Below are 144,179 nucleotides of genomic sequence, written 5' to 3' on the forward strand. Positions count from 1 at the left end.
TCCAAACCAGAACGCACGGCCACTGTGCCATTTGTACCAGCAAAACGGATGCTTTGTGCCTGGCTCCTCTTCCCACATAACCCTAGCTGTGAATCAGAAACTCCCTGGGTTGCCTCCGAGAGGAGGAACTTAAGTGAAAACTGGACCTCTAGCTGCAAGAGAGTCAGAAAAATGGATCTTAGCTCTCACTTGTGGAACTAATGCAAAAGGGTTTGGAATGAGTGTTGAACAAGCCAGTCCCTGGGATTTGCTGCAGGTGGAGAGCCTGGAGCCGCAGGAAGGAGACCTGTGCCAGGGAGCTTGGATTTTTGTGGTCAGAAGTGAGGAGTCACTGATAAGTTCTCGGCCCCAGGAGCGTCATGAAAAAAGTGACTTTGAAAAGATTTATCTAAAAACATTATTCCAACTAGATTTGTCACCCGGAAGTCTTAGGTAAAAAAGAAGATGTAGGAGACAGTTGCTGTGATCTGCTAATAATCTCAGAGATAATGAAGGCCTGGAGCAGGAGCAGAGAGGAAGAAAATAATAACTAACAGTAAATTGAGACTATTCAGTGACTGATGAGACAGGTAACAAAATGAACCACAAACTCTGTGAGCAGAGACTGTCTCACTTGTCCTTGAATTCTTAGTGCCTCCCCCAGTGCATGGCTTACAGTAGATGCCCAATGAATGAATCTCAGGTGAGCAAGAAAGACAAGTCAAGATGGTAAATGATCATCAAAAGGCAGGTGATTAAATAACTATTTAAAACAATGAGAACAGATTTTGCTATTTTTCCCTCTTTGTGACCAGCAACTAGAAAGGCACTTTACAAAGAGTGGGCGGGGGGAGAGACGGAGGGGTGCAGGAATGGGAGGAAGTGAAAAATGGAGCTGATTCTCTGGCAGAAGTGACGGTCTAGGACGGTGCCTGAGTTGGGAGAATAATCCGACCCTGAGGGTCACCCCAGGTGGGAATGAACAGCACTCTCAGCCGGGCGGGGGGACACCAGCTCCAGACACTCAGTGACACAGCAGCAGAGAGAGCAGGGGAAGCTTCTCCAGCAGAGCCTGCACACCCCGCAGCTGAGTTTTCTTTCTTTTCCTTCCATCCCCTCCCCCCACCACCCATTTCCACAAACTCCAGAACATCATACTTAGAGAACTAAAGTATACATTTCTTTTTCTTTTTTTTTTTTTTTTTTTGCAGTACGCGGGCCTCTCACTGCTGTGGCCTCTCCCGTTGCGGAGCACAGGCTCCGGACGCGCAGGCTCAGCGGCCATGGCTCACGGGCCCAGCCGCTCCGCGGCATGTGGGATCCTCCCAGACCGGGGCACGAACCCGTGTCTCCTGCATTGGCAGGCGGACTCCCAACCACTGCGCCACCAGGGAAGCCCAAGTATACATTTCTTAAAAAGCAAAGGACTGGACCCAGCTGAGAATCAAAGTGCTGACATTAGAAGAAAGATGGAGGTCATCTCAGTGACTGCACACGGAAAAGACACCAATGTTAAAGCAGAGAAGATAACAGATCCGGCCCGTGAATGGTGAGAATCCAATAGAAGCACGATTGGTGTCCCTGAAGCAGAGGATTGACAAGAGGACCAGAAGGTGTCCTGAGAGACACATAATGAAAAATGTCCCAGGCAGAACTGATTCTGCAGCTTAAAAGCACACTCCACATTCTTGGAGATTTTGACACTGAAAGCTCTTTGCCAAGGCATAGCCTGGAGAAGCTGTTGAACTTGAGGCTTAAACAAAGAGATCTCCAGGCATCCAGAAAAACACAGATCAACTACAGGAGAGACAAATTAGACTGGCCTCAGAATTGTTCACAACAGTCAGAGCCTGAGAACATTGGAGTAACGTCTACCAAGTTCTGAAAGAACGAGCAGCCTAAGATCATTCCACCCCATCAAGGTGTCATTCAAACGTAAAGGTAACAGACAGACATCTTTTTTTTTTTTTTTTTCTTGCGGTACGCGGGCCTCTCACTGTTGTGGCCTCTCCCGTTGCGGAGCACAGGCTCCGGACGCGCAGGCTCCGCGGCCATGGCTCACGGGCCCAGCCCGCGGCATGTGGAATCCTCCCAGACCGGGGCACGAACCCGCGTCCCCTGCATCGGCAGGTGGACTCTCAACCACTGCGCCACCAGGGAAGCCCCAGACATCTTTTAGGCAGTGCTGTGAATCTTCTTAAAAAGATATTTTACAATAACAACTTACCCACTGATAGATGACTCATGATTTAAAAATCATCAGGACTAGGGAAGCTTTGATGAAAGACTGGTAAGTGAATATGGAATCCATTTAAATGTAGAGTTAAAACTGAATAATTATGCCACATAATTAGAGAGCAGTGTATGTGTTAGAAATATGGGAAGTATTAAAATAATCGTGTAACTTACAAAATTCAGAGGGGGTCAGATGGAAGAAGTAATACCTCTTTCATCTTTTTCAGAGAAAGGAATCAATTAGTTTTGTCCAAAACTGAAACATAAAGTACTAAAGATAAAGAGTAACCCCTTCTTTTTTCTTCATAATCACTCTTTCTTTAATCCTAGAGGGATATTTAGGAAACAACCCTCTGGTGGTGAAGAAACTTTTATGTGACGGTGATTCTTTGAGTTTCATTTCCATGTCTTTTGTTGAATGCAACTAAAATTCAAAACAGCTTCTGTTATATGACCCCAAGTTTATAAAGCAGTTTTGCTTACGAACCGTCTCTGCTGTCAATATGAACAGAATATTCAGATCATGTTCTTACTTGTGCGTGATGGGCTTGGGGTAAAACTAAAGTGAAAACACTTTTCACCTCTTCATGTTTAAGACTCTGAATTCTTTATAATAAGCATTTTTTAAAATAGAGAGACAGTGTATTTTATTATATAATTTATTACAGTAGAAAGGCTGGAGGGAACTCGCCAAGTCCCTTCTGGGGTGTGTGAATGTGCATGACACTCAGTGGTGCAGCCCCACCTGCAGGAAAGGTCCAGATTTCGGAGTTACGGGCAGGGCTTCGGAGCTTCCTCGCGTCGTGGCCCCGGCTCGCTTTTCAAGCCTCAACTTCCTCATTCCCTCCCTGTCAAAGTCAAGTCCTCCGCGCTCCAGCCACACCGAGCTCCTCACAATTTCCTGGCCAGTTTGCCCGCTTTCATTTCTAGGCCTTTGCATTTCTGTTTGCTCTGGTTGCATCACCCTCTGCCCATCGTCTCTGAAGCTCTGCTAGGCTCCTTTTCCTGGGTAAGGCCTACTCATGTTTTTGAAAAAAAAATTTATTTTCTTTTTGACTGCGGTAAAATATATATAACATAGAATTTACCATTTTAACCATCCTGAAGCGTACAGGTCGGGGCATTAAGTACATTCATGATGTTGTGCAGCCATCCCCACCATCCACTCCAGAACTCTCCTCATCTTCCCAAACTGAAACTCTGTCCCCGTCTCCCCATCCTTGCCTTCCCCCAGCCTCTGGTCATTTCTCTCCTACTTTCCATCTCTATGAATTTGCCTATTCAAGGTACTTCGTATAAGTGGAATCACACAATATTTGTCCTCTTGTGGCCTCTTATTTCACTTAGAACAGTGTCTTCAAGGCTCATCCGTGTTGTAGCGTGTGTCAGAATTTCCATCCTTTTTAAAGTTGAGTCATATTCCATTGTCTGACGATACCACGTTTTGCTTTCCAATTCATCTGTTTGGGTGGTTGCCACCTTTTGGGTACTCTGAATACTGCTGCTATGAACACTGATGTACAAATCCTTCTCATTTTTATGGATTCCACTTGGACATTATTTCTCCCCAAAGCCAGTTTTGATTCCCCTGTTTGGGGTTGGGTATCTGTCCGTTGTGTTCTTATGACATCTTGTGCGTACACATCAGGTTTGTTAGGTTGTATCACAGTTGCTGGCTTCTAAGTTCTGCTTGTCTTCTTCCTCCGCTAGACTTAATGGGCTTCTTGAGAGCAGGTGACTCAGCATCCCTAGTGGTTCACCTAGTGCTGAGAACACAGGTCGCCCTCAGCACTCTGTGGAAAGGGATTTATTGGCCAGGGCTGCACCATATTCTGGTAACACAGCTGGACCGCTGATATCAGAGAACGTAAGACATTATTATATTTGTTATGATGATCTGCGATCAGTGACCCTTGATGTTACTACTCTGACTCCCTGAAGGCTTGGATGATGGATAGCACTTTTAAGCAATAAAGTTTTTTAATTAAGGTATATACATTTTTTTAGACATAATTTTCTTGCACACTTAACAGACTATACTGTAGTGTAATCGTAACTCTTATATGCACTGGGAAACCCCGAAATTCGTGTGGCTCACTTTACCATGATATTCACTTTATTGTGTTGGTCTGGAACCAAACCCACAGTATCTTTGAGGTCTGCCTGCAGTTGATTCTAGGTGATGGGATTAGTTTCTTTTTCCTCAACTTTCCTATAATTACGAGATGTTCTACAACGAGCAGAAGAAAAAGCAGAAGAAAAAACAACAAAGAATATTTTCAAGCATAGTGTCTGCCTGGGAAAATGGAAACGTCTATGTTCAAACAAGAAACTGTGCTTCTCTGGGCCTGTTCTATCACCTGTAAAACGGACCCCTGCCAAGACCATAGCACAGTGCTTGTCACCAAGTAAGCCTCAATAAATGACAGCTTTTGAAAACGTAAGGCTTCCAGCATTGCAGCGGGAGAGGGACCCTTGGTGGGGGGCGGGTGGGGTGGGCGGGTGGAGAGTTAGAGATCAGAGCAAGAAAATGAAAGGAACTTCCAGAAAAGAGGTTGAGGCAGTCTGGAAGGTTTCCGCTGGACCCTGAGCTCCAGAGGGCGCAGTGAAAGGGTTTCTTGGAGTCATTGGGGTGGGGGAGGGGGACACGGGGGTGGGTAGGAAATGGGAACAGAAAAATGGACATCCCAGGGCCACGTGGGTATCGCGGCTGGGACTCTGGGCGTCTGGCCTCGTGGCCTGGGAGCGGGTGGCGGTGGTGAGCATGAGTAAAGGCACGCAGGGAGGAGTGGGTCTAGGGCGATGCGGCGGGAGGGGCGCGGGGGCTGTACTACTCGGCGTGCGCAAGGTCTAGAATCCGGCCCAGCATGTCATCTGTCATCCGGCTCTGGTGACTTGAACCCAAAGCGCCCGGGACCCTTATTCCCCATCTCCATCCTCTCGCCCGGTTTCCATTTCTACTTTAACTCGACTTACTGCAGTCTTTCCACTGTATTGTGTTCTCGGTATTTAAGTGGTTCTGGTTTTGGTCATCGGCAAGAATTAAGGAGACCGTTCCAAGTCACGAGTGTTCCGATTTAGTTCAGCTGATGTGAGCAACCCAGGCGTCAATAGGAAAAAGTAAAAAAATAAGGAAAACTCCCCCGGTGGTTCCGGCATGCAGCCAGGGCTGGCTCCCAGCAGTGTATCCCTGCCATGTTCTTTTTGTGTTGAGCACAGCAATTGTGTACTTTCTATTTCCGTTCAACCTCCGTTCATTTCAGACCTTTCTAACACCATTCTCAGAGGTGTCTGACACTTACTAGATTTCTCTTTGATTTACATAGCCAAACACCCAGTTCTGCTCGTGCTGTTTAAATTATGACGGGAGAGCTGACTTGTGGCCACAGTGGTCTCTTCAATGTCTTTTTTCCTTCCTCATCAGGATAATTTGTGACTACATAGTGATTTACTTGTGAGAGATCTGCACTCAGAATCTTCCTATTTTTTCTCTCCTTTTCGTGAGCTGCTTCTTCATGATGTCTAGAACACACACGGGTGCTGGGCCCTCCATTTCCGACGTAAGGCCCTCTGACAGCTCTGACGGGCGGTCAGATGAGTTCTTGGACCAGTCAGTGCTAAAAATGTTTATTTTAAGATAATTCCTACAACCCTACAAAATAGGTATTATCCTTACTCTATATATGAAAAAACGGAAGCCCAAAGATTAAGTAACTGGACCTCGAAGCCAGACCTGATTCCAAAGCCCTGCTGTTCTCGGGCATGGTATCCTGCAGTCTGAGGACTGACTGGCAGTATCAGTCAAAATGGAGATGTGTTCATCAAATTTTTTAAAACGCTTGAGAAACACTGGTGGAAGGTCGCATGCTAATTAGTGGAACTCAGTTAAGCAAAGCCCCCGGAGAGAAAACCTCGCGATGCAGAAGGGGACCGTGAGAGGGGCCAGGCTCCAGAACGCCGGAAAAGCCATCTTATCCAGCAGACAACTGAGAACAGAATAAATCCCCCTCTTTTATTATCACATGGACCGTATGGACAGTCTAAAAAGCAGCACCGATTAAAACCTTGAGGTTCCAGTTCTGCTTGTGGTCAGGCGCTATTCCCCTCTAGATCCTGTTCCCTCCTTATTTAAAAGGAGCAAAGTGTCTTCTACTACAACGTAGACTCCCCTTACACCAAAATAAGGCTTGAGAAATGTCTGTAGAAAATAAAAATCAGATACTGAACAATGTCTGAATGTGTCATAACTACACTCTAGAATCAGTTAAGAGTCTCTGCCTCAGACTCTTTTGTTTTTAAAACAAATCACTTCCAGAGCCACGTTAAGAAATATGTTAGTTTACCCAATTCCCCCCACCACCACGCGGCATGCAGTGGAAGTGCAGTCTTAACCACTGAATCACCAGCGAAGTCCCCCAATTCCTTTTTTTATTGGTTGAATCAGAGGAGAGCTTGACATCCCCTTTCCCCAAGTACTGATTTACCATGCCTACTGTGTACTGCTTGAAAGTTGGCGTTTTGAAAAAGAGGCAGAATAAAAAAATATTGAAGGACATTTGATGTCATTGTCAAGAGCCACAAACTAACTTAATAAATGAAATATGTTTTCATATTCTAGTGCTGGCTTAAACTTTACCGAGACTTGGACGTTTATTTACTTTTGTCCACGAACTGTTTCAGAAGCCAGTCCCCACCCCATCCCCTGGTCTGTGAAAGGGCTTCACACATGCTGTATTCTTCCGAAGAAAGCGCACAAGCGCTCGGAGGGGCTCCGCTGAGGGGAGCCGCAGCCAACCACCCGCTGCCCACGTCCGAGAAGCCCACTCTGCTAGGTCAGGGAAACCGTGCCTAGGAGACGGCCAGCAGCCTGCAGTTTTGTTTCAACCACAAGTATAGGTTACACACCCTTCTTCAAGCCCTCCTCCCACCCCCAGTCAGTCACTCTGTTTGGCTAACCAGTGGCTATATTACAGAATAATAATGGAAAAAAAATAAAAGAGATGCCTGCAACAGTTACCAGTAACGATGGTGTGAGGCACACAAAATTCTGGTTGATCACTTCTCTTTGATTTCGGTAATAGAGAAGAAAAAACGGCTGACATAATGCTGATTTTACTGAAGAATGTAATAAAGTAAATGGAAGGAAAAAAGAGAAAAACAGTAGCGACAAAGAATATTTCTACACCAAAATTATGAAGTCATTTAAAAGAAGGGAAATATTCTACAACAGATGAAGAAAGTTTTAATTTCTTTTCACATTAAACATTGTTCACCACAGTCAGCTAACAGAAATTATTCTAACATTGGTCAAGATGACATAAAACTAAGGATAGATGTTTGTCATGAGAAAACCTCATGTAATGTGCATGATGATGTTAAATACTACATTTTTCATGATAAGATAAAACTTATCTTGAAGAGGAACCAAATAAGTCAGATCAAGGAGACATGCTGAGGTTTTAATAAAGAAGAAAAGCTTTGCCTTGTCCAGAATACTTCAAGTCTAGGACAATTTAGGTAAAAGACATGAGTTAAATACCAAGTGCTGGGCAGGGTCACAGGCCCGTAGTTCTGGTCTTATTTACAGGACTGGACCTCCGCGGCTCTCGCCTTTCAGCAAGCAAGCTGTTTGTGGCAGAGGGACCTTCAATGGGATATGATCGATCGATTTTAACCGGCAGGCAGTCCAAGGAACTATTTTCAAAGGGATGGTTGAGTATTTTCACGTATACACTATTAAGGCATCTAAATTTTTGGTGTTTCCTGTATATAATTTTACTGCAATTTTCAAATTCTTCTTCTCATTTTGCACAACAATGATACTAGGTATTGAGAGACATAATTCTCTACTGATGAACCAGTTCATCCATTTTGCAAACTCTAAATTGAGGTCTTGTGAAGGGAAATTTATAATGTGGGAACACACAGAAAAATATATTGAAAACCAACAGAGAATATGGTTAACCATCATAAAATTTCAATCACAATTAAATGGAGTCTTTAACTTTGGAGAAACAGAAGAATAATTAGAATTAAAATAGGTATTAAAAATAATTACCAGTAGTTTGTATTAGGAAAGAATACAGCCATAAATGGCTTAATTGCCCAATTAAGTAACTACCAGATTCTTCTTTAGTCCACACTAACAGAATTCACATGTGAGCTAGTCAACAAAGCATATAAATATTCAACATCTCTTGAATAGAACATCTTAGTGATAACAGGGACTACATAATTCTACCCATTGTCGTGACTGTGCACAAATTAACCAGGTTAAATACCAGAGATACATTGGGATTCGTCCCAAACCTAACAGTAGAATATTAAACAAATTCTTAAAAGATTCAGAAATAAAAACAACAATTTTAACATGGATGAGACAGTGCTTAAACAATTATCAACCTAATCAAGACCTTTAAAGTTACCACCAAAATGCACTACAATATTTTTTTTATTTAGTTTACAGAAAGAATCTCTAAGTACAGGTTGCAGAAGGAAAATGTTTAGTGCTATTTACATTCATTTTAAAACTCTGCTCTATACAAATTTAATTCTGATCAGTATGAACAATATTTTCTTAGATCTACTGCATATAAAGCCTTTTCGTCAAAGCATTAACAATGAATAAAATAACCTGATTACCTTTAAACAAAGCTGACCGTTTGAAATCATTTACACTTACCATTTGTAAGGGCCGTGGACACTCACTTCAGTACAGAACATGACGTCAGCCTGCAACTGCATTTTTATAAAGGCTAAAGTTATTTATATGGAACATTGTTCTATATACTACACGCCAATCTATATTTAAGTTCTATAGTTAGGTATTTTATAAGTTTTTAATTAAATATATTCTACACATATTTGTAATTTCATCCAGGAAGAATTTCTTCCCAGTGAAAAAATATAAAATCTTTTATATTTTTTACAGGTTTAGATGAAACTAGCTCATGCTTTAGTGCTGTGCAAATTGTTTTTAGCATATCAATTTTTAAATTATTGGTACAAAACAAAAAACTGGCATCCCTAATCAAGTGTGCCTTGAAAATCAGCTTTTGACTTTAATACAATTGCAAGCACTAATACCCAATGCAAACTACATAAAGAAACAAAATTAGTCCTATGGAGAATTTTTTAATTTTAAGAATTCATCTGAGGTCTCTAATGAGTAACTGTGACACTGGACACAGAGGTGAGCAATAATTATGGAAAAATTCAATTTGCTGATATTCAAATACACAAAAGTGATGAATAAGTGAGGTTTTCTAATATTTCTGCGCAATCACGGAGGTCTGCGAGTGACTGGAATTTACCCCCGCGTTAAGGCCGGGACGCGAGCTCTCACCCGTCTTGTGCTATGTGAACAAGCCCTCAGTCACTGTCTGACTAGAGTACACATGTTAAAGGAGAAACAGCTAGGTTCATCAGCCCTCTGCTGAGTAACTTCAACAAGAGGCACGTTTTGTTTTTTCACTTGTTGCGGTGAGAACAGTCACACTCAGTGTAGGATTCTGTGCCAGTGCAGCTGCCATGGCTGACTTTGGTAGAATTCACCCAACATTTTAGTTTCTTTTCCATTTTTTACTCTCAAGTTGGCCCAGTAATTAACTTCATTAATTGCTGAGTGTCTTCCAGTGTGGATTGGTATATATGAGTATATTTCTAGGTACCATAAACCATGTTATAAATTCTGCTGATGAAGAAAATAACTGTCTCTTTTAGTGCATACTGTATTTGGAACACTTGATTTTGTTAGTTCTGGTGATGAAAATTTTTGTGGCAGCAAAATCGTTTCTGCTATGAAAGATAACTTGTTAGCTTTTCCCCTGGAGATTGACTTGCATTCAAAAATCAATACATTTTAAAACTGCTCAACATAAACAAAAATACTAGAAATAAAAAATCATAGTGAAAAATGTTCTTGGTTCTTTTTACTTTCGTGAGAAAAGATGACAGTGTCCATGTGATAGTTCAGGTCCACGTATTTACAGGCAGACTCATCCTAAAGGTTCTGAAGCGACGTTGGGTCTCCTCCGGCCCAGCAGCATGAAAGACAAAAGACTGCATCACACCACACCTGGCAGACGGCGTTTACAGGATCACACAGCAGTTACTCTCTCCGGTCTTTTCGCGATTCCTCTGACCTAGGGAAAGTGAAGAGAAGCCTTGTTCATAAAAATGCATGCGGAAAGGGGCATAATAAGAAACAGGATTTTTCTGTTTAATGTTGTTTGCATTATTTTAAATTAAAAACCTATAGTAAATACCCTTTTAATTTTAGCCTGCTTCCAAACTCTCTGGTTATTTGCTTACTAACAAGCTCCATTCATAAACTATGAATAGAGTTTCTGGTGACTAGTTAGGTCTTAGCAATCATCCACAAAGTCACCTTCCCTCTCCACTGAGACCCAGCTCCAGGACGGATGGTAGCACCTCATCCTTCCCGGAAGCAGAAGGCTTCCACAGGGCAAGCAGTGTCTAGGCCAAATGGCTGGGCGTGGGGGTTGGGGTGATACCTGTCTTCACCCCCAAAACAGAGGCCCCCAGAGGTTTTTAACATAAAGGCCCACTTACCTACCCAGACACCCTAGAGACTCCACAGTCCTGCCCCTCCCCCTCCTCTCCCCCAAACCAAGATACACACACACACTCACACACGTAAACACAGAGGAAAATCAAGGGACACATTGATTTGGTTTGACTGCTAAGAACTAGTCACCATAAACTATGAAAACTTCTTTCCCTCAGAATTTCCAAGAAAAACTGAGCCATTTTTGAATGCCTGTCTCTGTGGCTCAAGTGAGAAACTTCTCTAGTGCGTGGCTTACCTTGAGAGTTTGGCTCTGGCAATGTCTCTCTGGCCACCAAATGCATCACTGTTGTTTTGCCAAAAGGAAGTTTTAATGCTATGTGAAAAGTAGAAGACAACTTGTTACATATAACACCAACCTGTGGAAATCACTAACCAAAATTGAAACCATTTAAAAAATTGATTGCTTTTTGTATGACTTCCTCAACAGACGGCACTTCTTACCAGGCAGAGCATCTTTTACAAAATGAAATTAGGTTAATATTATCAGAAACAATTTTTATAATTCAGAAATTATTTAGCTATGGCTATCAGCTTGACACATATATACACATTGTTTAAGGAAGGGAACAAGAGAAAATGCATAACTGGTTAATACTGGATAATCTTTAAAGGAGAGAAGGAATTTCAAAAAGTTTTTAAAGAATACTTTTTCTAAATTAGGGGGAAGTTTAGATTAAGAGACATTTGTTTCTAAACCTAATTATGTTTAGTCACATAATAAAATTCCTGCACCAAACAGGCCACTATAGTGTAGAAACAGAAGAAATGACAAACATAATTTTAAACATAATATAATAATTTTATTATTTTTAACCTTATATGCTTCAATTAGAAAATAATTTTCTTAAAAAGGTTACTTTAAAAGAATCACTGTCTTGGCATTATTAGTAATCACTGTTTTCTAATCAAGTCTTTAAAAGGTTTTTCTCATTTATAAGTAATCATTTTTATTATGAAATATTTCAGACACAGACTAATATAACGCACCCATGTATCCACGAACCACTTACGCAAAAGTTTCATGGCAAATCCCTTTGTCATTCTGTGTATAAAATTAGAAGCAGCCGGTAGATCTAACATCTGGAGTTGTTTCCATAGCTGTGATGTTTTCGTTCTGACATTTCAAACTAGTCTCTTCACTACAAACCTAAGGCAGGCTTAGATCATTACTTAGCAAGCACTGTCCTCCTGCTACTTGTTCTTTAAACCTGCTCTACAGGATGCTGGTTAAAAAGAGCCCTAATTATCTTCAATATTCCTAATATTTCATGTAATCAAGGTGAGTTTCCATCTTATTTAAAGCTAGCCAGCCACTACTTGGTCTGTTCTCTTAATTTCCAAAGTTAAAATGAAGCATCATGGCCCCAAAATACACACTAGGCTGAAAAAAAAAGGAGGGCCTTTACTGGATAATCTCCTAGGCCTGACTTAACACTGAAATGCAAACAGGACTTTATATTATGAAACATTGCACTAAATGTATTGGGAAAGCCTGACTGAATTAAAATGCCCACGTACCAAGCTGTGTCCCACTCTCACTCCACCGCCTTGACTCCAGTAAGCCAGACCTGGGTTACAGCTGCCCCCCGCTACTTACTGACTGTAAGCTGAGTTCTGAGAGTTCTGTTGTCCCCTCCCTACGCCTCAGCTTCCTCCACCTAAACTGGAGATAGTAACTCTATCACCTGCCCCCTACCACTGCATTGATTAAAACAAACAATCCAAGGCAAGGGCTTACCTCAGGGCTTGGCCCAAAAAAGCATTCCATAAATATTACCATGATCATCATCTTTTTGAGCAGCCAGGAAAATAGATCTCAGAGAACAGGTAAGTGAACCGAGATGGAAATCTGGAGAAATGTTGGGCAGGCCTAGAAAGCTGCTGAGGGGCTTACTGTTTGAAGCCACAAATTTGATTGACGGGGACTTAGTTTTCTTCTCCATCTGAATTTTAACTAGAAATTGTAGATATTGATACTAAGAGAAGGTAAAGGAAGAGGGATACAAGATCCAAGATGCTTTCTCTCCTTCACTGTGGTGCTTCTGCTTTCTACTGTGACACTGCACAGTATCCAGAAAAGAGGTTCTCACCCTTTACATAAAAATTACCAGGGACTTCAAATCGGTAGTAGATTGGGAGACGGGGAGGGGGGAGAGTGGGCATGCAGAAATCTGCATTTAAAAATAAGTATCCGATGCCCACAGGGCTATACATTACAGAGCAAGTCTCAAGCCGTGCAAAGCAAGCCTAAGCCTTCTCCACGCTAGCCATTCAACTGTATGACCCTGTGTGCCGTCTCCTCCTTATCCGCATTCAACAATACAGGGAGACAGGGGCTTCCCTGGTGGCGCAGTGGTTGAGAGTCCACCTGCTGATGCAGGGGACGCGGGTTCGTGCCCCGGTCCGGGAAGATCCCACATGCCGCGGAGCGGCTGGGCCCGTGAGCCATGGCCGCTGAACCTGTGCGGCCGGAGCCTGTGCTGCGCAACGGGAGAGGCCACAGCAGTGAGAATCCCGCGTACCGCAAAAAAAAAAAAAAAAAAATACAGGGAGACAAAGAAAAACAGCGACCAAAAAGCCACAAATAGTTCAATGTTATTACCCAGATTTACTGATCAACTTAAAAGGTCTAGGTTATATTCCTATGCTCTTTGTCTAAATCACTAAGACCAGAGATGGTCTGTTCTTGAAAAGATTGACAGCAACATAGAATGACAGTAAGAACTAAGTCAATCTGTTAATCGGTCAAAAACAAATTCCAAAAAAAGTCAAAAGTTTGATTTTAACACAAATTCTATTATCTTTAATATGAAGTTGGAACTTTGGGGCCACAACAGAGGGGTAATTAAAGAATTAAGTTGATAAGAAATTGCTCATGTAGATCAATACTCAAAGGGAAATGGAGTCTCAAGACTCATTCGTGGAGTCAATAGATTAATTCAATCAACATTGACCCATCAACACTACAAAAGCTTATGTGAGGCACAGACTCAAAAAAAGACTAAAATATGGTCCCGTCCTTAATGAATGTAAAATATAGCCATGGACAACACATTAAGAATTGGTCCATGTAACTACACAAAGAGCTATAAAGAAATAATAACAATAACTACAAACCAAAAAAGCTATATTTTAAACGGCAGATACCTCTCAGTAGATAGCAGCACTTTTTAGACCAGTGTTATCACTGCCTTCAAAACGTGGCTGTGTGTAAAATTACATACTGAAACACTCCATCTACTTGGCATTGTCATAATAATCATTTGCATTCATCTATCCCAAGTCACACAGTATTTTAACAGTAAATTTTATGTGTTTCTACTATGTAATACCAGAGCACCTTGAAGGAAGAGATTCTTTTTCAACCCTGTATCTTTAATTGTTTAGCAGTGTTGGCACATAAGAAATAAATACATGCTGAATAAATGAATGAATGAACGAAAATGTTCTACCTTTAAGGAAGAACAGATTAAACATTTCGAGGATTAGGTTTAGAGGAAAAAAGTCATGACTACATGTAAACAAAGATATATGACAGTAGATCACTTCCTTTGCCTACAAATGTCTAATTCTCATAATACATTTGAAATACCTGTACTTAAATAAAAACAAATCCTGCTGATGGTAGACAATGTCCCACCCAGAAGGGGGCACTATTGAGCTACATTTCCCCATTCACATATAAAGAGCAGTAACAGCTAACAATTAAAGTGTTTACTATGTGCCAAGCACTGTTCTATGTGCTTTGAATATATAAACGAATTCAACCCTCCCAACCTATGAGGTAGGCACTATGGTTATCCTAATTTACTGATGAGGAGACTAGGACAGAAAGCAGTGAAGTAACTTGCTCAAGGTTACAGAGCCAGTAAGTAGTGGAGCTAAGATACAACTTAGACAATCTGGCTCTAAAATCTGCTCTTTCAGTCACTACACTACAGTCTCTCTAATGTTACTCACTTACCTTTATTCCTGCATGATTAGCAATTACATCAGTTAAACATACCTTCAGTATTCTATTTGAAAATCCATTACCATAAACTTTTCCTAGTTTGTGTGTCTTGCCTTAACTTAAAAATATTACATCTAAATTATATTATCCAGAAGTACACTTAAATTACATTTATAAAATATCGGTATGGACTCCCATCTATAATGGCTTAGAGTTTATGCCTCAAGGCAGTAAACACTTAATCATAGTGCTAAAATTAAATGGAATGCAAAATGTAAAGAAGTAGACATATCAAAAATTAGGCAAAATTCACAGTTTGAAATTATATATTTTTCGTAAAATCAGACATTAGCATTTAAACAAACAAATGAATAACGCTGCCAATGAGACAGGCATTAAATCCCATTACAAAGGTAACTCTTACCTCCTAATGTGACATTTCCATGTAGAAATCGTCCTTGATAAATAAGGCGTAGAATATTTGGACTGCTGACCTGCTCTTCTTCCCAGTCTGAAAAAAACCAGGGAATTGTTAGGTGCACTTCAACATAAAATTAAGGTATTAGTGCATTGTTTTAAAATTCGGCTCCAAATCAGATAGAATACATCAGAGAAGACGCTTGGAGCTTCCTAATAATTGGAACAGTCGCTACCCACGCAATCCCTGTTCTTGTTATTCTCGTTAAATAGCAAGAGCTGCTTAAGGCTAGTTTTTGCTTCTTAAAGAACACTAAAATGTGCCAGAATATGGTCCTGAAGTTTAAAAACTAAAACAAATGAGTTGGGGAAAATCTAATCCTAGTTTTAAAAATGTCAGCTGAAAATCTTAATAACCAGTAATTAACAGAAAATATTATAATATGACCAATATTTGTACCTTTTAAAATATACATTTGAGGCTGGAAACAATAGGTTTAACAAAGATTTTTAAAAGAATTAATATATTGATAGAGAGCGTAACAAAAAATCAAACCTCAATAACTGGAAAACAAACATTTAAAAAAGAACAAAAAAACTGTTTACTTTTGGGTAATGTTGATAACTATTGTTTTTTTGAAGCCAATGGATAAACATTACAGAAGACACAACTTTAGTTCACTTTACCCAAAATTCTCAGTATAAACTTGAAAAATAACAGATATTAGAAGGTGCTATATAAGTATGAAAGCTAGGATAATGTACAAAGAAAATCAAAAGAGAAACTGGTGGGTAGAATGAATAACAGAATATTTCATTTTAGTGTATAACTTAACATTATAGTAAAATACAGAATATGATTCTGTTAAAATAATGGTTTGAGAATACTAGTATCATGACAAGGTATGGGGTTAGTAATTTTCACTAGCTTGTAGATACAGAATTGGAAGCTCTGATTTTGAAAGGTTTGAGAATTTCATCATCATCATCTTCCTCAAGAATTCTAGTATCATGTGTTTGTTTCCTACAGAAGCTCCTGTTTTCAGGAGATGATAACTCAACACACAAACTAGTTTAAAATAGCCTGAAGAGCAAGGGACAGAAGAGAAAGGAGGTAAGTAGCGCGCTCTTCTTCTTGCCTTTTTTTGAGTGTTCAAAATGATGAATACGAATTTGATAAAACCAGTGACTCAGCACAACAGGAATGGGTAAGGAGAACTGAAACTCATTCATTCTCCCCCAGGCCCCCGTCCCATCCCTCCCCCTGGGGTGTCTCTGTTGCCTTCTGACCCCAGGGCTCCCAGGTCCCTCTTCTCCAGAAGAAAGAATACGTTGTCAGTTGCTAACACTTTCGTATGGATTACTTTGAATTCATCACACCCAAAATTACTGTTTAATAGAATATTTCTTTTTTCTTTCCTTTAGCGTTGTTCATTTTATTCTTTCATGATAATTTCTACCTAATCTAATTTTACATGGGTCAAATTGTATTTTGTGTTAAATGTCCTCAATGTCAAAATGCCAGGGTTAAAATATTCTCCTATAATTTTTCTTTTTAAAATAATTTTCATTCAGTTTATTCAAAGTAAAAAAAAAGTTTACCCATCTCTCCCCTCCCCACACCTTGTGCAACCACCAGTCTGCTCTCTGTTATCTATGAGCTTGGCTTTTTTTTTTTTTAAGATTCTACATATAAGAGATATCATCCGGTATTCATCTTTCTCTCTCTGACTTATCTCACTTTGCATAATTGCCCTCCAGGTCCATCCATGTTGTTGCAAATGGCAAGATTTCACTCTTTTTAATGGCTGAGTAATAGTCCATTGTGTATGTGTGTGTCTCTCACAATTTCACTATCCATTCATCCACTGATGGAAACTCAGGTTGTTTCCATATCTTGGTTATTGTAAATAAAGCTGCAATGGGCATAGGGGTGCATATATCATTTCGAATTAAGTGTTTTCATTTTCTTCAGATAAATACCCAGAAGCAGAATTGCTAGACCATATAGTAGTTCTATTTTTCATTTTTTGAGGAATCGCCATACTGTTTTCCAAAGTGGCCGCACCAATTTACATTCCCACCACTGTGGCTGGGAATGTAAACTGGCCTCCTTTTCTCCACATCGTCACCAACGCTTGTTATTCCTTGTCTTTTTGATAACAGTCATTCTAACAGGTGTGAGGTAACATGACGTTATGGTTTTGATTTGCATTTCCCGGATGATTAATGATGTTGAGCATCTTTCCTTGTGCCTGTTGCCCATCTGTGTGTCTTCTTTGGAAAAATGTCTATTCAGGTCTCCTACCCATTTTAAAACTGGATTGTTTGTTTTTTTGCTGTTGAGTTGTATGAGTTCCTTGTATATTTCAGATATTAGACCCTTATCAGATACATGAATATTTCTGGTCAAGATATAAACACAAATGACAGTAATTGTCTAATTTACACGGAAAAAAAATTCTAAAAATGTTTATAAAGTATTTTTTTGAGATGCAGAAACGTGACGCCACATATTTCTTTATCCTACAGAGAGTGTCATGATTCTCATGTGCTTCTGTGGTTTAATATGCTATCTTCCTTTCCTTCTCAGAGGATCTGAAATTTAAAGAGACCTGTAGAAGAACAGTGCTTACAGGAGGAATTTCAGCTACTAGCAACATATATTTAGTGGGTTATTTTTTGGAACTCTGACCCAATAACACTATGTGCCTGACTATTCCATCTATTAACAAAATTCCACTAAGCTGCACAAGAATATACCGAAGGAAATCAATTCCTTCCAAAAATATATTGCACAAAGTATTTCCTTCTACTGATTTAATATTCACTGCACTTTTATTATTAGCACCAATAAATATTTACATTTGCTGACCTTTAGTGCATTATGTGATACAAAGCAGACCTAGATTTTTTAATGTTTTATATAAAATAAAAATTATTTATTTGTATTCCTTGCAGTGTCTAAAATTGCTGAGTAGAACTGGCAAACTGAGGAAAAGATTGGGTTCAAAAACTTTTTCTATCAAAATAAGTAACATAGAATTGATACAGTCAATTTCCAACACTGGTAGATGGTTTGGGAAACTATGCTACAGGCCTGCACTTGAATCTCACCTTTGTTTACCATTAATCAGGATACTTTAAGGAATTGAAACTAATTTTAATGTCTAAGTCAAACAATCACGAAGGTGAAAGTATTTCCTTTACCTCAAGTTATGGCGTAACCCTTGCAGCCAGGGTTGTAGTGCCCTTTTCTACAACACGCCCACAGATGTCAAAAGCCTATCTTCACCCTCCACCCCACAAAAGTCACAAAAGGCATCTTTACACTTAGTACATCACCACCACAGAGGTAATTAAGAACGCTTTCCATACTCTTACTTATCCACCCTGCCTGGCTATGAAGAAAATCCAGTATTCTAAGAGCCCAAGTTTAATTTACTTCAGCTCTTCTGAAATTCCTTCTTATCTATGACCTCTAGCTTCAGTCTCTTCCTGATTTAGGAGCTAGTGTTGACTTGTTCCTTGGTTATCAATGAGAAGAAAGATCCAGTCATTTGAAAGTGTTTGTCTAAAGCAGTATTTCTTAAACTCGGGTCTATGAATCCACAAAGACAGGCTCTTAGGGTCTCAAAGTCCTCTTCAATAAGTTCTAGATTCTGTTTTCATGTTAATGATCATCTGCAAGAGATTATCTAGATAATTCAAATAATTACCTTACAACCAAGTATAGCCTTGGGATTTTAGTGCCCATGTATGCATTTAAGTTTATGATTGTACTGGTGCTAAGCAGTACTTCTTTGTCAAGAGGTTAACAAGAAAAGAACAGAGGTTGACTTAATACATAAACGATGCATTCTTGTTAAGTGAAGGCTGAATGACAATTTGGTACACTGTGTGAATGAAGGTTTTGTGGTGAATCTGCAGATAACTGGGTTCTCATACAGCAAGTAGTAGCAGAGGCATGCCACACTCAACAGTACCATATTCATGGTGCAAGCAGTGAGTTAGTTTTAGCAAAACTATATCATGTGGCACATTGAAGTTGTTAATTTGAACATTACTGGTTTTAGAGTTATATTTGCATTTTCTTTGTAGATCTGTTTTAGTTTTATGGTTGTATACAAGTTAATGAGCATAAAGAGTTAATTGAGTTATATGTCTCTATCCTTAAAAATAAACATTATAACAAAAATAATTTAAGTCAGCACTAGGGAATCTACAAGAATTTTCTTCCTGTAAAGAGTTCCATATATTTTTTTTAGGTTGAGAAACACTGATCTAATTGATTCATTTTGTATACACTGTGTTCTTTGTTAAAACAAGTCTTGTGATTTAAAAGTCCAAGCTGCTTTGGTAGTAAAATTAAGTGAAATCAGCTGAAACAGTCATATCACTATGGTACATGCCATTAAAAGGTCAAGATGACTTGGGTTAAGTTCAAAGGAAGAACATAAGCTAAAGACTCACTTGAGGATGGCAAGACAGTCTTATTACATAGAAAAGAACCAGAGAAAGGAATACCACATACATACACACCACGCCCCCGCGCCCAAATTTTGTTTGTCATGGATACTGGCTTGAAAATGCAATGTATAAATGGATTTTATACCTTCTTGACCTTGTAGTAGTTCAGAGAACATAGGATGTGACATGAATTAGAAATTAACTTTGTGTCAAGCTCAATTTTAAATAGGCTATGTATAGAACAGACCAAAGAGAATGTATTATAATTTGTTAAAGATAGTGTTTCTTTCCTTTTATTTGTGTTTTGGTATAAATAGAGTTACTGATATGAAAGTGTGTATGTGTGTGTGTTAGCTACCTTGTGTTTTCTTTTAAAAAATAATTTTCTTTTATCAATACATTAAAACAGCTCTAAAGCCAACCAGGGACTTGATGCACTGGCTCCGTTATCATTCTGCAGTGAAGGAGCCGAAAAGCAAAACCCAGGAAGGATGCAGCACCCCCTTAACTTTAAGCCTTATACCCTCAATCATTTGTTTGTTCTCTTTTATTTACTTACAACTTTTTCAAAATGTTTGTGAAACAAGGTAGGGCATGAAGAATTAACATTATTCATTCCCAAGAGAAAAATACCACTCACCCATTGGCCAATTGTCATACACATGCTTTGCAATGTCAGAAGCGGAATCATTAGGAGAAAACAGGAACTCTTTTGTTTTCCCGCTTACCAAGATGAGGCGCAAGTTTATCTGAAAGAAGACAATGATTCTTTTAATATAAACCTTGAAATTTTTAAAATAAAATAATGACTCATCGTCTTTTCATTTCAATAACATTCTCAGTTATTACTAATGCCATTTTCTGGTTTTTATTTACTTAAATTATAAAAAGATTCTTTTTAAAGAATGGGAATTTGAGACATGATTTTATTTCCATTATTTAATATATATGTGTGTGGGGGGGTAATTTACCATAATAAACGAACAAAGGAAAACCAAAATTCATTATACTTTTAAACTTAACTACTCCAGCAATGCTCAGAATTGGACTTTTACAGGTTATCACTATAACTATAAAATACACATTTTCCATTGAAAAGCTAATAGAAGTGGTTACCCTGCAGATCACATCACCAAACAGGAAAAATAGTTACTTGCTAATCTGCTTCTTAGGAAAAAGAGACAAGAATTATATATAACTTTTTATCCTATAAAAAATTTTCAAACCTAAACAAATTAACCAGAAACTATAATTTTAAAGAACTTTATTAGAGCTAATAGAGGATTCAATAATTGTAATTACTTTAATCCCAATTACATGATCGTTCATTTCTGTGGGGAGGGGAGGAGGCGCCACGTGTGACACAGAACACAGATTCACCCTCACCGGAAAACCTAAAATGGACGAGAGAACTACTAATTTTGAGATCCACTGGATTTACAATTCCAAGTCAATATATATTTGCTTATACCAATCTTAATATATTTTCCAAAATGTTCACTTTTTCATTTTTGTCTTTATCCACAATTAATGATATTATTTAAAACCACGATATTCATTCATTTCCCCTATAAGTTACAGAAATACAAGGGCGGTTTTCTATACCTCCAGGCCTCTGTTAAGAGAGCAAATAACACCTTCCTAAAACTTCCACTCCTGAGCTCAGCGCTGGGATTAGCCTAGCTTCTTTATATAGAGAGAACAGAGAATGTCACTGTACCAGTTTGAATTGTGCCAGGTCCTAGGTTACCCAAGCTCTCCTCCTCAGTTACTAACATTTTTTTTTCTTAGAAAAAAAACCCCAGAAAATCTTTAAAATGACAAAGCCTACAGTGAAAACACTGGTGCCTACTGCAGCAACACCAAGATACCAGGTCACTGATTTACTATCTGCCACAACAGTGGCCACTGCCACTCCCAGTGCCTCACCACTTTGAAAATGTACTGAAAGTTACAAAATATCTCCTGTAGAAAAATGCTATACACAAACAATTCTGCATTCAATGGAATGCAGCTGGATTCCATAGTAGATGGAGTAGAACTGGGTTCCATATTAGAAACTGTATGTACACTATATCTCAATTTTTAAAGTATTTTAAAAGATAAAAAGAAATCTACATTTCAGGTGAAAAGCCCTTTCGATATGTCCAATATGAATTTTTGCTGCGTTTCCTAATTAAAATGAAAGTAGACCAAAGAACTTAATACAGGAAGAGATCTGATGAAATCACACTGCTATAAAGAAGTAATTTGATTCAGAAACTCTAAGTTCCATTAGAACAAAATTCAAGTAATAGTTTGCAAGAATGATTATATTGTAAGAAAGCACCACCTTATTTATCTCCTATAACAAGTAAGTAAGGAGTGATTCCCAAAGCAAGAAACCTAACATCTGCACAATACCATGTGAATTTTAGTTCTCACACATATATCACCGTTCAAGGCTGTCTCTTTACGTGTGAATATTGGTAAATATATATTTGCTCTGAACTTATATGGAATCTTTTAATAGCTTCAAACTCCTGTGTAACAGCCCTTCAGTTATTAATGCCCAAGAAATTATGCCCTTTATAATGGTTCAGCCACATGTGTCTGCTTAAACAGAAAGAAATGTAATTAAATTCAGGCTTCCTGAGAGTTATGTAAGTGATATGAACCTACTGTTTCCTGGAATCAACTTTTTAAGTTTAACGTTCATTTCTATTGAGCTTCTCTTCAAATTATATTTAAAAGTAGCAAAGAAAAGAGGGAAGGAGGGCTGAATCCTTATCTTCTGTAAAGTTTACACTAATGCATACTGTAGATTTTCCCTAATACCCATCAATATGGAAAAGGAAAAGTAAATGATAGCACATTCTTACTATGGAAATCTCCCGCAGTCATTAAATGACATAGATCTATATGATTTGACACGGAAAGACATCCACAATATATTAAACAAAAACGAAATCATCCACATACCTCCACCCCATAAATACATAACACTAAGTGCATTCATGCTGCAACGTTCTTGGCATTTCCTATTTTAAAACTGATATAATCACTGTCACTAATAAACTGAGATTTCACTTTCATATTTAAAAGTCAACGGTCTAACAAATTTATGTTTATCTAGATGTTCAGAATGTTGAAAACTTTTGGCCTGTAGATGTGTTTGACACAGGTTAAAAAATATTTTTTTAAATGTTTACAGGTGGGCATGAACTTTTCAGTTTGACACATACCCTACTAATCTCAATATACTCACACTGGTCTGCTTCATACACTTATACCTGGCTGGCCCCAGAGAACATTTAAGTTTATAATTCATGGTAAAGTTTGAAAGGGACTTTGGGCTACAAAATGAGAACAGAAAGCAGAGTAAGATTTTAAAACTTACTTAGAGGGCAACTAATCACCCCTTTGGGTGGGGAAAGGGGAGAACATGACAACTGCAAGAATAAGTCTAAAAGTACATCAATCTAAGAATTTATCAAATCTTACCGTTAAACTATCTATAACTGACAGTAGCAGTTAAAGACTGCATTTGGAAAGAAGCTTAAGTCCCAAATTAAAACTAACAGCAATAAACCCACAAAATTAAGTGGCTGAGTAAAGTAACACATTGCCTGAAACACTTCCACTGCCTGGAACAGTGCCTGGCACATAATAGGTGTTCAACCAGTATTTGCTGACTCACAAATATTTCAGTTTCTTCAGTTTGAAGACTCAAGTAGAGATGCAGACTAGATAGGTCAGCACCAAGATCAAAATCCAGGCTTCCACATTCTGGGCATTTTATTAAATGACAAGTGTAGGAAGTAGAATGAGAATGGATAGTAATTTTGTGGTAGTGACATGGACATGTGGGTATTTCAATGTGTAGAACCCTCAATGTTTAATTTGTCAGGGTCTGGATCTTTAGTGTCAGCAATATGCCACAATTTATATAAATGCTATTATTTAGTAAGGCGCTCTGAAAAGTGAAGTTAATCTTGAGCTACCATATTAACATGTATATTATGCCTAGTTTTCAAATGAAGATAAAGACTGGGTTTATTGATACCTTAGATTAACAGATGAGTCTGGACTTGTTCCTATGCTTGTATCTATGTGACAGCCTTGTCCCTAGACTAGAAGCATGAATCTATCTGCCTCAGTATGCAGTCAAGTATATCTTAGGACTGTAACACCAAGGGAGGAAAACACTGAATTCCCATCATTTCCTTCAGAAGAAATCCTGAAAGCAATCACCCAGACAAACATCTAGCTACACAGGTAGGTCAGTAGTTAATTGTTCTTATATTATAGTTAGAATCTCTCAGGCTTATTCAGATAAATAATGTCAATTATAGCTCCCCTCAGTAAATGTATAGCAATTCCTACAAATTTCTTTGTAGGAATTTTCTTTTAGAAGATTATGTATTAATTATTTAAATATTTATTAATGAAAGACCTTTTACTTCTTTGAAGCCAAATCAATCTATAAAATACCTTAAAAGAACCTCTGCTTATGAGGTAGTGGGATTCTCAACACATCGACAACGGGTTACAAACAACACTCTTATTTACAGCTTAAAATGTGATATACTGATATACATACTTCTCTAAAAACAAAACTGTTAATTAGGACTCTGAATGACTTGGTATGAGATGGAGTTCCTATTATGTAATGAAGTTCCCAAGCGATGGCACTTAGGTCATCCAAATGAATTATATATTTTATAATGACTTTTGAGGCAAAACAAATCAAAACAAGACTATTAGTGTGGTAGAACTACCATGATCATTTCCCGTAAGGCCAATGGAAACAACAGAAGCTCTGCCATGCATGTAATTTCAAGTTAAAAAAAAAAAAAAGTTTTCGGTCAAATGGACTGCCATTCCTATTTGTTAGATTATATCAATTTGGAGAAATCTCATCTAGAGCTTAATTCACTCAACAATTTGTTTTCAACTGGTCAGGATGGAAACATTTAGAGGGAAGGAAAGAGGGGGGGATGGAAGATGGGACTGACTGGAAGATAAACGGGCAACAGGAGGTGGACCACGCCCTTTAAAAGAAGTATGAAAATATGACTGCTTTCTACAAAAAGATCCACGTGTTGATCAAAAAGGGAACTCCTGACTTCCCTGAGAGTCTCTGAGGAGTAAACTGAGTCCTGGGGCGCTCTCCTCCATTTCCTAGGGAAGCACCTTTGCCTTGGCAGGGCTCATTCCTGCCTTTTTTGCTAAAGGATGAATAAGGGGCCAGTGGGAAAGATGTTAGACTTTCTTTGAAAATCACTTTTTAAAAGCTCTCAATTTATCTCGAGGGGATTATACCCAGTAAAAAAAAAAAAGTCAATCCAAAAGGCTACCTACTGTATGATTCCACTGATCCAATGTTCTTGAAATGACTAAGGTAGAGATGGAGAAGAGACGAGTGGTGGCCAGGTTTTAGGAAGAAGGGAAGGCAGTGGCTGTGTTTATAAAGGAAGCACAGGGATCCCAGGGGTGGAACTGCAATGTGTGCTGCTGTGTAAGTGGCACATGAATCTGCACATGTGATACAACTGCACAGAACTATACACACAGACACAAATGAGTGCATGCAAAACTGGGGAATCCGAATAAAGTCTGTGGATTTTATTAGCGTCAATTTCCTGTTGGGCTACTGTACTAGTTGTAAGATACTACCATTAGGGAAAAGTAGGTGAAGGGTGTATGCGATTTTTCTGTACTATTTCTTACAGTTGCATGTGAATCCATAATTACCTTGAAATAAAAAGATGTAAAAACAAGCGCTCAACTTGCTAAAATACATGGTATTATGTTTGTCTTTACTTATTTTTCTTATTTTCATTTGAAGATGAAAAGTACTTTTTTTTTTTTTTTTTTTTTTTTTTTTTCTTTTTGCGGTATGCGGGCCTCTCACTCTTGTGGCCTCTCCCGTTGCGGAGCACAGGCTCCGGACGCGCAGGCCCAGCGGCCATGGCTCACGGGCCCAGCCGCTCCGCGGCATATGGGATCCTCCCAGACCGGGGCACGAACCCGCATCCCCTGCATCGGCAGGCGGACTCTCAACCACTGCGCCACCAGGGAGGCCCGAAAAGTACTTTTTAAAACAATCTTGTATTAAAATAGCTACTTGATCTCGAGGAAAAAATATAAACCGACCATTGACTTAAGACAAGGTATGACGTTGAAAATAGATAAGCATTTCTTTTCTAGAGTTATGGATTTATAAATGGCATATTTTGAATTTTTGTTAACTGTAAAAGAAAAATGGAATGAAGGAGGAATGTATTCATGTTTCTACACAGGACTGATTTAAAACAAATTATTCAAGTAACTACAGTGCTTAAATATGATAATTATATATTTCACAAACTTTCTTTTAGTTGTTTATTCAAACATTTTCGGAAATAGATACTATGTTTGGTGCCTGGATTACAAAACATTTAATATGAAATCCCTGGAGGATTTCATACCCTTGAAGCTATGAGACATACAAACATAATTATGGAGGACAGGTGTGGCTACAAAATGCTCAACAAATATTTGCTGAATGAACATAAAAGAGAACAGAAAGGAGACCCTGTGAGTTGGAGATTCCAGGGTAGGGTAAAGAAGTAAAAATGCTACCAGCTTGCCATTTTTTGTGTGGCTTACTACACAGGCACCTAGTTAGCACTAGTCTAGCCAGGCTCTCACGCAGGTGTTCCTACCCACATTTCAGAGCTGTGGGAGTGAGTGTAGAGACCTTAGCAAGTGGGAAGCTGAGAGCTGAACCCAGTGCACTAACAACACAGAACCTGCTGTCTGCCATTCTGCTCAAGCAAACCAAGCGGTCCTGGCGAATTCCTCACCATGGTCTCCATGATTATTCTCTGTCATCTAGATCACACTTGCCCCCATTATGCCCCAATGACAGGTACCTTCTTTCAGTTCCTCAAAACTGCCAAGTTCTTCCCTGCCTCAAGGCCTTTACCCAGGTTGTTCCGGTCAGAACGCTCGGTGCCCCATGCTCCCCACCCCGACCCACACACGTTCTGGGCTTACATGTTTGAGAGGGGATGGTCCTGAGCCTAATCATCCTGGATGAAACGATAAAATTAAATTTTTGAAAAAAGAGCAGGAGAAGAATTTCAAAATAGAACTGAAGAAGCCAAGACAGCATTCCTACTTTTTACTGGAATGAAGGAGCAGTCAGTCCTATTTGTGAAGAAGTTAATATAAGGCATTCATGAAAACAGATTCTAACTTCTAAGAAAATACACCTGAATTCTTGTCTCGGAATTCACTTGTATTATGTAGTCATAAACTCAGGTACACTGAAACTTGCTAAATGGATTAAAACTATGGGATCTTTTTCTGTCTTCTTTTTAACACTTAAAATGATGTAGAGTCTAATATACATGAAATATGAAATCTTTAGAGGTAAAAACTCAGTGGCATTCCTTATTTTTAATTGTAGAAACACTTACCTACCCTGAAAAATAGGTAAAGGGGAGGTCAGAGAGTTCTCTAGCTTAAGTTCCCAAGTAAAACTTTTACAACATCTCATGTTACGTGGAATGTTAATTTCCAGAACATTTGACTCATTTAAAAACGTAGAAGAACTACATCCCAAAGCAACACTTAATGCTTTTTGAATTACATGAACCCATCAACTATTTATATTCATTATTTTTTGACCACTGAACATGAATAAGAATCTGCTGGACAATAAAAATGAATTTATAATAATAGTGAATTAGCCTACTTGCTTTCTATATAGACTTTTTTTCATCAGGGAAGAGACAAAGAAAATGTTGCGTTCTTATAAGTACAATTTAAAATCAAACAATGTAGCTTAAAATTTATACAGCATTTAGTGCCTGGCACATAGTAAGTGCCTAATTAACTCTTACCACAAGTCACCTATTACCATCGTCATCATAACCATCATCAGCTTAGTAAGTCATTTAATACTAACCACATGGTGCTCTTTCTTTAGATACTTTATAATGTACATTTACTTTAAAAAAAGTTTGGGAACTTGGATAAAATTAAAATTCCATGAGAAAACTGGATAATATATTCTCTTGAAAATTATTCTTAAAATTATAATTTCTCCTTCAAGTTCTAAATCCTATAAACTTAGAAAACATGTTAGTAATGAAATTATGATTTTGCATCACTTTAAAACCTGACTATAGGATATCCCTTTAAAACTTGCCCCTAAATAGGATGCAAACTAGCTGCTTTAACAAGATTTCAATATGAAATAGTAGCAGTCTGATTTCCTATACATACTATCAACTAAATAGCAACTTCGAATGAAAGTAAAGCACTCTCTTTGGGACACTGGGTTTGTATACAGGGAAACCCTTGTTTTGAGGATTTTTAGGTCTTATAACTCACTTTAATAAGAACAACAGTTCAGTACAATTGTTTCTGTCAACCAGGCACTCAATACAAACTAGCTGCTTTTAACAAGATTTCAATATGAAATAGTAGCAGTCTGATTTCCTATACATACTATCAACTAAATAGCAACTTTGAATGAAAGTAAAGCACTCTCTTTGGGACACTGGGTTTGTATACAGGGAAACCCTTGTTTTGAGGATTTTTAGGTCTTATAACTCACTTTAATAAGAACAACAGTTCAGTACAATTGTTTCTGTCCACCAGGCACTCAATATATTAAATTACAGACAGGAGAAAGGGAAATGGCAAAAGCAAAGCAATAACGGACACTGTGGAAGGGAGAGAACTTTTTCTATATTCATAATATATGTTTTCATGTATTTCAGGAAGGTGACAATTTGTTCCTCTACCCATCTCTCCTTAGTGGAAATACAATGGTGTTAAGTTTTTTGGCTAACAGCCTAAAATCATGAGAGAAGAAACTAATATTTATTGAATACCAACTAAGTACTAGAACTTTTCCTTACATACATTGTATTTTGGCACCTACTATATAGCACTTTCTCTTCTCTCTAATCACCTGGCTACTCCGATAAATCCAGGTATGACACAGGATGAATCTTTCAGACATCTATGCTTCTTACACTTGTCTTGGCTTTGCCATTATTTGAGGTGCATGCCAGGTTACATTTGAGGTTCCTGTGGGTGTCAATTCCCAGATCCTCTTCCTCCTACTTCTTCTAAGCTATTATCAAATTCTCAGTACTATAAGTTCCATGCCTTTTACAGTATTCCTCAATCATTCAACTTTTAAGATTGGAGGGAGTCTCAGGATTCATCCAGCTCATAGACAGGGAACAGACAAGGCAAAAGAGGCCCTGAAAGACTAGCTAGTTAGTGGCAAAGCAGAACAGGAACCCAAGCCTCTCTCTCCTAGGTCAGGGTTTGCTCCAGCATAACTTCAATGCCTCCCTAAACCACCCTCCCAGTCTCCTCTAGAGCTTTCAAAATATTGGACTTATGTCTTATTCGGATAGGCACTCCAGAAGGGCTTGCTTTTCTCTTTAGGAGTCATGCAACCTTTGAGGCAAAAATACTCCTTATCTGCTACATACTAGCTGAAAACGAATCCTGCATTTCTCTGAATGATGGAACTTCTACAGAATATAATAAGTAAATGTCAAGGGGAAAAGAGTTTTCATTTACCGTAAAATAAGTTTGGAAGTGCCAGGTTAAAAAATTCAAACAAGGTATCTGCCAGGAGCTTGGGGAAGGAGGAATGTGGAGTTGCTGTTTAATGAGTAAAGAGTTTCAGTTTTTCAAGATGAAACGAGTTCTGGAGTTGGATGGTGGTGATGGTTGCAGAACACTATGAATGCCTTTAATACCACTGAACTGTACATTTAAAAATGGTTAAGATGGTAAATATTATATGTATTTTACTACAATCTAAACACACACTAAATATTTATAAAACAAAATTCAAAGTTTCTTCACTGAAAAACTTCTCAGAATCTTTCATGTGCCAAAATGAATTTGTGAATTTCCAAGGGGAACAGGGGTCTACATCAGAGTATTCAAGACTGTTCTACTTTCAGCTGATATTCCCAGAGACTGAACACACAAATGTCTGTTAAACAAGCAACTAGGCGAGATGCTGTAGAAGATACAAAGATGATCAGTAGCTCCCCAGTACTCTGCGTTGGCTCTCAAGCATTCACCCACCTCCACAGACAGTGGGGCTAACACAAGAAGGTCACTGAAATTCAAGTTTGTTTCCTTGAATGTCACACAGGAGTAGTTTATGTGACCACTCCAGCCTACACCACTCATTACGGATTTTCAAATTTGTCGGGCATGGTGTGTTGATGCAGAGCCTGATTTGCATGTAACAGAAAATCAGCCATCAGTTCTATGGCATATTTTATCACAAAAAAATGCTGCAACAGTTTTAATTAAAATTATCTACACCTGCTGTTAGAGGATGTCAAAATGACTTTCCTCTTTACAGCATAACTGTGAATTAAATATTTGCATCACTGTCAAATGACAGTATATATCCAAAATGATCTTTAATATTAGAGTAAAGTTCACATAAAATGGACCCCTTAAAAACACAAAATTGATAAGTCGTATCTTTCCCATATACTTTTTTATTTAAATTTATTTATTTATTTATTTATTTTTGGCTGTATTGGGTCTTCGTTGCTGCACGCGGGCTTTCTCTAGTTGCAGCGAGCGGGGGCTACTCTTCGTTGTGGTGCGTGGGCTTCTCACTGCGGTGGCTTCTCTTGTCACACAGCACGGGCTCTAGGTGCACAGGGTTCAATAATTGTGGCTCGCGGGCTCTAGAGCGCAGGTTCAGTAGTTGTGGCGCACAGGCTTAGTTGCTCCGTGGTATGTGGAATCTTCCGGGACCAGGGCTCGAACCCGTGTCCCTGCATCAGCAGGTAGATTCTTAACCACTGCGCCACCAGGGAAGTCCCTCCCATATAGTTTTAAAAAAACATGAGGAAAATGGTTTAGACTTGATGGTCTGGCTGTGGCTAGAAAAGAAAATAATTTTAATGTGTGCCTTTGCCCTAAGAAAGAAAAACTTCATAGTTCTCTGAGGGATTGTCCCAGATGACTGTTAAAGTCCCTACCAGCTCTAATATAGGATTAACATTAAACAAAAAGGGCATGTTATTTAGAAATATAACCATTTTATTATGCATAATAAAAATGCATAGGATATAGAAACATTCACTAATGACCAAGTTATTCCTATCCGTCACACTTCATATTTGAATTAACAGAGATGTAATGATGTAAACCCACTGCCTTCATTTCCTCGTCACATCACTAACTCTTATCTTTAATTCCCTATAAACCAGTGCCTATTGAAGTCACACTAGTGAACTGTACTCGTGAAGGTCACCGAGGGCCATCTAATAAAAAACATCAAGTATAGATAGCTTCCTCTCATTTCTCATGTTCCTTAGTCTTTCTGCAACATTTGGCACAGTTTAACTCCTTCCTTCTTGAAAATCTTTCCTTGTTAGGCTTCTATAATTCCCAAAATGTGTTTTCTGGAACACTAGCATCCATTAAGTATTCTGGGGGAGAAAAGGGTTCAGTGACCGGATAAATCTGCAAAACGTTACTTCATATATATTCCCCTCTTGGAGATTTGCCATGTATGCTAACATATTAAAAACCCAGAGAATTCTTGCAATGAACAAATTCATTTAACTTTCACACAGTTGTAGTTTTTAACCACAGAACCAATTTTCTTTCCCATATTACCTGTTACCATCCCACAGATCTAGTGTTCAGTAAAACATACTTTGGAGAATATTTTCCTGCTCCTTTGAGCCTCTTTTTAGTTGTTCTCCTTCCTCTTGTACTGACTCCGAATATGGGCTTTCCAAGGTTCCCTCATCAATCTTTTCTTTCCAACCCCCTATCCAGGGGACATCCTCATCCACACCCGAGGCCTCAGCTGCCCCTAGTTGGGTCACCCCCACTCTCCATGGACGACCACTTTCACTTCTCCAGCTGCCGGCGACCATTTCTAATTAGAGAGCCTGCTGTTCCCTCAAAATCATGTTTAAATTTGAACGTACCCCTTCCTAAACAACAGGTATCCCTCCCAACTTGTTTATTTCTGCTCAGCTCTCCCGGCCTCCCAGTCACTCAGGCTTGAAAGCTCAGCGTCATCGTTTACTCTGCCCTGTTTTCTCCTCTCCCCTCTCTGTTACTAAATTCTTTCAGGCTCCCTCTGCTGACTCTCTCAGCCCCAACCCCCCCTGCACATTTCCAAACACTTGTGACCATTACAATCGTCCGTGTGCTACAGGTAGCCAACGTTTACTTATCACGTGAATGTGCTGCACGGTACTCTGCGTGGACGTGTGCAGCTCACGGCCGTACAACCCTGTGAGACAGCGACTACTGTCGCCATCTTCTAGATGGTAAATGGGGACACGGAGGTGAAGTAGCTTCTCAAGGTCACATAGTCACGGGCGAAACTGCTCAGTCCAATCCAACCATGGCTGTCCCTCGGTATCCACCGGATTGGGGTTCCAGGACCGTGGCGGATACCCATCTCCCTTACACAAAATGGCACAGTACAGTAAGTAGGCTTAGGGTCTCTGTACCCACGGATGCAGAACCCACAGATATGGAGGGCTGACGGTAATACTATTTCCCTATGCAAATTTCTACTCCAGCCAAATTGATATATTCATTATAAATCCTATGCTGGCAAGAATCACAAGAATGACTTCCTGATTCCTCTCTTTCAGTTCTAGTGCCTCCTTTGAAGCCTATGTGACAACTCCAGCCTACACTGCTCATTCCTACCTCAGAGTTTCTACCCAATCATGGGTGTATACTGGGGTGACCCTATGTGTCCACGTTTGCCTGGAACAGTTGTGATCATTGTTGTATAATTGTCTTCTCACTATTATGATGCACAGTGCCCCCTTTACTCTCAGAATATCTCAATCTAGACAATAAATAATAAGGTCATCCTACATATATCATATCATTTATTGTAGGAAGATACAGTTTATGTCATGTGTCTTAACTCTCCAATTATATCATGGTCCTTGAGGGTGGAAAAATCAATCTTAAAACTTCATAGTTCTCTTCTTTCATAAGTTGCTAACTTAACATACACAAGCACAGTTGCTTATGTGTGTGCGACAAAACAATTTTGGAGATGAGCCTTTGGCTGTGTTTTGTTTCCCAATTAAATCCTACTTTTAGCTCTAGAGACGAAAATTGCATTTTAAATTAATTCATATAGTTAACCTCAGTCACTGTGCCTGAAAAATACTAGGTATTGAATATACTGGAAGATGAAAGAATAATGTACCAGAATATGCCAGACTATAGCCAACATCCCTCAAATATTTCAATAATGTAATGTAACAGGATACTTTAAGTATAACCAGGAAGTGGATCTACCGACAACTACCAAGAAAAATATGTATTCTCATGTTTTTACTATTATACACAGATAGGTGATGACAGACTCACTGTTTTCCACACACAACTATCATGGACTACGTGCCCTGAAACAGCCCATAGTGATAATAAAAAACAGTTGCCCTGAAGAGGGAAAAAAGAAAAAGACATTTTAAAAAATCATCCCATTCTTTACAGTATGTTTGTAGTCAACTCATTATTCAAAAGCGATAGCAAACTCTCCTGTTTAAGAAGAATACATTCTGTCTGGCTATGAAGACGACGATTGTTCCAGGCTGCCTGTGCTTCACAGGCCTATTCAGCTCACACAGACAATTTGCATCAACCTGTGCCTAGTGACACTGTCACTCAGCGGTGCCCCAGATAGCCACAACCTCATGTGCTCTTAACATTGAGGTTCTCATTTATAAATTAATGTCTCTGGAATACTCATGAATTCTTACTTGAATATAATTGTTTTATTCATTATTATTTATTAAAGTTTAAAACCATAATAAGTTATTTTACTTAGGCTTAGTGTGACAAAATTATTTAGCAGCAGAACTCTACAAAACAAGCAGGAAATGAAAAAGGCAGACATGTAAATGCATCAACATCAGCATATAATATTAAGTACAATTATCAGGAAAATAGAGCACAAAATTCTGCATCTATGCCGGGTATACCATCTAAGCTAAGAATGTTATTAATTAACATAATCACTAAGTGTTCATCATTGGGGGTGAATGCATCATGCTATTCATTTAAATAAACACAAGAACTGTATGTTCATAAAAGTTGTTACTGAATATAAGTATAAATCCAGCAGCATCAAAACATTTAGCATTACAATACAGAAAGCAAATGCAATGGCAGCAGATGGTTTCAAAGAGGGGAAATAAAGAAGAAAACTACACAGTAGTAAAGTACAAATTAAAACTAAAAGGAAAAATTTTACAAAGAAATAGTTAAGGAAAAGGGCAGATGAACTCCTGGGAAAAAGTAAATGACTAACAGAGAGCAAAAGAAGGAATATTTATAAAGAGGAAAGACTGTTATGAGCAGATTAGACAACTGCCTAGAGACATGGACATGAAAAGAGTAGAATGCATCTTTGCCAGAGAAACAATTCAAGAACTAAAGAACCCCTGGCACTGAGCTAGAAAATATCACTTATGCTTTCTGCAAATTTAGAAACTCAGGTTCAGAGTTAAAGAAAAATTGTCTAAGGTTACAAAAAAAAACAGAAGATAGTTAGAAATCCAGATAAATTGGTGCAGGTCAGTTAAGTATGACTATCTTCTGACTTGGACTATATGCTATACACTGAGCAATGCTCTATTTTTTAAATCAATAAAATAGCCTACGCTCATGTCTATTAAACAAAATCCACAAGAGTAAGTGAGGAATTTCAGAAGTTTCTAACATATATCAACAATAGCTCAGAGTAACGAACACCATAAAATAGATACAAAAGTCTGGGAAAGATATTTAATGAATCTCTCGATCTGTCATTGTAAGAACTTAATAAGCGTTCCTAATCACTTTGATTTCTTACATTAGAGCTCATTTTCAGAATATTCCTGACGTTAATGTTTGAACAATTACCAACCTCTAACATACTGTCCTTACTCTATCTGCCGTTTTAGAAAGTACTAATAGGGCATAAAAATTGTTTTCTTAGGGAATAGAAAAAAATTATTTTTCCAGTTTTCTTCAAAAGTAATTCCACAATGCTATGCATTTGATTATGTTTTCTTGCAGCAGTTGTGGGGAAGAACTAAATGCATCAGGACTACAAATAACAAAGGCAGAATTCTACCCAAAGTTACTGTTATGATTATTACCTACTGGAGCCAAAATAGTCTTTTCTTGGCACTCCTAAATTATCAGACTGCAAACATTCATTTCACATTCAAGTATTCAGGCTATTCACTCATGAATGGAATTAGTGGTTTTGATCACATATACACAAATTTTTATGTGCATAGGACCTAATGCCTTCGAGGAACAACTCTACTGGTAGTGACTTTAATCTAGCAAATACTAAGTAATCTGGATCCTAACCAACTCTAATTTATAAGCTTTGATGTCCCAAGGCTTCATGTGTAAATCCACTGTTTGAAACCTGGATTACATTTCTATAGAAGAAAGGCTATTTACGGCAGTTAGTTTCCCAGCGAATTCCTAAGTCTATTTAATCTATTGTAATAATATGACTAAAATACACCTAATATGCAGTGAAAAGCAGTAACATTATTAGTAATCGCAAACACCCATAACTCTTACTGTGTGCCAGGTCATCCATCCTTTAGGTGTTTTTCATATATTGACTCATTTGATCCTCACAACAACCCTATGGGAAAGTTACTATACTATGCCCATGTTTACAGAGGAGGAAACTAAGCAGAGACTAAATAACCTACCCAAACCTGGCTAAGAAGTACCAGAGCTGGGTTTCAATCCAACCCTGGTTCCAGGGCCTGCACTTTTAGCCACTAGGCTGAATTGCCTCTAATTATTAACAAGTTTTAGTTCAGCCTGCAGAGCATCCAAAGTTTTAAAAGTACATCATGGTTTTTTACTTCAAATGACTCATCTGATACTTTAAAAGATTCTTCTGAGGTTGGTTTCATTACTTCACTCAGTCACTATTATTTAATGAATTATTCACATATGTGCACGTAGAATTTACTTCAGGATCAGTATATATGGTCAGAGCCCCTGGCCCCTGGCTGAAGCACCTGGACTACTCCATTTGTCTCCAAAATGTATGCTTCCTAAATAAACAAATCTGAGTTGTTCTGCTTTTTAAAAATAAAAAAACAAATAAATCATCTCTATCAGGAAGTTAAATGGAATAACAATTACCATGACTTCTGCTAATCACTCCAGAAATATACTGAATTAACTTTGATTCCTGTTCTTTTTTTTTTTTTTTTTTTTTTTTTTTGCGGTACGCGGGCCTCTCACCGTTGTGGCCTCTCCCGTTGCGGAGCACAGGCTCCGGACGCGCAGGCTCAGCGGCCATGGCTCACGGGCCCAGCCGCTCCGCGGCATGTGGGATCCTCCCGGACCGGGGCACGAACCCACGTCCCCTGCATCGGCAGGCGGACTCTCAGCCACTGCGCCACCAGGGAAGCCCATGATTCCTGTTCTTAATGTTGTCTTCTATGTTGTATTTACTGGGGGCTTGATAGCGTCACCTGTTCATTTTCTGTCAACTTCCCCCTCCATTGCTCTTGGCAACACCAATCTTGGAGCACCATCTCCTCACCCCAAGACACAAAGATTCAAAGGAACTACTAACAGAGGTTCAAATCCAAAAGATTCACTGGTGCGCATACAGGACTAGTTTTGGACTAGCTGTTCTGTGAAGACAAGAAGGCAGGGGTGAAGGGCTGGAGGATGGAGAGAGAGCTCAGCGATGACTCAAACTAGAGAGAAAGAAATGAAGAGACAGGGTCTCCAAGTTAGTTCTAGCTTCTACAATTAGCTTTAATTTTTATTCAATTTACAAATCTGTCAAAATATTATCACTTGACTTTTGATTAACTTCTTAAATTTTAAACTGCAATTATAAATTCAATAGATTTTTTTCCTTTTTACATATTTCAACTACCTGATGGCAAATCTTCCCAATTACTTAATAATTCCTATAAAACTAATAAACTAAACTTATAAAAACATGAACCTTAAATTCTTGTCAATGTCACAGTAATGTAAATAAACTTATAAGTGTTTATCCTAGAAATCACAAGCAAAAAAAAACCCAACTCAATTACATATTTTACATTGGAAGTACATTGACCTCAGCATCATTTAGTCAGCCATCAGAGAAATCAAAATCAAAACCACAATAAGATATCATTTCAAACCCACTAGGATGGTTATAACCAAAACAATAGACAATAAGTGTTGGCAAAGGTGTGGTGAAACTGGAATCCTCAAGTATTGCTGAGGGGAATGTAAAATGGTACAGCCGCTCTGGAAAACAGTTTGGCAGGTCCTCAAAACGTTAAACACAGAGCTGTCCTATGATCCAGCAATTCCAGTCCTAGGTATGGTTGATTCTCATTATACGGAGTAGTTCTGTTCTACACAGTTTCGTGAACACTGACTAAGAGGATACTGAGCCACTACTATTAGGGTTAGGTTGTGAGCCTCTGGTAACAATTTCATCAACCAATGAATACATAACCTGATGTTATATGTGTTTCTATTTAAAGATACCTTAAAAAGATGTTTACACAACTCTGTGAACATTCCAAAAAATCCACTGAACTGTACACTTTTTAAAAGGGTGAATATTATGGTATGTGAATTATTTCTCAATTTTTAAGAATTGGAATTACATTGAACCTGAATCTAATTGAGTCTCTAGACTTCAATACCAGTTTACAGGAAAACTGAGGAATAGAGGAAGAAATAAAATAACACTATGAAAAATCAAAACTTAAACCAAATCCAAAATGCAGTACATTGTACAAGACATATGTCCAGCTCTTCCAACAAGTCGATGGCATAGGAAGAGAGAGAGAAAGGGGGTTAAAGAGGGAGGGAACTAAGAGAATAAAAGATACTCAAATGACATAATCATATGCAATGTGCAAACCCTTTTAGATCTCGATTTGAACAAACCAACTCTTAAGTAAAATAAGGGAGATCTCAATATGGACTGCAGAGTAAATGTTATTAAGGAATTACTGTGATAATGAAGTCACGATTATATAGATTCTTATCTGTTAGAGGTTCATACCTAAGAATTTAAGGAAAAGTGACCAGAAACCTGGGATTTGTTTTAAAATACTCTATTAAAAACAACTTGTTGGGGGAGGATGGTGGTGAATAGGTATAATAAGAATGGTATACATGTTTTTAATTGTTGAAGCACGATAATAGGTACATAGGAGTCCTTTAGACTGTATTTTCCACTTCTATGAATGTTTGAAACTTTCTATGATGAAAAGTTTTTTTTAATTATAATTATAAGGCAGTCTCATTATTCAAAGAAGTCTAATTCTCTTAACTATGAAAACTACATAAACTGCCAAATATGGAGAGATTGCTTATTTGTGTATTCTTTTTAAACTTAATTCAATATCTTCCAGGAAGTAAAAGACATTTGTCTAATAAAACAATTATACCATCACAAACAATTTTGGGATAACTTTCCTATGAAACTTTTAGGGCTACCATCTCAGCTGTTAAGATTTCTTCAAGATCAGACAGGCCCAGGGACAGACTCTTGCCTGCAACCACAACTGCCAGCTGAACCTGCATGATAGCTGTTGCATCAATGACGCCAGAACTTAGAGAAGGAGACGGGTCCCTCAGCAGCCTGCCTCCAACCTAAAGGATGTCTTACAACCTAAAGGATGTCTCCAAACGAGACACTGACCGTTACCTGCCAGAAAGTTGTCAAACATATACATACAAATCATCTGTCTTTGCAGTCAACGATTATAATAAAAAAATGAAAAAAACTTTCAAAATAATCAACGATCCGTTCAATATGAATGGTGCCTCTACCTTGGGTGGGACAACTCTGACCCTTAGATTCAAGTTTACTATTAATGTATATATGCTTAATTTTTCTGTTTACTCAAAGAAATCTATAACTCTACTTGGGTGGCTACAATGCTGATTAGATGTGGCATTTATCTGAATTTTAAGATATGTGAATGTCTTCCCATGTAAATATATAAGAACCCTGAACTTGGTTTGTATGTATTTCATATATTTTCTACCTTTTGGAGCCACAGTTCTTTTAGGTGATAAACTAATAAGGATATAATCTTGGATCTTTTTCATGACTTGGTCTGAATTCTGATCACAACTGCTAAGGCCATTCTACTGAAAGGTATTATTTGCAGATTCTTTCAGCTTTTTAATTAGGTACTGTTCTAAATTCAGCTGCTATTCCCCAAGGGTTTCCTATTCTAGGTTTAAGGAAATGACAGGAAAATTTTAGGAAAAAACTTGAGGGCAGGGAGTCCCTGCCACGTAAAGGGAACATGTAAGTGTCTCTTTTCTTTAACAACTGACATTTCAATTACAGTGTCATGGAATAAGCAGTTCATGTACTCACACATTAATCATTTACATATTTTATTAGTAGAAATACCTTACGAAAACACAACCTAATCAAATAGGCTCTAAAGGAAAAAAAATCTTAATGTATTTTTCTTATTCCCCATATTCTGTGTTCTGTGCATCTGTGTTCTGTTGGTTTGTGTTTGTTTTTGTCTCCCCATCAAAACTGTACATTTCTTCAGGTCACAAAAAAGGAAAGGAAAGAGGAAAAGTATATGCTAGATGCTTTGTTATTTTGTGAATGAGATGTCATACAGTCAACACAAGCTTAGTTGGTGAGTAAAATATCTTTGAGGAGTACAAACAGAATCTTAGAATTAAAGGAGGGTAATGTCTCCATAGGACGTTTTCATCAACATATGGTTCTCTGGTGAATACCCCTCATCTTCTTTAAGGTCTCCTAACACATTTACATTAGGCCAGGATAGTGCTAGAGACTATTACTCTCCTAATTCCCCCCTGACATTCCCCAATATGTTTTCAAATCTGTTATTTAATTCACATTACATACATTACCTACATGCATTTGGGAGGCACTTTAATGACTGTTACTTTACCTCTAAAGTAAAGCACCTTTGGCTACTGCAAAGATCAGACATTTAAAATAAGTATGAACATTTACTCTAAATTCTAAGACCTTAAAGTGCTCTCATATTTATATATAAGGAATAATGTGCTTCAATCAAATAAAATGGCTATCCTTGATTTGTCCTTTTCCTAACCTTGCTCAATTATGTCCTGCCTTATATATGAGGTCTGCCATACATTTAGGCCTATTAATCCTTTGAGTATCAATTAAACATGTAACTCCTATCTCCTCAATTAGACTATAAACTCCTCAAGGACAGGAAACACAAAAACTTCCATTCCTTTGCGTCTGTACTTCCTTCTACTTCCTCTCACCACTGGCCAGTTTTTTACAGAGTGGGTATTTGTGGCAGCATTATTAAATAGCCTTAATGAAGGCACGGTACAGTACTGAACCAGCTAATCATTCTCCCTAACGTGCGTCAATAAAATCATTAGGGGGCCAGTAGAGAGGAAGAGAAAAATACCATGATGACCAGGATGCTGTCTTCAACAAGCCATGGCAACTACTGAAGAGGTAACCCTAAAATGAAGCAGCTACATTCCACATGCTTACTAACAATCCTTATTCCAAAGACTCAAGGTCCTCTGAATGCCTGCAATCACTCTACAAGTGTTTCAGTCTTTAAGCCATTTTATTTTGATAATTTAAATCTGAGTAAGGTAGCCTGAAGCATGTACAATTAGAAAATACGTGGAAAACAAACCACTTCTAAGTGGGCTTACTATGCTGCAGTACAGCTATTATACAACGTATATGTGAATTACTTCTCAGATGAGGGAATTCAGCAAAGAATTAAAAAACCTGTAAGACTCATCAAACTACCATTCTAGTAATTTTTGACATGCTTGATATTATTGGTGGTGGTGATAACAATAGGATTTACTGACTACTTACCGTGTGTCAGAAAGTGTGCTAACTATAATTATATAAAGCAGATATTATCTTTATCTTCCAGATGAGCGAACTGAGGCTTAACTGAGGTTAAATATCTTGCCAAAGTTAAGTGGAAGGTTTTTCCAGTTCACTGTACAGCCTGGGTTTGGTTATCAGACCTAGCACTTAATAGCTGTGACATCCCAGACATAATACTTGACTGTTCTGGGAGCTAAGTTTCTTAGTTGTAACATCACTACTATCAACATCTGTTTCATACTGCAGAGTCTGCAAAATGTTTTGATATATATTAAGTTACTGGATATTCACACCACCCTCATTTTCTCATTCTGCAGATGACTTACCCAAGGTCACATGCCTGGTGGCTAGATCAGGGCTTACATACAGAGAATACCCTAACTACTCACAATCTATTCTGAAGCTCAAATGAGACAGTATGTGAATGTATTTTGTAAACTCTACATCTTTTTGTAAAAATGTAAACTAGCATATTATTATCCATGTTCCCTGATTAGGGAGGTACTGATTGTATTCAGTGATCTCGAAAGTTATATCTAGATGTAAAACTGCAAGTTGGAAGAGTTTTTTTCTTTTGCTATTATAAGTTAATTAAAAAAAATAGATTCCCACCATCTAAAGACTATTAACATTTTTTTTACACAGTATGATCACGCTCAATAAAATATAAATTTTTCCTTTTCCTCAAGATAATGTTAAGAATCTCTCCATGGTATTCATCATGCATTCAGCCAAAAAAAAAAAAAATAGCACCTATCATGGACACACTGGGTATGTAAACAAGCAAACAAACAAAAGATAACCTGTAAGAAAGTGCTATAAAGGAAACAAGGCTCTAGAATAGGGAGCTTTAGGAAGGTTTCATTGAAGGGCTCTCTGAGGAGGTGATACTTACACTGAGACCTAAAATAGGAGCCAGAAACACAAAGAATAGGCAGTAGGACACTCCAGGCAGTGGGAACAGCATTTATGAAGACTTCAAGGGAGAAAAGGAAAAACCTTGCCCATTTCAGGAAAGAGAACACAAATACTAAGGGCAGGCTGGCAGCCGAGGAAGACTGGCACAAATGAGGTTGAAGGGTACACGGGCCAGATCCCACACAAGCCGAGAGGAGTCTGAGTAGTGCTCAGAACGTCGTACTGTGAAACCATTTAAAAGTTTTAAACAGGGAGGCACATGATCCAAATTCCACTGAAGATCACCTTGGCTGCTGTATGGATAAAGTAGCTAATGAGATAAGAAGAGAGCCCAGCCCGAGCCCTGAAGAAGGCTAACATTCAGAAAGCAGACGGAGAGCTGGCAAAGGAAACTGAGAGGGAGGGGCTGATGAGGGAGCAAGACAGCCCTGTGTGTGGGGTCGTGGAAACCAAAAGAAAGTGTTTAAAGGAAGACCAGAGGCTATACTATTTTAAGTTCTGCTGAGAGGTCAAGTAAGATGAAGACAGAGAAGCATCGTCTGGATTTGTAACCGAGAGATCACTAACGACCTAGAACAGTTTCCGTGGCATGCAGTCTATTCTGTGCACAACCTTTGTAAATATTTAATGACTTCTTAATATCCCACTGAGTGAAAATACAGCCATTTTTCCTATAAAAGGGAGTTTTCTACATAGGAATTAGATATTTTAAATTCAATTAAAGAACATGATTTACCTTATTTGAACCAATATTGTTTATAATACAAACTATGATGAAGAACTAGCCCTCTATGCAGGAAAAAGCAGCTGCGCACAGGACACACAGGGGCGCAAAGCTACTCTGTCTGAAAGGCTGGCTACCATGCTGGCGGTGTGTTTCTTTGCTCACTGTTAACAGTTATGAATTTCCAGCCTCTAGGAAAAAGCAGCTGCACACAGGACACAGAGGGGCGCAAAGCTACTCTGTCTGAAAGGCTGGCTACCATGCTGGTGGTGTGTTTCTTTGCTCACCGTTAACAGTTATGAATTTCCAGCCTCTACAATAAAGGCCTGAAAGAGATACTCAAATCTCCAGCACCCATGTATGCATGGGCCCTTGACAACTTCAGGTTAATGGGGTACAGGTTAAAGTACCTGGGGAGGAAGGGCTCTTTCTCAAATAAAGTGTCCTCCCCCCTTTTCACCACCTGGAACACAATGGGACGTTTGGAATTAGTCATCTTTCGACCACGGGAAGGAAATCCACAGGCCAAGGAGAGTAGAACGGAGGGACAGGAGGAGGCTGGTTCCTTGAGGGCAGGCTCAGGCCACTGTATTAGCCCTAAAAAGCCACCTTCCAGATTTCTTGCTGGAGGAGGCATGCAAACCCCTCACTTGTTTTAAGCCATAATAGCTAAACACAATGCTAGCAGATACAGGATATGTTCATTTCATTCCTTCCTCAGTAAGAGTATTTTTAAAAGAAGCAATGTTTAATACACGAAGACATCAGAGCTACAGCAAATTCCACTGCAACAAGGGGTGGCATGTGATCGAGCTGTGAACAGTGAGGTACAAGGAAGACTGGTGGGGGCTCCTAGGAAAGGTAGCCCTTTGCTGACAAGAAGAAAGTGCTGCAGGAAAATGGTAGCCGGGCTGCCCCTGCCACGCCCTCCACGCCACCTCTGGCCCTCTGCCCTTCCGGCCTGTTGAACTGGCTGTGATATCTGGAGCCACATGCGATCCTGAAGCCACAGGACAGCAAGCACAAGGATGAAAAGCCCATCTCCAATAACGGAAAAGCCCTGGCTGCTTGACGGCACCACCAACTGCTAAACCAGACTGCCTTTCTCCGGATTTAAGAGAGTTAAAGTGTCTTTATTGATAAAGTCATTTATTATTTACTATTTTTTTAAGTTTTTTTTCTTTTTTTCCCCCAGCAAAAAGCATTCCTACTCTCTCTCAAATATCCAAGTGTAGCATTTCCTCCTTTACTCTGGCTTTGCATCTCCTTTCCAAGTTTCTTCTCCAACATAGGGTGAAATTGTACTAATGTGCCTGTCCTTGCAATGTTCTCCCTTCTAAATCTTGTCACTCCTCAAAGGGCCTATAACCTAATTCCTGTGCTCCTCAAGAACTGTTCCAAAGGAGCCACAGGGATCATGTCCCGATGCCCACAATGCTCTCCAGTCATTTACTGACAGGCACTCACCATTCTCCACCCCCTTTACTTTATTCCCCATGTAAACCCTCCCGTTCAAATCAGCACAGCAATTAGCCAATACAGAATTCAATCTAAGAATTTTCAGGCTGGGAATGCAGAATACCTGCACTGTGGCTCTTCTGCTTCTCTTAACTGAAAGCCTAGTTGTAAACTCATGGTTACATTACTGTAAGTATATGCAACGTATTTTCTCTTCTGCATCAGTTATTCTTAAGTATAAATCTGAATGTATCTGGGAAACTTTTCCAAAATACATACACCAAGAACCATCCCAAACCTACTGACGCATTTCCAAGGGCACATGTTGAAGGTCCCAGGTGACACTGATGTGTACCCCTGGGTAAGATTTTTCTGCTGTAGGTATTCTACAGCTGCACTGTTCAATAAGGTAGCTGCTGGCCATATGTGCCTATTGAAGACTTGAAATTAATTTAAATTTAAAATCTGATGTGAGATTCAGTTATAGGAAAACCTTATGTCTGGAATGTGGGTGTGTGGATTTACTTTTGAAATGTAGATTTTATGAAATCTAAATACAGACGGTATTTCCGATGAAAATTTAACATCTGAATTGAAATGTGCTATAAGTAGATTTCAAAGACTTGGTACAAAAAAATGTAAAATACTATTAATAATTTATACTAGTTACATCTTAAGATGATAATATTTTGGATATACTAAGTGAAAATATATTTAAATAATTTATTTCCCCCATTTCTTTTACTATTTTAATATGGCCACTAGAAAACTTTAAACCATCTGTATTGCTGCATTCTATTTCTGTTGGACAGTACTGTTCTTTAAAGAATCATTTTTACCCAATTGTGACTAAGAGTTACGCTATTTAAAACTCTCTATTACATTTACTTGGAGAGAGCTACTCACTGTGCTACCCAATGTCTCCTTTAGAAAGGCCTGTGTAAGTCTGAAATTTCTCTCAGACTTCAGTGTCAGGAAAAAATTCCTTTTCATAAGCAACTGGTATAGTTTTATTTTAGGAACAATGCAAATCTTATTACAAATGAGGCACCTCTTCTTGCTCTGCCCATAGGAAGCTCAGAGCCAAATAAAAGCCAAAACTTTATTAACTGTATAGACTCTTCAGGGACACTTCTCTACCTAGTGCCCAGATTTTATTTTCCTTTTTGAAAGTCACAAATTTTTTTTTTGGCAGTGAGGTAGGAAATAACCTTCAATAAGCATCAAAGCCTAGATAAACACTAAAAACAAAACTTAAATTAAATATAAAAAATTGTATTCAATTCCTTAAACTGTTATTTCTCATTTTCTAATTTACTCTGCATAATTCATTCTCTTCAACGAAAATAAAGCAACCTTTAAACAACACACCACAATACAGCTGATCCTAGAACAACATGGGAGGATAGGGGTCTGGACCCACTGAGCAGCTGAAAATCCGAGTGTAACTTATAGTCGGCCCTCCATACATACAGTACCTCCGTATCCATGGTTCTGTACCCATAGATTCAACCAACTGCAGATCGTGCAGTACTGTGGTTTTTACTATTTTTTTAAAATCCATGTGCAAGTGGACCCGTGCAGTCCAAACCCATGTTGTTCAAGGCACTCTCATATACTTTGGAGAAGGAGAAACAGAGTCACTTTTGAAATAAGATGAAAATTGTTAGAGGACAAATATGTCATTAGTGAATATTGGTGACACCGTTCTGCTTTATCTAATGAAATAATGTTTAGAGTCACAAAAGAAGGAATCCAAATCAGGCTCCTTGAATTCATTCATGGGAATTCACTCCTATTAAGCCTAACCAAAGAGGAAACAGCAGTTTCAGGTCTAACTTAGAAGGTTTAAAAAAAAAAATTATGTAATGTTATTTGACTAAAGATTTTGTGAAATTCTCTCATTTATTTACAGCCAATATGATAAGTATAGATTTTTTAATTACCTTATATATCGTAAGCGCAACAAGATCTTCCGGCAGTTACCTATTTTACTCATAAGTCCTTAACTAAAACTGAGCATACCAACTAGCTTACAGATGTTATCAAGAAGAACAAATCTATATTCCACCAAACAGAAAACTTAATCTAGAAATGAAACTCATGGTAACAATCTGAAAGTCTGCTAAAAGCTTCTATTCTTCACATGAATAGATCATTTCATATAGATATATACCAACTATGTAATGAGAAACAATAATAAAGATTTTAATTCTGACTTTCCAAGCCAAATTTTCCACATGGGTAAAGGGGAGAAAAACTAATACTTTTTCAACAATCCATCAAAGAGTCACTGAACACCTACTGTTTTTCAAGCACCGTAACAGGCCCAAGATACAAGGCTGAATAAGATGCACAGGTCTCATGCTCTCACTGGGGAAACCAGAGTGTGATTAAGCAGGGCCGAGGTGGGCTGCTGTCTAGGAATTCAGGTCTATAAGGGACACTAAAGCACCACTGGACTATACTGTCCAGTACGGCTAAAGTCAGCTCAAGCTCCAAAACTGAACAGTATAGAGATTTTTATGAGGAATAATAAATGTTACTATCTAAATTTTAAATGCCCTTTAAGAAGCTCTCTGCTTTAGAAAATTCATGAATTAAAACTACCAAAACTTGGGAAATGTTTTGTCTAATTCTTTTTTCGAAAATTGACCTTGCTTTAGCCAGCAGAAATAAAGTCGTAAGGTATTTGTTTCTATGTGGAAATGTTATGAAAATAAAATTAGTTTATCCTTATTCCATTAAATACATGTTGAGCAAACATTTTTTAAATATTATTATTAGTTCCTAACCCACAGGAACTAACCCAACCCCAGGCAAAACAAAGTAGCAAGTGAAATGTCAATCCAGTGTAACTCAGCACTACAAAAGAAATCCTGTGTCATTCACAGGCACAGAGCCAACAAGCACCAACACAGACTTAAAAGGCCTAGAACAGCATCCCAGAGAAAGGGGTTCCTACACCGAGATCTCAAATAGGAGTTAGTCAAGTGGAAAGTAGATGGGGGAAATACCTCTTATAATACATTGCCTTCAAACCTCTGAGATCCTCTAGTCTGGAGGCTATAGAATTGTAAATACACATACTTTGAGAATTACCAATGAATTACCAATCTGCCATGGAAAAAGGAATCAAAGAGATTAACATTAAAATTACTTTACCAAGTTAGAAGATTCCTGAATAAATTTGGGAGGGCCAGAAGTCAAGGAATATATTTAACCCACTGCAAAGCTAAAAACATCCTTGTTTTATTCTCAGTCTTCTGAACACTATTTAATCCCCAAATATGTACTATCTTCTCAATTCAGAACCACAAAACAAAAATTCAGGCAACATTACTGGCATTTTGTGGAAATTCTCAGGAAGCTGTGCTTCCTGTACTGCATAGAGATCTAACTCTAAGTTACTAGATGAGTTCCACACCTGGGCGAACAATTGGTTTTATCAGTCACAGGTTGGTTACATGGATTCCAGTCCAAACAGGAAAAGCACGCAGTGGAAGATGTCTGGAAAACTCTCTTAATGCAATAAAGGAAACCCATACAGTCCTTTCTTAACTTTACCTTCTGGGGCCAACTAATCTATACATTTCTAATGGAGATAAGCTTTCAATAGTTATCAAACAACCAGTCCCTGCACGGAGCCATTATAAATTTCATTTATCACACAATGATGCCTTTAGGACCTATTAGGTAGGTGCTCAGGGATATTTTCCCCTAAACTTTCAGAATGCTTGCTAGGAATTCTCTTTTTAGGATTTCTTTTTTCAGTCAACAGACTCTGAATCAGAAGAAATAATCTATTAAATAAGACAATATGAATGAAAGCATTTTGTTAACTATATGAAAAGCACTCTATAAATATACTGCAATTTTATCAGTATTATTTAATTATGTTAATGTTACTATTATTATGTTACTTTGCATAGAGTCCCTTCTTCTCCTCAGTTAGAGCACTGAAGGCATTGAACTGACTAGATTATGAAATATAATCACAGAATTTAGGGAATTTACTTTTAGAACCAACTAATAGTAAAGAGTTTTTTGTAATAGAAGCTGCCTGTTGTGGCTACCCAGAGAGCTTCTCTCTTGCTATGGGCTAAGATAATCAGTTTTAAACTGTGTCTAAAATAAGAGCAACTATGCCATCAATGTTGATCTCTGGAAATCTTGTAACCAAAATCAATTTGGTTATAAGAACTGATTATAAAAATTGCTGTTTAGAGGCCTTCATTGTTATCTTCTTGGTCTTGGCTAAACTCTACACAGCAGAGATTGCTATATAGCCACTAGGTAAATTAGGGGTTATCTATCCTATGTTGTATTATATCTTGATTCAAGACATGGAACACGAATTACCTTGGCTGCATGTAACAATCCTCAAGTGCAAGACAAAACTGTGGCAATGCTGCTATGCTGTGTCCTCTTTATCCCTGGACATTTTGTGCTGAGGACTGTTCAATTCCAAGCTACAGTGCTAAATGCTAAACCACTTCGATTTTTAAAATCACACGTAGAAGGTGAATACATGAATTTAATTTCTTGTCTGCTTTATTTTATTCATTCTGGAATAAAGGAACGGAAGCATTTTCTAGTTTAGACTTTGAATGTCAACACGGGGAAAGGCTACTACTACATAGCTCAGTAAGCTATAATGTTTAAAATAAAAATATAAATTTCAATAAATAAATTTCAGTTCCTCTGTTTACTTTGCCTCCTGTTTGACAGATCTGCAGAAGCAGCAGAAACCTTGAATTTTTAAAAACATGATTTCAGTTGTCCAGGCTTGCTCTTGTGATTTAATCACTGCCTTAGTCCCCTCCCCACTCTTGGGGGTTGGGGGTGTGTGATGAGGAGGATAGTTGCAGTGATTGTAATGAGAGAATGGGTCAGGGGAGGAACAGGGAAAGGGCCATAAACAAAAGAGCTTAAATGTATTAGAAAAAAACAGGGTTTCTAGAGGCTTGTGATGTTTTGAATGTCAACCTGTAATCCAACTCTAAAAGCAGGAAAGTAATCATAGGAGAAAAAACAATCGCCAGCCAAAAGGAGGTCATCAAGTTTGTTAAAAGGGATATTCAAGTGCAAATTCACAGGTACACATGTACATGGACGGATAAACTTGCACATGTGGCCAGTCCCTACTCGGATCCAGAACTGGGTCAGGGTTTTGAGAGATGGGAGAGCAGAGAGCTGGGTGAATGGCAACCAGACATAAAGAAACGCCTTCTCTGTAAGCCAAGGATTCCAAATGAAACTTGATTCAGAGAATTTTTTTAAACTTTTGCTTTTATTCAGTTCAAGGCTTATAGAAAAATAACCTCTAGCTTGAACTGTTTGCAAATGTTTATTTTTAGCTCTCCATTCGCCCTTAACTGCATAAAGGAGTGAAGAAAAGGAAGCAGCAAAATAAAGCTAAAAAATAAGAAAATAGCCATACTTTACCTCTAGTTCAGATACACTCACAAGCTTTCTAATTCATGATCAAGAAGTCTAAATTTGGACTAAGGAAAAAAGACAGTATCACACACATCCTCTTCAGTCAGGAAGAGAAACTTAATAGTATCTGCAAAGCCTTCAAACCACAGGAATGCAGAGACACTTAACATCAATTATTTAAATGACTACAAACCTATTGCAGAGCAAAGGAAAATGAGAACAAACTGTTTAGGTCACTGACCAGACATATAAACACTATTTTCTTCCTTTTCCTTCCATAAAAAAGGAAGATAGCAACCTAATGATTTCCCAGATTAAAGCCAATCAATCACCTGAAAGATATCGCTCTGTCCAAGAACTATTTTTAAATCTTCAGGCAATTTTTTTAGCTTTCAAAAATGTTTCTTACTTATTGAAAAAATTCTTACTTCACATAATATGTATGTCACAAGCGTGCTTGTGCTCAACATTAGTGGCCAATGTTTAAGTTTTTATATGCTGATGGCAAAGTCAGAATACATTTTACTTCTTTTAGAGGTAAGAGAGAAAAACTGAGAACTCTAAGAATATTGCCTAAAGTAGGATTAGAAAAGAACTTTGCTATACTATGCCTTCAACATTTCTCAATGTTCATAAGACAAAAATCACTTTAATGCTAAACAGATTTTGAAATGTTAAATTTTTCAGCACCTTCAGTTCAAAATTACTAAAAGGTAGCATAAAAACTTGTCTTTATATGCTTTTATATCTGTATGATTGATATTAGGTAATTACTGCTAACTGAAGCTGTGATGATTACTGTGGTTGTTTTAAAAGTCATTATCATATATTTCATACATAAATATCACATGTAACATGATAATTGGGATTTGTTTCAAAATCATTCAAGAAAAGCAAGTAAACGTGACTGACTATGAGCTGATAATTGTTGAAGCTGGAATATGGATACATGGGGGTTTCATTATACTCATCTCTCCACTTCTGTAAATATCTGAAATTTTTCATAAAACTTAAAATAAGTGTTTACAAAATCCCACCTAAGGGACTCTTAATGTTGTCATCTAAAGGAGTTGAGTCAAACTGTAAAGCTGGTCATTTAGCTTTGGGACAGAAAATGAGAAATATTCATAGTGTAATACGGAAGAGAAAGGCCAAGTAAGGTGTTTTGTTGCAGTATGCATCCATACCAGAAGTCCGGGAATAAAGAAACATGATGATAGAGTTTAAAAGAAATACAGCCACCAGTGAATAAAAGATTCCACCAAGTCCATGAACTAAGGTGGGTGTTATAATGGTACTTTTACAAATCCGGAAGAAATTAACCTACCTATTCACAGAATTAGAAGACTTAATACAATAAAACAGTTATATATTTTCTGTAATCCATCCTGGATAATTACTGTTTATTTACAATAACGAATTAAACTGCTAGGACACTGCAAATTATACAGATTTATTTTTTATGAGCAGTTTTCCAAAATAAAATAAAATGTACTCCTCTTTCCACCAGAAAGGACATCATTTTAAAAAAAAAAAAAGGAAAGTTAGAAGAAAATCATATTAAGTAATTTAGAGAGAAACAATTTAGAAAGAATTCAAGGACCCCCCACCCCCACCAAAGAATTAATGAGCAACATTCATTAATGTTAAAGGCTGATTAAAAGGCCAGAGACCTCCATCACAAGGAATAACTCAAGAGTAATAATCCCTTTTCCCCACTCCCTACCCACCAAGTTTTTCTATAGACAACTGCAAGGATAAAATGTCAACCACTTCAGAAATGTGAAAGATTCTACAAATAAGCTTAATAGAATGATTCACGGTATTTGGATAAGCCTAACAATGTCTCCTAAACTTATAGTATTCCCCTTACATGGTATTTTCTTTGTTTTCTGGAAAGAAGCTTCTCTAATGAAGACAGTGGTACGTTAGTGACCCTGCAAAAAAAGATGTACCAGAGATAAGCAGGATCTCACTGAGAGGTCCTTAGACTTTTTATAGTAACATAGAATGAATTCTGGATTTAGACTACTCCCAGATTCCTTGCAGTCTTAGAGTTTATTTTACATTCATGGTTCCTATATTTGAAATAGTATTAGACATTTAAAAATATTAAATTCAAGGTTGTTTTTTTTCCCTTGAGTTATCTTCCCCTCCTTTGTTCTTTCAATCTAAAGAATCAGATATGGACACTGTTCAAATCAACATGCTAGGCTACAACCATGATATAAACAAGAAACTCAACTGTATAATAGAGATATTAAAGGAGACCCTTTACCTGATTTGCTATTATTTGTTAAATAAATGCTCCCTTTTTGCTCTGCAATCTTACTACATGTATACATAAAAGAAACTGGCTCATTTCTAATGTACATAGTAGTACTGAATAATACAGTACACCTTCCCAGAATTCCAGAGATGTTATACTCACATAACAGGCTCTGGAAACAGAATACCTGGATTTGAATCCTGGTTCCATCAGTCACCAACAAATTGCTTAATTTCTCCATGTTTCAGTTTCCATATTTGTAAAATGGGGATAATAATAATTCCTAGCTCATAGCATTGTGGGGAAGTTTTATTGAATGAATGTGTGTGAAACACTTGGAATACTGCCCACCTGGGCACTCAATACTAACTAAGCTAAACTGTATTTACATATTGAAAACAACAGAAACTAGACAAGAAGGCTTATTGACTTAGGTTCCAAAAGGACCTTGTTATAAAAGACTGAAATCTGAGCAATGTTTCAGTATATCTGATACTACTTGTGGTTTTTTTTTTAAACCTGTTGTCTGTAGTACCTGATTTATTACACTAAATTCATCAGAGAAAAGTGAAATACCTCCCTTGTGACATAACAAAGCTGTAACACATATCAGGACTGAAACTGTGTTTATTATTTATAACTGTACTAAGTCATCTCATAGTAGTCATGGTTCTTGGTAACTAATCAAATTGCTCAGGAAGCTATTCTGCCAAAGTTTCTTGGTAGGTCTAACTTTAAAACCTTTAAAATGAAGTAAGAGATGGTGCTACTATTGCTTTGCAGATATTAAATTTCACCTGGGGCTTGGAGACTCAGTCCTTTCCAAAAGAACACGCTAAGTTCTTTGGTTGAATTCTCTACCATTTTCTATTGTATATCCTTTATTCATTGAACATGTATTCCACGGATAGCAAAGTTTAGTATTCCAATAAAACTCTTTCAGAAAAATTAATATTTCTCTAATACAAGGCCATAATATAAACTTTGACTTTCTTTAAACCTACTTTCAGTTTATAGTATTGTGTACTGACTTTGTAAAGAAACACATATTCTGAATTTTCTGATTGCACGAAAAATCCCCAAAATAGAATCATCAACAGTGGCTCTCAAGGAATTCAGATGAAATTAAGAGTGTTTTATAAATAGTTGCCAGGTGATTGCAACTGGTCTTCTAAAGTCCTTTGTTAAATTACTTAAATTAGAAGATCTAGAAATCTAATCTCATTCAGGACTGTTGAGAAATAGTGTTGATGTTCTTAATTTTTATATAATTAACAATAACATCACTGTAATATGCTGCATTGGTTGAATATATCTGGCAGACAAAGTAGCTTATGAACTGGCAGAGACCGAACTCAGTAAGTCAATGACCTTTACACAAATGTGATTTCTAAAGAGTAAACAGAACGTATAAATTTTGTAAACCATACACTCAGAGACTTGTTTTTATTTTATTTACTTTTGACAGGTGGACTGGAGAGTAAATAAACTATAAATAGAATGTAAAGTATACTATTCTTTTAAAAAATCTCACGTACCATAAACATGTATATAGACGTTATCTTTATATCATATATGTATTTCCAAACCTAGAAACAGGATAAAGCAAAGTACTAATTGGAGAAGGGAAAAACTTAAAAAAAAAAAGGTTGAGTCCTTTTGTAAGATCAGAAAGCCTTTAAGCATTCTTGCAAAACTCAAATATAAATAAACTCAAACTCCTCCTTCTTTGATTCTACTGAGATAAAGTACTCTGATTTAGGTGAGTTTTTTTTTTTTGCTTTGACTTTAGGGGAGCTACCAAATAAAATCAGCAAAATATTTCTAGTCACTGGCACTCCATATTAGACTCCACAGAATCCCCAGAAAGAAGACTGCATTTTAAAAAGCAAAAATGGGGACTTCCCTGGTAGCACAGTGGTTAAGAATCCGCCGGCCAATGCAGGGGACACGGGTTTGAGCCCTGGTCGGGGAAGATTCCACATGCTGTGGAGCAACTAAACCCATGCGCCACAACTACTGAGCCTGCGCTCTAGAGCCCGCGCGGCACAACTACTGAAGCCTGCGCACCTAGAGCCTGTGCTCCGCAAAAAGAGAGGCCACAGCAGTGAGAAGCCCACACACCGCAACAAAGAGTAGACCCCGCTCGCCGCAACTAGAGAAAGCCCAGCGTGCAGCAACGAAGACCCAACGCAGCCAAAAATAAATAAACAAATTTATAAAAAAACAAAAATAAAAAGCAAAAATGTACACCCCTATGTTCACAGCAGCACTGTTTACAATAGCCAAGACGTGGAAACAACCTAAATGTCCATCGACAGATGAATGGATAAAGATGTGGTGTAATGTATGTGTGTATGTATGTACACACACACACACACACACACACACACACACACACACACACCACTACTCAGCCACAGAAAAGAATGAAATGATACCATCTGCAGCAACATGGATGAACCTAGAGATTATCATACTACGTGAAGTAAGTCAGAAAGAGAAAGACAAATACCATATGGTATCCCTTATATGTGGAATCTAAAATATGACGCAAATGAACTTATCTATGAAACAGAAACAGACTCACAGACATAGAGAACAGACCTGTGGTTGCCGGTGGGGGGGTGAGGAGGAGACTGGGGGAGGGATGGAGCGGGAGGTTGGGATCAGCAGATGCAAACTATTATATAGAGAATGGATAAACAACAAGGTCCTACTGTATAGCGCAGGGAACTATATTCAATATCCTGTGATAAACCATCATGGAAAAGAATATGAAAAAGAATACATATATTTTGTACAACTGAATCACTGTGCTGTACACCAGAAACCAACACAGCATGGTAAATCAACTATACTTCAATAAAATAATTTTTAAAAATATAAATATAAAGCAAAAGTGGTACCCATTAAAATATAAAGCTATTTTATTCTTTGGAAAAACCAAAGACTTAAAGGAAACTTAAGAGTAAACGTAACCTTATGAGTGAATGTGTAAGACTACACATAGCTAAATTTGATCTTTAAGACCTCCCCAAATCAGAACATTTCAAAGTGAATCATCAACTGTATACATACACACATTTACATATACCACACACAGAAAAAGTCTAGAGGGTAGAGAGCAAAAACATTAACAGCATTTATACTAAGTAAAAGAATTTTATAAACGGTATTGTTTTCTTTAAAATGTTTTACAAGGTTTTCAATAATCCGATTGCTTTCTAATCAGTTACAGAATTAGAATAAAACAATAACAAACAAAACAATGAAGTTTACATTTTTAAAACTAAATACATAAAATAAATAGATTACGGCCAAGAAAGGGCAAATAAGACAAGCTAGATAAACACCTGCTTTTAGAAAACACTGGTCAAGTACATGGAGACATCACAGAAAGGATAAATGTCATTCATCTTACTGCTGAAGATAAGTTATATTTCATTGATTGCTAAGTGGCAATCACACTAACCTACTTGATAATGCACAATTATGATTACCTTTCTAAGTAGTTTATCTTAAAAAAAAAGTTACACCTTAGCTAAAATTAATACCATATGACCACATAGGTACCGACTAGGTTTTCAAATAGATAAGAGTAGAAGTGGGTATTACTGTTCCTGCCTTTGTACTACCTGATGTACCTATTCTAGGACATCTCCCCTTCTGTACTTTTGATTATCTTTGGTGTTATGTCTCAGGTAACTATAACTTACTAAGTTATTCAAGTCACCCGGGAAACAAGAAAGGGTTTTACAGTTTCAGGGTAGACTGCCCTCCCTTTTGTCCAACTGAGATGGCCACTTGAACTAGTCCAGGAAGACTGCAGCTATACAGCTAGTGGTTCTACTTGAGAAATGAGATTTCAGATATGACTCGTGTGTTGGCATAATTTGAAAATAAAAATACAATAATAAGCTTACATCTGCACTCTGCACTATAAACAACCTAAGAGTGAATCCATCTCTACTTCAGAATAATGATATTTATGGAAAATGTTTTCCCAGTTTCTTATTTTTCTTGGCTGCCTGTCCTAAGTCCCAAAGGAATAAGGCAGACAGCACTCTGGGAAATGAATGAGCTGTTTGCTTGCTTCCTATGCCAGCTGGGAGTCTGACAGTACCTCTGAGAGGCGAGATGTCTCAATTTTTTAGTAAACCTCTCTTTCTCTGGGTATGAAGAATTAAACAAGAAACATCAAAGCATGAACTGAATGGTTGCTACTGAACCAACAACCCTACTACTAGGTAATAAAGAATATCCCTGTGCAGGATTAAAAAGGATCAATTTCAGAGCAAAAAGCAAGTATTATTAATGCTTATCCAGATTATATATAATAGCAAAGCGAAATACTTTGAAAAACAGAAAGGGTTGAGAAAAGGTAGATATGGACACAAAAACTGAGAAACAGTAATGACTTCAAAAAAAAAGTGGACATGTTGAATTCTTCTATGTCTAGCACTTCAATATGGAAGAAAACTCTGTGAATTATAACAAAAGCACTGTTTTGTCCACATTAAAATATTTGACAATGAGTTAAGATCCACACAACCTTCACCAAATTACACAAAATGGACTTTAGTTGGCCCTCACCCAATCCTCCTGCGATCTCTGCTGTTGTCCACCCCTACTCCTCCTTGGGTTTTCTCCTTGCATAGCTTTCATGTGCGTCAAACTTTTTAAAAAGTTTATTTTTCCAATAATTCTGTTCCTTTTCCCATTTTAAAAATTCTCCTATCTCTAAATAGAGGCATTGTATGTTTGGGCTGTTCCCCATCTCTTAGTGAATTCACGTAACCTCATATCGGTATTTTTCTTCAATTTAATGCATGCTAATTTCTATTTTTAGCCCTCTCTTCTTTCGTGATGGCTATTCCAGTAAGAATGTGGAGTAGCCCTCACGAAAGAAGGCTCACATCCTTAAGTAAGAGGGCTATTCCTCTTACTTAAGGAGAGGTCAAAGATGACTCCCAGGTACCTATACTATTTGCTCTTTCTAAAAGACTTCCATTAGCTTGATTGTATGTCTTTCTATGTCATGTAGACTAAAACCCAGAAAGTTAAAAGAAAGGCTGATGACAGTAAACACAATGACAGTAGCAAAAAACGAATGCTGAAACTGAGAGAACAAAAACCACAAAAAGTAAAAGCAAAAGCTTAGCAATTTGGGACCATTTGAAATACAAGCCAAAGAAAAAAACTGTCAAGAGATCTCTTTAGTCCAGTGAAAGAAATAATTATGTAAACTATATAACTGCACTGTCCAATACAGTAACCATTAGCCACATGGAACTACATTTAAATTAACTAAATAAAATTTAAAATTCCATTCCTCAGTCACACACCACTTTGCAAGTGCTCAATAGCCACATGTAGCTAATGGCTACCTTACTGGACAGCACAGATAAAGAATACTTCGATCACTGCAGAAAGGTCTATTGGACAAAGCTGCAGTGCTCATTCAACATTCACTGAGTATTCCCTGTACAACAGGCACAGTGCTAGGAACAGAAGTATAGGAAGGTGAGTAAGATAAGGCCTCTCTCTGCCCTCAAGGAGCACATAGCCTGTCTAGTGGATGAAACAAATAAAAACTATTTACAAGTGCTAGAAGAGAGGTAATAACATTTACGAGAGAGTAACTGATTAAGAGGCTCAGCTCTGAACTCCAGACCAATTAGCTGGAATGCCAATCCTTTTATCTAGGTTCTCTGTGGACCAGGCCTTATTCACCTGGTGTTACGATGGTACAGCAAATAATGCTGAGACTCATCACTACCTAGCAATCCTGGGCTCATCGGAACCAAGATGCTGAAACCTAAACAGGATTTACGTTAGCTTTGTCCTCCTGGACTTGGTGCTTCACACTGCTGGCAACTTTTGAAGGAAAAAACCGTCCTGCTACTCTGGCTTTTTTTCCCTTGGTCCCTCCCAGGAAACAGCTTTGCCTCAACTGTCCCTTTGGTTTGGAGCTCCTAGCATGTGCTATACTTATAATGATGAAGTCCCTGACCAAGTAATGAAGGCGTTACCAAGGAATTAACACTGCAATCGAGAACAAGTCTTCAGTGGAAATGAAGCAAGAAGGGAGGGGAGAGGTGCTCCTGAGCAGAAAGGGCAGGCTAAGCAAGGATGAGAGAGAGAAGCATAAATGTTAACTGAAAGATCTGTGGGCAAGCAGAGGATTGATTCATTACAACCCAAACACAGGGCGCACACAGGGGCAACAGCAGGAGATGAGGCTGGATCGAAACCCAACTGCTAAGAGCCTTAATGCCACCACCCAAGGAGCCTGCCTGGCCTGTAAGTGATAACCAAGCGTTATTAAGTAGAACAGTTAAATGCTGAGATCTGTGTTTTCAAAAGACAAACCTGGGAAAAGGGTGAAAGGCGGATAAATAGCAGTAGATAAAGAGGAACGATATCTGGATGAAGACCTGGTTGAAGGTAGTGGAGATAAAGAATAGGAAATTCATCCAAGAGACATTAGAGAAAACTGGTTAGCTCTGATTATTGACAGGATGGATCTGGTACACTGGCATCCGATAAATGTTTGTTGCACAAGTTAGTGAGAAAGATACTGATCACTTAGATGACAGAGAAGGGCAGAAAACGAAAACCATGAGAAACACAAAAATTTAAGGGAAGGGCTGGCAGTGAGAGAAACTGAAAAGGAACAAAGAAATCAAAGGAGGCCATATTCCTTCTGCCTGGAATGTGATTCCCCAAGATACCTGGATGGCTGTAGCTCCTTCAGACCCTTGTGCAGATGTCGACATCTTAGTGAGTTCTCCCCTGATGGCATGATTGAAAACTGAACAGCACAGGAGTTCTCTCTCAGCACTCTCCAACCCCCTCTCCTGCTTTATTTTTCTCTGGAGAAAAATACCAACATCTATTATACTATATATTTTACTTATTTATTGTGTTTAATGTCTGTCTCCCTACTACTTAAATGTAAGCTCCACTAGGGGAGGAAATTTGTCTGCTTCATTCACCACTGTACACCAGAGCCTAAAACAGTGCCTGGCATATAGCACCTGCTCAACAAATACTTGCTGATTGACTGAATGATGCGAAGAAATAAAAATAGCAGGATTACTACGCGTATACTGATAAGTATGGAAGTAAACTGATATCTAACTTGGAAATTATATTGATTATATTGAGTGCTAAAAGTAAAAATCTATATAACAGTCCTTTAAGTACAAAAGGCTCAAACATGTTCTCTTCAAATATGTGTTTCATATATACTATATTCAAATATATGCAATTAATTGTAACACAGGCTTTCTGTTTCCTCACAAAGTAATGAGAGAGATTTTATAGCTTGAAAAATCACTCACAATACTTGACAGCCACACTGCAAATCCACCACTTCAAGTATTTAAATCCTATTAATACCTTTTCAACTTCCATTACAAATTTCTAATTTCCTTCCTGAAATTTTGGCTATTTTGAAACATTAAGCAAATGCAAGAAGCTAAAGTTGAAATACCAAAATGTCAGTATAAGCACAGTCATTAGCTTTAAGATATAATGAAAAGGATATGACATTAAAAAGGTAAAGAATGGTCAAAAGTTAGAAATGCAAAAATATCCAAGAATACAAAAAGGCCCACCTAGCTGGCTGGCTTCAGGAAAAAGACCAAATATCATTAAGTCTCACTTTCCTCATCAATAAAATGCAGCTAATACTAGCACCTACCTACCCGATAAGCTTGTTCTAAGAGTTTTTGTTGGATTAAATCTGTTTCAAGTAATTAACTTGGCACAGTGTCTATAATGTAATTTACTCCTTTAACTCACAAATATTTATGAAGAATACAGAAGGCATCATACTTACTGGCTACAGTGGCCAATGAAAGAGATATACCTATCCTCATAGAATCTAGGACAACTAAAATAAATCTAAAGACAAACAAATGAATTACCAAGTGTGACAAGTGCCAGAGAGGAAGCCTATGGGGTCCTGAGTCAGAAACCAAGGGAGTGAGAGAATTCAACCTTAGATGTGGGAAGGAAAAGTATCTCTGAGGACAGGCAAGCTAAGAAGTCATTACCCAGACATGTAGGGCACAAAAGTACACTGATAAGGATTTCAGGCAAAGGGGCTGATACGTGCAAAGACTCAGCCCAAGTGTGGGAAAGAGCTTGTGGCCTCTGAGGAACTGAGAGGACGCAGTGTAACTGAAGCCCAGGAAGCCAAAGGAGGTAAGATCATAGAGACAGGCAAGAGCCAGATGCTGCAGGACTCTGAAGGGCCACTGTAAGAATCTGGGACTTTATTCTTCAGTGGAAAGCTGCTGAAGTTTTCTGGTTTTTTTCAGAGGGAAAGATGATCCAATTTACATCTCATAAAAACCACTAGAGCTATTTTTGGAAAGTGTATTACAGGGGAATGTGAAAGAGGTAGAATAATTAGTTCCAAGACTAATGCCATAGTCCAGGAGACAGCGATGGCACTTGCAATATGGTGGTAGCAAGGAGATGAAGAGGACTTGATGGATTCCAGATACAGTTTGAAATGGATTGAATCTGGGGGATGAGGGAAAGGAAGAAATCAAAGATGACTCCTAGATGTCTGACTTAAGCAAATGCTTGGCTGATGGTGCCATGGTAAGTAACACAGTTAAGAACTTAATTAATTTTAGCTATTCATAGCTACTATTAGGATAGAAGAGAGAGAGGAAAAAAACATGGTGATCCTATAGCCAAAATAGAGGGAGGGAGGGAGGGAGGGGACACTAAAGCACAAACAGAAAGGACAATTAGGTCAAGCTGTGAGGGAAGAGCAATATCAGACCAAATTTCCCACTGAAAACAACTACGAAAGTGACATAAAATACCAAACAAACTGAGCTATCTAAAGGCACAGAGAGAACAACCAAGAGAGCCAGGACGTCAGGAGCCTTGAGAAGGGAGACACATACAAGGTCCCTGTTTTCCCCTTGAGGAATTTGCCAATTACCACTACGGGTATACAGGCCAAGCAGAAAGCAGCATTTCGGAGCTTATATCAGTCCCACTGGGCTGGGAAGACAAAAATCGGAATTCTGTACTACACCAAGGCAGCCAGGAATTGAGGATCCCAGATAAAAAGGAACCGCAAAGAATGAGCCCAGCATTCTGCTCAATTTTTACCCTCCAGGAATGTGCTGAACATGGAAATGCAGGAAAACTCCTCAAAAAGATGTTGCAAAGAGGCTAAAAGCTAAGCAGAACTTTCATCAGCCTCACAATACTTAAAATTCAGGGCTTGCCAAGGAAGAGGCATCTTGGTAAATACTTCAAACTTTTAAATGAGACCTCAAAAGAGCTATGTGCTAAAAGGCTATTTGAATTTCCTGATTATCCTGAATTCAGGCTTATGTCTTCCATCATTGATGAATCAAAGTGATCAATGTTGTCCTAACTGCCTGCCAGAGAATATTAATAACATTTTTCTGGGACTTCCCTGGCGGTCCAGTGGTTAAGACTCCACCCTTCCACTTCAGGGGGCACAAGTTCGATCCCTGGACGGGGAACTAAGATCCTATGTGCCACACGGTGCAGCCAAAAAAATAAATTTAAAAATTTTTAAAGAAATAATATTTTTCTTTCTGAAGAAAGATAACATCATTCAGATCCTCCATAATTTTTCATCACAACGTTAATAAAACATTACCAGGCATACTGGAAAAAAGGATCAAATGATCAAAAGGCAGACAACAGAAATAAGCTCATGGGTGATGCAGGTATTAGAGTTATCAGACAGAAACATTACAACAATGTTTATATACTCAAGAAAATAGGTAAAACACTGTGAGAACTTGAATCTGTATAAGGTTTTGGACTGAAAATACAAAACCTGAAATTAAGAACTCAATAACTGGGTATAACTGGATATTGGACAGAGAAGATATGATAGGTAAACTTGAAGATAGTTCAGCAAAAATATCCAGATACACAGAGCAGGGAAAAATAGTATGAAAACTGTGAAATGACCTAACATACATGAATTCATAGTCCAAGAAAGAAAAGAAAGAATTAGGGCTTCCCTGGTGGCGCAGTGGTTGAGAATCCACCTGCCAATGCAGGGGACACGGGTTCGATCCCTGCTCCGGGAAGATCCCACATGGCTCAGAGCAACTAAGCCCATGCGCCACAACTACTGAGCCTGTGCTCTAGAGCCCACGAGCCACAACTACTGAGCCCACGTGTCAGTTGGTAGTGATACAGTCAACTTGAACATTATTAATAAACTTGACTTACATGATATTAATCACACCACACTTAATTTTCTAAAACTGACCAGAAAGCAAGTGTCAACAAATTACCAACAACTGAAATCAGAGAAAGAATGATCCTAGACCACAGCAGTATTAAACTAGATATCAACAATAAGAATATAGCTAGAAAATCCCCAAATGCTTAGACATTATGCAATATACTTCTAAATAACCCATGGATCAAAGAAACCACAATGGAAAATTTAAAACAATTCTAAATGAGTAATAAAAATGTGATATATCAGACTTGTGAGATCCAGTTAAAGTTGAATTTATAGGGAAATTTCATAGACTTAAACGCATACATTAAAAAAAGAAGACTGATCACTATTAATTTGAGTATCCATCTCAAGAAACTTTAAAAAGAACAGCAAATTAAATTTTTTAAGAAATAGAAGGAAAGAAATAAAGTAAAAGCAGAACCTAATAGAAAATAAAGAACTTTTTAAATCTGAAAATTGGCTCTTTGAAAATCAATGGTGATCAAGAAGAAGCACAAATTACCAACAATCAGATTTTAAAAGCACATATCAGGGGCTTCCCTGGTGGCGCAGTGGTTGAAAGTCCGCCTGCCAATGCAGGGGACACGGATTCATGCCCCGGTCCGGGAAGATCCCACATGCCGCGGAGCGGCTGGGCCCGTGCGCCATGGCCGCTGAGCCTGCGCGTCCGGAGCCTGTGCTCCGCAACGGGAGAGGCCACAACAGTGAGAGGCCCGCGTACCGCAAAAAAAATAGCACATATCATTACAGATACTACAAACATTAAAAAGATAATGGGGCCTCCCTGGTGGCGCAGTGGTTGAGAGTCCGCCTGCCGATGCAGGGGATACGGGTTCGTGCCCCGGTCTGGGAGGATCCCATATGCCGCGGAGCGGCTGGGCCCGTGAGCCATGGCCGCTGGGCCTGCGCATCCGGAGCCTGTGCTCCGCAACGGGAGAGGCCACAACAGTGAGAGGCCCGCATACCGCAAAAAAAAAAAAAAAAAAAAAAAAGATAATGAAAGTATATTGTAAAAAAAAATGTAAGCCACATTGGAAAATTTAGATAAAATAGACAAATGCCTTAAAAGCAAAACTTGTCAAAATTGACAAAGAAGTAATAGAATACGTGAATAGTCCTACATGAATTGAAGAAACAGAATCAATAATTCCCACAAGAAAACTCCAAATGGCTTCACCAGTGAATTCTTCCAAACATTTATGGATGCAATAAAATCAATTTTCACAAACTCAGAGAATAAAAAACATTTCCCAGGTCACTTTATGAAGTCAGCATAACCTTGATACCTAAAAGTGTCAAAGACTTTACAAGAAATTAAAAATTACTCATCAATCCTTTTCATGAACAAAAATATATTCTAGAATGTTAAGAAGATAATGCATAGTGAAAAAGTTAGGTTTATCCAGAAATTCAAGGATGCTTTAAAATTAGTAAATGTGTATCCCTCCCCCATCCCCCCAATTTTAAACACATATCTAAACACACAGCAATTACATTCAAGAATTTTATGCTAAGAAAATAATCAGACAAGGCAGAGATATACTCTAAGATATGTATTACGACACTGTTTGTAATAGCTTTTAAATGCTATATGAATATGGAATAGCTAAACAATTTATGTACATTTATCAGAATCAGTTCAAAATTATAATATGGTTCTATAACTTATTTGTATGGATAACTGTTAATGATATATGACTAAATGAAAAAAGCAGGATACAAAAGCAGGAGTATTTCTAAGGCAAAACCACTAATTTTATATGAAAGTGAAGAAAATTAAACACATGAGAGAACATTTTGTCTAGACATAATGAATTGCCATCTTAATTTATGTTCATAAACAAAAGATATAATGCCTAACTTAAGACAATTTTCTTCAGCAGAAAGAACATTTTCTTCTCAAAATCTAGTCAAAGAAAATTGCCCAAGTATATATTTTATTTAGACCATAAAAAATGCTACTAGATTTGAATCTATCAACAGAAATCTGCATCATACATAAGCAGTTATACTAGTATGAAGACAAAAACAAAATACCCTGAAAGCACTAAATCAATCTATGTGTTGTGTGTGTGTGTATACATATATATATATGTGTATATATATATATATATATATATATGAAGCAATAATAGTCTGCATTCAAAGTGGTAAGTTTATAGGAAAAAGTTCTATTGTATAATATAAATACAAGAGGACTCAAAGTTCCAACAAGTTTAAAGAAAACTCCCTTTAATTTTAGCAACTAATAAGAAAATCCACCTGCATTAAAATCATTCCAACCCAGAGGTTACACAGTATTTTGCAAAGATACCTAGAACAAGGTTTTGGGAGGGAATCTTAGGTATTTTGCTTAGGAAGCAGTGCCAAAGGGATTTAGCACTGTCTGCTCAGGTATAGTAGGGGGAAAGGGCTTAGTGTGTTTATCACTATTGCCATGAGACCCAAATTCCTACCCTAGCTCTGCATTTTCCTAGCTACTCCTGATTCCAAAGAAGTTCCCTACCCTCTCTGAACCTAGGTTGTGAGAAAGTAAAAACAGCTCTGCTGACAATCGTACTGTGATGCCTCTAAAAGACAGAGACAGACAAAGCCAACAGAAGACCAACAGGTAATAAACTCTCCCAGGGCCACTCTACAGCTCCAAAATGACTAACACTGCCCAGCCCCCTTCCTTTCTCCGGACTCCTAAACAAAGACAGCTGAAAGGTCTGATTACCAACCACTTCCACTTTGTGTACGCAGCATTCAATCCAGAGCTAGGCTCCACTTCCCTGCTCTCTCATCAGAATCATTAGGCACAGTACAAATGCCAGCAAGAACCTCTCCCGATACCCTCTTAGGAGACTGCGTGGCTGCTCAGGCACAAGTTCCTGCTCGCTGCAGCAAGTCAATAAACCTGACTCATTCCACTACAGATGTATTCCTGGTGGTCTTCACCTGGTGGGCAATAGCTGCTTCTTTTTCTATATACCAACCTATTTATCCAGGTTCACTGAGAGGATTAAACTAAATGTTACCCTGTAAAATGCCGCGCATCTGCCTGGGAAACTGCTAGTACACAACAAATGTTAGCATCTCACCCCTATGAGCTCACAATAAAGCTATACATGTAATTTTATTTTTTTAATCATCTACCTAGTTCATCCCTGCAAGAATCTACATCTCTGCAAAACACAGCTAACAGCCAAAAAAGATAAGCCCTGAAGTAAACAGAACTCTAAGCAACCAAAACAGACATGATCAAGTCCATGAAATAAAGATTATGCACTTCACCGTAAGAACTCCTAAAAATCTCACTTGGACACCATCTGCTCATTTTTAACACACTTTATTCTAATAAACCTTGAAAATCTGGTCTCCACACCCACAGCAAATTAGAATCAGCAACTGTAAAAAGTTAGAGAGGAATAGGTACTTACCACAGAAAAATGTAATTGTTTAACAAGGCAGGAGACGGGAAAACTATAAATATCAAACAGAACTTAGGGCTTCCCTGGTGGCGCAGTGGTTGAGAGTCCGCCTGCCGATGCAGGGGACACAGGTTCATGCCCCGGTCCGGGAAGATCCCACATGCCGCGAAGCGGCTGGGCCTGTGAGCCATAGCTGCTGAGCCTGCGCGTCTGGAGCCTGTGCTCCGCAACGGGAGAGGCCACAACAGTGAGAGACCCGCGTACCGCAAAATAAATAAATAAATAAATTTAAAAAAAAAAAAAAAAAAAAAAAAAAACAGAACTTAAAATACTTAGAAATCTTAAGTCATCTTACACACAACTTCTAAAATTTTTTGACTGAACATCCCAACTATAAAATACTTCAGCATATACTGCCAATATATATATTCCTTTATAAACCATATAATTTATGTCTATTATAAAACATATACTAAAACAGAGTTAAAATATTAAAATATTGTTTTAATTATTAACTATTTTAAACATTATCTGTTTTAATATTGCAATCACTAAAAATACTATTACTATTAACATACTAAGAGCACTGTTACTGAATACGCCTCTTTATTTTTTAAAATCTTGCTTTCCCCTTTTGTAAAGTTCAATGTACTCTGAAACTTGGTTTTAAAAGAAGTCAAGTTGTAACTGAAAAACCTAGCTCACAAATGCATACATCCATATAGAAGACTATGTCACTTACTGGTTCACAAAATCATATCACTTTTCTACTGTATCACTAAATATGCACAAGTTTTTGTTAAAAGTCAGTTACTTGATGTCAGTGTTATCACAATTTTATTTTACCTGATGTCAGTCAGATATTTTTGCAAACTAAGGAAAATGTGTTGCTTTTTATGTTTCTAATAAATGGGTCTAAAGCCCACTGAAATTCTCTATGAGGAAGATTTTTCAACAGACTGGAAAAATCTAAACAAGTTTTCAAATGTTCTCTCCATAACACTTCTGAAAAGCAGGTATTTTTTTCACTTACTGGTTAAAATGTCAATTTTGCCTTAAAGAGACAACTAATTGTTTTCTAAAAACTATCTGCTGGGCTTCCCTGGTGGCGCAGTGGTTGAGAGTCCGCCTGCCGATGCAGGGGACACGGGTTCGTGCCTGGGTCTGGGAAGATCCCACATGCCGCGCAGCGGCTGGGCCCGTGAGCCATGGCCGCTGAGCCTGCGCGTCCGGAGCTTGGGCTCCGCAACAGGAGAGGCCACAACAGTGAGAGGCCCGTGTACTGCAAAAATAAATAAATAAATAAATAAATAATAAAAATGTGTGATTCAGCTTTGAGTTCTACAATTCTTTAAGTACTTTGACAGTGAACCTCTGCCCCCCACTTCCATACAAAGTATCATAGATTCCTTTAAAAAGTATTTTCAAAAGTAACTATATAATATACTATGACAGAAAAGCTGTAGAAACTTTGAGAAACTCACGGTGCTGCTTTTGTTCTCTACGTTACAAAATTCCCACACCTTCCCCCAGCAAACCACGCTCATGAGAACGTGGACCTAGAAAAGCCTGGAGGCTTTTTCAGATCCAATCCATACATTAATACAAAACCTCAATTCTGCCCTCTTTTTGGAGCACAAAATAACAACCAGAAGTTCTAATATTTTTATTCTCACACCACAACTGACTTGCCTCATCTCACTTTGTAAATTACTAGTAGTGAAGGGGCATTAGGCTTCACAATCTATATTAGATGCTGAGGGTAGGACAGCTATAGTTTATAGAATAATGATACTACATTACACAGTGAAGGAGTCAATGAACTACATTGAAGTGAATCAATATTACTCAAATGATGGCTCTAAGTCACGGAAAGTAAATTATGCGTAGCATATTACACATAAAGCAAATAGGACAGTAATCCAAAATAAATTGTGATATTCCCCAAAACAACCTTTATGTATTCAAAAAATTTACTGATTCAGAAAAATTTATTACCCAGGGTTTCCAGTTACCATGAATTCTAGTCACTTTCAGTTTTTCCCCCCTCAGAATGAGAGGAATTCTTAAAGAGCATATTTAAGAAGTATATACTTCAGTCTCCTAAATCATATTTACTGTTCCATGTTATGAAAAACAGTAGAGCCATCAGTACTTTATCGATAATTTAAAATAACTTCAAGCCTTACACTAAAAATATATTTTTTCATATTCCAAGTAGTAATAGAAGCAGACATCACAGACTTCATATTTAACACCATTATTATAAACAGTAGTAGTATGGGACAATATTTACCTTTCCCATAAATAACAGAGAGAGTAATGCTTTAGGAGTCAAGAAAACTCTCAACAGTTTTAAATGTCTATTCTGTTTTAGAAATTACAGGAGATATAATAAAGGTAAGACACATATTCATATAAATTTGACATCACGTAAGAATCTGAAATACACTGACAGAAAATGGTTCACAGGAAGGAAAGATCACTGTGGACTAGAATGAACTAAAAACCATTTTCACAGGAGAGGGACATGAGCTGGAGTAGGATTCAGAGCTAGAAAGGAAAAGGCATTCAAAGCAGAGGGAAATAATGTGTCATTTGTTTTCTCAATAAAAATGCTTAATTCAGAACACCAAATTTAAGACACATTCAAGTAAAATAATTTAGAGAAACACTCCATAAGAGATATGTTAATTAATAAGCCATTCATCAAGTCACCTACATATGTGTGTGTGTGTGTGTGTGTGTGTGTGTGTATAAGTATATACACATAAACGGTACTATCTACCCTTTAGCTTCATAAAACCTCCCAACTTATACTGGGAATAAGAAGTTCCAGCAAGAGAAAGAAAAATTAAGAAGAGCTGTAAGTAAAGAGAAAATCTGTGCATTACATCTTTTTTTGGGGGGGGGGATTTTTTTTTAACATCTTTATTGGAATATAATTGCTTCACAATGGTGTGTCAGTTTCTGCTTTACAACAAAGTGAATCAGCTATACACATACACACATCCCCATATCTCCTCCCTCTTGTGTCTCCCTCCCACCTTCCCTATCCCACCCCTCTAGGTGGTCACAAAGCACCGAGCTGATCTCCCTTTGCTATGTGGCTGCTTCCCACTAGCTATCTATTTTACGTTAGGTAGTGTATATATGTCCATGCCATTCTCTCACTTTGTCCCAGCTTACCCTTCCCCCTCCCTGTGTCCTCAAGTCCAAGTCCATTCTCTATATCTGCATCTTTATTCCTGTCCTGCTCCTAGGCTCTTCAGAACCATTTTTTTTTTATTTTTAAGATTCCATGGGCTTCCCTGGTGGCACAGTGGTTGAGAGCCCGCCTGCCAATGCAGGGGACACAGGTTCATGCCCCGGTCTGGGAAGATCCCACATGCCGCAGAGTGGCTGGGCCCGTGAGCCATGGCCGCTGAGCCTGCGCGTCCGGAGCCTGTGCTCCGCAAAGGGAGAGGTCACAACGGTGAGAGGCCCGTGTACCGCAAAAAAAAAAAGATTCCATATATATGTGTTAGCATACAGTATTTGTTTTTCTCTTTCTGACTTACTTCACTCTGTAAGAGTTTCTAGGTCCATCCACCTGACTACAAATAACTCAATTTTGTTTCTTTTTATGGCTGAGTAATATTCCATTGTATGTATGTGCCACATCTTCTTTATCCGTTCATCTGTTGATGGACACTTAGGTTGCTTCCATGTTCTGGCTATTGTAAATAGAGCTGCAGTGAACATTGTGATACATGACTCTTTTTGAATTATGGTTTTCTCAGGGTATATGCCCAGTAGTGGGATGGCTGGGTCATATGGTAGTTCTATTTTTAGCTTTTTAAGGAACCTCCATACTGTTCTCCATAGTGGCTGTATCAATTTACATTCCCACCAACAGTGCAAGAGGGTTCCCTTTTCTCCACACCCTCTCCAGCATTTATTCTTTGTAGATTTTTTGATGATGTCCATTCTAACTGATGTGAGGTGATACCTCATTGTAGTTTTGATTTGCATTTCTCAGTGATTAGTGATGTTGAGCATCCTTTCATGTGTTTGTTGGCAATCTGTATATCTTCTTTGGAGAAATGTCTATTTAGGTCTTCCGCCCATTTTAGGATCGGGTTTTTTGTTTTTTTGATATTGAGTTGCATGAGCTGCTTGTAAATTTTGGAGATTAATCCTTTGTCAGTTGCTTCATTTGCAAACATCTTCTCCCAATCTGAGGGTTGTCTTTTCATCTTGTTTATGTTTTCCTTTGCTGGGCAAAAGCTTTTAAGTTTCATTAGATCTCATTTGTTTATTTTTCTTTTTCTTTCCATTTCTCTAGGAGGTGGGTCAAAAAGGATCTTGCTGTGATTTATGTCATAGAGTGTTCTGCCTATGTATTCCTCTAAAAGTTTTATAGTGTCTGGCCTTACGTTAATCCATCTGGAGTTTATTTTTGTGTACGGTGTTAGGGAGTGTTCTAATTTCATTCTTTTACACGTAGCTGTCCAGTTTTCCCAGCACCACTTATCGAAGAGGCTGTCTTTTCTCCATTGTATATTCTTGCCTCCTTTATCAAAAATAAGGTGACCATATGTGCGTGGGTTTATCTCTGGGCTTTCTATCCTGTTCCATTGATCTAGATTTCTGGTTTTGTGCCAGTACCATACTGTCTTGGTTACTGTAGCTTTGTAGTATAGTCTGAAGTCAGGGAGCATGATTCCTCCAGCTCCGTTCTCAAGATTGCTTTGGCTATTCTGGGTCTTTTGTGTTTCCATACAAATTGTGAAATTTTTTGTTCTAGTTCTGTGAAAAATGCCATTGGTAGTTTGATAGGGATTGCACTGAATCTGTAGATTGCTTTGGGTAGTATAGTCATTTTCACAGTGTTCATTCTTCCAATCCAAGAACATGGTATATCTCTCCATCTATTTGTATCATCTTTAATTTCTTTCATCAGTGTCTTATAATTTTCTGCATACAGGTCTTTTGTCTCCTTAGGTAGGTTTATTCTTAGGTATTTTATTCTTTTTGTTGCAATGGTAAATGGGAGTGTTTCCTTAATTTCTCTTTCAGATTTTTAATCATTAGTGTATAGGAATGCAAGAGATTTCTGTGCATTAATTTTGTATCCTGCTATTTTACCAAATTCATTGATTAGCTCTAGGAGTTTTCTGGTAGCACCTTTAGGATTCTCTATGTATAGTATCATGTCATCTGCAAACAGTGATAGCTTTACTTATTCTTTTCCGATTTGGATTCCTTTTCTTTTTCTTCTCTGATTGCTGTGGCTAAAACTTCCAAAACTGTGTTGAATAACAGTGGTGAGAGTGGACACCTTGTGTTATTCCCCATCTTAGAGGAAATGGTTTCAGTTTTTCATCATTGAGAATGACGTTGGCTGTGGGTTTGTCATATATGGCCCTTATTATGTTGAGGTAAGTTCCCTCTATGCCTACTTTCTGGAGGGTTTTTATCATACATGGGTGTTGAATTTTGTCAAAAGCTTTTTCTTCATCTATTGAGATGATAATACGGTTTTTCTCCTTCAATTTGTTAATATGGTTTATCACATTGATTGATTTGCATATACTGAAGAATCCTTGCATTCCAGGGATAAACCACACTTGATCATGGTGTATGATCCTTTTAATGTGCTGTTGGATTCTGTTTGCTAGTATTTTGTTGAGAATTTTTTGCATCTATGTTCATCAGGGATATTGGCCTGTAGTTTTCTTTCTTTGTGACATCTTTGTCTGGTTTTGGTATCAGGGTGATGGTAGCCTCGTAGAATGAGTTTGGGAGTGTTCCTCCCTCTGCTATAGTTTGGAAGAGTTTGAGAAGGATAGGTGTTAGCTCTTCTCTAAATGTTTGATAGAATTCTTCTCCGAAGCCATCTGGTCCTGGGCTTTTGTTTGCTGGAAGATTTTTAATCAGTCTCAATTTCAGTGCTTGGAATTGGTCTGTTTATATTTTCTATTTCTTCCTGGTTCAGTCTCAGAAGGTTGTGCTTTTCTAAGAATTTGTCCATTTATTCCAGGTTGTCTATTTTATTGGCATATAGTTGCTTGTAGTAATCTCTCATGATCCTTTGTATTTCTGCAGTGTCAGTTGTTCCTTCTCCTTTTCCATTTCTAATTCTGTTGAGTCTTCTCCCTTTTTTTCTTGATGAGTCTGGCTAATGGTTTATCAATTTTGTTTATCTTCTCAAAGAACCAGCTTTTAGTTTTATTGATCTTTGCTACTGTTTCCTTCATTTCTTTTTCATTTATTTCTGATCTGATCTTTATGATTTCTTTCCTTCTGCTAACTTTGGGGTTTTTTTGTTCTTCTGTCTCTAATTGCTTTAGGTGTAAGGTTAGGTTGTTTATTTGAGATGTTTCTTGTTTCTTGAGGTAGGATTGTATTGCTATAAACTTCCCTCTTAGAACTGCTTTTGCTGCATCCCATAGGTTTTGGGTCGTCGTGTCTCCATTGTCATTTGTTTCTAGGTATTTTTTGTTATCCTCTTTGATTTCTTCAGTGATCACTTCGTTATTAAGTAGTGTATTGTTTAGCCTCCATGTGTTTGTATTTTTTACAGATCTTTTCCTGTAATTGATATCTAGTCTCATAGCATTGTGGTTGGAAAAGATACTTGATACGATTTCAATTTTCTTAAATTTACCAAGGCTTGATTTGTGACCCAAGATATGATCCTGGAGAATGTTCCATGAGCACTTGAGAAGAAAGTGTATTCTGTTGTCTTTCGATGGAATGTCCTATAAATATCAATTAAGTCCATCTTGTTTAATGTATCACTTAAAGCTTGTGTTTCCTTATTTATTTTCATTTTGGATGATCTGTCCATTGGTGAAAGTGGGGTGTTAACGCCCCCTACTATGACTGTGTTGCTGTCGATTTCCCATTTTATGGCTGTTAGCATTTGCCTTATGTATTGAGGTGCTCCTATGTTGGGTGCATAAATATTTAGAATTGTCATATCTTCTTCCTGAATTGACCCTTGATCATTATGTAGTGTCCTTCTTTGTCTCTTGTAATAGTTTTTATTCTGAAGTCTCTTTTGTCTGATATGAGAACTGCTACTCCAGCTTTCTTTTGATTTCCATTTGCATAGAATATCTTTTTCCATCCCCTCACTTTCAGTCTGTAGGTGTCCCTAGGTCTGAAATGGGTCTCTTATAGACAGCATATATATGGGTCTTGCTTCTGTATCCATTCAGCCAGTCTATGTCTTTTGGTTGGAGCATTTAATCCATTTACATTTAAGGTAGTTATCAATATGTATGTTCCTATTACCATTTTCTTAACTGTTTTGGGTTTGTTATTGTAGGTCTTTCCCTTCTCTTGTGTTTCCTGCCTAGAGAAGTTCCTTTAGCATTTGTTGTAAAGCTGGTTTGGTGGTGCTGAATTCTCCTAGCTTTTGCTTTTCTGTAAAGATTTTAATTTCTCCATTGAATCTGAATGAGATCCTTGCTGGGTAGAGTAATCTTGATTGTAGGTTTTTCCCTTTCATCACTTTAAATATGTCCTGCCACTCCCTTCTGGCTTGCACAGTTTCTGCTGAAAGATCAGCTGTTAACCTTATGGGGATTCCCTTGTATGTTATTTGTTGTTTTTGCCTTGCTTGGGCATTAGATCTTAATATACACTGTCTTCAAAGTTAAAATTTTTCTATTCTCTAGACCTTTATCGAGCATGACATTTTCCCCTGGCATATTCTATATCTGTCATTTTAACTTGGAAAAGTGATAAAACTTCAGTTCGAGAAGAAATTCATTTTAATAATTTCCTGTCCACTAGAGGGCTCCAATATTTCTTCCACAAATGTTACAGATATGACATTACAATAAAAATATTCATTAAACACTGAAAAAACTCAAATTATCATTAGCTCACTTAACCCCAGACTAAAAATGGTTACATCTGCTAGAATTTTACATTAATAATTTTAAAAGATACAGGGTTCTTCTGTATTTTATCATCTAAAACATTTCGAATAACCAAAATTGCTTTGCCATTATTCTCACAGTAATTGTCAATGTCTCTCTTAGATAGGGTTTTCAATTTTACAGGTATCATAAAGTATAATTTCAGTCCAAAGCTCTAAATAGTAGTTCAAATGTCTTATATAATAGTTTTATAAATACAATACTTTATTTCTTGATAACTTTCCAAATCCAGAAAATTACCAGCTTATCTACACAGCCTTAGGTTTTATTACTAACAAAAGAGTAAACATTTTCTTTCAGAAAAACCTAAGTCATTAACATAATTCATGCTACAATTATAAACAATGAATATTGCCCATCATGAACTATGATTTGCGCTGAGGCGAAAAAAATGAATCATTTAAACACAATGTATTATAATGATATTCTGTTCAGATATTTTCAGATTTTTCTCACAAATAAGTTATTACACTGGAATGTTAGTAAATCTCTTAGTTCAAACTCAATCACTCTCAGCAAAGGAAAAGCCAACATTTTAAGTAAACACATTTATATAATTTATAGGACATCTTTACAGAATGTTCATTGGAAAAGTATCAACTGCAAATTATTTTTTGTAAAGAATATAGCAAATCCATTCACTGGGGGTACCACTCCCACCCATCCCCAAAAGACTGACTTGCTAAATTTGGATTATAAGAAAAAGAGACTACTTATGGTAAACAAAAAAATTTACTGAATGTTTAAAAATAAATTTTAAATGTTAGTTATATTTACGAAATAAAAAAGTGATGCTAAAAAATCGATTTTAAAGTGAGTCACAATAATTGCCGTAAGAAGACTTTACCAAAAACATCAAATGATTTAGCAATTATTATAGCTCAATTATGAACAATCTCCAATGAAAACATGGCAGGGGTTATAACTTCACTGCCCCACCTCGTCTCCTAAACAGGATTTTCCTATACAACTGACAAGCACCGTTAACACGTGAAACAGCGTAACATTTGTTTCTAAATAGCACATACGAACTGTCGCCACTGAGAAACTTGACATTTTTACTGCATCTAGCAAAAATGTATGTATTCGTACTTGCAAGGGTGTGTATCCTGATCACTTTAGAGTTGTACTTCAAGAGAAATGTCAGAGTGTGGAAAGAGGTGGGAGTGGACCGGCTGACGCTCTCCAAGAGTGGTAAAAGTCTTCTCACTTTAAGTCACAGATGTAAATGCAGATTGTCAATTACTGATAATAAAAAGTTGAACAAATATGAAGCATTTAATCGACAACTTTCCACCAGTATTTATCATGTCATATTTCAAAAAGTTGAGGATTCTAGGTACATATCAAATAAAGGCACTTCTTAAGCAAAAATGCAATGTAAGTACTAGCAAATGAAGGTTTAAAAGGTTTTAACGCTGGAAAAAACCCTCAAGACCTCCAACAAGTTGGACAGCTAGAAAATGACACATAAAAAATATTCAGAACCATCTAATCTGAGCTGTACCTTAGATACACTCTGAAATAGCATCACCAGGGCATTATATGTTTATTACATAATACTGCTTTGCCCTTGCATATCACCTTTAATAAAGGGATCTCAAAGCACCAAAGAATCATCAAGGCCTTAAAATACAGTCTGAAAGAGAAATCGTTGTATTTTATAACTGCAGCTATTAATAAAGCCTTGCACTACTTCCCGGTCCCCTGATCCGAACACTAGCTTCCAAACCTTCTCTCTGACTTGGAAACAGTATTCCCCAAATCATCTCAATTTGTGACTGATGCTACCCACATTCCAGCTTTTCTTCATCACTGGGCCTAAATAAAGTTGTGGCACTATTTTAATGACACAAATCTATTTCACGACAACTTCTGTGACAGATAAATAGTACGTAGGGTGATCATATCTCACAGTGCGCATGATGATATAAGATGGAGGCTTTAGAGAGAGAGCCAATCTTTGCTGGAGGTGAGGAGCCCACAGAGCAATTATCCAACAGAGGAAAAAGCATTTTCCAGCTCCGTCCAGAGACCTCTCCAGGCAACTTCGCGAGTAGGGTGGAGGAAATCAAGTCCAGCTACCCTTAAGCAGGCTGGAGACTATTCTCCGGTGTGCACACCAGGAGGGAAGGGAAAACTAAAAGGACAATGCTCGAGTTTCAAGAATCAGGAAGGAGAGTGTAAGGTTGCTATGTGGCCACCCAAGAGACAGAACCCTGTGGTTCCTTTGCATTTAAATAGTGCATTAAAAGGGAAAGCAAACGCTAGCAAAATGTCTTTAAACCAAGGTCAAATTATGCCATTTAGAGCCACTTAATTTTTATTTTACAGCCTGTAAATAAGGTTCACTCTTATTGAAACATCTGTCATTTAAAAATTTAATCATCAGGGAGGTTCAATTTTGTTTTTTCGCTGAAATATACGAACACTCAAATGTTAACTTCATGTAAGTGAGCATAACTATGTTAACTTCAATTCTTTCATAAACAAGATTATTCACCTTCCTGTTAATTGCATTACGTTTGTCCCTAGGACAGCAAAGTGTAATTTCACACTCACTCAAACCCACCTCCCAGCACTGTAAACCTACACAGTTCCTGTTAGTCAACAGTCTCATATCCTTAACCTTTATGCAGAGTACTTTTTGTTTCAGGTTCTTAACATTCCAGGATGAAGGCTCAATCAATAATGTGTTTTATGAGCTTTTAAAAGTCCAGTGATGTAATACGACTAAATATTTGGTACTAAAAGTCCTGGAATATTCATTAAAAGTACCAAAATACAGCCAGCCTAGATTTGTGAAAATTCCAAAACGTCTTAATATTTCTGTTGCCATACTTGCTCACCCATACGTTTCAAAAAGCTCACAGCAAATTCTGGTCAAGTTTCTCTCCAAGAGATAACACGTCCCTGTTTTTGGAAATATCAAGCTGTACCTACTGCATTAATGATCAGTGCCACCGAGCAAGATCCCCGTTTTCCTGTCCACCTCTGTATCTAGCAGGGACACCCGTCCTGAGCTCTGCCCACTGCCACTGACGCTTTCAGAAGCTTTAAAGACGCAAGTGTTCAGAGGCTTCTAGCAAAGAAGAAGAGATTTTCTCCACTTCAGGCTACCTTGCTACATGCTCCCAACTTCTCCATTGTCTTTAATCATTTAGAAAACACAAATGAGGAAAATCCGCATTAAAAGCAGTACTTTCTCAAGAGGGACACCAGACCCTCCAACTTCTCCAGATCTCCCAGCACCGTGGCTTTTCAACAGTCCCCCCCGCAAACCTACACTCCACGCCTGTATCCTTTCTGATGAGATAAGATTGGAAACCACAATTAAATCAAAGGGTGTCGTAACTCTTATCCTTCACTTACCATATCCGCCGGGACATTACTGGACATCTTGCCGTTTGATATATATACCCAGATGTTCACGCCGGAAAAAAAAATCAAAAAGAGACAATAACAAACAAAAAAGAGAAATCTTCGAGCTACAGGAATCAACCTTCACGATCAATCTTGCCTGGTTCGAGATGTGCTTCCCCCTAAAATAAGTTCTTTCGGAGCCAAAGTGCCGGCCGGGCCGAGGTTCCGAGCGAAGAGGAACAATCCCCGGGAGCGGTGTGGCCAGAGCAGGAGGGAACTCCTGGGGTGGCAGCCCCGTCGCCGTCGTCAGCAGCAGCAGCCCCAGGACCGGCCGCGCCAGGTGGACCGAGCCGAGTGCCACACGGACATGGAGCGGGGTGGGAGGGGGTTAAATCGTCTTCCTCCTTTCCCAGCCCGGCAGTGATTCACACTTGCTCCCAGGTCGAGTCCTCATTAAGCAGGAGGAGAATGCCCCGGCGCCGCGGTACACAGATAACTATGTGGCCACACATGGACGCGTCCCCCGGCGGACGGCGCGGGGAAACGGCTCAACTCGGGCGGCCGGCGTTGCCAGCCGGGCCGCGGAAACCCGCGCTCAAGGGCATTTAACTCGTTGGCAGCCGAAGCGCAAGCCCGGGCCGGAGAGCCGGGGCGGCGAGCGGGGAAAGCGGGGCGCTCGGCCCGGCAGAAGACCCCACGGCCCGTCGGGGCTCAGGCCGCGGGCGCCTCCGGGCAGCCGCGGGGTTCAGGACACATAGTCTCCGGCTTCCCGGCGCTCCTCTCTCGCCTCCGCCTCCCCCGGCTCCGCCTTCCCCTCCCCTCCCCGGCCTCGCGAGCTCCCCGCGACGCCGACTTTGGCTGGGCCCCGGAAGAGCCCGGGTCCTTCCTCTCCTCAGCCCGGGAACCGCTTCCTCTCAGAGCTCTGTCTCTCCTCCTCCTCCTCCTCCTCCTCCTCCTCCTCCTCCTCCTCCTCCTCCTCCTCCTCCACTTTTCAGTACCCGACGCCGCAGCCGCCTCCTGTCATCGCCCCTCAAGCCAACATGGCGGCGGCGGCGGCGGCGCGCGAGTCGGGGACATGGGAAGAGCACTGCACCCCCTCGCAGCCGCCGCCCCCGCCTTCCTTCTCTCCCTCCCCCTCTGCGAACACCAAAGGCGTCACTACGGAGACCACCCTCGAGCATCACGGGAAGTGTAGTCTACGCCAGGGGGGGCGGTGCGGAGGGAGCGGGCCGCCTAACGCGTCCTCGCCCGACTCCGAAGCCACGCCCCTCCTAGCAACAGTTGCTAGGAGAGGAAAGCTCGCTTTAGCCAAGCTGCTGCCGGGGAGTTAGGAGATACCTGCTACCAGAAGTGCTGTGATCGTGGGAATTATTGGGCGAAAATTATTCTGCACAGAGAAATTCCCTCGTGCACAATATACACGCAGAGTTAAAACATGGTTTACCTCCAAGCAGAACCATTCATTTTAAGGATAGCACGCTCTCCACATCCTGCAATCTCAAAGCATTTTGTATAGTGATTTCGTCTAGGTCTCTCCTCAACAATACATTTGGAAGATCAGAAGCATTGATTTCCAATAAGGTCATAAAAGTTCAACAAGAGTAAGGATATCGTTAAGCAGGGAGAATGTTGGAACATGTGTTTCTTGAAGACTCAGGCCCATAAGGCTACAATCTAGTTAATTGAAATTACCAAAAACTGCATTAGATGCAATAGTGTATGAACCAAAAACTGTATTAGATACGATAGTGTATGATGCTAAATCTCTATCAGGAAATAGCTACTACAAACTACATGAGGATTCGCCAGTTTACCAGGCTAGCCCTGAAATTCTATTTAACTCAAGATGTAATTGAGGGCTTCCCTGGTGGCGCAGTGGTTGAGAGTCCGCCTGCCGATTCAGGGGACACGGGTTCATGCCCCGGTCCGGGAAGATCCCACATGCCGCGGAGCGGCTGGGCCCGTGAGCCATGGCCGTTGAGCCTGCTCGTCCGGAGCCTGTGCTCCACAACGGGAGAGGCCACAACAGTGAGAGGCCCGCGTACCGCAAAAAAAAAAAAAAAAAAAAAAAAAAAGATGTAATTGAAAATTTATACACCTGCAGTGATTAGCAAACAGCAGAAAATAATACCATTAGTGAGAGACTTAGATGAAGAATACATCTACCCCAGATTTAGGAACAAAATGCAGAGACCACGAATGTCTATCTGACTCCCTATACATACCTCTCTTAGGGTATTTTAGGAAGGGCCGTCTCAGTGAGACATCTGTATAAAAATGCCAACAGAGTAAGAGTCTGACAGCCACCTCTCCAACCTACAGTTATGTGACCTCATCTGTGAAACAGTCTTGCCTACCTTCCAGGGGTAAAGTAGGGGCACTTGTGAGGATAAATTCAGGCAGGGAAAATAAACTACTTTGTAAATAACAATGTATCATTTGATGTGAAACGTTACTACTTATTTATTCAGCAAACAAACACACCAGGCACTCTGCTAGGCACCAGGAGTTCAAAAATGAATAATCCAGGCAGTGTCCCCCATTGTCTAGGAGCCTGTGTCATTCCCCACAGCAATCTCTCCAGTCAGATGTGTCTCATCATGATGGAAACTCACAGGACGTTTAGAGTACCTGTCTCTTGAGTAGCCCGGCTGGAGAAATTCCAAGCCCTCCTGGAGGCCTACATCATCCTGGGGTGAGTTAGAGTGGTAACCAGGGAGGAGGAGGGTAGATTGAATTCCCAGAGAGACCAAAGGACAGAAGAAAAAAGAGGCCTGAATCTTGCCCTGATTAGGCTTCAGGACTTGGTATAGATATTTCTGAGTCCATAGCTACATGATTTTCCTTGGCCTCATTCTCCATGTTTAGCAACCACAGAGGCCTTTCCAGCAGCCCTCCAGGAAATAAGGGTGGCTGAAGATGTTTCAGTGAGTTCAGAAGGAATATTGAAGGCTCTTGCTCGCAAAGTTAGTCCTCCACCCTACTCCAAACCCCAACTTTCATCCAACTACTGCCCTGGCCAAGGCTCTGCAAGAAGCAGAAGGTGGCAGGATGTATAGAAGCCTCAACTCACTTCCTCTGCTGTTTCCCAGCAATCATGCGACAACAGGAGACATAATGACCACCACTGCCAGCCCAAGACCTTGGCATTTCTGATACATGGTGTTGCTGTTTGACGCTGGTTACCCCAGCCACCTCCACAAAAGGCAGCATCTTTCAAAAGTAAAGTCCCTGCCCCTGGCTGTATTTCCAATCTCTCTTCTAAGAGAGGCTGCAACATTATTCTCCATAAGACTCATTATAGCTCTTTCCTAACAGAGTTAAGGCACAAGGGAGCATGACTGGACACAGTGGCAGACTTTTCCACTCTCCTCTCTTTACTCTGTACTTCCCGACTCATGTGGGTAAGAAGAGAGACTGGAAAAAGAGCCCAGGAAAGGATAACATATTCATAATACCTTCAATCTACTCTCAGCATCAATTTGAAGGAAGCAAGTGACACGGCATTTTTGTATTACAAAAAGTAACTCTATGGGAAATCAAAAGACCTGGCTCTGGTGATGAATTTGCTGTGTGACCTTTGACAAGACACTTTGCTTCTCTGAGCCTCAATTTGTTCATCTGAGGAGGTGGGACTAAAATCTCTAAGGCCCCTTCTAAGAGTCTATGAAGTCAAGTCCTGGAAGAATAACACATGACACCCATGATCTGTTAAAAATATCTCCCCCAAGTGACTGCTCATGGGTATGAGGGGTTTTTTGGGGGGTGGAAGGCAGGGTGTGATGGAAATGTTCTAAAATTAGATTATGGTGATGGCTGCATAACTCTGTAAATATACTAAAAACTATTGAATTGTACACGTTAAATGGGAGAATTTATATTTTTTTAAATTATAAATACACATAATTTACCATCTTAACCTTTTTGGGGTGCACAATTCAGTGGCATTAAGTACATTTACTCTGTTGTACTACCATCACCACCATCCATCTGCAGATCTCTTTCATCTTGTGAAACTGAAACTCCAAACCCAATAGATGACTTCCCATTCCCCCTCCCCCCAGCCCCCGGCAACCACAATACTTTCTGTCTCTATTAATTTAACAACTCTAGGTACCTAATATAATTAGAATCATACAGTACTTGTCCTTTTGTAATTGGTTTATTTCACTTAATGTCTTCAAGGCTCATCCGTGTTGTAGCACATGTCAGAATTTCCTCCCTCTTTAAGAGGAAATAAATACTCCACTGTATGTATGTACGTATTACATTTTGCCTATCCATTTCATCCATCGATGGACACTTGGATTGCTTCTACCTTTTGGCTATTTTGAGGTGGATGATTTTTATGATATGCAAATTGTATGTCAGTGAAGCTGTTAAAAATATAATCTCCCCTATCTGCCATGTGAGGGGTCTGAAATGATTCCCATCTTAGGATCATTCCTTAAGGGTCTTCACAAAAAACTCTGGAATTTAAACTAGAGAGAAGCATTATTTTCTATAAGACCAGTAACCTTTAATCAGACATTACTTTGCTTGATTATCTCATCATGCCATCCATTGTCATTTATTAAAGATCTGGGGGTAGGAAAATGCCACAAGAGGCAGAGAAAGGTTTGCAACAGTGCCTGGGGGGTGGAGGCAAGGGTTGTGGATATACCATACTCTGTGGGCAAAGTGGAAGTAAGCACTTTTTTTTTTTTTTTTTTTGCGGTACGCGGGCCTCTCACTGCTGTGGCCTCTCCCGTTGCGGAGCACAGGCTCCGGATGCGCAGGCTCAGCGGCCATGGCTCACGGGCCCAGCCGCTCCGCGGCATGCGGGATCTTCCCGGACCAGGGCACGAGCCCGTGTCCCCTGCATCGGCAGGCAGACTCTCAACCACTGCGCCACCAGGGAAGCCCTGGAAGTAAGAACTTTGAGGACCGCCTTTGCCCCCTCTGTCCGGTTTTACCCAAGACTGACCTGGTCCTCCTTGGTCCCAGTGTAAGAGTCACATCAAGGTTTTTCTTTGTAAAATTATACTACATTTCTTTCTCATGAGAAAATCTAATGAAGCCCCCTAAAACCAATGTGAAGACTCCTATCATAGAAGGGTTCTCAAGAAATGTTCATTTCCTACCACAAAAAAGGTCCGAGGTCTTTTCCCTGAAACTAGACATAATTTGCTAGTTACTGGTTTAGTGATGGACTCTCCCCCTTTAGTCTTCACTCTTGCTGCAGCAAAATAAACGGACTATGTATGTTTGTAGATTTGAGAATCGTGCTCTGAAGGCATTTGGGATATGAAGAAAAGAATTATATTGTGTAAGGCAAGGGAACAACCCGGACACATTGGCTGGCCTATTTTCACACCTGAGGAGCACCCCTACACACGCGTTGCAAATATGTCCAGCCTTTTAACCCTACACTCCCCTAACCAGACATTCTCCACCCAGTTCCCATAAAAACCACTAGGAACCATTTAAAAAGACAGATGCCCCAGCCCTTCCCCAAAACAACTGAATCACACTCTCCTGGACTGGACCTGACACCGGTATTTTTCAAAGCTCCCCTAAGTATTTTGATTGTGCAGCCACAACTGAGAAACACTGTGTATGTCAGATTCCTTCAAGTTCAGCTTCCTTCCTTTGCCCCAGTCTTGTCTTAATAGTAAGAGTGATAGCCTGTAGGTACTGTGATTTGTAAAGGTGGCCACAGTCACAGAGATGTAAGGAATAATCATAAGCCCACTGTTCTCCCCTCTGCCGCCCCACTGTGTTCATTTACTCACCCAGACCTTGACCTCTCCTCTGATACAACCCAAGTCTCTTTATCTCAAGACATTTCCCTCTGCTTAGAGTCCAGTAAGGGATAGAGATGGGCAAGGGGGGAAATTGTAAATGCCATGCGATGGGTTGGTAAATGCCACCATGGGAACAAGCACTGGGCAGTTTGAAAGCACAGAGGAAATGAGGCGAATTCAGCCTGGAGGTATCTGGAGTTGAACCAGGTGAAGGCCAGGTGAGCAGCCGGGGTGTTCAGGAAGAGCGCGCACGCGCACACACACACACACACACACATACACACACACGGGTTGAGCCGCAGACCAGAAGCCAAGGAGTCAAGGAGGGGAGGTGGCTGAAGCCCAGATTGCTGCTTGGGAATGGGGGAGGGGTGAGGCAAGAAAAGGGCAGGAGAGAGAAAGTGGAGGCCAGTCACCAAGCACTTTGCAACTGAGGCTAAGCAGTTTGGATTTACTCTGACAGCAAATGGAAGCCATTGAAAGGCTGTAGGTGAGGGAATGCCATGATGAGATTTGTTTTTATAGGAGGATGGAAAAGGGCTTCTGAACTCCAACAGTACCTTTTATCTGTATGTTTTGGGTTAGTTGTCATGGACCCACGTAATCTAAAAACTCTTAGGCGGTCCTGAAGGTGGTCAAAGCCCAACTCTTCTTTTTTTTTTTTCAGATCAGAAAGGCCAGTTTTATAGGAGACCAGGACTGACTCCTAATGCAGTGCTTGTTACTCTCTCTTCTGCTAACAAAGTTCCACAAAAACAAGGAGTCATTCTACTACATAATACATAGTCAACCCAGTATGTATTTTTCTCTTTTATTTTTAAAATAAAGAGCAATGCCAATATTATAGAAAGTTTGGAAATTAGAAAAACTATTTTTGTTTTTTGTATATTTCCTTCCAGGTTGTTTTATGTACATAATTCCACATATTTGTGGTATGCATAAAATTTTCTTTTCAATATTAAATGAAAATTCATTTTTTAAACATTAAAATTTTTTAACATTACAAATGGTTACCTAATCTTCCTACTCCTCATTTGTAACGGTTGCATACTATTCCACAGTGTCCATGTACTATAATTTATACAATCATTTTCTGTTTGGAGGAGATAAAGGTTGCTTGCAATTGTATGCTCTTTGTGCAAATAAGTCTTTCTGCATTTTGAATTACTTGTCTAGGGGAGAGTCCAGAAACTGTTATCATGGAGTCAAGTCTATAAGCCTCCCCATGGCCCTTGAACTGTGCATTCAAGTTATTCTCCAAAGGGTTTGCCTGCTTAGAATGCTGTCTGTGAATATGAATACCAACTTTACCATCATCACCACCCAGCCCTTATGTGTATCTATAGCTGTACTACCTGTTGATACTATACACGTATACCTTGCGCACAACAGCAGTGCACAGTGGTGACTGGGCGGTCAGAGCTCCACCCCACTACCCCATCAGCCCTCCTCTCCACCAATTAAAGACACAATCCAAGTAAAAACAGGTATTTTCTATGTAAGCACAGCTTCAGCAACACACCCACACCCACATCCATACACACACACACACACACACACACACAACCCCAACCAGATAGGATACCCCTCACGTTTAGAAATTTTGGGTCTGTCCCTGACTATGTATGCTATTTATTAGGTTAAAAAAAATCCTGTTCCTTGTGGTTTTTCATTTTGCATTGAGATGATTTCTATCTGGTTGAGCCTTTTTCTGTGTGTAAGAAATAAACATTTTTGAATGTTCATTTCTTACACACAGAGAGCAAGCAGAAACAGGACAGCAAGCACAGTACGGTCTGGGGCCAGTGTGGATAAAGCCCCAGAATCTTACCTGTGCATAGCTGGGGCGACCCCTCACGTGGGGAGGATGCATCTTCCCTCCAGCTGGGCATGGGTGACATGACCGTGGAGTTTTAAGGGTCATTTTAGTATAGCTATCAATCAGATAACATAAAGAAATTATTTTCTTATTTACAAATAATTTATTGACATAAGACAGCTCCGGGGCCACCACATCATGAGTGAAGGAGGTAACACCCAGTTTTGCTACATGTTGGCAGCTTTGTTATTTCTCCCCTGGGCTGCAGCCACCGTTCTACCTGTTTGGATCGTGGGTCTTCAACTATCTGTAACCTCCTTAAGGGCCTGAGCTGGGTTTTATTCATCTTTGTAGCCTCAACGCTTAACATAGTGAATGAATAACACCCAACACCCTTGTCAGTAAGTGTACGGAAGAGATGAAACTTTATGTTCTCTTCCCAGTTCCATGATTTTGTAAAGTTGGGGATTACTTTTTGATGTTCTATTCAGACCTAGAGGTGTGCCTCATTAACGCAGAAATGATATTCAGGCTCAGCTCAATTGCTTTCCCATGACTAAGAGAATATGCCAACGGAAAGACAATTTTTGTGTGAAGGCTGGAATTCGCTTTTGAAAAAACGAGAGTTAAGTTTTTTAATGGTCACATAGTTCTAGCAAGTTTTTGCAAACATACAGCCACGGGAGTTGGGCAGTCTGAGTTCATAGGCCACTAGTAAAGTAATACCCGTGTTTGACCTCTTGCTGATGTCCCACAATGCCTTTCTTCCTGACTTGACCCCATGTTTGCCCACACTATTGAATATCTAAAGCTAAAGCTGGAAGGAACCTTAGTGATGGCATCGTCTTCAACTCTTTTAACAAGTGAGGAAATAGAAACTTTTTGAGAAGCACGCACATTTTCTCTGTACTTTTCAAATGTACGTGAGAATGAGTTTCCTCTAAGATGTTCCAAGAAACAAAAAGGCAGAATAGTTCCTAGTGGCATTATGTAATTGTTGAATTATTATATAACTTTGTGTTAAGTCATGACAAATATACCAAATGAATATAAAATGTATCATCAAATTGGTATCCTAAAATACAATCATTATTCTTGGTTTCCACTGTCACAGAAATCAGCCCACCATCACAGGATTATTCAATGAAGAAACAAAATTTTAATGCCAAAAGTAATAAAACTCCATTCAATTAAAAAAAATTAAAAATCCTGCATTAGCATTATACTCTCATCAGTGTAGGCAAAAGAACTGTCCTTAACACTAATCTTGTGGGGTGTGGCATGAACTGGAAATTCTGTTTCTTTTGTACCCCAATAACCTCTACCATAGTCATTGGGCTTTTGTTTGTTCATTTTTATTTTTTTATGGAAGTTGATTTACAGTGCTGTATTAGTTTCAGATAGTCATTGTTTTTGACACTAGTTTCTTTTTTTTTTTTTTTTGCGGTACGTGGGCCTCTCAATGCTGGGGCCTCTCCCGTTGCGGAGCGCAGGCTCCGGACACACAGGCTCAGCAGCCATGGCTCACAGGCCCAGCCGCTCCGCGGCACGTGGGATCCTCCCTGACCGGGGCACGAGCCCGTGTCCCCTGCATCGGCAGGCTACTCTCAACCACTGCGCCACCAGGGAAGCCCAGATAGTCACTGTTTTTGACACTAGTTTTTTGATTGATTGATCCATAATTATTCCACGCTGTTCAAATTGTGTTTTTTTCTTTTCACCGAGGCAGATAGTGACCCTGTCCATCATTAATGCATTGCACATTATATTACTATCTAAGAGAGCAGAATGAAGAATCAAAGAAAGATTTCTCCAAAGCCTTGTGTATGCTCTTGAAGGCTTCCAGGGTATCACACTGACAGGGAGGTTGCCAGTCGGAATGGCTGGGCCAAAGAATGGCCTCTGTCATGACTGATGTGGTCCTTGAGTCAGGCCTTGTTGGGCAACTGCCCTTGTGGCTGAATTTCACGACCGTGTTTCTTACACTGAATAACCATCAGTCTCATCCTCCATGCCGATCAGGGACTTCACAGAGGGGCCGGGACCTAACCGTCTCACAAGGGGCAGCAGTGGAGAAAGAATTGCCATGTTTAACTGCACATCTCATCCAGCAGGCCAGGAACCTTCATGCCACGTTACCATCTCATCTTTCGGGGTGATTCATATGTCATTAATTTATCACACAACCTTTGACTTAATACCACAGATAAAAGAGAAAACCTAAAATGAACTTAAATCAACAGATTATAGTGAAAGAGAGAGGGGAAAATAACATATTGGTTGTGAGTGTGGGCCCTGGGTTTAAATCCTGGCTCTGCCATTTACCAGATGTGTAAACGTGGGTGAGTTACTTGATTTTCTCATCTAAAAAAAATTAAGAAAGTAAAAAAGTGCATACAAAATATATAAATCTAAAAGAGAACTCTTTCTAGCACATAATAAGCTCTCAATACTAATCTACGATTATAATGATCATAATGAAATGGGATACAGTGATAGAGGCTTCAAGTGTTAGTGCTACAGGTTTGTCTCACTCTACTGTTTTCTGCTATGCTAGGATTTTCACATGTGATAGTAACTCGACTAAACCAACTTCTCTTAGGGCGAGTGTTCTCAGCTATTTGTTCATGCTCAGCTCAGATCTAGCAACACTGTCGGCCTCTTGTTATAGAGACCAATGGAACCACATTTATGAAAAGGTCGGCCTCATGGCTAGCAGAATAAAGCAAGTTGAACATGGAATTTGAACCCTAACCTGTGACCTCATGGCCTCTTACTTCACAGACAAAAGGAGTCAGGTAAGAAATCTCACAAATTTGTGTCCAGCCCTTAACCTGTAGCATCCATACGCTTCCCTCATCAGCTTTGGGGGAAGCCCTAAGCCTCTCCTTCTAAGAATCAGCTATCTACCCACCCAGGAGCCACTCCTTCTCTCCCCAGAACCCTGTTCCAACAAACGACCCTTCTCTTGTCTTCCATCTGCCGTCTCTCCCTCTCCCAAGGTCCTTCTGCCCAGGGTGAGCATATAACATGTTGTCCCAAATCGGAAAAGTTTAAAGAAAAGGGGGCATTGTTGATACTTACACAGGGAAGCTGGAACTACCCCAGACAAACTTCTCCTTACCATGGAAATATGCTCAAATCTCTCCTATCTTTAAAAAGAAAAAAAACAGGCTCTCCCATTTCTCAGAACTCTTTCTAATTCCTCCTGTGTCTTGTTCCTCCCTTAATATCAGCTTCTTTAAAGTATTGAGCATGTCCCATACACTCCATTTAACCCTCACTCAGGGCTGCTGCCAGGAAAACCAATCAAGTGAAGGGCCACAGGGCAGATGGTTCTAGATATTTCTCACTTAAGGGACGTATCATGCATACACATCTAAAATCCTAACCTTCCCTGTATGCCATCAGAGCACATGGTAGCTGCTCAGTAAATGCTGTGAGTGGGATAGTTAAGCTGAAGATACTAGGAAAGTTCAGCAGCCGGGCTCTGCATCTCTTAGGACTCTCCTACTATCCTCCTGTTAAGAAGACATTGCTTTACAAGATTGGTCAGATTGTCATGGGGAAGCAAGGAAAACAGAGTCAGCAGGGAATGACTGTGTTTCTGATTTGTAAACAAAGCTGCCACTGGCTCCTGGGTATGGCCAGTTCTGACAGTTTCAAAGTTCTATGGGGATTTAGAGAGGAATTTTCTGTTTTGACCTTGTGGTTAGCTTTTTCATGAAATATTCCTCTGTACGTTTCCTACTATTATTTTCACCTTCATCACTTTTCCATCCCTGATCTTATACCCATGTGACATTGAAGTAGGAACATAAGTCTTCGGTGAGATCAGGATCCCAGGAAGAGAGAGTAACATGGTAATTTTGTTAATTTGTTAAAGCCCCAACATTTCCCAATTCTACTTAGTGAATTTGTGTCTTACCATCTTTAAGCAGAACTGAAATCACAAGCATTTGGATTTAGCTTGAAAAGGAAAACACACGTGAGTTCTAAACCAGCTTCAAAACTGAGGGAAAAAAAAGGTTATTTCCTACTTATAGAAAATCTAACATGAGAGATATCCCTAAAACACGTTATTTTGTAAGTTCTTCAAAACACTGCAGCAATTTGCACAAAAGTGTGCTTGGTGATGCTTACAATGCACACGATGGTAGCCTAAGGATTTGAGAAGTAAAGCCCAGCCATTTCCATTATCACTGAAAAATCTCCATATTTCATTACATTTTAGCAAAGTCATCTTTTCCCCAAATCCTAGAAGCTCCAAGCACACTTCACCCCCAAATATTTCTATGTGCTACAGAGAATACATGAAGAACATAAACAGAAGAGAAGGGGGAGAGACAGAAGCAGTACACCCAGGCATGACATTTGCAAAACAGTTAGCAGAACACTAGGCAACAAGCACAGATGCCATGCGTGCCCCCAGGCAAGAGGCGGAGGATAGTAACGACTCCCTTTGCCAGCTCTGCTTCTTCCCTGAGGAGCCCAGGGCAAGGTCCTTGACCCCCTCCCGTCTCCTCCTAGCTTTCAACACTTGCATTTGTGGATTATGCCTACGCTGTTTAGTTAACTTGCCCAAGGGGAATTACACCAATTACAAAGTCATGGATGGGAATGATTTTGTGAAGCTCTTTCCCTTGCAATTTTTCATACTGCACGGGGTTTTAATCAGGTAACAGAGTGGGCAAAGAACATGGAATGTTCCTCCACAAACCTTCCAGACTCCATCCTGTGTCCGCCTGTTTTCAGGATACAGAAAGTGAGGACAAGAGACCTCACACCAATCAGAATGGCATCATTAAAAAGTCTACAAGTAACAAACGCTGGAGAGGATGTGGAGAAAAGGGAACCCTCCTACACTGTTGGTGGGAATGTAAATTGATACAACTACTATGGAGAACAGTATGGAGGTTCCTTAAAAACAAAAAATAGAGCTACCATATGATCCTGCAATCCCACTCCTGGGCATATATCTGGAGAAAACTCTAATTCAAAAAGATACATGCATCCCTATGTTCAAAGCAGCACTATTCACAACAGCCAAGACATGAAGCAACCTAAATGTCCATCGACAGATGAATGGGGAAAGAAGATGTGGTGCATATATACACAATGGAATATTACTCAGCCATAAAAAAGAATGAAATAATGCCATTTCCAGCAACATGGATGGACCTAGAGATGATCATATTAAGTAAAGCAAGTCAGACAGAGAAAGACAAGTATCATATGATATCACTTATATGTGGAATCTAAAAAAAATGATATAAAAGAACTTATTTACAAAACAGAATAGACTAACAGATGTAGAGAACAAACTTATGGTTACCAGAGGGGATAGTGGGGTGGGTAGATAAATTAGGGGTTTGGGATTAACATATACACACTGTTATGTATAAAATAGATAAACAACCAGGACATACTGTATAGCACAGGGAACTATATTCAATGTCTTGTAATAAGCTATAATGAAAAAGAATCTGAAAAAGAATATGTATATGTATGTATAACTGAATCACTTTGCTGTGTACCTGAAGCTAACACAACATTGTAAATTAACTACACTTCAATTTAAAAAATGGTTTAAAAGAGAGAGAGAGAAGGAAAACACAAGAGGAGAATATAAAGAAAAGGAGTGGGCAGCAGAAGGCAAACTGAATGGTACCAGCTCTCCTAGGCAACCTCCACGTGTCAGTCACCATTGGGGGCTTTACATCCTTTATTTCATGTAAGCTTTACAACAACCCTGTGAGGTCACATCGTTTTGCCCAGTTTTACAGATGAAGAAGAGACTCAGGAGATAGATAACTTTCTCAAGGTCCCTGGGATTCAGACTCAGACCTGTTTAATTCTGAGAAGGATTAAGGAGAAGGGCAGGGAACAATTAGAAAAAGTACCGTGTGGCAGTTGGTGTTAACTCATGTGGCAGGGTTGAGTTAAAACCTTAGAAGGACATAAGCTTCACTCTCTTTAGCTCATGCATATACACTTTTCTTCCATAAAGAGCAAATACAGATAAGTAGCTTTAGGGACCCAGAAATAAGTTATTGGAGTCATAAAATGCTGGCTTTTGAGTTTAGTTTCTTCTAAGGATATAATTTATCCATTAAATCCACTCCTGGGGTTCTCTTATTCCTGGAAGGGTGTTCTTACTTTCTGTACAAATATGATTCCAGGTAGCTCTGCATCATGACATAGTCAAAGAAATCAAATAAAACTTTTGCCATTTATTTAGAATCAAATCACACGACTAGCATTTATTAGTATAAAACGGTGGCAAGCTTAAATGCATCTCCTGACACTATAAAATGCTTGGAGGCCTGAACAGATCTTATGCCATTTTGCTATTCTTTTCTTGCAAGCTCCATCCCTTTAGGACATAAGCAAGTGGCCCAAAGCTCATTTTTTAAAGTGTTCTAAAGAAGCACTTGTCAAATTTCAAATTCAGATTTCCTTGCAGGCTGCACATGGAACAAATGAAAGATGACTCCGTTGAAACTTGAGCATGCTTTCCCCTTCACCTAGTGGTTCTTTGGGGCTTATCGTGTACGGTCGTTAAATTAAAAAACCAGTTTCCTCTGAATAAGGTTATTCCTTTGGAATATGCTAAATAACAGTTATAAAAATATTTGGGGGAGGGTTTTGTTGGCATTGGAGGTGGCTTTTTTTTTCCCCAAAAGTTAAACTCCAATTATATTTCAGCATACATGCATTCTTTACATGGGCATGTGCTGTTTTGTTCTAGTTTCTGTGGTAAATCAAATGTGCGAAGTCTCAAGTTTATGAATAAATCATATTAACAATAATTCTTATGAGGCTAAGTATAAAATTAAAAGGCTTGATTAAAAGCCATCAGTACCTCCATTGTCGGGGGGGCACTGTGGTTCTCAGAACAGCTGCCTGGTGGTCCCTGTGTTTTACTGGGTTGGGGTGCCTTCAAGTTGGCGACCTTATTCACCCTTTATTTATAGCACTATGGGTGTGTTTATTTCCATTCTTGTAAAAACTTTCTGCTGATGGCAAGATACACAAAGCTTTCAGATCAAGGACAGGGACCTACCATTTTTGGAACCAATCATTTTTAATGGAATGATTCATTATGGATTCTTTAGCTAAAGTGGATGGTCTTTTTTCAGCCTTTGTTTTCAGCACAACTAACCTAACTGCCTGTGGGTCTGGAATTCACTTTATCCACGCTGACAAGTAAATGAATATATGGTCCTGGGTGGAAGGTAGACATTTCTAGGTTTTGATCAGCCCATGTATTCTAGTCTGATTCTAGAATCAGAGGAAAACTTAGAGAGGCACATACTGTAAGGGTTAATCCACTAGGTCTCCAGCTTGAGTTCCTTCACGTCAGGGATCTGAAAAGATGGTGATGGGGGAGAGAGGAGGGAAGAATCCTTGAAATAATTTCAACTCTTTAAAATGGTTAATAGACGTTGTGTATTTGTAACTGAAAATGCTGCTCAGAAGACTCAGATGTCACATTTCTTGGATTTTTGGCTGGAACATGATGGCATTGATTATCCCATGGAAAAATCTATTAATAAAAACTTAATAAATGCAGTTTAGGAGATGAAAATCTTTCAGGAAAATGAGGTGCGTTGGGGAAAGATAACAAAATATTATGCAAAACCACTGACTGCTCATTGCTTTAAAATAAACCCTTAGCACCTCCTATGGAAAGACATGGCGGTGAACAGCAGAGCTACAGAGTGAACAAAAGACAAATCTCCGCTCTTGTGATGAAAATTTCGTATGGAGAGGCAGAAAATAAACAGGTAAGCAAGAAAGCAAGTAAGTAATTGATATGGGCTGAATTGTGTTCCTCTCAAAATCCACATGTTGAAGCCCCAACCCCCGGTACTTCAGAATATGACTGTTTTTGGAGAGAGAGCTTTAAAGAGGTACTTAAGTCAAAAATGAAGCTTTGGGCTTCCCTGGTGGTGCAGTGGTTGAGAGTCCACTTGCCGATGCAGGGGACACGGGTTCGTGCCCCGGTCCAGGAGGATCCCACCTGCCGCGGAGCGGCTGGGCCCGTGAGCCATGGCCGCTGAGCCTGCGCGTCCGGAGCCTGTGCTCCGCAACGGGAGAGGCCACAGCAGTGAGAGGCCCACGTACCGCAAAAAAAAAAAAACAACACACTATAATCATGAGAGCCATTCAACAGATACATACACTGTACCATGTACTGTTCAAGACGAACCCTGCCTGAATTAGCTTTCTGACCCATTCTCACATGAAACTAGATTATCACTACAATGGTACTTTGGAATATCTATTTGTATCAATACATAAAATCAATGCCTAATAAGTATCAATACCTAAAAGGCTTCTTTTGCTCTAATCTTTGCAAAAATAACAAAAGGATTAATTAAGAATGACTGAGTTCAGAAAAGGCATATAAATGAATTTGTCTTTTAAAACTTGTCAAAAATCACAAATACAAATGTAATACATCTTCATTAGAAAAATGTGAAAGGACATAAAGATGGAAAAATAAACTCCATCCACAATCCTAACCCTAAATCTTCTCCTACCCCACACCATTTGTCTTGTTTTCTACATTTCTTGTAAATATCTGGACTCAACCTATATATAAAAATTTCGAATCTTGCTCTTTTTTTTCCGCTACCATAAACACTTTGCAAGCGTCACAACTCTTTGTAAATATCATACTGAATGACTGCATATCATCCCATCATAAGGTCATGTAACAACATATATATTTATATATATATATATATATATATATTTACATTTATTATTTTTACCTGAGCTGGAACAGGTCCTTGAATATGACTTTTATATCCTCTTTTGCTAAACCCAGCGTCTTGGGAAGATCCTAAGGAACAATTGTCCAAGGTCCAGTTATAATTAAGAACAAAAATTAAAAGTCCTTAAATTGTATCATTAACTCTTAGTCAAAGTTGAATGTATTTTAAATGTGCATTGACTTTCTTTCTTTTTGATATTTATAGCTCAATCTAGCATCCTTTAGACCCAGGTCTTTGGGCTCTTGGCAATTGGTAGAGATTTATATTTCGACTATGTACACAGTAGAACAAATATACTCATATAAATGGTGATCGATGTTTCCATCTCCAAAAGTCCTTAATGCCAGCTATATCTTTTTTCAGTTGAACTGTATTAAACTTTATTTAGTTTTTCTTTTTTTTTAAAGAGATTTCACAATATCCTTGAGTTGCCCTGGAATATTACATAACTAGGGTCTTGGAATCAGGATGAAAGTTATGTTAATATCACGTCTTACGTGACAGGAACATTCTTCTGGTGTTCTGATGGAGCAATAGATTTGAGGAACCAAAAGGAAAAAAAAAATGCCATTGTTTGCCTGGCTGATTTTAAAGTCTCATTTTCATGGAATGAAATTCATTTAAAAGTCATTATAAGGCAGTTTTTAGTTATTACATTCTAGTGATGGAGGAGTTTGTAATGTATTCATAGAAATAATTAAATGCTCATAATAGTGCTCTTGTTCACCATTTCTGAAGACAGCATTCTTTTAAACTATAAAAGCTCAGAACCCTCCTATTATCTTTGATTGATCCCCTGAAATGCCCTCTCGTTCCGTTTCAAGTAGTAAAACACATTGAGGATTTGGAGAACCCGAAAGGGAAGTTCATAGCGGTTGACTGAGCTGAACAGTCAGAATTAGAGGTTTTCTTTCTAAAATACATTACCTCGAACAACATTCAATTAAAAATCTTCAGAAAAATATAGGTAGATGGAGAGGCGGAGCCTTTAGGTGGGATAGATTTCTTTTTTTCCCCTAATTCCTATGTTGCTTGGGATAAAGTTCCAGAAAGGAACCCTTAAAGGCGTGAAGGGTCTAGGCCACCAGCCCAGCAGTCTTTATCCCAGGGGACATGACTTTAAATTTATCCTGTCTTGGTTGCAGGAAGGAAAATTCTTTCTCTGCAAAACCTACTCCCACTTCCACCATCAGATTTCCTCTGATTTGTAGAAACTGTATCAGCATTTTGTGAAGGTGAAAGAGCTCTGAAATAAAGGGCTACGTTTGCTTTGAAGGTCTAGCGGGGACAAAGCAAGATTCTTTTTCTCCCTGGAGGATTGGATGGCACAATAAAAGACAAGAATGTGAGTGAGGGGCACAAAGGAGACATATAAAGGGCACCGTCCAGCCCTTCTTGATAGGGCTAGTTTTCTATTCTCCTGGTTAGAAAAACATGCTTCGCCAACTAGGTTTGTCCTTTTCCATCTCTGCGGTTTTGTTTTACATCAATTTACAGATTCCCTTGCTCTGCCCTCATATCTCTTTGTGCTGGATTCACCCACTCTTGTGACTACCACTCTGTGAACAGAATCAGTTGTAAATTTATTCCGACTTTTTCAGCTCTGTGGAATATCAGGGGTTTCTTTGTTTGCTTCTTTGTTTTTGTAGGATGTAATCTCCCAAATAGCCTGGTAAATTTTAAAAGAAAATCAAAGGTATTCAAACTTCAGCCATGCAAGGATCTTGACCACCCCTTTCTGTGGCACAGTGGCTCCCAGGCCACATCTGTACCTTGCGTTCCCTTCCATTAACAGCAAATTACCCTTTACACACTAATCATCAACACTGCCAAAACCAGAGCATGATTGGAGCAATGGACTCTTTTATTCTTTACATTAAAATTAAGCCAAAAGACCAATGCTCAGAGTAGCAAATAAAGAAAGGTCTACCTGTTTTAAGAAAGTCTGAAGGATTACATTCCAGATCTGCAAACCCCATGCATTTGGAAGTCAAAGAATCTTTGACTTTGCAAAGAGCCACTAGAGGATTTGCTTGAAAGCTCTATTGCGCTGAAAATCATTTGGTTTGCTTACCTTTAATTTACACCAAGGGCTCTTCTCTTGGGTAAAGGCAGCGATATCCTGCAAATGGCCAAGGAGGCCAACCACTTACTAGAGAAAGTCTGACAGGTAATACCTGTTAAAACCGCTGACTGGGTTGGGAGTTTTTTTAAGAATGAATGACAGGCAGACATCCATACATTGCACTAAACTTTGGAGAAGTCCCCACTTTGGAGAAGCAGAATGGGCTTGTCTGTCAGTGGAGACCTGTTTGACTTGGTGAGGTAATTGTAAGTTGCTGACCTTAGATCTTGGCTGAGATAATCAGGTTACTAAAGTACACAAAGGAGAATTAGCTCTAATACAGAAACTTGAGACAAGAGTTTAAGGGAGGGTCCGGAATAATTAAAAAACCGAATATTTTCAGAGTTCCCATTGTGCATTTTAAACTCATCTAAATGGAAAAACACGAGGTGAGTTAATGAAAAATGTGGAATGCTCGGATCATAGCTTAACTGTACAGTTTTGTTAAAAACAATAGATTAACAGTTACCGAGCACCACACACCATGGCCAGCCAGTGTGCTGGGCATTTTCTCTCTATTTCATTGAACACAAAGTCATAAATTGATGAACCCAACAATTTAAACCATGTTTAAAGGCAACGTTTCTTTAGACCTGGAATTAGAAGCAAAATCTTACTCATTTCAGACTGGGTTTTTCCTCCTAAGGGCAAGAATTTTACATTTGCAAAGGGACAAATTATGTTGAGCTCATGGGTAATTAACTATTGACTTTAGTGCATCTAAATTATTGCTCATTTTACAAAAAGATTAGAATTAGGCATTATATATGCGTGATAAGGCTTAGAAGGAAGATTAAAACCTAGTTTCTTTTTCATTTATTTCCTCAAATAGCTTTTTAGTGGAAGGGTTTCTCTTTCCTTCCTCTCCTTGCATCCCAAAGGATTTTGCTGAAGAAGGAAACCCCAGGCTCTCTCGTGGGCAGCAACAGAAGAGAGCTACGGGTCATTCCTGCCCAGTGATGGGACTGGCTTTCCCACTGTAGAGAAGAAAGGGCACCCATCCGAGTCCTTTTCCTCCTAACCAGGGCCAAATGCCTCAAAACTGAAATTTCACAAAAGACATTAATGGGATTAAGTTGTGGCCAAACAATTGCCTTTGGCAGTTCTGAAAACTCTCTCTGAAGTTGACATGACTCACACTGCCCTCACTGGACCTTTCCAGTCCTCATACCTCCCTACCCACCTAGGTCTTTACTCACCCCGGCTCTATTTTTAGGGATCTACGTTGTTATTTCAAGGACTGATTTATAGCATGACATCATTGTTAGTTACCTTCACTTGATGTTGTTCCCTAATTGTTGCGCTCATCTGTCTTGTCTCCCCCCCCCCCCCCGACAAGACAGTCATGTCACCAGGTGACTCACACTCCCCTACGGCGCCCAGGAAATCACGAGTCAGACCACACATGTGCTCCGGCTCTCGACTCTGTGTCAGGGGCTTGATCTCTGACTTGGTGAGCTTAGGCGGTAAGGGCCTGAAACAATAACAATTGTGCAGTAAGGGACGATTTTTTAATATTCACATACTTACTTATTCAGTATTAGACCTTTCCCGATGGTTTCTTCCTTGATAGGCAAAAATTACATTTCTTTCTCCTCTTTCATCTTCTCAATATACTTGAGAAGGTCATAATTCTACCAATATGTCATAATTCTACAAATATCATATACTGCAGGGCCAAGACTCATACACCATAACTGCAGTTTCTCTGGAGCACAGCGTTGTATTGTTGAAGTTTCAAACAGCCTCATCTCTTCCCTTGTATAACGTGTCGGCCTCTATTTTCCCATCTGATCGTTTACATTTTTGAATTTCTGCCTTTTCCGGGTTACCTCCCTCTCAGAACTCTCTGCCCTGCTCCAACCTGATGTCCTGCCTCTTCAGCCTGCTTTATAGTTATTATTCAGGCTTCCCTTCCACCCTATCCTCACTGGATCCGCTTCTCCCAAATCCCTTCTAATTTTAGCCCCTAGTTTTGCCTGAGTCCATCCTCCAAAATCTGGGCACATTGCTTGTATGAAATAATGGCTTTATTTTACACTTGAGTTGGAATTGCTAGTTTTGCCGGGTGGGGGACATTTCTTTACGTGAAAATAAGGTGTTTTGATAGTTGGGTGGTTTTTTTTGGTAGTATTTTTTTTTTTAACTCGTTTCCTGCCGGGGGTCCATTGTTGCAGCAGTGGGATGAAAGAGAGAGGGAGAAGGAAGAGGGTGGCAAGATAAGGGCGCTGAAAGGAAAGATAAAAGGTCACCGTGAGGTTACTTGCTCCCTGCTTTCCAAGGCGGGCCTTGCATTTCAAGGCACTGCTGTCTTCAAGGAAATTGGTTTTCAATTACACGTCTGTCATAAGCTGTTGCTTCGGGGTCCAGGACACAGGCTCAGATTACTGTATTTGTACTGGAAGCGATGCCAACGGAGGCTCAGAAAAGTGATGTTTATTCAGGCGGTATTCGGGGACTCAGGTGGCCTCCTGTACTTCCTCATTGTCTATTTCCCTGGCTGTTAGCCGGCTCTGAGTTATAAGAAGTTAAAGAGAAGCTATATATGAGCTACCGAAATAACAACTTATTACTGTTTCACAAATAATTATTAAAATTGGCTTTGATGGTTTCAAGAAGTAAAAAATATAACATTGTGTCTATCTGTGGTAGCCCCATAATTTCCAAATGGAAGGATGTTGAGGGGTCACAGTTTTGTTGGAAGGACCAGAGCTAAGGTTATCTAAAAGCAGTGTTTCCATGTAGCACGCACTGTTTTTACTTAGATTATCTGCTTATTTGAGGTAGCAGAGGAATAGCTGATGGAGATTTTAGGGAGAGTCTAAGACTTTCCAACACATATTGTTATGTTGGACGTGGGGGTCTTTTTCAAACATTGTTTCCAATGTCCGTGGTAGGAAGATCAAAAGAATACCATGTCTGAAATGTTAAAAGTTTTCAAACTGCAAACTTCCACATTCCCTCTCACCCAGGCTCCATGTATCTTATTTTGAACACCACTGGCATAGTTTTATACAAGTAATCAATATGAGGAGAAAGTTGAGATAAGTATCTGGGAATCCTAATTGAATCTGATGTGCTATGCATGTAAACTTGGAGCTGCCTGACAGTTTGCAGAACTATATTTCTTGTATCAGATGTCAAGAAGCCTGCCTGCCTGAAAATACCTACCATAATTACCTGCTAGGGTACGCCTGTTAGTCATTCCTTGAGTCTAGTCACCCAAGACCTTCCTAGAATGTTATATTAGAATAAAAACACTCATTACGTCCCATGAATAATTTAGTATAAATTTAATTATTGCATTACCTAGTCGGTCACCTGCCAGATCCCAAGGGAATGGGATATAGGATTGGTAAATCTGGATAAATGATGAGTGACTAGAAAAATTGCAAAGCATGGGTGCTTCAGTGGAGGACATCAGTGCACAGGCAGACAGAGGGCATCAGAGGACAGTGGGTTCTGGGAGAAGATTCATAAAAAAGGGCCCAGAAGATGAAAAATCAATTCACCTAGTCACTATTTTAACTATGGCTAGTTCTGTATTTGTGGCATTTAGTTAGGATTAAATTTGGTTGTAAGTAGTATGTTACAGTGACTTAAGCAAGAAAGATTGTTTTTCTCTTATGTTCTGTAAGCCCAGAGACAGTTACTTCTGAGCTAGATTGTACTTCATAGTTTCAGGAGAACCCAAACTCTTTTTGTTTGGTTGGTTGTTTTTGCATGTATAGTTTCCATTTTCCACGTCCATCATCTCATGGCTCAAGATTGCTGCTGGAGCTCCAGCCATTGCCTGTACATTCTCATCAACAGAAAGATCGAAGGAGAAAAGAGGGGTATGACCCCTCTCTTCCATTTTCACTTATGTCTCTTGGGCCGGAACTTAGACATATGCTCTTACATTTAACTGCAGGAGAAGTTAAAAAGCGTGGTCTTTATTTTGTACCGTGAGTGATGTATTCTATTACTGTGGGAAAATGGGAGAGAATCCTGAGTCCCTGCCACAGGTTTACAGCTCCCATTTATGCAGGTTCCACTGCTGCGTTGCAGTCACACCTCAGCATGTCTACCAATTTTGTAGGCAGTGCTGGCCAGAAGTCTGATGTGTGTCAGTGAAGCAGGAGACTGGAGAGGCTGTCAGTGAGCATCAATGCTGGCAGGGTGCTGAGGGAGCCATACACTCAGGGACATGGCCACCAGTCACTGGGCCTGCGGATGTGGCACTCTGTCAGGGAGGAAAGAGCCAGGTCACCAGCAAAAGGGGGCCTGAAGAAAAAACAGAAAAAAGAAACAACACCACAGCTGCCCCTGTGAAATTCAGCTCGGCTTTTTCACAAGCACATGGAGCACATCAGGAACTCTCAGAAACACTGGGAGACAGAGGGGCGGACCTTGCTTTGGACCAGCATCCAACATTAACTATCAGGGCAAAAGGAAGTGAAGCACTGGCTACAGTTAAAGCCTTCGATAATTCACAACTGAAAGAAAAGTTCTTTCTGTGAGCTTAGGTTATGATTTGGGCAGAACTTAGAGAAACTCGTTTCTTCACATGTCTCCTTTTCTGCTTGGGAAACCTGATGGTGGTTTAATTAACCCCAACTGAATATCAGCAGCAGGTAAGGTCTGATCTGGTCCTTTCTTTAACTCTGTCAGATACTAACATCAAAGCCTCCATGGACTTTGTTATTGTGAGTATTACATTCTGCTCTGTTTCTTCCTTTTATGCATTAAAAACTAAAGACAGAGTTATTTCAAAGTTACGGTCTAAAAATTAGGGTTTTCATGGTAATATTAATTTATTTCCCCATTTTCCATGTCCTGTTCTAAGATTTTGCAATTATCAGGATAATTGGAAGTTTAAAATACCACGGTCAATATGACCGGTTTAATGTTTTGTTTTGTTTTTTATAAAAACTTAGATGTTCTAATTTTATAGCTTTCAGTGTTTTATGGCTTTTTTATTGCCTCTGCAAAGGTTCTGTCTCAATATATATGAAAGTTTTTAATAGCTGCATCTTCTGACATCTATTTTACTCCTATTTTACAGAAACAAGTAAGCATGCAAAAGATGAGATTAGAAACTTGCAATATACACAATTGAAAGAACATTGGTGATGTGAATAACACCATTCAAGCTTAATGGCCTTTGTTTCCCTCACCAGAGGGCATGGATTATCATATTTGCATCTGAAGGTTGTGTACTTAGAATAGCTCACTGCCTTGGGCACAGAGTGTGGCAGGTGGCAGACATTGCTAGATGTTTACCCTACCATTCCTTCTAGACTTGCTTTTTTGGATAGAAGCCTGATGGGAAGATGAAATTTCTCATCCTCTTTTGTATGGAGGTGCAGCCATGGGACTAAATTCTGCCCAATGAGGTTAAGAGGGAGGCTCCTAAAAGGATGAAGGATGCTCTTCTTTGATTTCCCTTCTTTCTGTCACTTGCAATGTAGATTTTTAGATCATGAAATGATGGAGTAAGGTTGATGAAACAAGAGGACAGAAGGAGCCTGGATTCCAGAAGAGCCGTCATATTCGTCCTGGAGGCAAACTCTGGTTTTTTACCTAAAAGAGAAAGTTCGATCTGGTGTAAACACTACTATTTAGGATTTCCTCAGTTAGGCACCTAAGATGAATTCTAGTGGATGGACTGGGATTCTGAAACATGGGATGGAGGATACAGATCAGGGATAGCAAAGGCAAGAATCTTGTATTCTACAAGTTGTGGGTCCAAGTTGGGATTCACAGTCACCTGTCAAGCTTCTAGACCAAGGAATATTCGTCAACTTTTCTATCCTTTGCAGAGACTGGACAATGCTTGAGCAGGTACACAAAATAGCTGTTGAATAATGAATCAATAACCCAACGAGTGAAGAAAAGGAAGTCTTGTTGGGGGTGGGGAATGCGGAAGGGATGATTTTTGCTCATTAGGCCAAAAATACATGAGAAAACTTGCTTTGTGTACTTAAAAAATTAATTTTAAATTCATGATGGATGAATATGCTTCAGAGTGCTTCAAATGCTAAAGTAGTCTTAAAACTATTCTTAAAATTGATTATCTATAATTAGCCCATCAGGTATGTGCTGAACATCTATGGGTCCAGCACTGTGCTGGATATATAACACTGTAGTTTGTATTTTAAAATGATTTCTCATTTGTGATATATGATATATGATGAGGCACTCCAGAGCCTCATTCTTGCTCTCTCTCACCTATAGGGTTACTTCGAGGCAGTGGTAAGTCAAGGGAGAGCACCAACAAATACTCTAATTACCCTACAGATCTGTCTTTTTCTCTCCTGCCCTCTGGTGTAGCCCATGCACCTTGTCCCAGTATGGAGACTAAAGAAGGTACCTGTAAAAGCCAAAGGAATGAAGCTCTAATGGTGGAATGTCAGGCATCTTGCCAAATAAAGAAACTAATATAGTCTCGCTCTGTCCAAATGTGTTGTAATGAAGGTGGAATTCTACTGTTTCTAGACTTCTTTTCCATGCTGCTCTAAGTTCCTCAACCTAAATCTTCACTGATGATCCAGTTCCCTGTGTTTGTGACTTTTTAGAGATCCAGATAGTCAAAGTTGCACTATAGGTATTCTGGAGTCATCTGAAAGAACTGTGAACCACTCCTGGAATTATCTCCAGAGAATACTAACAGGATTATTCCAGATTCAGTGATTTCAGTTTCACATTACTTGGATTGGGGGAATTTGGGGAAGATGCCAAAGTCAGGTTGGTCACCCCTTAGGGTTGGGATATGAGTAGGAATGTCTCTAAATCAACCCTGTTCAGTAGAATTTTCTGCAGTAAAAGGAATGTGGCTATTGTGACTGAGGAATTGGGTGTTTATATTTTATTTAGTTTTAAATGATATAAATAGCTACATGTGGCTAGTGGCTACCACATTGGAGTGCATAGTTCTAGAATTTTCTATTCCTAGTTGTTATAAATGTGTCTAGAGAGCAAGGATTTAAAATCGTATCCAAAGGAGAAGGCTGAGGTCAGCCAAGAAAAATCCTGCCAAAATGGATGGTCAAGCTCGAGAGGTGATCGCAAGGAATCAAAGCTGAGTGCAGAGGACCAACTGGGGCCAGAGACGGACAAGGCCAGGTGGAGACAATGAGGGCAGAGTGTCCAGTGGGACACACAGGCAGCTTCCCCTCAGCCCGCAGCTTGGGACCCTTTGCCTACAGCTGTATTTTTTCTTTATTTATTTACTTTTAAAATTTTTATTGGAGTATAGTTGATTTACGATGTTGTGTTAGTTGCAGGTGTACAGCAAAGTGAATCAGTTATACAGGTACATATATCCACTCTTTTTTTAGATTCTTTTCCCATATAGGCCATTACAGAGTGTTGAGTAGAGTTCCCTGTGTTATACAGCAGGCTCTAATTAGTTATCTCTTTTATATATAGTGTGTGTATATGTCAGTCCTAATCTCCCAGTCTATCCCTCCGCCCCGTCCCCTGGTAACCATAAGTTTGTTTTCTACATCCCTGACTCTACTTCTGTTTTGTAAATAAGTTCATTTGAACCCTTTTTTTTTTTTTTTTTTTTTTTTTTTTTAGATTCCACCTAAGAACGCTTAACTTGCATTTGATTGCCTCAGGCTTCTTAGAAGGTCCAGGCCTGATGTCTAAGCAAAGTTTGGCCATAGAGAGAGATTTGAAGACCACATGTCAGAAGCCCGCAGATTATACTATGTTGCCATATTTAAATACTAAGCTAGATTTTTTGGGGGTAAAAAATTTTCTTTTGCTAATATGTTGCTTTGGGGTTCTCCATGGGGTCTTTTTTTCTCCTGATATGAGAAATCTTATTTTGCCACAAATCAACCAAATACCAAAAAAGAAAATTTCGGATGAAAGCAAAGGTATATCGATATTTTTCTGTTCAAAGTGTTTGTAATTTTATCTAAATACTTATAAGTTAACTTTCCCATCTTTAATTAAGAAAGTATGTGAAACTCTATTTGAAAAATTCATCAGAAAGCCCACCTGACTGTGACTGGCATTTTCAGTTGCCCTGGAAACAGGCTCAAGACTCTGTTGCATTGTTTCGACCTAATGGGACAGTACAATAGTCCAGTGTCTTTCAGATCCGCTGTTTCGTGTGTCTTTAAATTTATCACTATAGATACTGGGTACAATTAACAAAGACTTTGGAAGGAGGGACCCTGAGAGCATTGACAACACTGAATCATGCCTTTCTAGTTTTTCTCAATGTGAGGCTTTCTCTGGAATTGTAGAAAAAAGTCAGGAGGAAACGTAATCCCCCGGGGAACTGGTCTTTGAAAATCCTTAAAGTGAAAGGACTCTTCTTAAAGAGTTCTTCTTTCTCAGCCAAGGCTCAGAAGGGCTAGACTACTGGGCTCAGGACGTTTGGGGAGAGAGAAGAACATCGACGCTCCTTCAGTCTTATACTTGTGAGATCAGAAGCGATCAGGCTCAGATTCGTGCTTGCTAGCCAAGCAGACAAGTAGCAGGAGAATGAATTCTGTGGTTAGGAAGTTGCGTCACTGGGGGTGGGGTGGAGGCAGGAGAGCCAATCCCGTGCATGGACACTGTGTGATTGGCAGGGAAGTCAACCTATCCAGGTGTGGTGGGGAAGAACAAATTTTCAGGAGAAGTATTCACCATCCCGGAGAGCTCTGAGTTTGCTAGTCCATTTTCCTGGGTCTCGTTATGTAGATTACTTCGGTGTTGGTAAAAGAAAGGATGGACTGATTTATACTGGAAGGGGCAGAGAACAGCTCTGTGCTAACCCTTGCCCCACTCCTGATACACTGAATTAGAAGGTCTGCAAGTGAGGTGAGAGCGTTGTGTTGAAAGAGCTTCCCAAATGATTGCTTTCTTCATGCTTGATAAAGGACCATTGTTCTAATCGACGCAACCATAGAATAGGTCAGATCTGAAGAAAAAGGTACAGTTAGGAGTAGGCATGGCAGTAGTGTATATGGGAGGAGGTCATGGATTATGGTATCAGAGATAAATAAATGGATTTGGCAGTTGGATAATAAGCAGTAGCTGTAGTATAGAGCGTCATTACTCACGGCGGGGTCTGCGGCTCAGCAGCATCAATGTCATCTGAGAACTTGTTAAAAAATGCAGAACCTTGGACCATATCCTAGACCTGTGGGATCAGAATCTGCATTTCAACGAGGTCCCTGGTGTCGTGGGAAAGGTGGTCTAGGATCCTGGTGGTGGGAGCAGCAAAATACCCTGGGATGAAGAGGCAAGGCTTGGGAGCCAGACTGCCTAATTCACATGATCCTGACATCCCATGCAGGCTGAGCCCATGGGCAAGGTGCACGAGTTCTCTGTGCACCTCAGCTTCCCCATCTGTAAAATGGGTGCAGTAATATCCCCGCAACTCTGGGCTGTTACAAGGAAGAAATCATAAATCCAAGTAAAGCACTTATCTAGAAGGTAGTAGGTGTTCAGTAAATGCTAGATCCTGGTCATCTTTCCTTAGATGGGATGATGTTGGACCCTTCTCTTCACCTCTCTGGACCTCAGTTTCCACGTAGAGAACATGAGGGCGATAATAAGTAGTCACTGGGCTGTGGTGAGGGCTATCAGACACATACGTGTTCTGTGGTCTGTAAACACGTCTCCAGATGTGAGGATGCTATCGTCAACCGCCTGTCAGAGGGAGAAGGGCAGGTACGAAGGCGAAGCTTTCAGCCAATCCCAGCAAGAAGGCAAGACCTCCCGAGGGGTAGGGGACCACCGAGGGTTTTCTGAAGCACATTGAGAACCAGACCACCCTCAGATATGTGATAAGGTAAAAGGTCATTGGGCTCAAGTCATCCTGTCCTCTGTCTTATTCTCTCCCCCTCCACCCATGGACCGGATCGGACCACCCATGAAGAGATGTTTGTGCAGTGGCTGGAGGGTAAATGACATCTTTGTGCAACCCTGGCTGGAGTGTGGCAAGGAACAGCAGGGGGGGACCACCCCCAGTTCTGTCCTAGAGTCCCCCGGACTTCCCTCTTTCTTTCTTGTCCTAGACAATCCTTGGGCAAGCTGACAACTCAGACTGTGACACTTTGGGTCCTCTTTTTATTTTTTTTATACGTTTATTTATTTATTTATGGCTGTGTTGGGTCTTTGTTGTGGCGCGCGGGCTTCCTCTAGTTGAGGCGAGCCGGGGCTACTCTTCGTTGCCGGGCGCGGGCTTCTCATTGCGGTGGCTTCTCTTGCTGCGGAGCACAGGCTCTAGGCGCACGGGCTCAGTAGTTGTGGCTCGCGGGCTCTAGAGTGCAGGCTCAGTAGTTGTGGCGCACGGGCTTCATTGCTCCACAGCATGCGGGATCGTCCCGGACTGGGGCTCAAACCCGTGTCTCCTGAATTGGGAGGCAGATTCTTATCCACTGCGCCCCCAGGGAAGCCCTGGGTCCTCTTTTTAATCTTGACTTTCCTCTGAGGGTGCAGCCGAGCACATCTGGGATACATTTCATTATCTGCAGAACCGAGAGACATAAAATCTTTTACACTCACTCTCTGTAGCTGGCTTAGTGCCTAAGGGGCAGAAAAGCTGACCCTGGATTTATTGCTGCTGCTGGGAGACTTGGGAGGTTTCGGCAGCAACATCACATTTTTTTTCCATCACGGCTCAGCTGGATGGAAGTACTGTGAGTGAGGCTCAGTCCCAAGTGCCTCGGGACACTGTCAGGGCCAAGGAGTGAATGCAGCCACTACAGGGGCCCCTAGAGGCCTCCAAAAAGGTCTGTGTGCGAATATGTACCAGTTGGGAAGGAGAAGAACCCACGCCGAGTCATCGGGCGCTGACTGCTTATTCCTTGTGCAATCCCCCGCCTTAGCACTTGCCTTCTGCTTGGAGGACCGAGTCCACAGCACCTCTTTCTGTGTCTTCCTGGTCCTCCAAGACAGCCTTTACAATTACAGTTGCAAAATCTAAAGCCCAAGTGAACACTTGAGGAATGTGAGCTGTGCCGAGCGAGTCTTTGCTTTTCCCTTTCATCATCCGTTGCCCCATCTAGAACCATCTGTGAAGGCTTTGACAGCAGAATGCCCCCCCTCACAAAGACAGCATAAAACTTGAGTTTAACCAGGGCAGAAATGCTGGTCCTGACCCTCTTCAGTCATCCGATCTCCTGAAGGAAACCCCCAGCCCGGCCCGGCCCTGCCTGAGCGATCCTATTGTGTCTTTCTAGTTGGGCGAAGGACCCTTTCTGTCTCAGGAACAATGTTAGTCACTGTTGAGAAGAAAGCACATTTGTGACGCTCCAAGATATTAAATAAGAATGCCCTGATTCTCCCGAGGCTCTCTGGGAAGACAGAGTTCTGAAGACTGACTCAACTATTTATGACAACGTGGAAAGGACTGGATGGCTTGCCAGAGAGAAGCAGACACCTGCTGGTCTCAGCACTGGGCAACTTCAGACCCTCTTACTTGACAGAAGACAGATGGCCCGGTGTGAGGGTTGGTTGTGTAGCAGAGCATCCGTGTGTGTGTGTGTGTGTGTGTGTGTGTGTGTGTGTGTGTGTGTGTGAAGGTTGTCTCCCCATTACCCTCTGAGAGGGTCCCACGTCAGGAGGTGAGTTCTCAGAAGGAAGGAGGGCACCTGGGACATCATGCCCATTCACTGGTCCAGAGCAGCTGATTGGACCCCACTTCCCAGGGTGGTGCAGCTTCTGGGTCCTTCCGGGGTATTGGGGTCCCTGACCCTGGCCAGTGTGGAGGGGAGGTCCTGCAGTCCTGCTCGGAATGGAGCAGGTGGTGAGGCCCCTTCCCCAGGGAGCATCGGGCTGCTCTGAGACAGTTTTGTCCTTCAAAACAAAAGGGTCCCTTGATTTTTAAAAAAATGCTGGTCCTAACTTCTTCATTTACTCTTGGTGGGTAACAAGCCTCCCATTCACTTTCCAGAGGGTCTCTTTCTCTGGGGCCTCAGAGAAGGCGCATTGTTAGGAGACTGGAGGATGGAAATGTGGGCCAGTGAGGGCCGTGCTGTGAGCTCTCAGGGTGCTTAAATACTTGGAAACAAGCCCCTCCCTCCCCTTTCAGAGAGAGGCTTATTCAGGTTGGAGATTCGGAAACTTTCTATTTTGTGATGTAGACTCTTTTGATCCATCAACCGTGGCATTAGTTTCTTCTCAAACCAGGTGAAAAAATGACTGTGATAAAAACAAGCCTGGATTTTCCTGGTTCATGATACATCCCGTCACTTGGATACATGCAATTAAGTCTTCAAACCCCCTAGACATAGTTCTCTAAAGAATAGGGGAATCGTTTGAAGACAGGTGATAAGTTCCTCGAAACAGAAAGGAATGTGTTCTTTGGATAAGAGCAAAACTTCAACTCGTCCTTTTTTTGCTGGAGGAAAAAAAGTCTCTGGTTTAAGGTCTCCTTAAATCACTTCGGCAGAAAACCAGTTACACTGGCACAAAAAAGAAACCAATTTTCAAAAGGAATGAAAACACTAAGATTGAACTACACCCTCCCAGTCCTATTTTTTCAACTCTCATCTGTCTGTGGGTGACTCTAACACCTGTGTCTGGATGCCTCTCTCTGGACTCCAGATCTACCTTTCCAACGCCTGCTGGATTTGTCCACCAGTGGGTATCTTGCTGTCCCCCAAATTGAATGTGTCCCACTCTGTACTCCACCCTCCCCTTTGGAATGCCACCTCCTCTTGATTCCCTTGTTTCTGCTGAGGGCATCAACTCTTGTAACCAAGCAGGACCCTATGGGAAAGAGAGCCCCTCATGTCCTCTGCCTGCCTCTTGTTTGTAGGAAAACTCTAGGCTCCCAGGCTTTTCCCAAATTCCAAAGAGTAAATTTAATCAGAGAAGTGAGAAAATGCAAAAAGAAAGGAAAACAGTAAAACAAGACAAAATAATAATACTTTAGACATTAAACAAAGTCAAAGACCTTTAGTTCCACCTCAAGGACTGTAGATAATATTCTGAGCCATGTCCTTTGAGCTCTTTTGCAGATACTAGAATCCCCACCATGTGGAAGAAGTTAACTGTGTGCTGCCCACAAGCATGTAGACCCCAGACTGGTTGGAACCAGAAGGTTGATGATGTTGACTCCGGATTACCTCACCAGCAACCAATCAGAAGAATGTCCACGAGCTGATAACAAACCCCACAACCCTCCTCCCTCACCCTGTCTTTAAAAACCTTTCCCTGAAAGCCTTCAGGGAGTTCAGGTCTTTTAAGCACCAGCTGCCTGGACTCCTTGCTTGGCACCTGCAATAAGCGCTTCACTTTCCTTTACCACACCGGGTGTCAGTAGATGGGCTTTACTGTGTAATGTCAAGAGGACCCAAGTTTGGTTCAGTAACATTATCATTGTGAATGCTGCCAATTCTCTCTCTTTAGTGATTCAGAACCCCCCCATCCCCCGGTTCCCACCACTAACAAGCATGATAGTGAAAGACCTTATCACTGCTTCCTTTGACAATTGCAACAGGCTTCTCCCTTGTCCAGCCTTTTCCCATGCCAATCCTTGTCCACAAATCATGCAGAATTAATTTTCCTAAAGCACAGCTATAGTCATCTCCTTGCTGTGGTGGACATTTGTCAGTAGAAGCTGCCCAATGTCACTGAACATCCTCCCATATTTTGGGCTAATGTCTTCCTAACATAGAAACTGTACATCCCAGACTCCCTTGCAACTAAAGCTCAGGTTTATGATTTCAGGAATCCATTCTTCTGTAAATGCATGTGGGAGGTTGGATCTTCAGGAGTGAAGGTGGGATGTGTTTTCATGACAATAGCTCCTGTTTCCTGGCTTCAGAGCCAAAATGTTTAGCTCACCTGAAGTTTCTATAAGCTACCTAATATTGTGTGGAAATTCTCTTTCAGCTTGGACTAGGCAGAGTGGATTCTGTTGTTGGCAACTAATAAGCAAAAAATTAAAAGTAAATATTGATGGCTGCTCGGTGCCTAATCAAATAAACATCTGCTCCCCAGCCTGGCATCCACATTTCTCTGCAATGTCTCAGAGCAACAGGGCTTTCAAGGCCATCAGAGTTGTGTTTCTATTTTCCTACTTGTGCTGCCTTTGTTAAGTGCATTTCCTCAGATTTTATGATATTCCCCCTATAATCATAGTTTTCCTGCATTAGCTTCTACTTTGGTTTAACAACTGAAATAAAATAACCACCAGGAACAAGCTTTTTATGATGAGGGCATTCCAAAATTTAGTGTGGGGCTCTCTCCTCTTTGATTTTTAGACACTGAGATCAACAGCTCCCAAAGGCCCCAAATTATGCTAATATATGTCCTATATAAGTATAAAACCCATCAAGTCTTGCTTGGGAGAAAACTCTAAAACATTACAGGGGAACTTTATTAGCATCAAAAAAGCATTTTTGATGATGTCTTTCTACACACCTTTCATTTTCTTCTCATATTTTCCTATCTTTGACTGTGTCTATACAACATCAAATGTAAGTGAAAAATTCAATCAAAGAAGTTTTTCATGTTATGCAGATAAAACATCTGGAAGATTTAATTTCTTCTTTTCCATCCTGTGGATGGTCTTGTAGAGATTTAGTCTATGTCATTTACCAAGATAGCTACTTCCTCATCTCAGTCCATCCTTCACCTTCACATGAATTTTTTAAAATCTTTAATTTTTGAGAAGCTCTTTTCCACTTTAGAAAGACAAAGGCTTCACCAGACCTTTGAGGATGCCCACAGAAAGGGATGCAATATTCGTTGCTAACCTGCCTCTTCCCAGTCTTGCTTTGATAATGTTGGAGATGATGAATTGAAGAAAAGGATATTTGGATCAGAATAGGAAGGTCCTGACTTTGTTAAGCCCTGTGAATATGGAAGTAATTGTCAAAATCAGTCCTGGACCCTCTGCTGGATGTGGTACACGTGAAGCCTCCGTAGGCATCATTGTTCACTGACTGCTGGAAGGGCCTAATGCTGTCCGTCACTGTGGCCTTGGATCTGATACCATGTTGCTGACATTGACTCTGAGCTACATTGTTCTCATTAGTAGTGACCACCTTGGTTTCCCAACTGATGGGAGCTGCACTGCCCTGCTTCAGTGCTGACGGTCGACGCTCTATGTGAGATCTAGTCACAGTTTAATAGCTTCCCTTTCCTTGGCAAAGAAAACATTTTTCTAAGATCTACAGTTACCATTGAAGCCAAGTTCATTTAGACTCATTGTCCTTCTTTTTCTCCCATTCTCACTCTCCAGGCATGCTACAAGCATCACTGTCAACTGGCAGTGTCAACCACGCCACTGAAAACCAAAGTGTAGCAAGGTAAGAATGATGAGAACCCAGAACCTTTACACGATCAGGTGACAGCCTTTTGGATTACATTCTTAAAAGATTTAATTGGGCTTCCCTGGTGGCGCAGTGGTTGAGAGTCCGCCTGCTGATGCAGGGGACGTGGGTTCGTGCCCTGGTTCGGGAGGATCCCACATGCTGCGGAGCGGCTGGGCCCGTGAGCCATGGCCGCTGAGCCTGCGCGTCCGGAGGCTGTGCTCCTGCAACGGGAGAGGCCACAACAGTAAGAGGCCCGTGTACTGCAAAAAAAAAAAAAGATTTTAACTATATCAGCCTAGTTTCAAGAATGGCAAACACCACGAAATTCTACTGTTAACATTTTGCATGATAAGTCTTTACTGATTGAATTTTAAAGAGTAAATGAAAAGCTTTGGGGGGGTTTGTTTTACCTAAATGAATTCAAGTTTTCTTTGTTCTGCATAGTTTAACTGCCATTACCATAAATAGGTCATTGGTTTTGACTTCATGAAACTACTGGAAGTTCCCATGATAAATCCCTGTGCTGGCATTTTATATCATTATATAATAATAATATAGTATATAGTATATATGTAAGAGCATTTATATATTTAAATATTTATAAAGAGATAAATTAAGTTATGCTGAATTAAGATATTTAATTATGAATTAAATATATTTAAAGATATAAATATTTAAAGATATATATTTAAAGCTTCCCCTCTAGTGTGGTGAATGAAATATTTACCGCCAATTCTTATGGAACAATTACTTATTGGCTAAGAGGGCGTAATGTTTGCATTCACTCCCAGCTTTATGAATCATCTGTCTCATGATCGCCAGTTTGCTGGATGTGATGATTTAGGGCCTGTTGGAGTCTGTGAGATTTTACAAAAGAGGTGTTCACCGTCTTTCAACACATTTCAGGAAGGTCAGGCTTGACCATACCACCTAGATAACCATGTTGCTGGGGCAGATTTAATTTGTGTCCTGGTAAATTATCTACCCCATACGTTGAACAAAACCGGAAAATCTTGTCATCTGGTTGCCAGATGCTTTAGAGAAACTTGAGATGAAAACACTGAAGTTCAGTTAAGTACTTTAATAATTTCAGTTTTATTATTTCACAAAGCTTTTCAGATAAGGATCGAGCGTATATATATGCTTGATATCTATCTGTCTATCTATCTATGTATATTCTGACTCCCTTTTCAAAAGTTTATTAAAATCCACTGTCTTTCAATTTAAGGGACTAGACTACTACTCAAGGTGCCATCTCTTGGAACCCCAAGACACTCAGCAGGAGTGAAGTGATCCTAAACATAACCCTTTAATATTACAGATTCTGTGGGGCTGATCCCAAAAGACTGAGGAATAACCTGGGGTGAACTTTATGTCTCTAACCATTTGTATCCTTATCAAGAAGCTGAAATACATCCGAGATTTACTGTTTGGGCTGAGAGCCCTGCTCAGGACGGGCCCACACTGATTACACTCTGGGAGTAATTATACGCTGTCTTCACACTTGAACTGTTAGTGAGGTGAATGTACTTTCTCCTTCCTTTACGAGGCTATCATGAGCTTTGTAGTGCCTGGTACTTAAGGACCATGATGACATAGTGGAGGCCCCTCCACGGGACACCCCATGTGAAGCTGAGCAACATGGTGGAATGGGCTGGGAACTATACGGCTGGAGATCCTGGACTTGAATGCCAATCCTGCTACTTATGAGTGGTTTGATGTTGGACGGGTCTCTCAGTCTCTCTTCCTTATCATCTGCAAAAGGCGGATAATCGCATGTTCTTTCCAGGCTATTGGTCGAATGAAACGAGATAATACATGTGAGTACATCTGGCACCTGGTGGGTCTTACTAAGCATTAGTTGAACCCGAATCTGGACTCAAAATCACCAAACACTGGCCAATGTCGCTGTTGCCAGCCCTGGACCAACTTAGTGTGCCTGCACCCTGGAAGAAGCAGGGACTCTCTTGGTTCCTTGTTTACTTTGGAAATTCCAGTGCACGATGGAAGGTTCGAGGCATCAAGGTTTAGGGAGACACGATTCGGTTCGGAAGTCTCTGGGAAACCTTGGAAGAGGAACTTGCTCCGCCTTCCTGGGTGCCCTTCAGGGTGGACGGGGAACTTCTCAGACCACTCTCCCAGAGACCCTTCCACATCGAACAGGACTCTCAGGCCTCTTTGTAGTGCACTAGAATCCTTTGGGATGTTTGGGGGCTAGAATGAGCTTCCAGGGGCCGAGAAATTGTCTTTGGTCTGAAGTTGCTGGAGTCACATGCTTTTGATCACCCTGAGCAACACAAGCTCATCTCTTGTTACCCAGACCTAATGGAGCTTGTCTTACTCTTTAAAGAATCACCACTTCCCTAGCGCAAAGGCCTCCCTGTGGCCTGAGGATGCAGGGCTGGAAGGAGAGAGTCCGGGGAGGAGACGGTCACTGCTTTGGCTGGAGGGTCGCTCACTTAATAGAGTGGAAGGAGCATGGACTTCACAACTGCACAGCACCAGTTCTTGTCTTAGCTGTGCAACTTGGCCAAGTTCTCCAGCATAAATAAGCCTCAACTTCCTCATCTGTATAGTGGGTAGAATGCCACCTATCCACAGGCTGTGAGTATTAAAGGAGATCACAAGTGTTAAAAACTCTACACACAGTAGGCATTCAGTAAATCTCAGTTCTCTTCACTGACCCCCAACTAGCTCCCTCATTTTTTCATGTGGTCTCAGACCGTGTGCATGTGCCCAAACCCCTCTCCCATTCACGGCTCAGTCCCGTTTTCCTGGGGCTCCATTCCTACACGTCTCCCATTTCCCACCTAGTTTCTACATCCCAGCTTCTTTTCCCTTTGGTCCTTGAGATGCTCCCCTGCTAGTTGCTATGTCCTCCCCGGCACTTCCCATCCCAGTGTTTTCTTGGGCAACCCCTTTGTGGTATTTCTGCTCTGGCTTTCCCAGGTGGCCGTGTGCCTCTCGTAGCACTGGGGTATCCAGTCTCCTTGGTCCTCAGTAAGCAAGTGGGCAGTGCCAGGCAGAACACCAGCTATTAGGCCAGGGTGGTGCAGACCCACTGCCCCTCTGACTTGGTGGGGAGGACAGCATTTCCTGCCACTAGCCCGGGTGTGTCTGCGGGTGTGTGGGTGAGGGCACTCGCTGTCTGCACGTGAGTGGCCTTCTCCTGGCAACAGGGAGAGGAGAAGGGGAAATAAAATGCTGGCTCATGACTACAGAGCACCTTTCTTATTGCTGCATTTACCTCCTTGATTCTCACCATGGCATCCAGGGACCATGCAAACAGATAAAGGCGGGGGGAGCAGAACAGAGGGACCAGGTACAATAAAGAGGGAAAGGCGTGTGGGTAATGGGTGAATTGATTTGATTTCATATACATTTATATCAGCTCTTCTACCCAAACCTAGAAAGATGTCAAAACGTGGGAACAACGAGAGCCTGGGAGAAAACTGAAAGAAATCCAGGCTGGAATAAGAAAACACCCTTTAATACTCCTGCTCTTCCTTTCCGTGAGGGGATCCTGTGCTAGAGAGGGCTGCCAGGTACATCTGTGTCAGCACTGTTCTTCAAACTGTAGGTCCTGACCCAGCAGAGGATCAAGAGATCAACTTAGGCTGAGAGCCAGCATTCTTTAAAACTTTTTGATTGAAGTATAATGTATACAACCACATACATAAATCTTAAATGTATAGCTCAGAAATTTAAAATTTTATGTATATATGCATAAAACCAATACCCAAATCAAGATATAGAACATGTCCTGCAACCCGGGAGCTTCCCTCCTGTGACACCCAAGTAAATACTCACCCACTTCCCTAGAGACAACCACTGCTTTGACTTCTATGACCACAGGTTAGTCTTGGCTATTCTTAGTCATCATATAAGTAGAATCATACAATTATACTCTTTTATCTGTCTTCTTTCACCCAAATGTTATGTTCATAGGGCAGTAGTTCATTTTTTTATAGCCATGCAGTAGTTTATTGTATGAATACACTGCACTTTAAGGCATTAATTCTACAGTTGAACATTTGGTTTATTTCCAGTTTTGTGCTGTGACTTTACAAGTCCTTTGGTGGACATCTTCACTCATTTTTCCTTGGGTATATTCATAGGATTGGAATTGCTGGGTCTGAGGGTTGAGGCATGTTTATTTTTAGAAAATACTACCAAACAGTTTTCTAAAGCTGAACTATCCAGTGTGTTAGCCTATCCTTATGGTAGTAGGCTATCCTTATGGCTATTTAAATTTAACTTCAAACAAAATTTTAAATTCAGTCCTACAGTCACACCAGCACAGTTCAAGTGCTCAATAGCCCCTTGTGGCTCGTGGTCATTGTTGGGACAGTGTAGACAGAGCCCATTTCCATCCTCAGAGAACTTTCTCTGATGTTCCAAACTGACTTCCAGCATTTCTCAAAACACGAAATCAGGTAGAACACATGAGAGTGCATTCTATCAAGTAAGGGTAACTATTGTTTCATGAGTCTTTTGTTTCAGCAATATTTTTGTGGATGTGTGTACTCGGTTGTGGTGTGAAGTGTATTTCTCACCATGGGTCATAGTAAAGGCTCTGTCAAGAGGCAGGTTTTTGTGACCTTTGGCTAGAAACGTGGAGGGAAGATGAAGAGGAAAGGAGAGGTTGTGAGGGAGGGGGATACATAAGGACTTCTGTGGACCAAGTGGGATTTTTGTCAACCTAATGCTTCTTGGTTATGTCGTACAAGACTGCATAGGGTACAGATTAATTTCTGGAAGTATATATACTTCCTGTAAGTTCATTCTTCTGAATGAGTAGTAGAGACAGACGCTGTTTAGTGATGGATGGTCTCAGCTTTCCATACTTCCCAGCCTGAGGCATCTACTCGCTCCATGAGACTTGACTGGCCCTGCGTGGCGCTGGCTCACAGGGTTACTTCAGTGACCCACTGGGTACATGCAGGATGTAATGAACCACCGCTGCTGCCCAGAAGAGAGCTGCTTCTGGCAAGTCAATGCCAATGAGAATGAAATGTCAGATTAGCCTTGCAGGCCTTCAAACTCTGATGTGTGCCATTTGGTCACCTCGTCTTCTGGTGGTACAGTACATTGCAGATGTCCTTTGAAAGCTCATTAAATATAAGCAGTGCCCCAAATTATGGTGATTGTACAAGATGTTCTCAATATGACATTATTTCTTTAATCAGGGAACAGTGACTCCTGCATAGTTTTAACAGTGGAAAGTGTTCAGTCACCAGAAACAGATAGAAAATCAAGCAATGATTTCAGACTTCTGAGCAAAGTCACAGAAAACTCTTGTTAGTTCCAGTACCTTGTAGAGGTAGGATCACTTTCTAGTCTGGTCCCCAAGAGCCCATCTCAGGCGATGACCCCACGTGGGTCTAGGAGGTGCCCGTGGTCTTCAGAAAGCCTTCGACCCCGGGTCACCCTTGGTCCTAATGTCCCTGGAGTGATGATTTGATTCCAGAGGCAGGTTGTTCCACGTGTGTCAAAGCTGCCTGGAGATGCCAGATTACACTGAGGACACAGCATCACGCCATCTGAGCACATGTTGTGAAATCAGCCTCGCTGAACGGACTGTGAGAATTAGGTATAAAGATCTTTCCCTGTCCACTGGCATCTTCCTTCTCTTCAAGGATGTCAATAGCTAAGCCTTTTTTTGATAGACGTGTTCTTGAAAAGTCATGTACGTTAAATTTGGATACACTGAATCCTAGTTCCCCTGGTCTTTTGCTCCAGCATCAGTTTTATAAATGCTCACACCTGACTGCTCTTCAGTGAAGAATGACTCCAGCAGTTATGCTTCTCCGCCTGCCTCCGCCTTCTGCCACACAGAGGATGGTAAACAGTCCCTTGCAAGTACTGGATGTGTATGGGCTGGTGGTGGGAGGCCACTATTTGAAAGCATCTTATCATTAATTATTTTATGAGTTTGGGTTTTCAAAGTCAAGTTTCCTTAAACTGAGGCATGCTTGTATCATGAATTCCAGTCTGATCAACTGTGTGTCCCATTGTCGCCACCTCACATAGAACTGGTGGACCCCACTGCATTTTATTGAGCCCATCATCCTAATACTTAATTTTCTATGGCAATTGTTGACTCAACATATGATCTAAATTCAAGGCCTGAGCCTACAGCTTAAGACTCCTGACATCCAGGATACATCAGAGGTAGGAAGTATGTTGCAGCAGATTCTTTGCTGCCTCTCTCGAGGCCAGCCCAGGTATCCCCCATGCATCACAGCCCTCCTCGCTCCTGGGCTCCCATGTGGCTTCAGAATCTTTCTCAACACAGTAGTTCAGGCATCCACTAATCAATATTCAGAATTAGTGAGATGAAACTTACTTACCTGCTCTGGATTCTATCATTTATGGGTGAATTCTCCTTCAGTGAATCTAAGGCTGAAAAGAAATCTCATTGGTTTAGACTGCTTTGTCTGAGCCCTGGCCAGAGCACATTTATAGAAGATAGAATCGTGTGTTCTTTAGTCAAATGGATTGTCACAGTTTTATCCCTTCACTGTTGGTGTATCAGAGAGGCACCAGAGCATGAGAGAGTCAGAGGGACCTGAATTCAAATCCCGGTCCTGCAGCTTACTTGCTGCATCACCCTGAACAAATGACAACCTCTCTGAGCTTCAGTTTCCACAGCTGCAAAATGGGATGATAAAATCTACCGCAGAGAGTTGTTGTGACGTTCTATCAGGAAGTATTAGTATAATGCTTAGCATATTGCAAGCACTCAATACATGGTAGTAATTATATTATTTTCAACTGCTGTGACTAGTTGTAGGTCTTAGGTTCTCCTGTGTTGGAATTTAAATAAAGACATGCATTAGTCATAGGAAACATAACCTCAGTCCTCCAGTTGGGACCTACAAGGAGGGTGCCCACAGTAAAGGCAACGAAAGCAACCTCAGCTGGATTGTTTCTGCACTTTCTCTCCAAAACATGGCTATTCGGACGGGATCCAAAATTAAACCCTTAGGAGACAATAAAGTAAGCAGACAGCTGTTGCTGCAGAGCTGCATTAACCTCTCAGCCACACCCCTTGAATCGGCCTCTCCAGAGAAGCAGAAAACATGTGAGACACCGCAGATTCTGCAGCAGAACAAGAATATGACCTGGGAAATCCTGGAGGTGGCTCATATCACGGGCAGACCTCTTACCACACAGCTGTGCCCAGGCCTGTTAAATTTGATAGGAGGGCTGGCTCATAGAATTACGATTTTCTCTGCTAAGTATAACACTGTGAGGAAAAGAGAAGGGAACTCAATAAAAGAAACGAGTTGATGTCCTTGTTAGGTAGGAAGTGTTGGTTCTAAGTGAGCCGTGTGGCTCTAGCTACCTGTCAGATGGCATCTACCACAGCCATGCAGAATACCTTTTGGCAAGCTTACGCTGGGCCATAAGGACCGGAGTATAGCCGTGTCACGAGAGCACAAGCCATTCTGATCAGAGAACATCAGCAGGAAAGAGTAGAGATATTTTTACTTGGGTCCTTTCAATTGAGTTCGTCCTAGAAGCCAATGGAAACAATTCTTCGAATCACCACCATATTGGACTGAGAACACATATTGTCTGACATCCTAAGAGAGTACTATGACTGAATCTCACAGAGATAAACACTGCAGCTACCGCAGAATCGGGTGTTTAGTGCAAGGAAATAGCTTCTGGAAAGCCCTGTCCACATGGTAAGGGGCTGCCTCACACTCTGTGCTTCCCTAGAATGATGAGCTCCTTGCACACACTGTTCTCACCTCTTTTACTTGAAACGCTCGTCAGTAATCCTCCCCACTCTCCTGTAACGCACTCATACACGAGCTCAGTGGTTCTCAAACTACAGCAGCCCTGGGAATCGCGTAGAGGGCTTGTTCAAACACAAATTGCTGGGCCCCGCCTCTGGAGACTGTAATTCAGTACTTTTGGGGTTCTTCTGAGAATTTGCATTTCTAACAAGTGCTCAGGTGATGCTGATGTTGCTGGTTCCTGGCCCACATTCTAAGAACCACTGCTTTAAGGACGCGTGCACAGAGCTGGGGTTAATGGTTGGTTGTGTGAATGAATGAGTGGGTGACGAATGAATGAATGGATGGATGGATGATGGATGAAAGTCCTCCTTAGCTACCTCTTTTTTTTGCGGTACGCGGGGCTCTCACTGTTGTGGCCTCTCCCGTTGCGGAGCACAGGCTCCGGACGCGCAGGCTCAGAGGGCATGGCTCACGGGCCCAGCCGCTCCGCGGCATGTGGGATCTTCCCAGACCGGGGCATGAACCCATGTCCCCTGCATCGGCAGGCGGACTCCCAACCACTGCGCCACCAGGGAAGCCCCTACTTAGCTACCTCTTTAATATACTCAGAATTAATATTTTTGTCCTATAGGGATATCCTCGGCAAAGTGTACTTCCTACGGTAAAGGAAGCCTATTTTTTTTTCTTTTCTATTTGAAGACAGTCTTTTTCATCCTACCAGGCCAAATATCCTGCGATAAGTAGTTTAGTCTCTCTTGCTAATTCCAGGGCACACGGAGTTCTCAACTGTGAAGGTGCCAGAAGTTCTCTGGATTCAAAGTGTGTCTCTACAGATGGACAGATTGGGGAGCCAGACTCTTCACTGCTTTCCCTGCTCTAAAAATTCTCAGTGTTTCATTTGAACACATCAAAGCGAGCTGGGATGAAAGACAAAACGAGCTTGACACTACAAAAATGGTGCCTGCTTGGGCGCCATGACACGTGAGCATGGCAAGGGCTGGTCTTGGGCCATTAACCAGCTGGGGCTTCACCTGGAGAGCCTGCTGCTGCTGGCCTGCCTTTTGGCCTTGGTGTGAGCATTTTTCACCCAAATTGGGCCACTCCTCATCCCTGGTAACATGGTAACAGCAGGTTCTGTCAACCGTGGTTGTTTCCCAGCTGTCTGTAGGCATGTTCCATGGCACCAGATTTGCTGTTTGATCATTTTAACAATTAATTATATTACATGTTGCCATTGTAATAGACTGACATATTTCTATAGAAGAGTAGAAAAAAGGGATAAATCACTTCCTACCACTGTAAAAATAACCCTGTTGACATTGACATTTTGTATATTTCTTTTCAGTTCAGTTTCTAGGCTCAGGATTATTTGTTTTTAATATATATGTGATGAGCCTGTATCTGTATCTTCTGCCAAACACACTTTCTGCAGAAAAGGAAGCCTTTTTGTTTTTAAAGACTTTGCTTTTTATTCTGCCTCACCAACTGACCTGCAGTGGGTAGTTTAGTCTCTCTTGTTAATTCAGGGCGCATAAAGTTCTCAACCGTGAAGGTGCCAGAAGTTCTCTCTTTCTAGCTTTAAAAAATGATTTTATAAAGTAGATTTGCAATTTTCCCACTTTTTAAAAATCTGATTTTAAAAATGTGATTACTTAGAATCTTAAGCTGATTTTGTATTCTTTTTCCATTTAAGGGGAATGTGATATATATTTCCCAGTGATAATATAAACTCCTATCGAATTACTTTAAAAGTCTCCTTTTGACCCTCCTTACTTAGATCAGTTGTAGCCAGAAAACAAAACTAAACTAAAAACTAAAACCAAAACAATGGTAGGACAGAAAGTGTGAAAAGCAGCACTGAATTCTATTCAGTGTACAACACCAAGGCTCTTCCAATGAGCCAAGGAAAAATGGCATCATGACTGTGAAAAACAGACTGATTGGTTAAAAATTAATCCTGAAGCCTGATCATTAAGTCTAAAATAAAATCAACTTTGAGGCTCAAGTTATCAAGTTTAGTGAGTCTTCATTTATGCAAATGCCTAGATGCCTACTTCCTTTTGGGTAGCAGAAACCAAGATGGCAGGATGTGTTCTCTTGTTCAGGTAGAGACGTGTGATTTCCAGTAGATCTGAGTTCACGTCTTAATTTTCACATGCAGGGGATGGTTCCTCTTCCTCAAATTGCCTTCAGGTAGCATGGCACTGCTAGAGGGCAATTTCGTTTTCCATCAAGGGCTGGTAAGCAGACATTTCTGATAGCACAGGGTACCAGCTAGGGGTTGGCTGGCGCTCTTAAAGGAGAGAGTAACACTGCACCAGGGCTGTTAAATATGATGATAAAAATGTAAACACGTGTCCCCTTTTTGTGGAAAAATACGAATTATTTAATTCACTTCTGAAAATTAAAAAAAAAACCCAAAGATTTTTAAAAATGAAAGACAACTTACTGGATGAATATCCACATGCACATAACATGTAGGCTTAATCTTTTTAGAACATGGAAAGAATATGCATCCCCAAGACACTTATGAAGACAACAGTCCTATCAAAATAAAATTGCCATCACTGAGACCAAAAAAATGTTCCTTTGGCACGTAAAGGGTCTAGTAAAGTTTGTTCCAGTTATGTTGGCCTAGCGTGGGCTGACCACTGGAGTAGTTTGCTAGGGCTCCATAACATGGTACCACAGACGGGGCAGCTTAAATAACAGAAATCTATTCTCTCACAGTCTTGGAGGCCAGAAGTCGGACAGTCTGGTTACTACTCCCAAACACATTTCACTCACATTCCAACTTCCCTCGGCAGTGGCACCACCCAAATCAAATCCTGTGTTGAATATGAGGGGCAATTCCTACAGCGGTCCAAGTGGGATGGATTTGCATTGATCCTACAGTTTGACTTTGCTTTAGACCGATAGCTGAAGGGCTTGAGAGGCTCGTATTCACTGAATCTACTTTATCTCTGATTTCTTAATTTTTTTGAATATTTTGTGATACTTCACCGATGTATTCTTGGTATGTAGAATGAAGAGTATATCTCTGTCTGACTCATCTCTCTAACGAGATACATGTTATCTGTCTGACGTGAGTGTGCCTTGGAGGTGATGGTGGATGCTTCCTTACTAGCTTCTGAGATTTATCTGGAGAACAATAGTTGTTATCCTTTAAAACTGACCCTCTGAGAAAAGAAGGCTTTCTGTAGGCTGAGACTGAATCACCTGCATTTCTAACTAATCCTTGAAGGTAGCTTCTTTTTTTTTTTTTTAATAAATTTATTTATTTATTTATTTATTTCTGGCTGTGTTGGGTCTTTGTTGCTGCACTCGGGCTTTCTCTGGTTACAGTGAGCAGGGGCTACTCTGCATTGTGGTGCGCGGGCTTCTCATTGTGGTGGCTTCTCTTGTTGCAGAGCACGGGCTCTAGTCACGCAGGCTTCAGTAGTTGCAGCACGTGGGCTCAGTAGTTGTGGCTCATGGGCTCTAGAGTGCAGGCTCAGTGGTTGTGGCACACGGGCTTAGTTGCTCCGCGGCATGTGGGATCTTCCCCGACCAGGGCTCGAACCCGTGTCCCCTGCATTGGGAGGCGGTTTCTTAACCACTGCACCACCAGGGATGTCCGAAGATAGCTTCTTACACCCTCCCATCTGACTGTGGGCAAGGACAGCCCTAGAAACTTCCATCTCTTGCTCCCAGAGCTGTGGTCAGAGGCCATGGGAAGATCACATCCAGTATTATGACAAAATGAGTAAGGACATAAGTGTAAAAAGTGGGGCGAAATGTCCTTGAGCTAATGTAATAAACACTCTGAACTGCCAGAGTGAAGCGAAACCAAACCAAACAAAAATAGCTTCAGGTGAGAAAGATAAATTCTCAAAATCTGCATATGCTCAATACACACCATCAGGAGAAAATTTCCCTGGGGAAATAATATCTTTTTGGTACGACCTCTGAGCAAGTCAGAATTGTTAAATGTGAAAGAACCTGCCACCTTGTCCAAATGCTTTCCTGCTACCAGGATGCGTGCAATTGCATTATGCAGAGAGACTATCAATCATGTATTTATTCGGCCTTTCATGATCAAGTCTGAGTTTGGGGTAAATCAAAGTGAAATCATGACCCCCAGGGTTTCGTGATGGAGGTGATTGAGTGACCCAGTCGTTGGGGGTTTTCTGAGTCTCAGTGTGAGACGGAGTCTCCCGTTTTACATTCAGAGTCACAAATGCTCCCACAGAGCCATGCTGGGACCGTACAGACATTTAAACGGTTGGCCTGGTGCTCAAAAGTTAAGCGGCTGAAAGCACAAAGCAAAGACTTAGCAGCAGGAAGCTGAGTGAAAGTGTTCGCTTGGCCGGGCATTGAGAAATGCGTCCCGATGGGGAGAGATGCAGAGATTTTGGACAGGAAGCCCTGCCCCTCCCCACAGTGTCACTCAAGGTGGCGGGTCCCCCACCTCCACCCAGGCCACCTCCCACCTGTCACCTTATGGCTGGCTTCTTGCATCCAGCGTGGAGGAGAGGCGCCCAGGCGGGTGATTGTCGGCTCCAGCCTGGCATTCTGATGGAAGGCAGAGGCAGACGGCTTTTGAATGGTCACTGCCATAGATTTCCATTCGCCTGTCCTCATAGCCGCTTCTCTCTGCGTTTCACAGATCTGCTCTGGGTGAACCCTTGGAACACCCTGGCCAGGGGCATTTCAGGGTTAACAGCCTCATGAGGAATCAGGGGAGAAGTCAAGCTCTGTGTCGGGCCAGTGCAGGACTGACCAGGGAGACCTGAGCTCTCTTATCAATGGGGCCATCACACCGTTCCAGCTTCAGGAGCCGACGGTAGATGTGGGGCTCGCCACAGGCCAAGGTGTGAGAGAACTTTATTCCTAATGCCCTTGTTTCCCTTTGGCTCTCCTCCCCCGTCTTAGTGAGCCCCGGTGAGTACGACTGTCACCCTTGGGCTACCCGCTGGTTCTCTCCAAACAGCAGCATAAACCCCTGCCGTGTTCCACATTCCAGACTTCTCCCGATTTCCTGTCCCTATTCAAACGCGCGCTGCCTCTACCATCTGACGGTGCTGTTCTGCATTGCCACCGCCCTATAACACGGGTGTGTTTCATCAGGCCTCTTCATTCTCTGGAGGTGGGCAGGGGGACCAAAAAGAATGATGCCTTCTATATGCTTTGTGAGATCTTTATATACTTTTGACCATCCTGGAAGGCAGGGGATGTTAGCCCTATATTCCGGAAAAAGCTCAGAGAGATCAAGAAATTTGCTGAAAATCTCCCAGCCAGTCCAGAGGGGAACCAGGATTCCAGCTCAGCTGGCTCAGAAGAAGCCTGTGTTCTTTCCCCACTGGCGCTGGTGGGGGCATGGCTGGCAGTCCCCCGTGTCACACTTCGGGGGGCCTGCTGATATGGTGCAATGGCTCCAGGCCTCTGGAGAGGTAGCAAAGCCCCCAGGCCTGCGCCTTCCCCTGTTTCCTTCAGCTCCAGTTACTGCTGGTAGCCGCCTTCTTTCCACCTAGGGAGCCTTCAAATATCACAACTGCGGGATTTGTGAGGCTGGCACATGCTTCTGGGATCAATAAATTCAGTCTAATGGGTTTTAATGCATTGCCGTGAAACACACCTACCAACAGCGTGGTTCTGGGAAGACGGAGTCCATGGCCTCATCACCGGAAGAAGATTGGGTTCCATCCTATCACCTCGGCGCACATGTGAGCAGGGCCTCCGACCTGCACAGCTGGGGCCGGAGCACACGCAAGACTTTGGGGGGCAATGTTCTTCCTTATTTCTGTGGACTAACCAACGCTGAGAGTTAAAAGGGAAAGTGAAAACACATCTGTCTGGTTGATGATGCCAGGGATCCAAGTTTTAAAGGAAATGTCACTTCAAATGTGAAAAGCCTGAAAATTATTCTTACTCTTCTGATCCATGATCGGGATTTAAAAACATTTTTTTTTTACTTTCACCGAGAAACTAATTAGCAAAGTTAGTTTTAAAGCCAATGTTCAATTGCTGAAAGAGCAAGAAATAGATTTAGCATCCATGCCACATTCTCCAAACGTCACTTCCACCATAAGTTTCTACCTTCTTTCCCATTAATAATTTAACCAGAGTTGCTCGTAGCATAAGCAGTGGATTATTTCTTTCTGTCTCTGCCCAAGAATATGATCTAGAGGCAGTGACCATTCTAACCCGAGGGCTGAGAAGGAGGTGGCTAGCTTCGATAATCTAGACTGTTGATGATGAATTATGGAACCCATCTATTGAACAGATATTTATTTGGCGTCTACCACGTGGCCCTTACTCTGTTACGATTTCTCTTTCATCTCGGCTGTGCTGCAAAACGACCTGAGGGCCTGGTGATGCACTTGGCCCTCGAGGAGCTCCCAGGGAGGGGCTCATGAAAGATGGAATAAAGCGTGGAAGGAAGGAGAGGTAGTGAGAATGTGGGACGCTTGCTCCTTCTGAGGCCACAGTTACAAGCTTGGGATGTGGGATGAGGACTTCCCCAGGCTCTTCTAGGAAAGGTAAACAGAAAACCATAGTGAAAAAGAGTAACTCAGTTGGCTACTTGTGATGGCTCTTGCCTGGTGTCAGAGCAAGCAAAGGATATACTGACCATGTGTAGCTGAGGGGGAGGGGATGAATCGGAATCGGGGAACATGTAGGAGGGGGCAAAGTCAGCTGGTTTTGAAGACCCGGCTCTCTCCCAACATCCTGGTCCCCACCCCGCCCTGGCCGTGCTAATGCTCACTACTTCCTGGACGAGTGCGGTTTGGAACCCTCTGGGCTGCTCCTAGGCTGGCCGACCTGGAGTCCCAGAGGTGCCTGCACCAGGAAGTGTCCCCGGGGAGGGACCAGACCGCCCAGTCTGGAGGCTCTGCGGACGGGCGTGGCCCTCCCAGGCTGGCTCAGGGGTGACAAGTGCTGACCGGGCCTCACCCCATTCTACCCCGTCCATCCTCTGGAAGGAACGGCTGGGCGAACTTTACCTCCCGAGGTTTCTGGTCATGACTGTCTTGCTACCAGCTGCTCCCACCTGGCACCTCCCACGTATTCCCAAGCCAAGGACACCACACTGGCATTGTTTCTAATAATGGGTATAACGTCATGCCTTCATTTGATCATTCCACCAACAGGCACAGGGCACCACTGTGGACCACACACCATGCTTAGTTCTGGGAAAGATGGCTAAGACAGGTCCCTGATATTAAGGGCTCAAATCTACAAGAAGGGACGGACATACACATTTTTAAAAATCACGGTAGACTGATACATGCTTGTTGATTTCATTTATATGACATTCTGGAAAAGGCCAAACTAGAGAGACCAAAAACAGAACAGTGATTGTCAGGGGCTGGCGGAGGGGTAGGAGTTGGGAGGTTGGGAGTGTCATGTGACTACGTTGGTGTTGGTTACAGTTAAATACTAACCGTACTTGTTAAAACTTGCAGAAATGTACACTAAAAGGTGTGAATCTTTCTGCATGTACTGTAACAATATTTTTAAAAAGAAAATAAATCACAATAGAACACTGTAAGTGCTGCAATAAATAGGGTGATGTGTGAACGGTGCAAAGGAAGAAGACAGCAGCTCTTCCTGGGAGGTAGGGGACGTGGTCAGAGAAGCCTGGACAGAGAAAGGGGGCAATTGACTTGCGGTTTCTGAAGATGACATGAGTTTCCAGAGAGACGGGAGGAAGAGGGCATTCCAGGTAGGGGAGCAGCATATGTGCAGGTACAGAGGCTGGACCACAAGCACCCTGTGTCCTGTGAGCTGCTGGTCATTTGGTGCCCCCGACGCATGGGCGGGAGTCCCAGTACGCCATTCTAAATGTGATGCTGAGGATGCGGGACAAGGACTTCTGCCTTTCAACATTTTAAAAATTGTGCTAAAACATATCTAACATGGAGTTTGCCATTTTCCTCATTTTTAAGTGTGCAGTTCACTGACACTAATTGCCTTCACAAGGGTGCGTTGCTATCACCACCATCTGGCTTCAAGACCCTTTCATTACATTACCCCAAACAGACTATCTGTTCCCATTAAACAGTGACTCCACACTCCTTCCTCCCCCCAGGTCCTGGGAACCTCTCATCTACTTTCCGTCTCTAGGAATTTGCCTATTCTAGATATTCAATATGAGTGGAATCATATAATATCTGTCCTTTTGTGTCTGGCTTATTTCACTTAGCATATTTTTGTTTTGTCGTTCATGAAGCCTTTGGAAGACAGTCAGGTGGTGGAAGTCTCCACCACCTCGGAAAAAGAGGGACTCAGGACAGGGCTGGCATTCCTTTCTGTGCGGTCCTGCACATACTTTAGCTCCACTTGTCAGTTCAAGGTCAGACGTGGTCAGTGACACCCCTGCACACCTACAGCTCCCCTGCACCTCCATGGGGCCCTGGTGTCTGTCGAGGGCCCCCTCTGCACTGATCTGTGGCATCCAGCCTTCTCACCCTCCACCAAAGCAAAAAGGAATTTTTTAAAAGGCTTAAGAAAATAAGTGACCAAGAATTGCAAATGAGGCAACCCAAGGAGAAGGGTTTGGAGTTAATTAGCCCTTGAACTGTCAAACCCAATTGCTTCCAGTGAGTTCTGACATTTCTAAGAATAATTAAGGGCTTGGCTGTCACATTTCACAGAGGCCCAATCACGACGCAAGCAAGTTCCACCTGCTGTCCCCGCACGATGTCCGATGTCCGGAGACACACAGAGGAGAATTAGATGCAGTCACATTGCAGATCTTTGGGCAGAAGTGTCATGTTTTTGGAGAACTTTTCATATTTTTTGCCCCGAAATTTAATGATCACCATTTAAGGGCTAGATATGAGTGGCAGAAGGGGTGGCACTTTAAAAATGTCTGAAATCACTGGTGATAATAATAGCTACCATTTACCGAGTACACTATTCCAGGTGCCACAGGAGCCTCAGAGGTAGAGACAGATATATTATCCTCAATTCATAGGTGAGGGACCTGAGGCCCAGAGAGGTTACACAAGTTTTTCAGGGTCACAGGGTCAAGATCAAACCCAGGCAGTCTAGCTCCAGAGCTGGCGTTCTCAACAATGGGACTCACATCTCCTGTCTCCAAGCCATCCTGAGTTACACTGTCAGGGGACCCACCAGCCTTGCTGGCATGCATAATTAGCCCTGTCAGAAAGTATTTATTAATCACAAACTGGCATGTGATTCTGGTTCCTTGCCCACTAAGCACTATTTTTCAGGCAAGACATAATTCATCTATAATCGAACTCATCTCATGCTCAAGTGACTGCTTCATCGTTATCTCCCACCACTCTCATTCACTCATCCACTATTATTTTGCCTTTATGTTCAAGGCACTGTATCAAGTCATGTGAGAGAGACAGAGATTTGTTAGAAATAGGGTCTGTCCAGGAGGGCCTTGCTGTGGGGAAATAACACATATATAATACTTATAATAAAAGGTAGTATAATACAAGATAAAATATAGCACAGGGTAATACGGTGCAAGGTAAAAAGTGCTCAATTCCACAAGGAAAAACCTGTAGTATTGCTATGGCTGTTTGGAGGAGAGAAATAACCTCTCGGATGTGTGTGTGTGTGTGTGTGTGTGTGTGTGTGTGTGTCCTAACTTAAAATGACGGGTGAACTTATAAGATGAGCAAATCTGGACACAGATAGACACAGAGAGAAGACAGCCGTCTACAAGCCAAGGAGGGGCCTCAGCGGAAACCAGCCCTGCTGACACCCTGACATTTGACTTCCAGGCTCTAGAACCGTGAGAAAATACATCTCTGCTGTTAAAGACACTCATTCTCTGGTACTTTATTATGGCAGCCGGAGCAGATGAATATAAACTGGAAAAAGAGGATCCGGACATGGGACTGATGGAAAGGAATGGGGGGGACATGTGGGGGGACAGCTGGCCTTTATTCAGTGGTTGATGGGGACCCAGGGCAGGTTTCTGTGCAGACACACATGAACCGCAGTCATTTGCTTCATTCAGCAAACACTGACTGAGGACCCGCCCCATGCCAGGCGTCGCCAATAGCAACCTGAAGGCTGCAGCTGTGAGAAGATGCTTTGGCACCTGGCTCTTCATAGGCCTGCACGGCTGGGTGGAGACAACTGGGAAATGGGTTAAATTGGGGAGCGCGTGGTGGAGGGAGACTAGTTAGAAGTCTTTTATCCTGGCCTGACTCAGTGCCTTTCAATCTTCTTTTGAAAGAGTCCAACTGACACCCTCCCGACACCCTCCCCCCACCCTCCCCGGGAGGTGTCCACTCCTCCCACCCCTGGCCTGTTCCCAGTCCTAAGTAGCAGTGTCAGCATGTCTGCAGAGCTCCACCGGCCAAGAAAATGTGGTTAAACTCTACCGTCTGCATTATGAGAACATGACTTTTTACAATTTCTTTCAAATGTAAACATAAAATTGTTACCTCTTCCAAACTCCACGTTCCGCCAGGAGATTCTGAAACAACCCTCCTTGTGGCTCCACGCAGTGTATCGCTGCATCCACCACCACAGAAAATGGCCTTTTGATGTCAAACAGCATCTCCAAGGGATGATTGGAAAAACAGAAATACAGAAGCAATCCAAAACAAAATAAATCTGCGGCATGTCTACAGCGACAAGTCTGTCCTCAGTGTGGTAGGCAGAAGGATGGCCTCCCCAAGGATATCCGTGTCCTAATCCCTAGAACCTGTGACTCTATAACTTTGTATTGCAGATGTGATCAAGTTTACAGCCTTGAGATGGCGAGAGTAGCCTGCATTGTCCAGGTGGGCTTAATCTAATCACATGGGTTGGTTGTTTGTTTTTTTTTTGTGGTACACGGGCCTCTCACTGTTGTGGCCTCTCCCGTTGCGGAGCACAGGCTCCGGACGCGCAGGCTCAGTGGCCATGGCTCACGGGCCCAGCCGCTCTGCGGCATGTGGGATCTTCCCGGACCAGGGCATGAACCCGTGTCTCCTGCATCGGCAGGCGGACTCTCAACCACTGCGCCACCAGGGAAGCCCCTCACATGGGTTTTTAATAAAGAGAGACCCTTTCCCAGCTATGGCCAGAGGGAGAATGACCATGGAGGAATGGTCAGAGAGATGCAGTGCTGCTTGCCTTGAAGATGGAGGAGTGGGGCCCCGAGCCAAGGAATGTGGGCAGCCTCTGGAAACTGAAAAGGTCAAGGAAATGGAGTCTTTCCTAGACTCTCCAAAACAGGAACATGGCAGGGCCAACAGCTTGATTTTTTGCCCATTGAGACTCATGTTGGAATTCTAACCTACAGAGTGGTAGGTGTAAATTTGTTTTGTTTTAAGCCACTGACCGTTGTGGTGATGTGTTATAACAGCAATAGGAAAGGAATGCATTCTGTTTGCTGGAACTCAAGCCAGACCTGCTTATTTAAACAGTGTGTCTTTTCGGGGTTGACCTTTTAGTGCCTTCCAATTCATGGATGCCCTTACCTAGTTGGTTTCATTTTTCCCACCAGATTTTAAACTCCCTAAGGGCAGGGACTGAGTTATTCATCCTAGCATCTCTAGTGCCAGCACACTAGATGCCACATAGTAGATTTCAATAACTATGAATTAAGTGATTGTCTAAAAGCCCAAAGGAGCCTAGGGCTTCATAATGCCCTAATGGGACCTCCAAAGTGAGGCATCAGTGCTTCTTTTCAGACATAAAGGGGTCAAATCTGATGTCTCCATTGATGTATATGTATGTCATTATGGTGAAATGAATTCCCCTGAGCTGTAACCAAGACAACAAGAAATCCCATTCACGTGGAGACACTGGTGAGTCATTCAGACAAGCGTCAGTGAAGGCCTGGCTTCCCAAGACAATCTTTGTACAATGTCACTCCAGGCCCCTTTTCATGAAGAGCGTTTATCAACAGGGCCTGTTCTAAATGGCTCTCCCTATGTGATTCATTTCACTGGTCCATCCAGCAAAGGCATGGAACTCAGAAACAAAGCTTTTGTTAGTTTGGATACACGCCTCGTGAAATTATGTTTATTTTTGGAAAGAAATGACCATTCACAATTTTTCACTGTTGGGTAGAAAGCTCTGTAGTTGCTTTCTAGAAAAGCTGATGGTGGCCAGTTACAGTATAAATAACGCAGCCTCCTCCCATCATATCGTCGGTAATTATTCTCAACTGTCATTAGCAGAACCTGGGAATCAGTGGGGAAGGGAGTCCAGAGAAAGCCCTGCTGGCCAGGACCTGGTCTGCTGCTGCTCTGTCCACAGTGAGGCCACCCGCCTTCCCTGCTGCACTCTGCACACGCCCTGCTGTCGTTCAAGCTCACAGCCTGGGCCGGTGCTGAGCTGCTCCTGCTAGGGTGGCTTCTGGCCCTGCTGCAAGAAGCTGAAGGGCCTGGTGAGGGTACAGCGTCAGACCTCGACCCACCCAAGACTGGGAACTTTGAGTTGACCTGGAGATTTTACTTCTCCTCTTCTTCTCCCCAAACTCACTGGAGACCAGAGTTTTCCCTCCTGCTTCCGGCCCCTCTTCTGAACCATTCTATACCCAACCCTGATGTCAGGTAATAGGTCCAACTATGGCTTCAACTGTCCCCAAAGTGGCCCTCTGAAAGTGTCCCTTTGAGGACCTTGTATTCCAGCCGATGACAACTCCCTTGGGCGATACTTCCTTCACTGTCAGCTTCAGGGTTGAGAGACTGCTCGTGCTTATGTTTGCAGCCCAGGTGTGCCTTCCTTCCAGCTGCTTCTCAACTGCTCGGTGCAGGCGGTGACTCTGGCAGGTGAGGGTCCTAAGTTTGTCCTCAGGTTCTGAGAGGACAAATTCTTTCCTGGCCACATCAGCACAGTCATCCAGCAGGGGTTTTGGTGACTCCCATGTACCCGGGGCACGAGCACATGCAGGTTCATCAAGTCATAAGCAGTAAACAGGAAGTGGATGGTAGGATATTAGCGCTGGGCACTTGCCACGCAATTTATTTTCCTTGGCTCGTGTTTGCATGTTTCTATGACTACGGTTCTCTGATAGAAGCATATCAGAATCAAGCAATATTTAATGAGTGACTAATGCATTTTATCTGCTGTAACATAGGTTGGCCAGGAACGAAAGTGGATGGGCTGACATTTGGAACAAGGGTATTTAGAAGGAACCATTACCTAAATCATTCCAAATCCTAAACTATCACCAACCATGGTGGTCCCACGCTATTGGGTCACAGGGAGAGCTGTATGGGGACCAGAGCAGGTGCTCGAAAGCAGGTTGTGAGGCAGGAAAAGCCTGCAGGTGAGGAGCCTCATGATCCCCCAGGTAAGGTGAGCCCCGCCAAGCACAGCCTTGCCACGGAGAGGCGAGCCAGGTGTCAAGGACTGGCAAAGACAAAAGCCCTCATTCAGTCCAGGTGTACAAAAGGGTCAGGACTTAGGGGGAAACCTGACATGAATACTCCACTGAAGAGGCAACATCTCCGGAGAAAACTAGGAAGTGATAGATGGGAGAAGATGGGAAGACGGAATCTCTTAACTCCGTCAACATGGGGTAGGGGCTTCCCTGGTGGCGCAGTGGTTGAGAGTCCGCCTGCCGATGCGGGGGACACGGGTTCGTGCCCCGGTCCGGGAAGATCCCGCATGCCGCGGAGCGGCTGGGCCCGTGAGCCATGGCCGCTGAGCCTGCGCGTCCGGAGCCTGTGCTCCGCAACGGGAGAGGCCACAGCAGTGAGAGGCCCGCGTACCGCAAAAAAAAAAAAAAAAAAAAAAAAAAAAAAGATGGGGTAAAGGTGAATGAGCAGTAGAACCCCCAAGAGGAGGAAAATAATAGAAATGCTCACCCGAAAAGAGCATGTTAAAGATCAGAAGTCAAAGATTTGAGAGGAAGCCAGGAGTTTGGGAAGGAGAGAAGCAGCTTGGAGTGTATGTGGGATGTCTTGTGAAGCGAGAGTGTTATTGTGTGTGAGGTTTTTCACAAAAAGATAATCAGTCAAGGATAGCTTCCCGCTGTCGACCTGGATCAGCCACGTCACCAAGACCCCCTCTTCTCTCCAAAACTCCTCTTCCCTCCTCAGTTTGCCCCCGTGTAGGTTTCACACTATGGAGAAGTTGGCAATTAGACTTTTTTTTTAAGGCAATTAGACTTTAATATCCATCTATCTCTATGGACCTTGCTGTCAACAGAAGGATCTTTAACTGAAGAGCATTTTCCCATGGGTCATATGTTAAAACCTGCCAACTCTAACCTATGCAGTTCAAAAACAAAAAACAAACAAAAAAAGCAAGATGTAGAAGCTGTTTTCTTTGATCATAGTGAAATAGATAGCTTAAAGGTGTCTTTCAAATGACCCAGCTCCAAATCAATAATCCAGTCCTAGACAGAGAAATCACGATGGCATCTTGTTAAAGGGGGTACATGATGGTGAGCCAGAGGTCCACGAAGTCACAGGATAAACCTGGGACGTCATAACAGGAAGGGGTGAATAGATTATGGGAATGCAGGAGTTACATGAAATTTTAAGATAAAACACAAAACTGCAAAGAAATGCAGGCTTTTCATTGGCCACGTGGGCCACACTCCAGAATCCTGAGTCCCAGTAGAGGTTCTCCTTTAGAAAGTTTGGAAAGTTCTGCCCTCTGGAAACATAAGGAAGGCACACCTAGCCCAGCTTCCTGTGTCCTCATTTTCTTCACTTCTGCCTTGGTGGGAAAGTTTGATACCCTATGTCATCATAGCCATTGAGAAAACATACAATATTTAAATAAACACATGAGCAAAAACCCAAAATATGCAGGAAATATACCAGACTCTCTTTCACATGAAACACCTGTAACAACAATCACAGCTAACACAGAATAATTGACACATTGGGACACTGGTGTGGTCCCACCCAGCTAGGGGTGCAGCTCCTGACAGTAAGGTAGGTTTTGTGGAAGAGAACAGAGTAGCTCAATGCTGGTGAGATAAGACATTAGGGCTGTTTGCTAAATATCTTCCCAGGTGTCTTAGGCATTTTTTCCTTCTTCTTGGATCCACGGATGGCCCAGCGTCTTGGATCTGCTTCTTTCCCTGTAGATGACATTTCCAAGGCTCCCATAACACTGTGCCATCACATACCCTCTGCGGATACCTGCGGAGGTGCCCTGTTTCCTCCTAGATCTTATTCAAGATACCACAGTTTAGGGCAACTTATCTTCTTAGCCTTCTACTGCTGCTTCTTTTTGAACCTTAATCAGACCGGACTCTGTCCCAGCTCTCAGCCGCTTTCTCAGATTTCTGGGCTCTGTGCTTTCTCCCTGAGTTCTCCTCTTGCTGCTACAAACCCCAGGCATCACTGGCCCTCAGCATCCGGGGCTCATTCTTCAAAGCTCACTTTATCTCCTCTATGAAGCCTTTACGAGTCCTCTCTTTCCCATCGTTCCATCATGCTTTGCAGCTCTGAGACAGCTGTCATCATTTGTGTATGTCTTTGCTCCTCTACTGGAAGGTAGCAACTTGAGGGTCATTGACTGTGTCTTACCCATCTTTGCATTTTCCATGCTACTTAGGTACCCGTGGCTTCCACATATTAGAGCTCAGTGTGTTGGCCTTGGACAAGTTGCTGCATCTCCCTGAGCCTTGGTGCCCTTATCTGTAAAATGGGGCTAATAATAATGTGTCCTTCACAGGGATGAGTGTCAGAATGAAGTGAGCTCACTGGCACATAGTACGTGTTCCTTGCTACTACTATTAATAGTATATCAGTTGTACCTTATTCATTTCAGACTGAAATGGTCTCTTTTCAGTGCTTGTGGTCTCTCCCAACTTCCTCATTTCATGAAGAAAATAGTGCCTACGAGATTTCAGTGTTCTTAGCCCTGCCTGTGTACCAGCACCATCTGGGGAGTCTTTATAAAACACCAAAGGCTGGATTCTACCTTCCAGAAATTCTGCTTCAGTGGGTGGAGCCCAGCCACCAGTAATTTTTATTCCCTGAGTGTTTCTCACGTAGGGCCGGGATTGAGAAACCCTGAAAATCATTAGAGAGTTTACCATTTCTGTAACAGATCCTTTCAGTCCTATTTCTAGAGCAAAGAGCTGGAATCTCAAGGGAGCCAATCTCCAGACTACGCCACTATTAACACCCAGAGACGTACATTTCTCCTTGTTCTAGAAATCTTCCACAGTTCATTCTCTCTAAGCTCCCGTGATGACTCAGCGTTTTAATACTTCTTGGTGTCCCTCTCCATTCCCAAAACAGTCAAGTGCTGGTTCGAGATAACTTAGTGCCTAAAATGCTAGGTGATAAAAACACAAGGTAGTGACACATAGGAGGGGAGGAGGGACACACAAAATCCTTCCAACCCTCCAGCTCTCATTTTTCCTCTCTGGCTTGTTATGAGAGATGGGCTCAGTCCCAGCAGCCACGAGTGGGCAGGGCCTCGGAGAGGGCACGGGAGGCCACGGTCTGCCAGCCTGTGCCAGTGTGAGCAGAGGCTACACGGACAATTGGGCCTTTATAGCAATAAGCAGAGGGCAATTGCCGATAGAGAGCTGCAGATTTCTGTTTCTTGCTCTCCAGCCTTTTAAAAGCCTTTGTGCATAATTATATGTATAAACCTTGTCGTTCTTACTGGGCATTGAATTTCAACGGGAATTAGGCCAAAATCAGGACTGGAGAAGTGTCCCCACTGTGGCCAACCTGGGAATGCTTAGTCAGTCCCGTCCTGCTGACTCAATTCTCTCTTTGAACTGCAGGACTTATGTAACTTTAGTATAAGCGTCCAGCCCAGTGGTTCTATTGCCAAGATGGAGAAAAAGAAAAAAAAGAAAAAGGCTGATTAAATTCGAGACGTGGCGGATAATGCCAAAAGGCAGAGGAAACGTGATCTCTGAGGAGAGAGAAAGAGAAATGTGTGTATGTTGGAGATAGGAGATACGGATATTGGGAAAATGGATTCCGAGGGTCAGATGACTTCTGTGAAGCAATCGCTCTGAGGAATTTATACTGTTTCCCTGACCCCTAGACCTGGATGGCCTAGTGATCCCTGTTGTTTTTCCAATAGACACAGAATGTGACTTAAAATCTGCATGAAAGGCCCATGAAGTGTTCAGGTGATTCTGAGGACAGGCCCCATTCGCCCCAGAGCCTGAGTGCCAGCTGACGTAGAGGACACAGCACACCCACTCCCAAGAGGACCCACACCCCAGATCAGACTCGGAGCTGATGCCACAACCCCAAAATGCCCTGGGCCTTAGTCCAGACATGTTAAGCTTAACAGTGCAGTTGGATGGGACCTTGGACATAAGTTTTACTGGTCAGGAAACTAATGCCTGCAGGGGGGAAGCAAGTTACCCAGATCACATATCGTGCTTGTGGCAGAGACGGAACCAGCCCCTGAATCTTCCAACAGCTCGGTGTCTGCGCACTCTAGCTCTGAGCTGGAGAACACTGGCTTAGCTGCAGAATGGCACAAGGTGCTGGAGATGGAGACTCTTCCTGGGCTATAACCCCCCGGCCCTTCCATTGTGGGGGGACACTTTTGAAAATTCTGTCTGGGCACTAACTACACAAACAAAACAGAAGAGCAAATAGAGACGGAGGATACCAGCCAGGGAGGACATTGTTAATGCATGAGGTCACTGGCTCCAAGTGCAAACCACCTATGGAAACAAGGTTCTTGTGTTGGCTGCAGCCAACGAGGCTTTCCGAGGCTTCGAGTGGCGGCAGAGAAGACGTGTAGAATCTACAAAACATTCTGCAGCTTTGCTCAGCTCTTCAAGCTCAAATATTTGTGTTCTATCAGGAAGTGGCTCAGAGCACAGGCACAAACCCGCTAAGTACGTGATTCTGGCACCAGCTAAGTGCCCCAGCGTGATTCAGGATGTCCCCGGTCTTAGGCACGCCTCTAATCAACACCATTCAACAACAACAGCACCTGAGTCAGAACGAGTCTAAAGCCCTTCATGGGCTCTGAGCCCAACCCTCCCATCTACTTACTCCCTTTGCCCCTGGAGCCAAGAGTGGTCCAGCGCCCCCTGCTGGTGACCTATCTTGCTCCTCTTCTGCTGGGTTTAGGAGCCTGGGCTGCCTTAGCCGGTAGTGAGTCAAAGACTTTCTGTTCCCTATTCTACAAGACACCTCTCTCTGCTTAAAATGCCCAGTGCCTGGGGATGCCATGTCTTTTCTGCTTCTCTCTGCCTTCCTCTCAAAGGGAAAAAGAATTTCATTTGGGAGTAGTTGGGGCGTGGATTATGAAATCCTTCCCTCACATCCTGGGTGCCATGGGGATGCATGAATTCGTGGCTGGAGGTAGGTGATGCTGCCGTGAGCTCCACGTCCATGCCATCACCTCTGACCACACTAGAGCCTTTAGCCAGTGTGCTCACCATGCAGCTGAGACTTGGACAGGTTTGCCAGCTGTCTCCTCAGATGGAATGCAAACAAACAGAGCGAGGAGAGCCTGGCCTGCTCCTGAGGCTCTTGGCTAATCCAGTGGGGGTTGGGCGGGGTTGGGGGTGGGGTGGAGGCTGCCCTCCACCCAGCAGGGCTCCCTGACGCCTCTCTCAGGGAGGAAGAGCCTTGAAGCTGCTTTAGTTCCCCAGGCCACTCCTTCATGCCTGCAATTCCTGCTACAGGAGAGGGGAAAGGCTTTCACTTCACAACTGAAAATAAGACTTAAATTCCCATACTCCTTTGACGAAAAAACAGTGACACTGGAACGTACCCGTACCGCAAAAAAAAAAAAAAAAAAAAAAAACAACCAGTGACACTCAAACCGATCTAAATTGGAAGTTGCTGATTTTAAATCCTTTACTCAGATTGATAAGAAAAAAGGATTATATAAGAGCTGGACATAAACTCTGGCTATTTCATAATTTTGCCCAGGGCTTAGCCTTCTTGCATTAAAAAATCTATTCACCACACTGACAGGGGTAGATTTTCCCCTCTCCTCTCTGGATTGTCTGTTATCTTCCTTAGCTATGCCATGCGGTTTTCTCAACACCACCGCCAAGTTGTCTGTGAGCCCAGTTTTCCAATGGGCACTGCTTAGTACTGACCAAATAGTGATGAACTTTAAGGCGTCCCCTAACCTGTGAGCCAGTGGAGATCTAGCGGTCAAGTCCAATGCCCTCTTTTTACAGACAAGGAAGTTAGGGCTGCTCCTGTAAGTGAGAGGTTGGCAGGGCTGAGACCACAGTCGGTTTTGCTCGGGGATTTAGTCCAGGTTTCACAACTCCTCCTCTGGTTCTCTCAGGGGCCACCAACAAAACTACACCTCCATATTCTGCTCTGTCTTGGGCTTCTGGATTCTGACTCAGGAATAGCCAAAAGGTTTCCTTTCAAGCTTTCTGTGTAATGGAAACCCTGCTTGACTAATTAGGATCCACCTCTCTGGGATTCCTGAGTCTCTGGCATTAATTAAGCATAGAGAGCATTTTCCTTCCATAAAGTAGGAGAACTGAGCCATACAGAGGCGTCACACACTGATATTCGGTAAAGGCGAAATTCTCTCACTGTCAGAGAATTAAAGAACCCGGAAGGGCAGGTTGAAATCTAGAACTAATTCCTGTCCTTGGGTCTGACTGTGGAGAGAGACCTTGGCACAAGGCTTTATTTATGCTCTAGGTCCCTGTACAGGGTGGGGTGGGGAGACGGGATGTGGGCTCTGTTTTAGAAAGTGTGCGTTGCATTGGCGGATGGTCTGGAGGAGGAGACTAGAGGAAAAGTGTACGTATGCACACACACACACGCATACACACACACCACACATGCATACACACACGCATACACGCACACATACACGCACACCTGTGGTTGCCATGGGCCTGGTGTTTGTTCCCACTGGCTGGCTCAGCAGAAAATTCGGCTGAATTGCAAGACTATGTTTTGAAGGTGGGCGCTGTAAAAAGCAAATACATTTTTCAGGTTCAGGAAAACACCAGCCAGGGAGAGCCAAGGGAGGAGAGGAGAAAAGATTTTTTTTTTCTAGTAATAACTTTTAAAGTCAGAGCTCAAGTTCACCTGTTAACCTTGGTGATGTTGACTTACCCTGCTGGCTCTCAACACCCAATGACCGAGGTGAACCCAGCTCCAGCCCTGGAGGCACACCCTCAGCTGGCAGCTGTGATGTAACTCTTTGTTTTCAATACATGTTCTGAATACCCCAGGACTGACCAAGCAGGACTGGGTTGAGAGCAAAAATCTCCAACCTGACCGTCATTGTGATATCAGGAACGTTTAGAAAAGCCATAACTCAGGGCTGGTTCATAACTTCTTGGAATAATTGTGCTTGCTTCAGATGATATGTAATCAGCAGACAGCAGCTACGGATGTGGGAATAATTCAGGGGTAACCAGGGATCCTTAGATCTGGAAGAAGGAAGAAGCAAAGTCAAGGTTTTTTTCAATGGTTTCACAATTTCCTTGGATTTTAATGCAGCTTAAATTCCCAAAGTGTAACCAAGGACATTGCCATAGGAAATAAATTAATTCGATATTGGCCAATTTAAACAGAATGACAGAATGAATTCACGAGCTGCAGAACCACAGATGGAATTAGATTTGATTATTCTGACTTAAGAAAACACATTTTGAGAGAAAAATAATGTGGGTTTATTGTGAAATTAGAGTTGTATAAATCAGATAGGTATTGAAAGACTTAGGGAAAGATGGTACTTTTTAGAAACAGAGTTCTAGGATCCCCAGTCCATATTTTACAAGTACCAGGGTTGTTTCAATTTTGTCAGTGGGTTTAAAGAACTTATTTTTTAAATTCTTGAAACAACATTAAATCTTTTAAGCTTTTTTTTTTTTTTTTTTTTTTTGGTAAGATGCCATGGTGCCTTTGTAGAAAAGAGAGAAGGGGTGATTACAACATCAAACCAAATCATCGTTGTTGAATTGGATTTTTGAACTTCCAACTCAGAACAGGTCTGGATTTGCTTTATCACTTCCGCTGGCTCCAAACAGTAGGGCCTCCTCCATGGGGGAGGAGGTGGTCACAGAGATTAGAGATATTTGTTCCCTCAAGTCCCTTTAAGTTGGGCTACTCTTTAGAAAAGGTCTCATTTAGCGTCATCCCTGTAAAATAACCACCATTTCATTATTAGACTCATTTTCTTTTGGCCAGATGTCCCCCAAATGCTTTCAAATCACAGGTAGGTTGGTGAACGAGAATATGGAGATGGAATCAGTGCCTAATGTTTCTAAATTTTATGGATTTTTCTCCTTCAAGAATTGAGAATATTGTCTACCTTCCCGGCAACTGAAGTTGTGTTGAGAATTAGCTCATAGTGAAAAATGGTGAATATTCCCATAAGCCCTGTGTCACAGGTGCGAAAGCCCAGACCTGACCAGGGGAACCCAAATAAGGAGCCCAGCAAAGGGTGGACCCTGAATGCACGGGGCAGGGCAGGGCAGGGAAATGGGAATGAGGTGTTTGGGAAAACTGTCTAGATTTTATCCCTATATTTCTTCATGTATTCAATTCAGTCTATTAAAAAGGAGTTCTGCAAATGAATTTTTTTCATAAAGAAGCTGATTAGAGATAACCATTTTTTTAATTTTCAAAGCTATTTTTTTTTAACCTGATATAACCAGAAAGCTTGTTCAATTGGGGATGCTGAGTTTGTCTGGGATGACAAGATTGGGAAACGTTAGATAAAGCACCACTCTGCACCCGCCAGAAGACTGATTTTTGTTCTATAATAATAGTGCTCACATTCCTAAGACAGACGCACTCAGTCCAGCTGGCCGAGAGGAAGTGGGGAAGAGGAGGGTGAAGCCCAGATAGAAGGGAGCTCCCCAGCGGCACACTAGCTTTGTCTTAGCCTGATTTCCCTAGAAAGCAGAGCCTGATGCAAAAGCATGTGTGCTACCACTCCACGGGGAAGTGCCATCCCAGGGAGAGAAGGGTCAATTATCAGTTGTGGAGGAGGGTGTATCTTGGCGTGGCCATCTTCAGGAAAAACAGAGCTTGCGTCTTTAGCCATGGAACCACCCTACGCCCACGTGGGACACTCCGTACCCAAAACCCGTTCTGGTTGGTGTTGCTTTCGGCCGTTTCCGCTGTCACTAAGCTGCAAGAACTCTTACCACATCCTTGGCATCTTTTGCAAAGGAGCATCAATTATCAGTGATAATAGAATGCAAAGAAAGCCATTGATTTGGAGCTTCTAATGTATGATGTGGTTTGATCTTTCTGAGAAGATAGATGCTACTTGTGCTCAAGAATCCCCCTCACCCCAAAGCCTTGTCTCTCTTACCTCAGGAAGTGCTGCGCCAGCCACTTCCCTGAATTGGAGCATCTGATTGGCTACTCCGTGTTATAAAATAGGCGGAATCTGGACTCACCGCTTTATGCAAAGTTCTGCCCCACTTTCTCTGGGATCCCACCCTGACCCCCGAGTCAGCCAAGGCCTGGGTTTGGGTGGAAACATCTCTCCCAACGTTGAGGGACCACGGTGACCCAAAGGTGGCCACAGTGCATGTTGAATGTCTGGCTTTCTTTTGAGCTGGATGTGTGAGTTTTTATTTTTTATTTATTTATTTATTAGTTTATTTATTTTTATTTTTTGACTGCGCCATGTGGCATGTGGGATCTTAGTTCCCGGACCAGGGATTGAACCCGCGCCCCCTGTATTGGAAGCTCGGAGTCTTAACCAGTGGGCCTCCAGGAAAGTCTGGATGTGTGAGGGTTTTTTTTAAATAACTTTTTTGGTTTTCTGATGGTTACATTTGCCTACATATTTAAGGTTTTGCTTATGAACTGACTTGCTTTATTTATTTATTTTTATCGATTTATTGTTTTATTTTTGGCTGCGTTGGGTCTTCGTTGCTGCATGCGGGCTTTCTCTAGCTGCGGCCAACGGGGGCTGCTCTTCGTTGCAGTGCGCGGGCTTCTCATTGCGGTGGCTTCTCTTGTGGCGGAGCTCAGGCTCTAGGTGCACAGGCTTCAGTAGTTGTGGCATGCAGGCTCAGTAGTTGTGGCGCAGAGGCTTAGCTGCTCCGTGGGATGTGGGATCTTCCCAGACCAGAGATCGAACCTGTGTCCCCTGCATTGGCAGGCGGATTCTTAACCACTGTGCCACCAGGGAAGTCCCTGGATGTGTGAGTTTTAAAGCCAAGTTTCCAATGTTCCCGGGCACGGGGACGTGTGTGTGAGCAGAGGACTGTTCCTGTAGTGGGGAGAGAGGACAGCTCTGGGAGCTGCAGGCCCTGACAGCTCAGGAAGGGGTGCATCTGATGAGAACCTCAGGGGAGCAGCCTGGGTCCTTTTCGGCCTCCTGACTCACTAGTAATACTTGGCCTGTTCCTTCCACCCCCAGGGAGCTGTGCTAGGGTATGTTTGCAGAAGGCACGGGGTTCCTCTGATAAAAGATGTACCCTGAGTACAAAGTGTTATTGTCACGTATTACACAATGTGGCTAAAAATAGGATGTGCCATTCGGCAGGAGGGCAGGATGTCTCTTCAGCGTTTGCCTGGGACGAACAAGTGGCCCAGTGGACGCAGCAGCCAAGAGCTGGTGTGCAGCTGAGTGGCCTGAGAATAGGTGAGGTAACAGAGGGAGAGGGGGGCCCTCAGCTGGGGCTCCTGCTGGGGCAGCCCCGGGTGACAGGGTGACACGTGAGGCTTGAGCCAACCAGGGAGTCTTGCCATGAAGCACACCTGCCCACAATTGCCACCAGCCCGGCCCGGGATGGGGCAGAGATCAAATACTGCCGATTACAGGGCACCTGCGGAGCTCAGCAGCAAAGCGCAGGGTGGCACAGCAGGGCACTGAAGGCGTCCCAGTTGGGAGGTGCCACTCAAGGCCAGAGGGCCGGAGTCTCCTTTGGGTTTTTTCCACAGAGCCCCAGGACAGGTCGTGGGACTCTGCCATGCCCACCGGGCCCTGGCTGTTCCTCACCGTGTAGGAGCCAGAGCAGTGAGAGCAGAGCATCCCCATCCCAGGCCCTGTGGTCCCCAAACCACTGGTACTGAGTGGGAGCTGGTGTAGCCCCGCCCCGCTGCTCCGGCCCCTCCCTCTTCCCGCCCGCAGCTGACTGCATAGGTGTCTGGAGGTGTCGGCTCTGAAGTGTTAAAAATAAAACCGGGCTTTCCACACTGGGGCTTCTCATTATTGTGCTGACAAACGAGCCCCGCGGCAGTTTTCCAGAAATCGGCTAAGGAGCTCTCATTTGAGTGGTTCGGCTGGACCCGGCTGGGGTGGAGGAGACGTGGAGCGGATGCCTCCTGGGACCGCCTGTTTGCGGAGCTGATCACGTTTCCACTCCGGAAACCTTTCCAGCCTCCCTGCCTAGGGAAGGCCCAGCGTGGGGTGGGGGGTGGGGGGTGACAAACGCACAGCAGAGCGGGGAGGACCTCCCGGCCGAGAGCTGGGCTTTGGGGTGGGCGGCGGGCGCGGAGAGAGGCTGGCAGGTGCCAGGGGAGAGCACCAGCCGGGTCAAGGTCCAGGTGTGGAGGGGAGGATTGGGACCTTCCTTCAGCAGCTTCTGACCCCTGTGAAGTGTCCCCACCGGAAAGGGGGAAGCTCTGATGGGTGTTAAGCTCAAGATACCTTGCGTGCTGGCTTGGCTTTCTCCAGCACTGTCCCGGTGATGTCAGAGGTGGTTCTGGGCCATGAAGCAAACTCTTCGGGGTTTGGCCAGTTCTTTTTCGGCCGGGTTGAGTGGTCTGGGTTTCGTGAACCTCTAAAAAGGAAGGGAGGGGCACAGCTCGGTTTCTCGGTGGAATAAGATGACATTGGTGGCTGGTACCGACCTTCTCACCCTTAACTGCCTGGTCCGCTCATGGCCTCCTGGGTAAAAGGATCAAGGAGTGACCAGAAGCTGGGTCAGGGGCTGAATGACGGAGGTGGGATCCCCCAAACCCGGCCGAGAGGCTCCGTGGAACATCCATGAAGTCCTGCCCCTCTCTCCTCACCTGCCCCCTCCCTGGAATGTCAGTGCCATGAGGGCAAAGATGCTGGATTCAGGGCCTGGAACGAAGCTGAAGCACAGAAGTGAAAGGATGAATGAGTCTGGTATTCTTCTCGTAGTTTCTTTCACTCTCACGGGCCCCCAGGACCCCCCAGGTGTCTACTCCAGGATCTCTCCTGCTCACTGAGATTCTCTCCTCTTCTTGGCGTTTTTGCTACCTTTCTGTTCCACTTCGAATTCATTATTGGTCTCCAGACAATACAGTTAGCCCTTCCCTCTCATGCTCAAGGCAAACCCACTAACAAGGTCAAACTTTGCTCAAATAAAATATAGAAGTGTAGCTTTTCTTCTCTTTCCTCTGCCTTCCCCACCACTTAAAAACTGTTATCAGGGAAATTTCCAAACATACAAGAAACTAGAAAGACTAGGGTAATGACCCCACCCTCCATCATACACTCGACATTCATCAACATTTTGCCAGTCTCGTTTCACCTCCCCTCTGCCCTTTTCCGTTTGGAGGAATATTTAATCCTCCAACATGCTGAGTGCAATTAGAGAGCCTCCCTTACCTTCATGCCCACTATTAACGTTTTAGCCCCATCAGGACGGGGCCCATACTTGCTCCATTATGTCTGCATCCCATGTCACTCAGTCCTATTTCTGTGCTGAGAGCTGTTTGAATTATACAGTGTTTACTGCATTAAGTGCTGTTATTTAGAATCCAGTTAGGCTCACTTTAGATGAGCTATAGGGTCTATATTTTTTCTCCTTCCCCATTTTCCTTCTTAAGCTGAAGATTAGAGTTGCCCAATTCCCACCCCCATCCCATAGCGCATTGCCTTTTCTTCCTTTCTTTTCCTCTAATCATATCCTGAAGCATTTCACCAGCACATTGCCTTTTCTTCCTTTCTCTTTCTCTAATCATATCCTGAAGCAGTTCAGCAGCACGCTTTATTATCTAACCACATGTCACCAGCCCAGGAGACATTCTGAATATTGACAGCAATAATGAAATAGCCCAGGTCCAGACTAGCTCTTCTCTGTGAGATGCTCATGTACTAAGACAGACCTACTAGGCTCTGTCAGGAATGTCCTCTGTCTCCTTCATGGCTGGAGGGACAGAGGCAGATGGAAGGACAGCTGGGGATAAAGAACTCCCTGGCAGCATCTGGAAGGTCTGCCTACACACGGAATGGACAATTACTCCTTGGGTCAGAAATGTAAAACTTGTTACATATATATACACATATATGCATGCATACAGTATATACATATACATATATACATACTATATATATATATAATATATCTTGCTTATTTCTCACATTGTGTACAAGCTCAGTCCTGGGATGCTTTTGTTGACCTTGTTTTCTTAGGCAGAGAAGAAGATTGACCCGCTCCTTGCCAGTGCCCAGCAGGTGTGTGTG

General features: G+C 41.3%; 1 protein-coding gene across 2 annotated transcripts; it reads right to left on the reverse strand.

Moving 5' to 3' along the window:
- Positions 1 to 7,321: 7,321 nt before the first annotated feature.
- UBL3 (ubiquitin like 3) lies at positions 7,322 to 77,504 on the reverse strand. Of its 2 annotated transcripts, none has more exons than XM_081214473.1 (6): positions 77,364 to 77,504; positions 76,385 to 77,324; positions 20,287 to 20,395; positions 15,184 to 15,270; positions 11,043 to 11,120; positions 7,322 to 10,358 (listed from the first exon to the last, which is right to left on the reverse strand). In XM_081214473.1, exons 2-6 carry the CDS (start codon positions 76,409 to 76,411, stop codon positions 10,306 to 10,308), a joined length of 354 nt encoding a protein of 117 aa, XP_081070599.1. In that variant the 5' UTR covers positions 76,412 to 77,324; positions 77,364 to 77,504; the 3' UTR covers positions 7,322 to 10,305. The 2 variants fall into 2 exon arrangements, with proteins under 2 accessions (XP_081070599.1, XP_081070598.1); XM_081214472.1 differs by having other exon boundaries at positions 76,385 to 77,327.
- Positions 77,505 to 144,179: the final 66,675 nt, after the last annotated feature.

This window comes from Mesoplodon bidens, assembly GCF_964165515.1.
Source record: "Mesoplodon bidens genome assembly, chromosome: 17".
In the NCBI taxonomy this organism is placed as follows: Eukaryota; Metazoa; Chordata; class Mammalia; order Artiodactyla; family Ziphiidae; genus Mesoplodon; species Mesoplodon bidens.

What these genes read in the sequence shown, in the direction of transcription:
- UBL3 (XM_081214473.1), bottom strand. Translation starts at nt 76,411, where the DNA reads ATGTCCAGTAATGTCCCGGCGGATATG. An exon ending in GTATGACAATTGGCCAATGG is followed by an intron (nt 15,271 to 20,286) that starts GTGAGTGGTATT and finishes GGTTTTTTTCAG; the next exon opens with ACTGGGAAGAAGAGCAGGTC. An exon ending in GCCAGAGCCAAACTCTCAAG is followed by an intron (nt 10,359 to 11,042) that starts GTAAGCCACGCA and finishes CACTTTCCCTAG; the next exon opens with GTCAGAGGAATCGCGAAAAG.